This window comes from Varroa destructor, unplaced genomic scaffold (assembly GCF_002443255.2).
Source record: "Varroa destructor unplaced genomic scaffold, Vdes_3.0 BEIS01000002.1, whole genome shotgun sequence".
In the NCBI taxonomy this organism is placed as follows: domain Eukaryota; kingdom Metazoa; phylum Arthropoda; class Arachnida; order Mesostigmata; family Varroidae; genus Varroa; species Varroa destructor.
In genome coordinates, this window is record NW_019211455.1 from 57290071 (window position 1) to 57411966 (window position 121896).

At 40.4% G+C, this 121896-nt stretch overlaps 3 protein-coding genes and 5 long non-coding RNA genes across 17 annotated transcripts; 3 read left to right on the forward strand and 5 right to left on the reverse strand.

Annotated features, from left to right (window-relative positions):
* Window positions 1–31518: 31518 nt before the first annotated feature.
* Window positions 31519–43765, reverse strand: LOC111245739 (uncharacterized). Its single transcript, XM_022794455.2, has 4 exons — window positions 43347–43765; window positions 41747–41939; window positions 41211–41417; window positions 31519–31774 (listed from the first exon to the last, which is right to left on the reverse strand). Exons 1-4 carry the CDS (start codon window positions 43422–43424, stop codon window positions 31722–31724), a joined length of 531 nt encoding a protein of 176 aa, XP_022650190.1. The 5' UTR covers window positions 43425–43765; the 3' UTR covers window positions 31519–31721.
* On the forward strand, window positions 36412–39454 carry LOC111245741 (uncharacterized). Its single transcript, XR_002671441.2, has 3 exons — window positions 36412–36557; window positions 38477–38763; window positions 39223–39454. It is a non-coding gene; the product is annotated as an uncharacterized LOC111245741 (long non-coding RNA).
* A 2847-nt stretch (window positions 43766–46612) lies between the features above and the next one.
* Window positions 46613–50220, forward strand: LOC111244781 (uncharacterized). 3 transcript variants are annotated; one of them, XR_015321473.1, is made up of 4 exons: window positions 46613–46748; window positions 47303–47811; window positions 48915–49129; window positions 49323–50219. It is a non-coding gene; the product is annotated as an uncharacterized LOC111244781 (long non-coding RNA). The 3 variants fall into 3 exon arrangements; XR_002671063.2 differs by lacking the exon at window positions 46613–46748 and adding an exon at window positions 46817–47036; XR_002671062.2 differs by lacking the exon at window positions 46613–46748 and having other exon boundaries at window positions 47168–47811; window positions 49323–50220.
* A 696-nt stretch (window positions 50221–50916) lies between these two features.
* On the reverse strand, window positions 50917–53083 carry LOC147758041 (uncharacterized). The gene is made up of 3 exons (XR_015320016.1): window positions 52945–53083; window positions 51957–52135; window positions 50917–51636 (listed from the first exon to the last, which is right to left on the reverse strand). It is a non-coding gene; the product is annotated as an uncharacterized LOC147758041 (long non-coding RNA).
* A 17013-nt stretch (window positions 53084–70096) lies between these two features.
* LOC111244627 (uncharacterized) lies at window positions 70097–108054 on the reverse strand. 4 transcript variants are annotated; one of them, XM_086978750.1, is made up of 6 exons: window positions 106757–108054; window positions 80497–80542; window positions 74999–75117; window positions 74623–74659; window positions 71838–72885; window positions 70100–71327 (listed from the first exon to the last, which is right to left on the reverse strand). In XM_086978750.1, exons 1-3 carry the CDS (start codon window positions 107106–107108, stop codon window positions 75105–75107), a joined length of 411 nt encoding a protein of 136 aa, XP_086834876.1. In that variant the 5' UTR covers window positions 107109–108054; the 3' UTR covers window positions 70100–71327; window positions 71838–72885; window positions 74623–74659; window positions 74999–75104. The 4 variants fall into 4 exon arrangements, 3 of the variants coding, with proteins under 3 accessions (XP_086834877.1, XP_086834876.1, XP_086834874.1); XM_086978748.1 differs by having other exon boundaries at window positions 70102–72885; XM_086978751.1 differs by lacking the exon at window positions 74623–74659 and having other exon boundaries at window positions 70097–72017.
* LOC111244626 (uncharacterized) lies at window positions 89110–91262 on the reverse strand. 3 transcript variants are annotated; one of them, XR_002670989.2, is made up of 5 exons: window positions 90935–91262; window positions 90629–90792; window positions 90393–90450; window positions 89711–89832; window positions 89110–89478 (listed from the first exon to the last, which is right to left on the reverse strand). It is a non-coding gene; the product is annotated as an uncharacterized LOC111244626 (long non-coding RNA). The 3 variants fall into 3 exon arrangements; XR_015321806.1 differs by lacking the exon at window positions 90393–90450; XR_015321807.1 differs by lacking the exon at window positions 89711–89832.
* Window positions 97068–121374, forward strand: LOC111244625 (uncharacterized). 3 transcript variants are annotated; one of them, XM_022791906.2, is made up of 7 exons: window positions 97068–97215; window positions 99068–99115; window positions 101529–101572; window positions 113129–113363; window positions 114729–114883; window positions 117892–118225; window positions 119368–121374. In XM_022791906.2, the coding sequence occupies exons 2-7, from the start codon at window positions 99085–99087 to the stop codon at window positions 119499–119501; spliced, it is 933 nt and encodes a 310-aa protein (XP_022647641.1). In that variant the 5' UTR covers window positions 97068–97215; window positions 99068–99084; the 3' UTR covers window positions 119502–121374. The 3 variants fall into 3 exon arrangements, with proteins under 3 accessions (XP_022647641.1, XP_022647640.1, XP_022647642.1); XM_022791905.2 differs by having other exon boundaries at window positions 97080–97300; XM_022791907.2 differs by lacking the exon at window positions 97068–97215 and adding an exon at window positions 97643–97664.
* LOC147758042 (uncharacterized) lies at window positions 113014–117066 on the reverse strand. Its single transcript, XR_015320015.1, has 2 exons — window positions 116554–117066; window positions 113014–116346 (listed from the first exon to the last, which is right to left on the reverse strand). It is a non-coding gene; the product is annotated as an uncharacterized LOC147758042 (long non-coding RNA).
* Window positions 121375–121896: the final 522 nt, after the last annotated feature.

Sequence of the window (121896 nt, forward strand, 5' to 3'; positions counted from 1 at the left end):
TACGGATCAATTAACTCTAACCACTTTTACCATCATCAGCTGAACCAAAAACGATCAGCAAAACATAGCGTAGTAGATTCAGTATAGTCGCTCAGATAGACTTTTACTAAGCCACAGGTTTCACTATATGTACACTATACAATTCAACTTTGCAATTATAATTATACCAATATGAGATAATGAGTGTACGCGCTGATTTCTTGTTAATGTAGTTCTTATCACAATTTCTACGGATATATAAACAAACACTAGAAAGTCTTGCTACAGGGACGAATTCAGTTTGCCACAAAATGATGTCTTTTAATTATGAATCGATACGGAGTTAGTAGCATTAGTTTGACAGGCATAGCAAGCGTCGTTTCCGGAGAATTCGGTCAGTGTACTTAAGGCCTAGATATTTTCGAGAGTAGGACAGCTAACTGCTGCTGCACAGCCTCCAATAATTCCAGCAAGTTTATAAAAACATTTTGGCACTTTCTTTCTGTTGATCAACGGATCTGCTGGTTCCTCCCTCGCGCTCGTGGAAGACATGGAAATCATGGAAGACATGATTAGTTTATGAATAGAAACTAGAGTATCCGCTGTGCTAATTCCCGCTCGATATCTTTGATCGTGTTTTCTATTTTGGAAACGCTGATAGCTATTAAACTTAAAGGGCACCTCGACTCTTCCCCAGGCAAATCGGTTGAGCTCTTGTAGGTGACGATAGATGATGGTAGGCCTTTAGCAACGAATCATCAAAAAGTAAAATTTCTTTAGAAATATTGCACTACTAGGTGTTGCAACAGTCTCCATTGGGCTTCAACCCGAATGGTATGGCTTAAATTTCAAGTTAGTCATATTAAGGTCACACAGGAGAAGATCGTTATTTGATGGTCGGACCGTACGCGACGTGGATCTCGTGCAAATTTCAGAATGAAACGCCCGTATGTATTACTTCACTTTAAATTTATCGAGTTGCTCCCGTGACAGAAATTGTTGCTATGAGACTGAAGATTACCTAAACTGCCTCAAAACATTTGGTCTTGTTGTTGCAACAAACGATACGAATATCACACTTTCTCGTATACCGCTAATGATCGTTACGATCACATCTGGTAAGCATCAGCTTCTATTTCCTTGAATTACTATTGTAAATTCTTATGGATACGTCCGTATTTGACAGTTCGAAAGTTCAATAACCATACCACTGGGAAGAGATTAGGGTTTCTACTGAAGGCCAACTGTATGATGCTATACATATCCAGTATGAAAAAGAGACTGTCTGAGGTAACTTTACAGGTCTCAGATCACCTAGAATAACGTCTTGAGAGCCATGTTCTGGTGGAAATCGAACACTTTTTTTTATTGATAATTTGTACGAACCGTTATCCGTTCTCAAAATATAGAATGCGTGCTATCGAGCTTCTTTGTCAGAAACCAGAAGCTCTGTTCCCACAAAAGTGCAGCAATAACTTGTTCTAACCTAAACTTAAATAGCCTAGATTTATATACGAGCGTATATACATTCATCTGACCCAATGCCTACCGGCTTAAGTACTGGACGTTAAACTCAACGTCAAAAATATAATGACTCCGCCATAGACTTTTTTCTACTCACCCTCTATCGTCAGTCGTTCAACGATCGGAAAACTTCGTTTGCATGCAATATGCTTGGTTGTAGATAAGTTAAATCAAGTTTACGCCTCAGTCTTTCCTGAAATTCGTGTATCCATTTCCATAAGATAATTTATACATGAATATAAATGCGAGACATGTAAGCAGGGCGTAAATGTAGGATACTTTATAATATAAACAATTACCATTTTGTGAGCAATATTATTTCACAGTTAATCATGATGCAGGCGGCAGGCACTGCAACTCCGAACAAATACTGAAATGACAGAAGTTCTAAAGTTCATACCAAGCGGAAAAGCTTTGCACGAATAACTCGATTTGTTTAGAGGTAGAAAATCTCGAAATAGTTAATTCCTTTATATACCTTGGCTTAACTATAACAATGATCAACAGTTTTTCCGCCATAGACGTCAAGGAAAGAAACAAAAACATCAATCAAAAGCAAGCACGATTCAACAGCCGCAGAAGCTATCAGTGGACACCGCTGTCAATCCATTTTGTTCCGAAATTTGTGCCAACGAAAACCCCCCACGAAATTCAGATCAATTGAGAAAACTCTACTACCCGAGATCTAGCATAGCTTAGCAAAATCGGATCAGTATTCCTGAAGTTTCTACTGGGCCTTCACAGGACGACACGGAATCGACTACTGCAGCTGTTAGTCAACACACTACCGTTCATGGAAAAAGCATACCAGAAATTTTATCTCCCAGAAACATTGGCTTATCGCTCATTCATCAACGGATAGAAGGCTAAAAGTAGAAGTAGAGAAATGGACCTGTTCTTTGCGACGCCCGCTATTACTGACAGCAGTTGGAAGCGGGTGAATAGGTCAAATAGACACAGCGCCTCCAGGTTTTCAGCCCATAGGTTTATCGTCTGATTTGCAAAACATAAGGGTATTATAAACTTATTATATTATCAAGAAAATATATATTATATTATAGAGAAAAAGAGAAGTGCATTTGTAAACTTTATGAGATTTAAAGTAACAAGCATCATGTCGACCAATCTAGCGAAGTCGAATTAATAAGTCATCTTAATAATTCAACCCGTTTAATAATAATTGTATCAACTTCATCTAATTTACTTACCATATATATATATATATATATATATATATATATATATATATATATATATATATACACCAGGATTTATCGTATTTATCAATTTATTTTAGAGTTTGCTATGGAGTTAATTACAGTTTTATGATGACATGTATATCCTACGGAATGCTGATACTGTCCTCTGCAGGCTTTGCAGAAAATTACCTAAAAATCTACATAAATGGTATGCATAAATGAAATTGCTGTTACAACGATACCGACAGTGAAAAATACCTGTTACACTCCACTTGCTTTCTATAGTTTCACTATGTATACGGTTTGGGAATTTTTTGCTAGAAGTTAACGACCTACATCACCGCGGTCCCATAAAAAAAACTAAGGTTTGTGTGTACATATACGGGGCCAGAACAGATGAAACCCGCGTAGATGGATTTCGAACATGTTTAATATGTGGCCTTGTTCTGACTGAACTTCCTGCTGAGAACTCATGTCTAGAAAAAAAAAAAAACCGTATTTCTGTATACTAGCCACAGGGATCTGTAGTGTGCGCGTCTAGTCAGCTGCGGCAATAGGTCGTGAGTCATTTGTTAACGCGACCCAATATATGCATCGTAATGCGGCGCTGTAATTCTCTACGCTCCGCTACGAAACAACAATACATAATGACAAATGGCAGTAGTAACGAGTCAATAGTGAACTCTACATAATAGAACACATACAAGCAGAACTGCGTTATAAAGCACCCTTAAAATTGATCTAAGTACAACAAACATGTACAAGCACATATAATTTCATGGTATTAACCAAATTGCACGGTATAATAATGTAATTATCATAGAAAAGCATGGTGCGTCAGGGAGGTTACCAATATACAAGGGCAAATGGTATATTTGATTTAAATGTTTACATTACGTCCTGCTATGACCAGAAATCCGATTATCGCTGGATGTACAACACGAGGCCCTAAATCGAATGCCTAAATATCCATATTTAGCGAATCATATCGTTGGTTCTTTGACCACTTGTGCTCCGGTCACTGATCAGACACTGTTAGGTGGAGTATCGGACCACGGAGTCCGACACTATATTGCGACAGCTGTTGAACACGTAACTAAGTCCATGAAAATTTGCCTTTCTTGATACTGTTACTCGTCTAGCCGTTGTCGTCAATTACGCTGATTGTTAATTTTTTTCATTTCTCTGAAATGAAAACAGTCGTGGTTCTATTAGATAGAAGACGATGGCAAAGGGTAGCGAGGGTCGAAGATGGATCTTCTGCAAACCGTGTGGTGGCTACTATTTACTCTCCCGGTAAAATGCATCGTCGACGCGTCCATCAACGCACGCTGCTTAGAAGACACGTTCGAAGTGCGGACGGTACAATACCATTGCAATCTTTTGTTGTTTTTTGTTCCACGCTAGTACATGCGCCTGACCAGTGGGTCTGTGACGGGAAACCAACTAGCCGGAAGGAACAACAACGGAAAGAACGAACTATCCCTATGTATAATAGACAAATTTTCTATCAGCGTATTAAATATCTATTCACAAGAGTGCGTGTCGGGATCATTAGTGTGAAGCATGATACGGAGAGAACATGTTTTTAGGGAGATTTTTCAAAATAATCATCAACAGACTTATCTTAGTAACTAGTTCACATTATTGGCATCTTTTTTTTTTTTTTTATCCATATTTATTTTCACGAATTAAATAGACAAGTTCACTTAGCGTTAATTATACTTAAGAATACAGCTATATAACGTATCAAGTCTCGTTGTCCAGGCATCAATCGAATATAGAACCTATGTAGGTTTTCTATCGTTATAGCTTCTAATCATTTAGCCATTCCTCCGTTTTAACTTCTAAAGGTGTTTGTTGACAGTAAACTAGCATAGGCCCTTTTTTGTAGATTAACCTGTCGATAGTAGTGTTAAAAGTATTTGTTTTTGGAAAATCACATGTAGAACTAATGCCGTATTTTAAAATTATCGCAAGGTAGGCACCTTATAGTTAACGACCAAATGTCGACTAAATGCAGTTTTATTACTTTTCACTTGTCGTGCCGCGTTACAGTGGTTGACTTTTCAAGCTTTGAAAAGTTAAATGTACGACTGACAACTTCATTTCAAGTTCGGTAGGTCTTTCGATACAACTTTTATCCCACGGCTGCATCGAGGCGGTTCGACTTTACTATATAGTTGTGTGCTAGACGAGAGAGTTTCCAGTAAAAACGTATGTGCAAGCTAACCACACCCGTCTTTGAAAAAAAAAAAACTGAAAAAAATGTTACATAGGCACTAAGCAATGACCACGCGTGCTCGTAGTAGGACAGCGTTGTCGTTATTGGAAATATGCTGTTGTGTATACACACCTGTCTACGGCCGCTATGAATCTAAAACGAAAACTAACAAGGAAAAAAAAACCCGTAAAGAATGTCTTTCAATCGTTGCGTACCGGACACTATTTCCGCTCTGCGTAAGTCGCAGTTCGATATCGCCGCTCCCGTTGAACATGCTTTAACCAGAACCGTATAGAATTGCCTAGATAAAAGTTTCTAATGATTTGTCACTTGCTTTGGTGTATATATATATATATATATATATATATATATATATACATGTTCTCTAAGGAGAAAAGCATTTGTTTCAGTTAGCCGCAAGTCAGCACCAAATATCTGCATGGTAACCCAAACAGAGCTTGACATCGCAAACAGAAGTACGAATTGGTCAAGAAAAATTACCGAGCTACCTAGGTTCAATGCCGATTGTGTTACAAGCATTGACTGCACTTTGCCACTGTCAATGTCGCGGATCGTATACTCTAAGGGAGACCTATGTCCCTACACAACGGATTGCTTGGAGTAAAACCTTTATTTTCGGTAAAAATAACAAAAACGCCGACGATAACGGAAATCGACAATCGTAAGATTAAACTTTAATTTGCTGTTCGTTATCTTGTTGAGTCTCCATAATTGATAATATCTAACGCTGTCATGTAACGTCAACAAAGCGGCACTTGGATTCGGCTGTTCATCAAGTATTCTTCTTTAAGCTGAACTTAAGTAAGCTTCTGTAAGTAACTGTTAAACGGGTTAACACTGCATGCACAAGATAAAATGGTTGCTTTATGTCCCCTCACGAGTTACCTTCCCATTAATCCATCTTCGAATCGGTCTTATCGATCTTATCGGGTATAATCGGAGTTAACAAGAGGTATTTTCAGTTAGGATAACGTAGGATAAGAACTGTTTTGGTACTTTCAATATTGCGATTTTGAATTTAAGGATGAAAGGTCTTAAAGCAAACTTCAGGCAAGCAAGCAAGCAAGCTTAGAAAAGAGTGCATAAATCTAGATCGATTTCCTATTGGTCATGATTAAGAATGGCTAGCAAAAATTACTTGAGAATTATATGTGGATAAATTCCCTTATTTATTACCTGATTTGCCATCCATTATATATAATTATATTATGTATCCTTTTTGGCAGGGTGTCTGGTTTGACTTTATGAAACTGTTCCGTCTGAAGAAAGCTGAACCTGAAAGAATACCATATTACAATACGATAAAAATACAAAAGGTCATACTTTGTCACTAATTATTCAGCTCGTTTGCTTTTTACCGACAATATTTAATCTTTCCTCAGTAGAAGCATTGTCACTTATATTCTCAGTGGATAATATTTAGCATGCTCCCTATTTAGGCAATATCCGCCTAACAACATCCATACGATACAACGAAATAAATTTCTTCAGAAAATCAAGCTCAACTACAACAAAAATGCCCTTGCTATCGAAACATAAAACTTGTACTATATGGCTTGTTCTTGTTGTTGTTATTATTATTGTTGTTCTTGTTATTATTATTGTTGTTATTACTGCTGGTGCTGCTGCCCTCGCCGCCACTGCACCTAGTAACACGTTGTTGTTCTTCTTCATTGAAGAATACACGGAGGATTATAAGTAGATTGTCGTCAATATTGAATTGGTAGAGAACTTCCAGCGCCCATGGCTAACCTTATTTGAAGTCTTCCTTTTTCGTTTTTTTTTTTGCTAGTAATTATCCGCCTTTAACACTTCGCGTAAGTAAACGAAGCGAATAGCTGGCATCGGGAAATTGTCAAAATATTAAAACGAACAGTTTTGTTAAATTATTCTTATTGTATTATTATTGCGGCAACCAAACACTCTTCCGATTCCTCCTAATTATCCTTGAAAAAGTCTTCTACGAACATATATATGCGTATATACATATGTGCTTACAAGTTAAAATTGAAATATGGTACTTCTGCGTCGACATACGTTGCTATACACGCACACAGCGAAAATACATAGAATCGTTAAATATTAAAAAGCCTTTCGAGCATGTACAGTTAGGTCAACATTCTTTTTCATCGTCGTGATACCTGGGGGAATATGACGAGGGGGTCTAGGCTCCCAGGTGTACCGTCACTTTGTTCCATTCTACCAGCTAAAGTGACGGTCGTAAAAGTCACAACGTTTTCACACGTGCGTGTTCGCAAAGGAAGAACACCGCTTCGAAACGAGGATTCATTCGTTATTTAGAGTGATTTTGGAATATGTGGCGTGATGTTATCTATTGGTCACGAAGTTTTTTCCCACCGACTTCTGTTAAGGTAGTACTACTCTCGTCTCTATGAACCTTAGATGTACTGGGAGCCTGATGTTCGGTTTAGAGTCCTGGTTTTCTTGAAATCTGTCAAGAAAAGGAATCCTTCCGCAACCATAGTAGTGTTTATACGATAACGCTGTATAACCAGCCATACAGTACAATAGGGCACGAAATACCCTAAATGCAAGATGTAATCAGCTGATTTTTTTTTCACTACGATAATATGGTTGCAAATTGTGCCAGCGAATTAAAGCTCGCTCAGTCAACCTCATGATTTCGTGACGAGTTACACGAGAAGCATGAGACAATTGCAAAGAGCTTACAGCCGTTAGTTGTTAAGTACAATAGTGATTACATTGTAAAAACATGTTTGTAGAATATACAAACGGTCTTTTCGGGTTTGCCAGCACTGCTGCCCTGACATGAAAAGCATACTTGCCAAGGAGGTCAATTGTGCCTGATAGGGCCGTCATACGGCAACACGCCGAAATGGCTGCGTTGTCATATTGGGGCTCCGAATAGTAAACAAGGAAAATATAATTAATAACACACGACTAATTAGACGACGGGTAAAGGACAACTGATATGTCTTAAGCGGTTTTCGACGCGTGGAACTTCGTTTCGATGATTGATAGAACCCTTCTGGTTTTTAGACATAGGCTTACGGTTGTTACTCCACGCCACTCCGCTCCTGTCTGCGACCATCATGACCATCACAATCAAATATAGGGATACGCCTGCGTCTACTTCAAAGCATTCAGCGCAGATCGCTCGAATCGCACTTCGTTTACCTATCTCTAACCAGTCAGTACGGACCAGTGAAAAATTCAGTTGACACTGAGATCGACGTTAATTTCGGATTTGACGACTTTCAACGATAGAAGAGACCTTTCTTCCGGCGCCATCTTAAAACGACAGCAGATATAGAAGCTGCGAGGGATTACTCTGTCTTGAGGTGGTTAGTTTCAATTGGTCTCATTATTAAGTGGCTAGCTACGAATTTGTGCATGCTAAATGTGCCGTGAGCGGACAATTGAGCTGTTCAATTAGTTCAGCTATAGGCTGACTGCGAATACAAAATCATAATTAGGTTGAATCTTGTCAGAGGTAGGTGTTTATTTTGATAGAAAGGAGCGAAAGAGAGGGAGGACGATACGTCATTCAATTTCTGGGTTTGCCAATTTTGCCACAAGTATTATGCTATGTACCGTGTGTACAGCACAATTTACGCCAGCGCCCACATGGCATAGCCTAAAGGGCATACGATTATACTCAGTAACCTGTTTTATTTCAGGTACCATTATATCAAGTTGCGTCTATTCCTCTTAGTGAACTAAACGACTCCAAGGTTTCTATATAGAGTTAATGGCAAGCAGGCTATGCGTCATTTCAGAGAAATCGAAAAAGCGATACTGCAGATATCGAAGAAAAGGTCCGAGATCAACCATGTCTCAGTTACCGCTAGCAGCCTATCAATCAAATATAGGTATCGTCGTCGAGGATGCTTACTTGTTCGACAATGCGTTCCGCTTCTGATACTTGCACATTTAATTAACGTAGGCCGGGAGCTACTTCGACTCTCTTACGTCTAATAGTTCTCAGCTAAATCGATGACCATCGGTGAGGTATCAATTAGACTTTAGCGATGTCTAACCTAATATATATATATATAAACTATCTGCTACTAAAAATAGGATCAAGAAGCAAAGGTCTGGCCGCGCATGATCCAATTAGGTTTGGCGATCTCGATGCTACACACGAAAGCTTCTAGTCACCGTAGTTCAATGGAAATGCGTTTGCCTATTAAGTTTGGATGAATATGGTATTCTAGGCTCAAAACCGGACGTAAACACATTCGGGAAACAATTTATATGTCTATGTTGAAATGTGGATTCCACCAATTGAGTGAGAGCCCCGTTAGTTAAACAACACCGATAGCGTTTTGAAACGATAATAATCTATCATTCTGAAGCACTTCGAGCATCTCGCAAAAATGGAGCGTCATTATTATGTCTCTATGCAAACATCTCATATATACTAACTCGCTATTTTCATTCCGTTTTGTAGGTTTTGTTAAATAGCTTAAATATATACAAATCATGCACGGTAACTTTTACGTCGGACCTTTTCTTTCCGAAACTCAAATTAATACACTAAGAAGGCTATGACGATTTGATAGGCTTGTCATACGACTTGTTTTTGTAGAACCTGAACGAGCGGTGCCGGCGAGGTTTTGCCCCCCGGCGACGCAAATACTTTTGTTGGTAAGGGCTTCCCTCGATCTAGTGTTTTATGTCGCTTATTATATTCAGTTATGCTAATTTTAACGACTCCCCTGAAAAATGCTAGACCAGAACAATAGCGTAGCTTAAGCAAATTTTGCTAAATTTCGCATTAGATGGAAACATTTAGATGGAAAAAAAGAAAGTTAATAGCTCCGCAACACTTGAGCTTAACTTTAGCAAAAAATTCGCAAACGCACCGCGTATAGGGTGCTAACGAAGTTTTGGTAAAGCAAACATATTGCATTACGAAAAATTAATAGGAATTTATGCCCTATCCGAATTGAGTTCGCTAAGAATTTATTTATTCTTGATATATTATAGAAATAGAAAAATATATTATAGAAATAGGCTGTTGAGGAAAGACATTTGATCGTGTATTGGTTAATACTAAACTTATCGGCACCGTGGCCGCTTATTGCTATTATATTATAAGGAGTTATTGTTTTTATAGTTGAACACAACTTTTACGTGGCGTTTTAACGACACGTTAAATTTAATGGCGATCTTATAACGTTCAAATATGTAAACTTCTAAAAAAAGCGTCGAAAAATAATGCCGTCGTTTGATTTCGTAACCTATCATAGTTCTCCTTTTACTTGAATTTTACACTTTGTTATCTACCTACATAAGCCGTGCACGACTTTAACTTCTGGCTCATACGATGTAATTTTACGTTATTACTGCCCTCGCTTACTAGTCCTCCCTGAAAAAAATGTCCCTAATCAGTAGATAGCTCTAGTAAAAGATGATAACTATGAACGCTCCATCTCGTGTTGAGCTGATTCTCTCGAGGCAGGGCTCTATAACGTCTGAATATTTTCCTAATAATACTAAATAAATCCTTAATCCGGAGCACTACGTACGTTCGTGCTAAACGGCTCAGGTAGATCAGCTCACTTCCTGCCATGGCCCATTATTGCTATAAGCCATCCGCCTTTAAAAATGCGAACAGTCGGCCTTAAGTTGATATTTTTAATAGTATTCTCTACTTACTCTATTACTAAGTATTGGCTTCGTTATTTAAATTCTTTTGCTCATTAAATAATAGTAGAATTAGGACAGTTGTGTGACGGATTGTGTAATACATTGAGATATTGGCTCGTGAACTTAGCAGGTGTACTTCCACACTGTATATTATTGTTATGTTTAAGATTATCTAAAAAATTTTGACTTGGTACCTACCGAGTTATAATCCAGAGGATACGCTAATGACAATTGTCTTTAACAGATCGAACGAGTTAAAAAAAAAGGGATCTGCGGTTGTTGTTGCGGCTATCTATTGGCTTCTAGCAAAAAAAAACTATTGTTGGACCGTTCAGGACCAAAAAAAAAGACATATTATATAAGAATATTAATAATCATTATGTTACTTTGCTACATCGCTCTGCACTAAGAGTTTTGTTCTCTGACCTTTTCTATGGCCTATTAACAAATGATTCATCATATCTAGATCTATTCTTATCAGATGTTTAAACAAAGTCAGTAAAGAAAAAAAAAACTTGACCTTCGGATGGCTAGTACTCAAGAGCTAGTATTTTTATCCTATTACGAACAGGGTTCACCTTTGTATGCAAAAATAATAACACAAAAAATACTATAAACAATTTTATAGAGATGGGTAGAAATAGATAGGTAGGAGACATTTATGAAAAATTACATTGTCAGTATTTTTTTTTTAAGTTAATTTAATGAAGACACAAATTGCGAGCTGTATCTTTTCGACAGAAAAACAACCTTCGGTAATATAATGAAAACATTTCAGTGTTGTAGCTTTTTATGTAAATGTGTTTTTGCCATGTGCAGAATATCGATGTGAGTTAAACAAAATTTTTTAGGGGAGTTTCCAGGGTTCTACCGTAACCAAGAGCTAAAAAGTGACTGGCCGAATCCTAATAGCCGGATTTCCTCCAGATTTTCTCAAAATTTCTCTCAAAACTTCTCCTATTTGTGATCAATCCACCTTATTGCCTTTGCACAACTTTTAAAGAGGGTAAATACACAAAGATGACTATTTAATAAAAAAACTAAGTAATGTGAATTATTTATTTGTGAAATAAGTCTTATAGGGCAATAAAAAGTATACAGGTATATCAACGTGTAGCTCACCTCATTGTGAGACACACAAAATTGGTCATCAAAGGTACACTCAACTGCACATTCATATAGAAACAAGCGTCATAAATCGCTTCTTCCTTATAGGCTTTCCGAGCTACATGGAAAACGCCACGTACAAGCTACTACCCTACAAACATACAAAAAAAAAGAATCGCACCTGATGCATGTGTATCAAATTCGGTGTCGTGTTTGTCCAAAGACAAATGCACACACACCCATGAGCTCACCATCAAACGAGAGTCGTCATTGTGATCGTCTGTCTGACGAACCAGCTCTCCTTGTTCGTACTTCTATAGATGCCATTGTAAGGCAGTAGCCACGTTGGCAAAGCTCCCTTCTAACAAATAACAAATTGAAGCTTTGTCTTTTGTTTGTCTGTCTGTTCATCTGTCTCCTGTTTTGTGGGCCGTCTCGGTCGATGCTTTTTGTTTGTAATAGATCGGCCCGTTTCTGTCTTTGGTGAAAAACGACGATCGTGCTGGTGCGCACAGATATAAACAATGATTGGGGTAGGGCAACCTTCGACTTCGTGACGAACAAATTCCCACGTGTCACACGGAAAACAACTGGGGCTTCTTCGAGATCCGGTGACGGCCAACCTGTCGGGGGACGAAAAGGAAGGGGGGATTGGAGGGGCACTAATCGAGCCGGCGCATCTTTACCTCGACACTATCAAGAGATATGCTGGGATGGAAGGGGATAGAATTTAATTTTTGTCTATCCGTCTCTAGCCGCGGCAGCTCTATCGTTGGTGTTGTTGCGTTTGTTGCTGGCGTAGGGAACAGATATTGTTTGGCGCTTTTTGCTGATTTGACCACTTGTGGTTTTGATATTTTTCTGAATATCCTCATGCCTCTCACTTTCTATCGTGGTTATTGTAGCTGAAGCTCGTGCGCCTCATTACCTCGCGATGACTCCCAACGAATGGAAGCAGTTGAAAGGGAAGGTGCGATTCAACAGCATCGGAAGATGCTGTGACAGCTCCATTGCTGAGATGTGACAATGCGACTATCGTCCGCACCTCATCAAAAGCGCATTCGGGCGATTAACCTCAGTGTGCTACAAAGGACGGTTAGAAGGCTAATTTGCCACCACGCGCATATCTGGTACCTTCTGTTTTAGCTGGACACGACTTGCATTACGCATTGATTTTCTGATTTTCAACTAAAGGTTCGGGGGTGACAAAAGTTTAAGACGACCAAGCCATTATCTTCAAAGGTTCATTCCGATTAAGTTGACACGACAACATGTCCAGAGCGCACCCGACGGGCGACTAGTTAGGGATCGAGTCCCGGAGACGCTACCACACATGCACATGGCAAAGTAGGCAACAAAGCTGTAGGCCGTGTCCACGACCTTGCCGTGGTCTGACGTTGGTTTTAGCTACGACCATCACTGCCATCAGCTGATCGACGCACATGAAATGCTGGTTTCAACCCCGGGGACATCAACACGTCCCCCTCCTCAACTTCACGTATTATACTCGTGTAGCAAAGCAGTAGCAGATGCAGTACCTGCTACCGACATGGAAGATCCAGGCATCTTTGGCGTAGGCAAGTGATAACGCGCGTCTTGTCAACGAATGACGCTCACAACTCACTGACAACAGCGAAGTCTACGCCGGCGAGCATTTAAATCGCGGCCGATCAATGGACCATATTCTCTGACCAGCAAAGGTCCGGTGCTAGGACGGTTCACAGAAAATAAAATGCCGACCGCTTTCTGTTACGCCACACTCCTGCATGTCTTGGGGATCCAGATTTAATTTTACTTCTCACTTGTAACTTTAGGTTGGAAAACTGCCCGTAGAGAATGAAAAATAGAATATCGGTAAGCCTGCATTGACTAAATTAGTAACGAAAAGCTACAACAATAAGCATCTGCACTTCGTTCGTATGGAACAGAAGAACTGCCAGTAACGGCATGATTTTCTTATTAAATGAGAGTTTGCAGGTTTTCTACGAACGATCGAACTGCATATAGCGTGCATCTAACAAAGTGAAAACGTGGAAGCTGATATTTAAAGGTTTTACATTAAAAAGTTGCTTTCGTTGTGAAATCTATACGGAAAAGCCTTAGGTTCGAGAATTTTTCTGCGTATCCAGGCCCAATACCGAACTAGACGTTTTAAACCGTTTGTATTACTTATCTCGCCCTATTCATATTACGTTCGTTTCGAAACGACCAGCCCAAACTAAATGTTTCTAAATGAATTTCCCCTTTAAGCGTTCAGTAGCTGGCCAGGACATACTTGCCGGCTGGCAAACGATCAAGCCGAAAATTTACCTAAATCAAAAAGAGAAAAAAACTTATCTAGAGCGAAAAAAAAAAATCCCTCAGGTGCCCATTTTTGAAAAAGCTTCATTCTCATACAAAAAATTTTAGCAGATCACTGCAACGCTTTACATCAACAAGTCAACCCTAGCTTTCCCAAATTAACTGTCGCAAAAATCTGCCGAAGTTTTAGCCATTTTTGAGGCCATGAATAATAACCTAGGCCTTCTGCGTACCTGTCGCCTTGAACACGTGTGCATACATGTTACCAAGTAAATAGAAATTTCCACAATTCATTGCATGCAAATGTTTATAGCCTAGGCAGCATCTAGTTCGGCTAACTAGCAATGGTGGAATCATTGAGATGTTTTACTGAGTCGAACCCCAATCGAACTATGATCGACCGGAGTGATCGATCAGAAGAACGGTCTGTTTTGTGTGGACGGTTCGGTCTGTGTCCACAACAGGACGACAACAGTCTGTACCGAGAAAAAACACCTGGTTGTTAAAGATCCGTAAGAAACTTGGCACTGATGATAGACGGACTTTAGAAGACGCCTTATCGGTTCAAGTAGTGAAACTGTATTGGCAAAGTATACTTCGTTTTCTGCCCAAAGGTCCTGACGGGGCCGCTGATTGCTCTACAGGTAATACGTGCATATCTTTAGTATTACGCCCCTGTATAGAAGCGCAGAAAAGACTATGGCAATATTTGACAAACCTGTTTGTAAAATAAGACATACTAATATCCATGATCGTAATCTGTCTATTTCCTAGATGGAGATAAACTACTTATTCACGCAGGCTATATAGAATATCCACAGAAGAAATATGATGATTTTTTCCAATTGAGTATCCTTTAATGACACGTCAGATTCGCGTTAGGCAGGAGCGTTTTAAGGTTCCATTATGTGTTTTCCTTTAGCTGGTCCAAGTTGACCATACTGACATTAAACTGTACATGTACCGGGTTATTTCAGTGTTGGCAATCAGCCATAAAACAGAGAAGAACTATCTATAGCGGTTGGTCATATTGTTCACAGATCTGTGATATTCATTACTTTTTATCCTACTAAATAACGACACTGTCTATAGTAACGGACCTCTAGTTCGTATAGTTATTTTTTGCCATAACACAATATGGCTACTAACGAATACATGTAGAAGCACTTACGAAATTCTATGAGAATCCGCATAGTCTATATTGTATAATAAAATTTCCTTAGTAATAAATGGAGAACAAAGTATAGAAGGGGGTAAACGGAAAGCATTTTCTGCGTTACCGGAATAGTACATCCGTATGGTACGTTATTTGGATGCACTGGGAGTTACTGGCGCACGGTCAGACGTCAACTTCCGTTGAGGACATCGTAGACACTTTATATTCAGGACGACTTATATATTTCTTATTCTGGATCTTTTTACGTGCATTTGTTCTCAGAACTTTGAGGCGACCACATTGACAACTACATCTCGATCTGTGTTATATTACCGCGTCTAATCTATCGCCGTCGGTTTACGGCTCGTCTCCACTAACCGTTGCTCACAAAATTAGTTCAGCCGGTTCTAGTTAGGCCACACCGTGAGACCGAGGAAAAACAAACTTACAAGAAAATTACTTCGTACAATATACCTATATTGTTTCTCTTATTTATATATATATATATATATATATAAATGTCAGGTCTTTTATCTAGTTGTCTGTTGAAGGACGTGTGAAATGTCTAGTCCCCAATGGTAGACTTTTTTGCATTTTGGGGCAGCGTTGTTATGGCAGCTTCTTTGTCAACACGTATACACAAGGAGCGCAATCCGATTGATGTCGATACTGACGTTTAACGTAATTATGATGTTTTTTTTTTTTTTTTTTTTTTTTTTTTATAACTGGCTAGATAAAGTCGAAACTGTTAAAACATGCCTTTTCAAACGTACAGGTATGTCTGGCCGTTGGTGAACCACAATATTCACTACTATGCCAACGGTGTTAAAACGGCTCTTGCCGCTCTCACGCACAAGTGAGTTTAGGAACAAAATTTTCCGGCGGCTTGCTTTATACTTCCAATGCGATCCAGTGCGTTCAGAGCTGTACGTAATAACGTTGTATCAGGAATACACGGATTTCTATTGAGAAAGAGGTTACCTTCGTTGCATTTTCAGCTATTTCAAGCTAACCCTATATTTAGTCGCTACTACGAGTGTATCAATCGTTTACTATACGAGCAGTGTTCAGTTAAGCGAGCCAACAATTCCATACTTCATCGCAGAAAGAAAACACTGGTCGTCGAAGATTTTCCTTTCCAACCGAGGATACGAATTTGACATCCATCCACTCAGTGTCTCGTCTATATCCAGCTTATATCGGTCAGCCTATATCCAATAATGCCATTAGGAATTCGTTTATTTACTTGGAGAGCACACTGGATTCGCGGCGCGCGGTCAGCGAGGTGTCGACGAAAGCGTAAATGATATATTCCAATAATTTCTGGTCAGTAACAATCTTTCGTTTGAAAACGCTGTCAACCCATCATACAGCCCGTTTTACCTGTGCTCATTTGTCTTGCCGCCACGTGGAGTAAATACCAAGTATTTTTCCTATGAATCCTATGGGCACCCGAGCTGTTGTTCATTCATTGAGTGGAGTGAATCGGCAATTGCACAAACTTCCCTTAGCGTTTTGTACAGGTTCCGTTAAGGTTTTAAGTTAAGGCAGTACTGATATTGATGTGGCATAAATTGATGAATTTGCGGTTAGTTGAACGGAACGATTATGTGTCCATTAGCTACATGACGAGCTTCGTAAGTGTACGGTGTGCGTCTTGCTGGGTACCGTTTGTTCAGTCGCCATCATAGCGCAACGAAATTTAGGGACACGTAGTCGGCTAAGTTCGAAATCGGGCATAGAAACATTTCGGTTTCTGCTGGGAGTCAACGATCTGAAGTAATGCGCTCTTGCACACGATGGACAAACATTTATAATGCGCTAAATGCAAAAGCGGAGTTCTCCGTTTTCGAGGTATTGCGACCCCTAAAGCAGCTCAAGTCGAACAAGGCGGCAGAACTGATCCTAATCCGCAATGAACGCTCAAAGAGCAAGTCCACTGAGCACCTGCTTAGAACATGGACGTTTGCCAACGAAATGGAATGGTGCCCTTCTAAAGGCCGTCTTCTAGAAAAAAGCAATCCACAAGACCCATTTCTACGCAGGGCAATCGCGAGGAAAGCTGCTGCTACAAGTGTATTGCCCACCTCATCATACGGAATCTGACGGGGCTTCTGGAAGATTGTTTACGTATCTCGGCTAAACAGCTCCACCTTTAAGGTATGCGGCCTCCTACGTCGGGAGCTACAGTGTGTCTGTCGTTAACCAAAATAAGTGCTTTTCGACGTACTCCTGAATTTTAAATCCCCCTTCCTTATGACGCCCTGAGGCAAAATTTTAATAAAGTTTGCATAGTGGGGGTCCCTTAGAATACGCTGCATCTAACCAGGGTGCTTCTACAAGAAGATTCGGTTAGCATAGATGATCCAGCTCGATACGTCCGCCCAATAGCTGGCGTTGCATAAAATAATAACCTTATTCCACTGCTTTCCTGATTTGTCTTCCCATGTCCAGGATGCAGCGAAACACATAAACCGCTGTTCTGTGCCGACGATTTTGTCCTCTTTGAAGGATCTTAGTTTCCTATTCAAAAAGCTGACATTACACGTGGATGGAGATCAATATGAACAAAACAGAGGCCATAAAGCTTAGCCGCGAAGGCCGGCTCGCTACTACCGATACGCTCCCTACAGTGAGAATAGCTTTAGGTATATAACGAGTTTCGAGTACCTGGATTTGGTTTTATTCAAAAGCGGCCGAGCCATTGGAGAACACATCTTGAAAAGTACGAGGAGCCATAGTGGACAGTGTGGACGTACGAACTTGCTTTAAACTTCCTTTTCAAACAGCGCTGGCTCTTCTTGTAATTAAGGTGGCGACGATAGTTCTCTACAGAGTCCAGTTAGTATGGAAATACCTCTCGTCGATGCAACGCGATAAAATGATCGAATGGCTGAATTATAGTTGCGTTTCTGAAAGGCGTCACGGGACTGCACCATTCATCGTTGAAAATATACGTGTACCTTTTAAGCGACAGAATGTGTGGAGAGTCTAGGATACAGATTCAAACTTTTCCTTAGTTCTGCTTATTTGTAGATTATCAATATCTGGGAAAGTAAAATGGCGGAGATTGATTCTGATTCTTACAACGCAGGGCGATGATCAACGAAGCATGAATACAGACGAACAGGGTCAACCGAGACAGCTGCGTGTTTTTGCAATACATATTTCACCACGTCCGATATAGTATACTGAATTTTGTTTGTCAGACGCTTGTCGCGTCTGCACAAGACGTGGCGAAATATGCCTCAGGTACCATGCAGGGTATCTTTGCTGAACAGTCTCTGAGAAAGCACATCTACATAAAACCGAATTTAAATATTAATTTCATATGTTAAATCAATACAAATGACCTCTTGTACACATACATTAAGTATAGGATTTGATAAATTTGCAAGGTCCTGGAACAGAATATGGTAGCTGTTATTATAATTAATGGCAGCATGTTCAAATTTATTAGATCTTGTCTGCATCTTTAACGATGTGTTAGTAACCATATTTATTTCTTTTATTCTGTCATTACTTTGGTAACATCAGGCAATGTTCGAAGCAATTGATATATATGGCTATACCAAGAGTGCAGTGAAATCAGCATTATGCTAGGCGTAAGTTTTGTTGAACGCACTCTGTCTTCTTAAATGCGTTCGTTTATATCTGCGTCGATATATAGGTATCTGCATATATTCTATATGACAATGTGACAAGCCTAGTCTTGTTGATGCGTGTGTATGTGTGTGTGTTTGTGTGTGTTCGGGGAGGGGGGATAAACATCACTGACGACTGGACTCGTTAACAAACATTGCGATAGAATTATTCGTTGGGCAACATTGTATACACGATAAGCAAAGATGCTTTGTCGTATGTATAGATGTGCGCATGCCTATATGGTTGGGCGGGCTTATCAAGCGACTTTCTCGTTCATATCCAATGCGTTTCATCCATCTTTCTGTTGAAGTGCGTGATAAATAAATGCCCCTTCGTATACATAAGTAATGAAGCACGAAGACCAGTAGCGAGATGATTTCGGATTTTCACATTAACCACTACCACGATACCACAAAGACCATGTAGCACATGTATTTAGATCACTACAGGCCATAGCCTGTAGTGATCTAAATAAGGACAAAGCGACGGTCATCAGTCCTGTTTCGTTTGTTCACTTAAACAATGTAAACCGAAAAGTTGTGTTGTACTACCCCGCACAGTCCGACTGGCGGTGCCCACCCCAAGGGTACGAGAGTTACAACGACTGTATCAACTATCGGCGTCAACCGAGGCAACCGACTGTGATAAATGGGCAGTTTACATTGGGATGGTTCACATAAAGTAGAATACTGGACGGGCATCTAGATTCTTCCTTTTGTCACAGTGGTAATCCATTTTCCTGCTATTAGTCAAGAGTGGCAGACAGAGCGGCCGATGGTTATACATGGGTACCTGCATGCTTTGCACGAAGTGTCCCGCTCGAAAAGAAGTCCTCGAAGGCCGACTTCGCTGAAGTCCGGCGGAACCTCTGTGTGACCGCGTTCCGGCCATGACACAAAGCCAAAAGTATGAACCATGCATACCTTGTGTGTCGTCACTTTTTTTTGAATATTAATGTTATGGAGTAATTTCTTATTCTCTATATATTGTTGCCGATGAACTGTGGCCGTACCATTGTGGCAGCTCCGCCGCAGTCGCATCAAAAGGCAGTTAAGTGATCTGCAATGACTACATAATAGCGACCATGTAATACGAAATTTAATGTCACAGTTATTATTAGAAACCGCTCTGTGATTAGCTTTGCCTTTCTACGCCAAAAGCAGTGTTTTAGCGTATCTTTAGCCCATGTCGGCCTCGTCAACATCTCGGAGGACTTTACGTAGAATTTTTTCTATATATATATAAGTAGGAGACAGAGCTGATAACAAGTAGTCGATATTTAGCTATTTCACTTCCATTAAGCTAGCTATTTGCGTGACCATAGCTTTCTCGTATGAAAAATAGAATTTATGATTGGTACGATCCGATATCGATGACATGATCAGACCATCAGCTGCGGACCTACTATTGCGATCTTTTTCTGTCTGTATCGTTAGGTGTAGAAGCATCAGGATTACGATAATTTAATATTACTGGCTGACAAAGACGCGAACAATTGTTAAGCAACTGATATGACTGCTATCACATGGGAGTGAGTGAAGTGTTGGGCACCATGCAAACACAGCTTTGAATTCCGTACGACTATTCCCTTAAACACTCAGTTTTTCTCCGATTTAAGGCTGGATTTAAGCTTGAAGGGGCTCATATCGCAATGCGCCCCTTCAAGCTTAAATCGAACTTTTTTGTGCGTCCTGTAAAAGCTACCGAGTAGAGTATGACGAACCATCTGTCGGATCGTTCAACGCTCGTCTTACAGCAATTTAGGGGACGACAAAAACAAACATATGCTAAATGCGGGAAGCGGCAGCCTGTCAGGCCGTCGCGGAAGCACGTATGGGAAACACGCGGTAGGCCAAATCCGATGCATTGTTGACGTGTTGGCACGCACAGGCGGCCACACACAGTTATCCCATAACCCACGCTTACTAATCGTAGACAATAACAAATGTGTTGAAATAATATTCATCACCGAAGGCAGCGGTTTCAACCGCGGAATTATTATGCTCATACAGAAAACGGGCTCACATCGTGCTTAGCAAGGTTATTGTATTCACGATCTATGGCATATTCATGCTTCACATTGTCTGTACGTAAATGGTGTTAACGTAGAGGTTCTGTGTGCTTCCATATAAAGGCGTCCCTTGCTCAACAAATAAAACCTGTTTGGAATAATATATTAAAAATCCCTGTGTATCAGTTAGTTTGGCGGTGTGACCCATTTGTAGGCATTGCGTTGAAAAATCCACCTCCTATTGAACACTATGAATCGTCGGATTCGGTGGTTAGGTGTTACTCATAGAAACAACGGTACCTGAGGCGCTTGTAACAGTTTCTTCGTAATAGCGCTTAGGTGTTTCTAGTCTTATTGAAGAGGATTCTAGCCCAAACAAGTGAAGTCAACGCAGCATAGATTGGTGTTACGTTTAAGTCTCTTTCTCACTTTAAGCTGACTACAACCAGCCATACCTATAGGACTATATGTATAGGTGTGTAAAAACCCAAAAGGGAAAATCGAGTGAGCAAAGACGTTCAGAAGCTTTTTAGTTTTTAGTGGAGGGCCAACTGTATAGTGTTTTTGGTTATTACGTACACACCATTTTTCAGACAGAGTGACTCTGTAGCAATTTTCATTTCCATCAAATTGCTCGCATTAGTTTTGTTTATTTTGGCAAAAAACGGACAATAGGCATCATTATCCTGATTTTGTATATATCGCATATATATCGCATATACCTAAAGAAAGCGTCTGCTTCCCCTGAATCAACACTTGCTCGAAGATTCAGCTTGAAACTGAACTCGTGTTATTGTCAGTGGACAACATACGATGAAGTTACCTCTTGACAAATGTCGTAACTAACAGAACTAATCCGCTCCAAAGTATTTTTAGGTAAAAAGGGCTTCAGAAAGTTTTCTTTTCACTGATTGTTGAGAAACCAGTACTTTTCAGTCTTATAAGGTGATTGATTCTTGCCAGCCATCAACCCTTGAACTGCTGCAGTTACCTATGTCAGTTCCACAATGGGTGCTAATTTAAGACCGTATATAACAGCTGTACGCCATAAATCTAAATTTCCTATTGTTACTCATATTCAATAACCAGCAATTAAAAAATTACACGATTATTACACATTAAAAACGACATTCTGTTTAGCATTGAGTCCGTTTCCTTCCCATCGTCTGTAGCAACAAGGACCTCTAAAACTTCTGAAAATATCTATTTAAGTGTTCTGCCTGTATACATCTGATACATAGGGGCTGTCTGTTTAATCCATTGGATACATAGCTCATGATCATTGTAACTGGAATTGTATATAACATAGTATATTTGCTTATATATGCTAAACATGGTTGAACTGGCTATGGTACAACACAAGGCTTTAGAATAGCCATTCATATGCCCACCGTACCGAGAACGCTACGATCGCAGAGTGGGCCATGGCTCCGGTATCGTTTTCTGTTTCAAATTTGGCCAGTCCACAGACAATACATCGTAACCCCTATTAATCTGCACGTAACACATGTATTATATCTACTTTTATGAAACAGTTTTATAAGGCTTTGATATCGACATGTACCTGATTCTTCGACGCTGTTGACACTCATGCGAGTTTTTTTTTTTGCATAAAATTCTGCTATGAAAGAAAAAAGAATAGCAGCCTAAATAGAATTATTGTATTTTCAATGGATGCCATATTTTCTTTGCGTGTCTCTTTTCACTGACAATTAATAGCGTTATGCTTTTTAAATATAGACAGATATATCTACTACGTATTTTAGATATCGTAACCATCAGCTGTAAAATTACTTTGTGAGAAATTATATTTCACCCGTCTGTTACCGAAACATCATTATTACTGACTCTGGCGTATTTCGTTGTTACCAAACGTCTTCATCGACTGGACAGATAGACTTGTATTGTATAGAAGAAGAAATCGCTCATTCCAGATCTCGTTTGCTCTTTGACTGTCTCTAAATTCCGTTCGATCAACTAACAGAATTAAAAACGACTGATGCTGAACTCGTCGCTTACCATCCAGGTTCTAGTTGCTACCGGAAAACAGCGTGTCTCGGATTATTGGATCTTAATTTGTAGACTCAGAATAGCCATTTACGATCCTGAAAACACAGACCATCCAAATATATTGCCTATATACGTCGAATTTCCCCAGCATAGCGGTTGATAACGACGATGAATTGTCAACGTATGTACGCGCCACCATAACGATACCAGATTGTATCTGACCGCTAATTACGCTTAGAAGACTGCAGTTGTCTACTACGGACAGTTCATATTAGGAGGGTAAGGGGGCGTAATCCTGATAAATGATACGATGAAGAAATTTCTTCATTTGCGCATACACACTGTACAGCAAGAAATTTAGGGATACGACACGCTGCTATTTCAGGTACATAAGGGTGGACCATATTGATATGAACAGTCGCACGGACACAATCAATATACATTAAATCGCTGCAGATCTGATGCTTCCACATACAAACTTAATTATCTTGACTCTATGCACTGCATTGCCCTATAATAATGTTTTATTTTTTTTAACGAAAGCAAATCCAATGCTAGTGGTAAATACTAGAAGATAAAGTATGGTCTTACCTTAGTTCAATTTCGAGTCTAGTTATATTCTCCGCTGATCTATAAATGGAGATCTTGCTAGCCAATGAAAACATTGCCATTTATACAAGCTATGTCGGGGAAAGAAAAATTGCTGATAATTGCACCTTCGAAACGAAGGTTTGATTCACCTGTACTGTAACAGGATAGCAACAAGACGTCGGCCAAGATGCTGATGGTTTTTTTGCCACAAGCTCACTTTAGACTCGCTAGAACCCCATCTACAACAATATAGAATAAAAAAAAATCACCCTTTAGCTTTAATCGGCAGTAGCTGGTCCTGCTGAATCGTTCGGAAGCCTGCCAACTTATAGCTCAACCATGTAAATGTTTACCATTCCCGTGGATCAAGACGATTGTAGTAGGGTAATGGTTACAACGAGATCCTGGTTAAACGTTCCTCCTGTTCGATTGTCGTCTCGTTGGATGCCAACTCACAATTGGTTATTCTATGCTTAGACTTTTTTTTTGTTGGTCCTCTTCCTCTTCGATCGCAGCCGGAAATGTCGGGCAGACAAACATATAGCGCTTACTTTTCGCGCCTTCTCTGACCTGTTTCAATATGTCTCTTATATCTGCCGGGCATCATTACTGTTAGTGCACTCGCTGCATGTTATTGTGATTCCTTCCTGTTTATTCATTCCGTAGTTAATACGGAACGGGCCGAAAAGGGTTCGGCATCTAGCTTAATAGCGACTTCAGTCAAATGCTTAAAAAAATACATAGCAGCACCGACCAGTGTAGCTCGATTGCCTACGCTGCGAGTCGGTTAGCTGTAACAGCAGTAAGAAGATGAAAGCCAGTTTCAGGTATAATTCTCATAAAACGTAGGGAAAAACTACAGGTTTCGATTTCCTGACGCACCCGAAAAAACAAATGGATTTCTACTCACCTGTTTAAGTTCAATAGTTCTTCTGTGCACAGCCGTAAGACGATGAGATCGCAAAACGTGGCGCACGTCGTCGTATCCTTTTGCTTCGATAGGCGTGCAACATATATATCGGCCGAGCTGTGTCCATACGCTGTCATTGTCTCACGAAAATGGGAAATTTCCTGAATAAAATAGCTAGACTTGCTATTGTAGTATTGTCGATACGGATTTACTCATCGTTGAATAACCATGCATTCGGTTTCAATGAACAGTAAAGCATGGTACCATTTCCAACGCGCTACTAAAACACTGTGACACGTTCACACTTAGCGGGCATCATTCTTAAGCTTTACTTCCCTTGGGGTTCCCAGAAATATTTTATTGTGCGATCGTTATCCTTCGCGGTCGACATGCAAACTAGATAAACCTTATCCCTAGAGTCAACGTGTCCATAGCACATTGTCCAATATGACCTTAAAAGATGCAGCATTTTTTTTAACATAAAACGTGCTTCGGAGGGTCACTTCCCATTTTCAAGTAATATGGACGACAATCATATATTTTATTCACTGCAGGCAAAGTTCAAATGATTTGTTAACGATGTTTAAGGAACCCTAGCTTGTTGGACCACAGCCGGTCTAATTTCCAGCAGCGCGAGTCAAATCTCGTAGAGTTTTGCTTTTCGATGGGCGACGAATAAGACGACTTGAGAAATTTCTCTTAGGACCTTTGAAATGCATTTAGAGTAGACCCGAAGGCACTAAATACATTTTTGTTGGCAATTTTTTTTGTGCTAAGAAAAAAGATTACAGCGAAATCATTAAAACAGTTACCTGTATTCTTCGGATCGAACGCTCGCTGCTCTCGTGGACAAACGGAAATCAATCGTATTAGATTTTAGGGGATACACACCGTCGACGGGCCACCCGTCTGTCGAGCCAAAATGGCGTAAACAGACAATCACTATGGCCAATTGCTCTATCTGTGCCATCTTTGAGGATCTAGTCCCTATATATAGTCTTCGATGACTGTACAGTATCTTCATAGATATCCGATTAATTGCGGTGCATTTCAAGTGTTTCGTTGACGATTGAAAGAAACCAGCGTCAGCTCTAGTACTTCTATGAGATGAAAACTAGCTAGATAATCGGGTAGACAAATAACAAGCAGCGAATGATTTTGCATAGGCCCGCTTCCAGGGGAACAAAATAGGTAATGCTCGTTTGGCGACTCAGTGGGAAAGTAGTGAGTCGAGATGTATGTTCATATGAGAAAAAGGTAGGCTAAGATTAGACGCTCCTTATTTAAGGACCCACAAACATGTAGTGTATGGTATTATAGATAGTTATTTGGTTACCATGTGACTGTCCTGTTTTGAATACATACATTTGCTTGAAAAAGCTTGCATTGAAAACGAAAGAGTGTCTAAATTGTGTTTTGGAAAAATGTGCCACATAGGATGAATTGAAATAAACTGTTATCCATTATGTACCTTAGCTACAAATCAAAGGCAAAAAAAATTCCCTGCCATCTTTTTCTCCAGTCTTTATTGACCGTTAAACGACGTTGGTTGGTTGGTTGGTTGGTAAAAGAGTGGATATCGTGCATCGGATACGTTTTGTCGTTGGCTTGCTGTTTTACAAAGCGATTAATGACAAATTGGTACACGGTGACAAATGGTAAACGGAGATGCTGAAACACTACAAAGTGCTAACGGTAGATTTTAGGTATCAGCTTAGCGGCACTCGTGTTGTAGATTATAACGGCGATAATACAGGGCCACAGTCCAGCCTGCGACAAAAGGACGTCTTGTCGTTTTAAGCATCTAGTTTCACACAAAATGATATGACCGCGATATGCTCAGATCATCGTGTCGTACAACAACATGAAACGGTTAAAACATTTTCCCTGGATGTTCAAACACGGCGTCTAACTCACTCCACCTAGAGCATCTCAATTTAACGATACGTTTTACATAAATTTCATATTTTCCAAAACTATGAAGCAGTAGAATTAGAAGCTACACATTATTGAAAACTGGAAAGACGTGCAGGTCAAAGGACATTGACTCTACACCCAAGCCACAATACGGTAACGGGCAGTAATTAAAGAAATATTTACTACGATAATAAGTGGAAAAATCATTTTTACTACCGAGTGGAGAAAAACACACTTGCGCTTATCAGCTCGGTCTGACCTTATGATAGGGTTCTTAGCTAGTATGATACAGCGTAACGGTCGTTTATCTAAGTTCGAAAACGACAGTTGCAGTATATCAATCTGAACTGTCCCAGTTCCTCATATATATACACATATGTACATATGTATCCAGGGGGTGAATACTCTCAAACCTCGTCAGCAAATGTATGCAATTGAAGCAAATATCAATCACTGCAATAGTCAGATGTTGCATTTGATTACGGAATCGGTGATAACAGAACGACACAGTTTTAAAAAATGGCGCGTTTTTTCCTAACAATTTCGTGGTATGGACTATACATGTTTTGATCGATGTTTCGTCTGAATAACGGTAGATGGTCGATCGTAGAGGCGCGTAAAAACAGTAACTTTGCAGTATATTGTTCACTTGTTCTAGAACACATAATAATAATAATAATAATAATTAGACGTACATCAGATGCGAGACGTCCACATCGGGAACAAATATATTTACCCTTTTATGACAGTACCGTTGGTCACCTATATAAAGTATATATCACGCCGAGCATGTACCCTGCATGAAAATGTTTTCGCTATCTGCTAGATAGAAGTATCTATATAATAGAAGCACTTCAGCGTTAGTATTCAATACCCAGTGCGTAATAGCCGTGATATGGTAGCCACCGTCAGCTAGCGTCGTTCAATTAAATTAATTTACAACCAATTATATAACAAAATAACAAGGACATAATTAAAGCAAATATATGTAATAGCATATGCAAAAGCAATAAATATAACCGAGCCCTTTAATTCGAGGCTAGTCATAATTCCGGTTGCGGCTAGAATTAAATACGATATTATAAATCTCCTTAAATCATCCAACTTTAAATAAATAGTGTCGAGTATGAAAGCATAAGTCGTTCTTTCCGAAAAAAAAAAAAAACGCTTTGTATACATAATTGCCATCATTTCTATTAGATGAAATTATATTACTCCTCATGTGATATGGTCTTGCCACGATCAGCGTATGTCTAAGGGATTGAATAACCGTAAATTCCCTATCTATCGGTATGGTCGCGTATCGGTACGCTGACGATCCGTCGGACCGTTCCCTTATCTGACGTTGTTGTAGGACTGACGTCACCTAATGGAAAAAACGGAAACTGATCGACTATCGAATGATTTTCGAGCTACTTCTTTTTTTCTCAATAGGTTTTTTGCGATGAGTTTAAATTTAGACACGATCATCTTGAGCTCTATGACATACCATATCGTTGTACCACAGACTACTGTGCGCCTACATATGTCACAGGTATTCACGTACCACCGGCCACTCGTTAGGGAGATTTTATTTTTATCGAATATGTATTAAATTTTTATGCACACAGACATAAGTGTTTTTTTTTTCCTTTAGCCCCATCACGCTGTCAATTTTGTGGCTACAAATGCTCACAAAGTTGTGCATGTCTACAAAACAAGCAAAAAAATCTACAGAATATTTAGCCCCTAACTGCTGTAGTCATGTTTGCGCTTCGAGGCAAACCGAAAATAATAATCAATGCTACTTACCCATTGGAACCCGCTCCAAGCTTATGATTCGTCTAGTTATATATCGAGCTATGTATCTGTTATTACTTTCCCCTGGTTAGTGTTTGTTATACTCTTCGTACTTACTCTTTCGGTTCTCAATCGAACAAACAGTTTCAGCTTTCAAGGCCGATTGTTTAAAGCTACTAAAACGAGAAATCTTCAAACGATTTTCGGCTTTTTGAAGCTTCTTTCACGCTGGGTCCCCATATGTCGCTAAAAATGGTAGCGGACACAATTTTCAGCTACGAACAAACGATGCGATACGTAGAACTGATATTACCGTATTTTATCTATACAGGCGTAATTGGAATTCAGCGAATTCAGCACTCACAGTTCCGGCTATTGACTCTGCTATTGTCGGCACCGAACAACTAAACGGCAGCAATGAGCCCGAATTTTTTTTTTCTGGCCATTTTGCGTCTCGTCAAACGTAAAATGTCGAAATAGGAAGAGGGACGGCCGTCACTGAGGAGCAGAAAAAACTGATTAGTCAATAGCTTCACCAAAACAAATATACGCAACGCGAAGCTGCTGACCTATCGTATGTTTTTCAACATGCACAACGAGAACGTTGTGTTAGAAGGCAAACCTTTCGCTGTCGTCGGCTGAAGTAGATAACCAGGATCGCAAAAGACCAACTCCAAAAAGATATGTTCGTCCCGAATAATGTGTCCTTCAGAGCAGTTTAAAGCATCGTCAATTCGTTATGTCGAAAATGTTGCTCTGCCGCTGATTCAAGGAGACTGGATTCGAGGTCGATAGATCTGCCAACGAACCTCAGTTAACTGTTCGAATGAAACGAACCTGCCCTCGTTGGGCAGAGCAAGTCAAAATCTGCACTGTTGAAAGCTGGGGAAAGGTCAGTTTCCCAGTCGAATGTCATTTTGAAACCTTCGCAAAAAAAAAAACGTCAATCATGCCTTTAGACGACATGTACCCAAACGGCTTTCCAAAAGTATCTCGTGCCGGAAATTGAACATTCATTAAAAGTTATGATGTGGTCGATGATTCTTGGCCAAGGCACTGGGATGACCGATTTCGAGTAGGGGATACTAGAGTAGCGGCCAAAAATATGCTGAAATTAGCGAGAGCAAAGTCTTGCTTTAGATACGAATATAGCTCTGTGACGATTGCTATATTTTTATGCACGATGGAACGTTTTGTCACAGCGCTTGGAGTCCCTCAGCGACGTTCAGTTTGTGAATTCTTTTTTTAGATTTCCGCAAAAAAAATTACTACTAACATGTGGCAACAGAATCCATTCATAGTTCAGGCAGTGAAAAACTGCCTCACAAGCATACCCCAGAGAATGGCAGCAACTTTCGCTCCAACAAGCGGTACCACCAAATAATGACGTTTACAGCTGCTGTATATCGCATCGTTTGTCAGCGGCTGGGAAAGGTTTGCCAATTTTCTTTTGTCGACAGATCGGGTACCAGTGTAATATAGTAGCAATGTTACTTTAATAAGCCAAAAAATATATATATATATATACATATATATTTAGAATATCCACGCTCTTACCATCAAACAAGCCAGTTAAAACAAGGAATCTCTTACATACCCGTCTAAGGTGAGGAATATATACCGGGAAGCCGACGTTATGAGACAAGTAGACCCAGAAAACATTTTCTGTTAACTTTAGGCGGTTCACCTGCCTTCGTTCCTAATTTTTTTTGCTATTGTGTATCTATGCTAAATGGTCGCAACAATTTCTACAGCCGTCCTACCCGCGTTTTGTCATGACACCACCAACGCGGAACACCAGGGTGACATCGTTGAAGTATGGGTAACTTTTCTGTTGTGATTGCGGTATACAGACGATCCACGCCATGTCACTGGTGACATCGCAATCATATTCCCTGGATCGGAAGCGCCGACGGGATTCTCGCTTGTCTCGTGGGCGAAGACAATCAATCGCTCATATAATACTACAGTTACATCACAAGGAAGTAGAATTAGGTTAGGTTTTGCCATTGAAAAGAAAACTGTAGAAGATGATCTTATGGCTGCGGTTATCGTGGATGAGTTGGGCGGGAGAGACGTCACTTTTTGCTTTTGCCCCGTACAAATCGTGGAGGGACAGCCGACATAAGGCATCGAGGTCAGTCAACTGCCAGTTGTATGGGCTGAATCTGCTCAGCCATACTAGTCTTTTTAAATCCGAGAAATAAACGATGATTAATTGCTGGAGTTGCATTACAAGGAAATAAAGTTAGGTTTCAATTCTCCACAACTTAAATCATCACTTCGACCTTCGGAAGATGAAGGCAGACGCTCAGTGGCAGTCTCCGTTGTGACATAGCTCGTTGGCCCCTTCTGCGTTATCTTCTTCTCGATGCATACAGCTAAACTGATTTTTGCACCGTCGAGAATTTTCGCAAGCCTGCAAGGTGTCAGCGCAACGACGACAGCAGAAGAACGAAAACGACAAAAACAGTAGTATAATGTTTACACTCCATGAACAGACATGCATGCATACATACATACATACATACATACATATATAATCATGCTTACCGTGCAGTGTATAACGTTAGGGGGGCTTGAACCAGCCATTCTCGCTTTTTCGAGTCAGGGATTTACCTTTTCGAAACAGCGCATCGCATTATTATCAAGTGGGCGACGTTTACGAGACGACAATTATTCGTTGCTTGAATGAATTGCCTGAATAAAAATGGATGCTTTAGATAGGAGGTCGATCAACTCAAGGAAATAAAAACAAGTTTTGTGATTATGAATATTATTAAGATTAAGAGTAACGTCAGCGATAAGTGTTGCAGTAACGGACGGTCAAGTGCAAGACGTGCACCCATCTAAGGTCATTTGATTAAGGCTGTTGGATTAAGTTGTCCATCATGGTGCGAAAGGCTGGCGGACGGGGCTTTATGATGACAAAGAAAATCACATTGTGCACTGATTCAAAAATAAATGGCCGTGGGAGAGTCACGGGAAAAGATGTGATAATATTGTTGTACCTGTAATAGCCGTCATTGTGGGTCTTGAAATAGACGGGTGACGACAGTCCTATGTCATTTGCGAGACTCATTTATTCTTTGCAGTGATTATATTGAAAGTGAGCGTATATAGAAAGAAGGACCTAAAGAGAAATTGCTGAATAGACTTGTAGAACATCAGTCGCTAGGCTAGGGAAGAAAGACTGATTGGAAAAATGCTAGCACATTTTATCCTACTTATTTATCATGCAATTTGTCGGTTTACGTGTGTATCAAGCTTCACCAATACCGCCGAAATTCTCAAAGACACGAAATCTAGCTACTGAAAAACCGCTGTTGGGCTGAAGCACGTTAGTCAGTAATCGTTAGGCTCCTCAAAACATGATGGCCTTTTGAAAAGGTTCAAATACTTGTGTACGATTTCGCAGATGTATCTTTTAGAAACTTTGAAAGCTAGATATTCAGTGGATAATAATCAAAGTGAGGTGAATTGATGATCTTTAGAGAGAATTGACAGATTACTTTTAGATTTATTTGCAACAACAACCAAACATCTGGAGACAAAGCGTTCATCGTTCAGCGGAAGTTGTTTGCGACCGACGCAGGCCTTGCTGCTGTCATTGATGAGCTGACATTTTCAGAGGATCAGACCTTTGCTGGACAATTAACATAATATTCTTCACAGCGTTTATCGAGTAGCTGAAGTGTTTTATGTTTAGATTAGTACTGCATGTCGTTACAGATACGCAAGGGCAGCCACTTTCCGAACGCTTCTGCAAATAAAAATAGATACGTCACTGGTTAGAATACATCGGGTTTCGACGAAGCTGAAGTGTCATCCGCGACTATAAATAGACTGGTCCAACGATAATGATTACTATTGGGCAAAACAAAAGGAGTCAGAAATTCCAAATCAATAGTCATTAGTCATCAATTGAGTTAAAAATGCGGGGTTTTTAATCGTTCCGGACGCTCACACTTTTGTTATTGCATCAGAAAAAGCTTTATAATCCTATAACTTGTTAGAAAGCACGTTTGTGTCATATTGACAGCGGGTCGGCTACAAGCTAAATGAATTTCAAGTGCCTTTGGTGATTTATTGGTTTTTTTAGACGTTTCACAACGTAGTAGCGTGCGCCGGGAATACGATTCCCGCAAAAAACAAACTTCAATTCGATTGAAGTGTATTGAGGCTGCTATCATTAGTTCATGTCTATAATTGCTAAGCGACAGTATTTACAGTATCAAGCGGGTTCAACTATATTTATAACATCATGTACTCATCACATGTATAACTGCCAGTTTGTAAAATTTTAGTACCTGTCGCCCAGCTGATTGCTCGGTTTGGCCGAGCACAAAAATGACTCTTAGGAGGGCTCCTAACAAAACGGACACTAGAGGCCTTCTGTAGTAATGTCCTTGGGAGAACTTGTTTAACAAGCTAAGGCAAAATTGTTTCAGCTCGATAAAGCTCTGTGGTCGCGAATGGATTACTCTTAACTTTACATCGACACATAGATCATCGACTTCTATCACCTACTATCGATAGGGGCGTAGAAAAGTGTTTGACCGGCATTTCTTAGTCGTGCTCGCTCCTCAAAAACGTTTTTTGCGTTCAAACTACAAAAGTAAAGCATAGAAAAAATAGGACCGAAACAATAAACAGGTGCACCACGAAGACTGCACGTATCATGTAGCCACCGGTGTAGGGTTTCGCCTTATCTCATAAGGCTGAAAAGAGCACGTATCGGTGAAGGCCGGGCCAAGATTTTGTCGTTCCTGCCTTCTTTCATGGTATCTCGGTTGTCGTTGTTGTTACTGGCCCAGCTGCCACTGCCTGCCAGCGCAGGCGGTTCGTCCTTTGAACTAGGCCATCGATATGCCAGCGTTTCGTATCCGCGCGCGCCAATACATTTTTCACAACAAAATTATAGGCTGACACAAACCGAATTTCTCGGACGTATCATCGAATCGTTGTCAGCTCAGCGCCATAGTTCACTTAAATCTATGCTATAAATTTTATTTCGGTATCCCCCAAAACCACGCAAATTATATGACTATACTTTATTCTACGTCGCTATATATAAATGGTGTATATTAAGATAAATTTAAAACTCATTCGGAATTTATTACCGCTGGCAGACCTTTTTCCTCCCTTTTATCTCGACACCAAGACGAATGAAGAGCGGAACTTGGTTAGCCTTGGATACGAACTGGTAACCTACGTTCAATGATCATTTCCTCAATTATCGAGGATTAAGAACTCGATGAACGCTATTCTGAAAAAGCCTTTGAGGGTATATCGACTCAGGTAGGTAGGTAGGTAGGTATGTTTTCTTGTGTTTTTTTCTTCTTTTTTTTTCATTAAATTAAATTCATTAAATTTTCATTTCATTAAATTCAAATTAAACGTTGGAGCTAACTGTTCGAACGCGGTTGTTTGCGATGAACACCTGCGTAGCTTCAATCAATAATAAAGATCATTTCAATACAAATCGTTGTTGGTCCATTAGATTAAAGTTTCCTATTAAAAAGCTTTCGTTATTTGTTAGAACGGAATATTGAGTTGACGTTCAAATTAGCAAGACGTAATATATCTATCAAGTCGGTTTTCGTCCAACGAAATGGTTTGATAATGCTCTCTAGAACAATTTGCTTAACAGAAACCTTGGCTAGGTTAATTGAATTTGATTGTGTTGGTCAAGACTTCTTGCTGGGGTACAACGTCCTTATGCAAAATACTGGCTCAGAGCTGATTCGAATTAGATAGTGACGCTTTCCTACAGAGTCATTCAGCGGTCTGAACCACCCTGGCAACTAATAGTGCATCCTCCATGTTAGTAAACGATGTGGCTCGCTACGCAATCCTGCTCTGCGTATTGTTGCTTGCTGTCCAAACATGATTAAGCTACGTTTCACCCCCTTATGCACTGTATACTGACCTTATAATAGAGGAAAAAAAGCACTGACTTCCGTAAAATCACTATCATCTATCGAGATTTTCAATCGAGCTCAACCCGAAGAGCTTTGGGAAACATGGCGGCGTATTTTACGGACTTCTGAATCCAAATGTGGAACCTTCGATGCGTACCTTATGAAAATTCACTAGTAAAAAAGTGCGGTATATGTGTGTGTTTTGTATCATCACTGTCCGCCATTTGCGTACTTACTTATTTAGTGGTGTATGTACATTAGACTATTAGATAGCGAATTACATTGCGTTAGTTATGTGCGTTTGGTTCCACCGTTTATTTCGTTACCTGTCGGGTGTTTCGTGAGTACGACTGTTGAAACGGTTGACGGCCGTCGGCAAGAAAAAAAAAAAAGTTCAATCCTCCTACAAAGTTCCGCGACGCTTGCAACAATGCATCCAGTTATCGGTGGCTAGAACGCGCCAAACATGAGATTGGCAAACACTATACGGTAGCAACAATTTTACACAAAGCGTAGTAACGATCAGGGAAAATACTTGAGCTCTTCGGCATCTGTCCACCTGCCAGTGTAACTTGTATCGATGTGTACAGAAAAGGTAAATACAGATTTCGTCATGGCGGTTGCGTGCGCCGAAAGTCGCCAGTTTAAGCGATAATCAACGACCATTCGGATGTTGGAAGAATGCGTAGGCGCTCTTTAAGAGATTGACGGAACCCAGAACGGGCTATCACAATCGGGTAGGTGAGGCAAATGGCTGGAGCTATCGTGGATACGAATTAAAACTTTGAGCATTGGATATTACTAGAAGCAGAATGAAGAAAATAGTATCGTCTGTAATAATGTTATTCTATATTATATTAGATATATATATTCTATATATCTATTGTGGAGCAGAGCGACGGACACATCTCAACATTGTACCAACCGGCGTTGCAATGAAAACGATTTAATGACCAGCCGTATCAATGACAAAAAGTACAGTCATTAATAGGATAGTAATTGGGGACGCAACTAAATGTAGAGATGGCCGTAAGTATAACAGCCCTCGTCCCGTGGATCCGAGCCGTATAGACAGTAGACTTGAGCAGAAGCTTCGGTGTGTCGCTATTATGAAATGCAGGTAAGTTATATTATGCCCATGTTGTTTGAATATAACAGGGAAATGGAAGAAATTTGCGAAACTATCTCGTTTCAATTGGATTTGAAATTTCGCGCGATTCCCTAATCGACTGAAATAGATGCTATTGACGCTTAACTAATCATAGTAACTAAGGGTCTGTATGAATAAAATTTAAGCAATTATTAATTATTAAATAATAAAGTTGTATGATACATTTAGATTTCGTTTAGCTCTTTATAGTTTGGAAAAAGTTTCGATAAGCCGGGTGCAATAGGCGATAACAAAACAGGATAACGCTTTGTTTCTGTTTACATAGCTGTGTATAAATCCCATACTACAGTACTTCTTCCCAGGAAATAGACTGGCATAAAATAGCAATTACTCAGCTTGCGTTTACTTTTGTAAGTGAAGAAGTCGCTTAAAGATGTTCGTGTAGAATTTAAAGTCCACTTAGGAGATAAATGTTAAGTAGCCATATTGATAATTAATACGAAGTTACTCTTTCAATGTAGACAGTTTATCTGTATTGCAAAAACAAACGACGTATTCTAGTGAATGAAGAGAAAGACACAAATCCTCACGTAATATATAGACGTGACACAGATTTGCCAGACTCCCGAAATACTTTCGACTGACAGACGGCGAACAGAGACGCCACTGTTAGCCCAAAGCAGGTTACGATATATGGTACATTATGACTAAATGGGTGCGCCAAGGCTCTAATGACGCACGAGCCCACACGCCCTCTGCCATAACCTGTTGTAAACAAATCAGTTCCTTCCTTCCTTCCTTCCTTCTGCAATCAGCTGACTGTAAAGAGTCATTTTCTTTTCTTTAATTTAATCCTATTATGGTACATGATTATGCGTATAGTGCAGGCAACCGGGAAAGCGTAAATAGCGGTGGCATCCGTTAGCAGCAGGAAGCTGTCACAACTGTTGAATCGATACACTCCAACAGGTTTCAGCAAGTAGTTGGCCATTGCTGGCTACGAATAGATAGACGTCGTGTCTTAAGCGATCTAATCTTAAGCGATAGAAAGATGATTAAGCCATCATTGGTACTAGGTACAATTTGTTGATTTGCTCCAGCGAAACTTCTACTGCCAGTTCAGTTGGCGCCCCTATTTTTCTTCCTAAAACTGTGGCCTTTTTCAGTACCAGTTGGCAGTGCCTATTTTTCGCTAGTCAAGATCATGCACGATATACCATAGTGGATACCTTCGTTAACATGCCCTATGGAAGTGGTTAGGGACGTGCGACGTTGCGTCAATAACGTTACTTATACATGCATATATCATGCTGCAGATATCTGTTGCAGACGACAATAGCCTGCAAGCAGATAGAACGGTTTGTAAACTTTGTTTATTTACGACCAGTGTAAGAGAAGCTTCAGATCGACTGGTGATTGATCGAGCTTCAATGATCTGAGTCGAAAACCTCAGCTACTAAACTATATAGAAGTCACAAAGCAGTGTTAGTTTACGTGCAAAGTCGACAAAGGTAGGACCATTACCCTCCTTTTGACCGTTTTCGTCTTAAACTAACGCACGGCTTCTCTGCAGTGCCGTTAGTGTTTTCCATTAGACGTCCGTATGAGAACGGCGAAGCCCAAACAAACGTAACGTAATTTCTACACTCATTAAGGGAATTACCTGCATGGAAACTGGATTCGCTGAATATTTCTGAACTTTTCACACCGTCATAAATACAGTCAATCGTAAGCAAATGTAAGCCATGCAACTGTAACTAAAAATCACAACAACTCCGCGTGATCACCTTAAGACTAGTTATGAAATAATTTTTTAAAAAATGTTTTTTTTTTTTTTAATATAGTAATTACTTTCACGAAGCCGTTGGTGTGGAATGATCAGATCCGTTAATTTCGGCTCTTTTAATTTTCGCACATTTGCCAGCTGCGACAGGAAGCACTCGTCTAGCTTTGACCCATTACGGTGTATCGTCATTGACAATATGTATTCGCTAAAATAAGTAGCACGTGCGAACGAAAGGGTATGCGGCGTTTGTAAACACTAAGCGAAAGTAAACGTTCTTAGGTCAAAGATAAACTCCTATGCTTAAAATACTCCACCATCACGCTTCACGAATCCATTTTTACGTCACAAAATGATTTAACATTGTTAGATATGTGATGTTTGTCCATTGTGATGTCCGTTATTGTAGAACTAGCTTGCTATGAGATGTTTGAAGCTCATGGGTAAGCACTCTGTAAAACTTCAATTTTGCCTAACACCAAAACAGGTACGGTGGACAAATTTCAGTTTTCGTATGATTTTTTTTTTTTATTTATTATACTATGCTTGTGATTACTTTAATTGTTTCTCTAGTTGATTATCGTGGCCGGATCGTCATTGCGGAAAACTCAATTTTACTCCACAGGCATGAATCCATATATATCCGATACAAATAAGTATCCCGGATAACCCAGTTTTTTCAGAGCTGACAATTGGGCTTGCCATTTACATGAACTTAAGAAAAAAATTCAATGATTCTACTTTTGAGTAATAGTGAGGGCTCTAAAAGGCATGTCATACTGCTAATGTAAGGGTAATTGAAATTCTTTCACTATTTATAAAACATCTATGAAGAAGCCTCATCGGATAGAATACGCACCATCTAATTATGTTAAGATTGCCTGCTCTTTGAGGGCCGAAAAAAAAATGTCTTATACCAATATCTCTGCAATGGGCCTGCTGTCTGTGATGCACTTTAACGGACCAACGGCAATCAAAGACTGTCATATTTAAATGACGGGTAGTAGTTTTTTGCCTGCATGCTATTCATGGAATCACAGCACAGTCCAAACAAACCTATTTAGGCCTTCCTATAACCTGCCGAACACGTCAGGCTACAACAGCGATGCAACTGTCGGGACGGGTGCCGTACTGAATAAAAGCCTGTTTAACCTGATCTATGACGCGCTCGCATTCCGTATCGAGTTGCAGACAGCTGCAGATATGAAAGCATATTTAGAAAACGCCTGTTACTACGTACACCTTCGTTAAGAAGGAGTGTAAGCGTATTGAAATTTTAACAATAGATGGCGACAGTGATGGAGCAATCACTACACGTTACTTTACTTACTGTATTAAATCAGCTGAAAGCTGAGTTAACTTCAAACGCTATATTACTCGTTATTAGTTACAGTTTATCTGGAAAACGCTTTTACGCTAATCTGAACAGGTCACGTTGCTATTATTATCGTTGTCATGTTAATTTTATGACAAAATCGTATACATAACGCAGGTATGGTGTTTATATTAGGCATATATACAGGTCGGTCGTATTCTTCCTTAAATCAAACAATACTGCTAACTCTTGTATTATCCGCTTAATTCTCTGCATACAATACAGACGTTTTCTTTACAAATGGTAATATTCTAGATACATATAACGTGAAGTTTCAGGCCCTGTCAAGGCCGTGTTGTGTGTTCCCCTGCCCGCCCGTTACCTGCCGCTAACGACGATGCCAGCCAAGTTCAAATGTAATCGAGTTGAAAAAGAAACAGCGGAAGCGTCGAATTTGCCTACAATGCACGTCACCGTGGTGGATCAATGCGCGATAGACGTCTGACTACTTCGCATTATTGCCCTGTTATTAGTTGTCGACGATAACCGGCACAGCACCCAATTCTGCTCCTAGTAGGAACATGGTCACGATTTGACATCACCGTCATGCGGTTGTACGGTAAATAATAGGACAACAAGAACTAGAAAGCGGAAGAAATCAGGACTTCCAGCCGCCTCTCACAATAGAGTCTGCCCTGGGGGGCTACTATTTTTCATGCTGTTGTGCTATAAATCCAATACCGGGACGTGACTATAATTGTAGTCACGATTATTTAGAGTGCACGGTGAAATAACTCTTTAAAAAAGAGTTATTTTTTTTTTATTAAATATATTATATATTTTAAGAGTAAAAATTTCATACATCATTGGTCCTTTTTCACACTCAGAAGTACGAATAACAGTATTAATTTACGCATGTTTGCAATTGCGTTTCTTTCAACGTACGTTTACGTTGCTTGTTCGAAACAGTTCGAGCTCCGGAGCAGATCGATCGGGTGTTTAGGACGGATGCTAGCAGTTTCAGTTTTAATTCCGAAGTGTCAATGTTATGTAATTGAATGTTCGCTGCCAATTTCAGACGAGACAGACGATACCAGAAGAGGATTAAGTAGGTCAACATCAACAAAATACGCCTCAGGACTATGCCTACATTGGGCTTGTGCTAATGTCTACGATAACATTTGGACTTGAATGATATAGAATACAGAAGTGCCTAATTGGATTAATTTATTTCTATTAGTTGTTATTGGTTATTTATTTAGTGATATGGTGATTAATAAACACAAAAATACTGATGTCACTTATTCGAACGCAAGAATATCATTACTATAGCTTTCTTTGTTGTTTTTTTTTACCTCCTTTTCCCTGGCCTCGTTGCGTTTTTGTTGCCCACATCTGGTGAACCTTTCCCGTAACTTTCCTTTTACTAGGTAGAAAGCACTCTGACAGCAGTATGCAACCACACGCGAAATCATAGGGCGTACTACTTCGGACTAGACCAACAGATTGTCACTTATCTATGTTCCTTTGAAACTAATCATTGAATATATTATTGCTCATTATGTTGGTGCTGATTCAAAAACAAAAAATTAGAAAATCATTTATTCTAACAGAAAAATTTTAGCAATACAGTTGCCTATAGATAGTGTATTGTATATAAAAATCATATATGATCTAAATAAATAATTAACACTAACAATAATAGTACTAATGATCATTAAGACTGAGGAAACACTGCAGGATCCAGCTGATTAGACTTTCACTTTCCTAGATTTACTGTTTTGAGACATGGAGAAGGCCTAAGTCATCGCCGTCAGAAAAATACGGTAGCCGTAATAACGGAGACTTGGCAGTCCGTCAAATCGTTTTCTATTCTTTCTTCTAGACTAACGAGTAAGGCCTAGAGCGATTATTTTGTAGCTAAAAAAAAACCATTGATTGCTCGAGTGAGTACACAACATGGTATTCTATGTGACTTCGCCGTCTCGCTGCGTTGGCTTTCAGACAACACAGGAATTGTCTAAAATCGATTTACTGCATGCGTTAATGATTCAGAGACATCCGACTAAAGAGTTTATTTATTATAATTTAGTACCTTCGCTTATTTAGTACCTACGCAGATGAATTTCAGAGACAAACTGATATAACTGATATCCGTATCTATAGGGTATGTTTCTGACCTAACGGTGGTTGGTGTCTAACCGGCATTTGATCGTTCACTGTTTTTTTGTGCTGCTTTTAACAAAGGTAGCGGAGTTAGTCTTGACTCTATACATCTGACATAGAACGCAAAAGACGTGTGCGTTTTTTTAACGAAACTTATGCTTAATATCTATATAGATATTGCATTTGTATAGGGCACAAAAGTCCGCTGAAACTTCAATTGACTTAGCGTAATTAATTGATCTGCTGCTAACAATGAAAACAAGCGATAGATCGATATGCCGAACAGAGTATGTACTACAACAACCACTAATTTAGTAGGAAAGAAGTATATTTATTTCAGTGATATTGCGTGGCAGCACTTCCTCTGAATAGTTACTCCGATCTGCAATCACGTTTTTTTTTTTTACAGAATATATCAATCGTTCTTTGTCGCCGCTGCGACTTATCAGACGGCTATTTCTCACCTTCAACATGTCTCGCACCTACAATTACTAGTATATGCTATTATACTCACACAAACAAGCAGACGTACACATTGTTAAAGTGAACGGCAAAGAAAGCGTAGATAATTTTTTTGACTTGAATAGATTACATATACACGGTAGTGATGAAAAACGAGAGAAAAACAGAATACTATGTTTTCCGAGTGTGCGAGGAAGCGAAGGAAAAGGTGCTCGAGTAGTGCTAAATTGAAATAATGATCTTTCACTAAAAACAACGACTACGTACGATGATCCCACGCGAGGGGTGCTAAGTGTTACGATGCTAGCCAGTCAGTCAGTCAGCAACGGCGTCCAGGTGCCGCTGACGGAAGTCGCATGCCGCTGACAATCCACCATCGGTATCATTGACGTAACGACAGTATACCTCATTGCAATATTCGTGTCTAAATAGACGTACCTCTTCGGTCTTGCATCCGTGTCCGTGTCCAAGTGGGATGGTGGTGAACTAAAAGAACAACACGTCGAGCGCTAAACACCCGTTCGCCACTGCCAGAAGTTATCGCCCAGAAGTTCAATTTGTTGAAGTGACGTTGGGGGCTTCGTTTGAGTCGCGACAGTCGTCGACGCATTGATTGCTGTCCCTTGACACTGATCTCCTTGGTAGCTGGATATGTTACAGCAAGCAATGTTGAAAATTGCAACATTAACTATCATGATTATGATCAAGCCAATAAATAATAAAGCTGGTTGCAAGTGCTGAATCTTCAATATGGCACTCACCGGTTGACAAAAAACGTAATGGAAATGATTAATATTTTATATTATTAAGCGTTGATAAATCTTCGTGAAGTAATAGTAGAGGAAGATTTTATAAATTGTTACAACTACTGCTTGTAAACAGGATATTTCACTCGAATACAGACGTAATTAACGATAATTGGGTAATAAATTCTAAAGCCTTCCTTGTAACCAGCAAATTATTATTTTCCTAACATATATAAATGTAGCAGATGGCCGCGGATTTTGGCCGTGTCACCCGTAATTGAGGCACCGATAGGGCCGACTTGACGCAGATTCCGCGCGTGAGGTAAGCACCCCCTCGTCGTTGTGTCGACAGATTGAACAATCCTAGCATTGTTCCGGGAGTGCCTGGCATGCAACAGGGTAATCCGAAGACGGTGACGTACTGTGAAACAAATACGTTCGATACTCGATTATTCATCCTTACCGCTTCGTGCTCAAGACACTTCATATGCGTTAAATCCGATCTATATGATACCGTCTTTTTTTTTTATATACAAATAATATGCGTAAACCCTAATTATATGTATAATAGAAGAAACTCTAAATAGAGTTAAATTAAACACTATTTTCAAAACGCATAAACGTCTGCACCACGTTATAACGGCCTGTAATGGTCAGTTTTCTGCTGTTAGGTTTTTAGCGACAATTCCCGCGGTACCTCAGTGCGTAACGTATCTAACAGCTTATATTTGGGATACGTTGTAATGTAGGTTCGAATTTGGGCATAGACGCATTTTGCTATGTACTGGCAGCCTGCCGTCTGATGGATTGCCGAACGGCGATACTACGCGTAAAACAACCCGAAACAAAGCAAAGGTCTGCATTTTTTAGAGAACTATTCTTCACTTAGTCGCTTAGATTCTTTTTTTAGTTGTGGCGATCATTTCATAGCGAGCATTCGTCCTCACTCGCGCCAACACATGACTTGAGAGCCGTATATCGGCTATCGGGAAAACCCGTTCCGCTCATCTTCTTGCAAAACCCTCTTATCTTATTTTTCCTGTTATGGTCAATTTATTGCCAAATCGAGCGTACAGCAATACGCGCTGCTCAAAGCGACGATTGAGCTCATAGTAGAGCACGTGAGAGGAGGTGACGTATCTCTTAACTCGAAATGGTTTCGACCCACCGAGAATACGCTTTGCCTCTTTGTCGAAGGTGTCCATCCCCACATGCTCGGATCAGTCTTGTAGACGGCGGGCGGCATTAGTCCGTGAAAGGCTCGTGATCTTATAGATACATCTGTTAAACCGAGTGCGTAATTAAATTTCTCGAGACTTATAAACGCAGCGTGTCTGATCGGCAGTTAACGTTAACGTCCTCCGTATCCAGAAGTAAAAGCTAAAAATTCTCATTCTTCCCTTGTTCAATAAATACAGTCCGTAGGATCAACCCCGGGTAGAACTCGTAGCCACAGTTACTACACTAATTACCTCAATTTTGGTCACCATTTTAATATACGTGGGTTTTAACAGGCAAACCATCTGCTCCCCACCTACAATTTTTTCTCCCGGCGAGCGAATTCAAAAAAATTAGCACAAAAAGCTAATCAATACATTACTCAAATCAATATAACACAAATTGACGGAAATAGAAATATCCAAGGCTTTTGTACGACACGATGCTTTTGTACTTCGATGTGTTGAAGTAACGCTAGCCCCAGTCATAGTTTTCATCACCTCCTTTTTTAGCTCCATTTGTATCTAACGATCGTCTCTGTCTGGCGTCTACACCTCCCAGATGGGCTCGCACCACCCGATGATGGTGCAGTGGTAAGATGTTTACCTACCAAGCTTAGGAACGTGTGAGATGATGTAGGTCCGTAAAAGGGCGTAGACACTGTTTCGTAGTAGAAGAAGTTACCCATTTGAAAAAAATCTTGGCGGCAGCAGCAACCGGATGTAAAACCCTCATGTAAGGCCTCAACAACACTTAAGATGACGTGCGTCAAAGTAATTCTGTTTTGAAATCTATTCTGTCAATGAGTTTCCGAAGGTCACCTCCCTGCATCATCTTGAAATCGGTGTATCTTCCAAATACTACAGTATATGAATACCTGTTTAGGTGATCGATGTTGTGAAAGTTAGCACGAAAATTGTCCATGTTGACAAGGATTCAGGAGTGGCTACTTTTTGTATGTGCTTTGTTTACCCGTATTCGCTCACTTCATTATCTCGGTTGATATATGAGCAGCTCGAGACGGCTTAGTTTCAGATCGTATCTGGCCCACCCGTCTGAGCATTGAAGACAGACCTTTGAACGTCGGTATTTTCATTTCTACATTTCACAAATGGGCAGACAATACAAAGGGGGGGGCAATAACCATAACAATAGCAAGCACAATCATAATAGACATCGAGGTAGCGACAACTACGGCAGCAACAACTATTATTGTTACTAATGAGCGGGACTAATTCTCGCTAGCCAAACGTAATCCCGAAATTCAATGTCATACACCGCCACGAATAGCATAAAGATGTTATCATCCATCTTTTCACGGAGGGGTGGCGCTGTAGAGGCATAAAACACAACGATCGTAAGGAAGCGACCCCTGTACACAGCACAAATATCCCATGGAAGACTTCTCGAAGAAACGTACAAAGAAGAAGGAGGTGGACAAGAGTATTTAATCGACTGCAGAGGAGACGGGCAAACAGACCGGCTGTAACGGAGCATGTTGCAGGCAGCGATTCAAACGAATACGATTGTACCTCAGAGCATTATAATAGTAGTAATAACAAATTTATGGTTACGAGGAATCAAACTCACCGTCGCTTTCGCCGTTGCCCTATCTGTTCATGCATATCGTCCTGTGCGATGCGCCCAGGACTGCTTAGGAGCTACTGCTGATGGTGAGCGGCCATATTGTTACCGCTATGCTACCTGTTGACTTTAAGGCCATAATGTGATCCGGTTCATTGGGTTTGCGGTAACTTCGATTGCTATACAGAAACCGTAAGCGATTTACGCGTGTACGCGCATTATACGTGCCCATTACGTCGGAGACGAACGCGATACGCTTGTGTTAAGAGTGTGATTTCTTATTTGAAACGATTGCATTGAATAAATAGGTAATCTCCCGTATCAATCATTCTACTATATAATAGTTACCTCAGTGAAATACTGAGTATCTTCCTAAAATTATGTTTAAATCGACCATGTATAGTACTATATGGTAAATTAGGCACGAACATAGGTAGGAAGAAACAGGTGCAAGAAAGCTATTATTAGTCTATGCGACGACTGCAAAAAATTTCTCTTTCTGTAACACCTATGTATATCAGACATACTCATGAATAAAGACCTTGTTGTCGCAATTGTACGTAATTACTGCGGTACTGTAGTACGACATTTTACAAATGTCAATACCATTCAATGTATTTATCTGAAAAGGCAGGAAGCGAGATACAGAGCTCTTTGGACTGATTGTTGCAGACAACGATATACGGTGACATCTACGATCAATTCCTGCAATCGACTATTAGAATGAACCATCATAAAAGCCGTTACCATGAAAACGTCAAGATACTATCGTCGGGGGTATTGTATGCGTTAATGAAAAGGAGGCACAATAAACCTTGCCGTAGACACAAGCGCCATACTACAAGAGGTAGTCATAATCGAAGTGTCTAACCTAACATAGGTCCCTTACATCGCTTAGTACCGAGGGTAAAATAAAAGCGAAGAAGAACATATGATCTATTGCGAACGTCCAGAGGCGAAAATGAATGAACCTCGCAAGGGGCTGCGTTGACTTCAATAAATTTAATATTTCCTTAACTTCATAAAACGCCAGATTATAAAAATCTGTACATTTTCATGCTACTCATAGTATTTTAAAGGAGGAAAATTTCGGCTCGATCTCAATTAGACTAGCTAAAAAAAACGGTATTCAAAATAACTCAATAGGCCTTTCCGCGCACAAATCGATAATTCTATCGTGTCAGAATGGACACCCTTAGCCGTTACTGTTATTATAGGTGGAATTACTTTGGCGAATACGAGCGGCCGTTCATCGTGAGCACACGTCATCCGAGAAGCGGACAAAAGCGTGATTGTATTTAATAATACAGCGACAGTTTACTGAAAATCAACCGGTTCAACAGAAAATTCTGAAAAAGGAGAAACAGAAAAAAACTGGATTACTGCCGCCATCATACGTTACCTTTGGTGGACAGTAGAACCGAACACTCAATACGGTCGTTAAATGTACGTCAAAAATCAGCACCCTCAAAATTTCAGAGGACAAAATGAAGAGGAAATCTAAAGCCGAATACATACGAAACAAGGGTTCGCTGCTGCTGCAGGCCACGCGGTTTACGAAAACGAAGCAATTTTCAACGATCATGTTGCCGTTTGTCTCAGAAAAGTCTTGCAATATTTTAGATACGTCAGTTTATCCAGTTTAAAGATGAATTAGTTTTACCATATTGAAACCAATTAGCTCCGAGCCGTAATAAAAACGAGTCGTTTTTTAGACTGAAACAGCCTCGACCAGATTAGCGCATATGTATCTCCATGGGACAGGACGTAGGCTTCTGACAGAATTAGTTTAATCGGTTCCACATTTTTGTAAACAGCTAGACAATTTGGGACACCGTCGCGTCATCTTTGCCCTTGTCCGTCTAGTTTCACATTCGGGTATCGTACGCTGCCCGAATTAACTTGTGGGACAATTATATTATCGAACCGACGCACATACTTGACTCCCCTTTGCACACTGTGCTGCGATGATAACCCAGTAATAACGGGAGTCTGATATTGGAGAGGGTCGGCGTATCCATATGATACGTCGAGCAACAGCTGGAATTGTCAGTAACAACAACGTTTTGGTAAGCTATTTCCGCTGAAGGAAAGGCCAGCTTCCCTAAGGACAAGCCGTGAATCGAGCAGTCTTTGGGATGGGCATAAGACATAACTAGCCCTTTTCGCGCTATGCAGGGTTCAACCGTAAAAGTCGAGTTGCCTTTTCGATTCCCAGACCTTTGCATTATATATCCTCTACCTAAAGCCTGCTGGTCATCACTGATGGCCAGAGTTCATGGGGCATGCTAGATTTCGAAACTCTTCTATTTTTTTACCAGCCGTTGATGCACCTCGTTTTTGTCTATGGCTGGGCAGTATTTTTGCCTGACTCGTGATTTCTATGATTTTGAGTAGTCTCTACGTATTTCGACAGTTATGTGACTATGTAAGTACAGTTTAGAGTATTTCAGCGACCATCTAAATTTCCTATAACTATTTTCTATTCCAAAGTTAATTTACTATCTAATCATCGGATTGTAATAGCAGGCGTGACACAATTCAGGTAAAATACGCCCGTCTGATTAAGAAAGGGACTCGATCAAATGATTGAGGATTAGCTCAGAGATGGCTAAAGAAAGCTGGATAAGTTCAGGAAGTATTTGGTCGATCTGATTCAGTTCGGCTTCATTTACCCCAGTGGCTGCAGCCTTGTGAAGGACTTGATTGGCATGAGGTATTGACGCTTACCTCATCAATATATTCAGCCAGTGCAGCTCAACGTATAATATGTGTCTGTGGCTGTCTCGGAATATGACACACACTTCTATTATGTGGAATACTGGAACCTAATTTAATCTCGTGCCCGATTTAGATGACTTCGATCAATTCCGGTTCTGCTGGCCCTTACCACTAATTTAACGTATATATTACTAATACATACAACAGTAACTATCGAAAAAATTTTTTCTACCTTCGCTCGTATGTATGTGTCGACAATAGGTAACAACAATTATAATGGCAATGAGCGGGTGGCCGTTACGTAATCAAGAAAGCAGAGAAAAGAAATTGTCTATGTAGGATGGTGGTATCAACGACTGCGCCGGTTAACTGGGGACGTCGGGACGCAGAAGAAGTCCAAGCTTCATGCCCCACGGGGTGGTCATCTCCAGCGGGACTTATCGTTGTTGTCATGGTTCCGCGTTTCGTTCGACGATCTGCAGAGCTGCCTGACCGGCCAGCGCGTGCCTCCAGCCTGTTACGTGAGCTTTACGCGTATGATGATCCCCGAGGAACTTGCGACACGCCACAGCTCTCTGGATCGTTCGTCGTCCGAGAATGATCGTAAGCGGCATTTGCGGTGTTACTGGCATTACGGACCATGCTTTTGTTTGTGGATGAGGCTGCTGGTGATGTCGATGGCAGTGGGGAAGCATCCTGTGGGTGGCAGCTGATAATGAGGGCATAATGCCCTTGCTCTATTGTTGCCAAGAATTCATGTCTGTCGTTTGGTAAGATCGCGTTTTGGTAGATTAACACACAAACAGTTACGGATCGATAATGCAGGATGAATGATATACTTGTTTCGACAGCAAATCGATGTTAGGTAGCTGACGGTCGCAGATTTATCCTGTGTGCTATCATAATCATTTATGCGCGTCTTTTGAATTTTGACGCATTTTATCTAGTTCGGAGTTATTAAGCATTGAAGCACATAAAATTAATTAAACATTAGTCTGTTAAGATGACCACTGTACCCATTGTGGTACCAGTTCATGACATTCTTATGGAGAAAAACGATTGCGAATCTCGCCGGCTATTATTAATTGTCTACAATATCATGCATAGAATGTACAAGCGTAAGCGTGTCGAAACCCCCAAGTCGCCGCTTACAGTTAGGCCGACACGTGTCGCTAGTTGGCCGGCGCTATGTTTCCCTTTTGAGAACCGTTAGGCCAAAGCTTCTAAATGACATTTGAAGTTCGTAACGATTTATCCAGAGCTGGATCCGGGTCTCTAAAGTGCCTCAGGGTTATAGATCATTAGTGCCTCAAAGAAGTTCGGTAATAAAGACGACTACTATAACCAAAATATATACATCTGAATACGTTTAAGTTGAGGTCAGCCAGCCTAACGAAAGGGGCATTTACTTATATGGTGCGTAAAACAAAAGTTGACTAACCTATTTTCAGTAATTGTCTGTGTTTCACAGACTTAATTACTTTTATGTCGTTTAAAAAAATCGCTCAGTCTTTCAAATAACTTTTTTGTCACATTTTTAGCCACTTCACAACAATTATACTAACCATCAACAGTATTAGTACTATTTCTGCTATTACTAACTGGTAGTTTTTATTAAAAGCTTTTTAATGCTGTTGCTATTGTAATTTTTATTATGTTGTCACGCTTTATCAGCACGATCATCATCTATCTCGTGTTCGCTCTTGTCGAGAACTGGTGTTGTTGTACACTGAAGATGTGGATTGTATATACATATATATATATACACACACGTATGTTTTTCACCCAATTTTAAGCTACCGTGTTATTATGCCAATCATCTTCATTCATCTAACTTGTTTACAACTCATTCTTATTTGCCTACTTTCATTAGCGTTAACGTTGGCCTGGTTTAGCGATTAGAGAAGATACCCTAAGCACGATAGTTATAGCACGTCGTGTGTTGCCTGACGCTGCTCCTTTTCTACCATTTTTATGTGCTAACTGACCAGTATATCCTGGTCTACCCCATCGGTTGCGGTGGAACCCTAATCAGCTGCGACTGACCACGAGAACAAGTGTAAACAGTGGCTATCTATCCTTATGAAGGTAAGAAGAATAACTCGCCGAGCTCAGCCGGCTGCTACAGCAATGGCAGTTTATCGTAATGCGACGCTGATGATCCCGAGGTCTGCAGTAACGATTCTTGTTTTTACTTTGGTTCCGTCTTATTACTCGCACATTATTATTATTATTATTATTATAGCTATAATTATATAATAATCTTTTGTCTCGAGCACAGGTGCAAAACCTCGATAACGGCTTGTTTCCCGTTAGCTTCTCTGGCATGATCCCGCCAGGGTTCCTATTGGCGTTCCTACGAGCGACTCCAGTAAAGATGATGATGAAGACGATTCACCCCAGGGGTGCCTATTACTGATGCTGTTTTTACCCTAACTGAGAAGATTGGCCGAGGCCGTTACAGCGATAATGGTGGGATGATACCAGTGGCTCCTGTGTGGAGGGCGGGGGGGAGTCAAGGTTCAACATATTTTTTCTTTTAGGTCTCTTCCCTACAGCGCTACTAATCCGGCGATGTGAAGCGATGAGACGGTTTTTGCCAGCCGACACGACCGTCAAATTCTCATAGGAGCAGAATCAGACGCAGAAGTGCGAACAATAATAAAACTACCAGGTGACAATGGCAAAAATAATCACGCGGTGTGGTGCATCTGGAATCAGCCGTCTTGGTGATACCCAGCTACCCTTAAAAACCTGCAAAAGCTGTTTCTACAACACAGCGGTCTGTAAAACGGCGATTCGACCCGAGACAAGGCAAAATACAAAGTTATATTATTACGGCTTAAGCAGCAGAGCTCACCTCTGCAGGACCTCAAACTAGACTTTTCTGTCAGCGCATCACTGGGCGTCCTTCTTTAGGATATCAGCCAGCTACAGCTTCAGTTTTACTTTGATTTTAGAGCGTCGAATCAAATTTACTGCGAAAAGTAGGCGACTACTATATGTTTTCGTTTATATATCTGCAATACATTTTTCAGTCTAACGCTGCCTTGCTGGAATTCGGCCATTTTCTTCAGTATTTATTGATTGCCCCTCCTCAGTCTCGTTCCACCGTTTACCAGCGGGGCGGCCAACGTAAGTTGTTTGCGGCTAACAAGTTTGAGCTGTCATTGGCACCACATGGCCGTGTTATGCGCTGCAATCAGAACAGTTTAGCTAAGACGTACCGATTTGTGCGACGTATGAGTCACGCAATGTAAATAACCGCTCTACGCTTTTTTTTTGTCGTAGAAATGTGCAATCTAAGGAAACATCCTTTTAGATTAATCACCAATCGTGGTCAAGCGTCAGAGACGGTTATCTTTCACTGGCGGCCTTGTCTGTTCCAACTGTACAACACAATGTAAAATAGTTGTTGATCCTATAGATCGCATGGGTAACTCGTATGGGCAACTAGCTGTCTAATTCGACTTCGTTAAAATTTTATCCGTAAAATACGTAAGTCGAAGCATACGATGAACGTATAAAAAAAGATATGGTGCTGGGATGAAGCTCTGTGCGCTTTCCATCTCAAAACGATTCCTCGAGCGATCGAGGGGCGATATATCAGATGATATATCAGACACTTCTAGCTTCTTAACGGTTGATTTTCGCTATGAGAGCCACACGCATTTGCCTTCAAAAAATGTCTATTTTTTGAAAGCAAATGCGCATGGGAACGTCAATTGTCGTACAGTATCTAAAAAAGCTTTGTTCAAACTGTAAACATGATTTTCGATTAATTTTAATGGTTTCTGAAAAACGTTCGACGAGTATTCGGTCTTTATTTAGTAGGATTAATTACTTCAGAGGCCTTTGTAATTAATCTCTGAATTCGCATGCAGTTCCTACCTAACCTGCTGGTCAACATGTTTGAGGGGTAATAGTGGCTGTAAGCTATCTGTATAAAATAGCAATAATGAGTACAGATCTCGCTCTGCTGATACTCATTTTTATTCCTATGCTTCTGCTCCACGTCCCGAAACAACACAGAATTATCGACATTGCCACAGTTTGTATCAAAATTTTTCAATACCTTAGATGGGCCTAAAAATCCTGATTGAGTGGTTATTTCGGACTAGGAAATTTTTTTTCTTCACGTTAGGCCCATGAATCTCAAATCTACACTTTTCAACATGCGAATTAATGCATTAGTTGATGTTATTAATAAACCAATGGCATGCAAAAGCAAAAAAAAAAAAAAAATTAATCGTACAATTGGTTGTGATGCCAGATTCGACTGATGATCCAGGTATTGTCTATGGTTAAAAACATGTCCGGAGAATTCATTCGAATATGAAATACTGTTAATGCCATTGTAATACCTGACGCAAGTAGCATACCGGCATCATTCAACCTCACCACCGCGGTCATCACAACACCAAACCCAGCATGCCAATTATTGCTTAGGTAACAATTCATTATCTCTATTAGTGTACTATTTGTCGAACTGGGTCGTCCGTGTGTGCAGTCAGACAGTCGTACCATTCATAAATCGTCCTCTCTCTTGTATCAAGCGCTCACTTGATTATGTTCTGCCCCAATGCCGACACCTCCTAACATTAGCAAAAAAAAAAAAAAAAAACAGATAAAGATGTAATCGTTGTCATAGTGCATTATATTGCAAATAGCAAAGTTCGTGCAGCATTTAATGAATGACGAATCTCAGAGCAGCTAGAATTTTCGTGTAGAACCGATTAGTCGAAAACTGACATGGACAGATACCTTCACCATCTGTTCAGAGACAATGTCCGACGGGGGCTGCCGGTCGGTCACCCCGTTGGAAGAGGAAGGGTGCATTATAAGTTAAGAATGGTATCTAAAACAAGTTAAACGATAGGGCGGAATAGAAACATCCATTAGAAGACACAATAACCTGACATCTTTGTTTGAGTGTTGCAGTTCAGCTCGCACGTCGCTGGCGGGGGCATCGTATTGCTCGCGTGTGTGACATCGATGCGTACCAGTGTTCATGTATGCCATGCTGCTGCAATCGTATATTTGGTTTTTGCCGTTGGCACGCAATACAACAGGCATACACCTTAATTTTCATGTCTGGAAATTAGTTTTGGCGTAACGTACACTTAATAGTTAATCTGGTAACTTTTCTTTCTAACTTCCCAATCAATTATGTGGTGACGCGACGAATACTTAATTGCTCCTGCAGAATTTTCACAGTTGACTTTTGAATGAATGTGTTTGGATTGTACGTACTATACTAAATATCGTTCAGTATCTCCATTGGCCGTAATGGAATGGAAGATGAAAGCTCACAGCCGCATCAGCCTCTCACTATATCACTCTACGGCTGAATTGTTCGCACATAAATTATGCTATGTGTCAGTCCCATCATATAAATAAGCCGAAAAGGAAAAAAAAGTCCCATTTATCAACGACAATCTCATTCCGTACACCTTTGAGGGTTGCGAATAATTTCTATCAAAGTGAGGCCCTGCTGTTTTCTGCTACGATCTTATTAATATTTTAGAAGGTATGCCGCTCGTTTGAGCTGTGAAACGTTAAATGTAATTGTCTTTAGGCCTTGAGGTGTCCTATTTAAAGATATAATAGAACTATAGAGAACAGAAGCCCATTTCACCAGACGAAGAGGAACGCCGGCGAATCAATACCGGCTTAAACAAACAATTATTAAATCTATTGTTTTCTATTAACAAAAATATCTAGAATTTATAGGTGGAAAATGAGGCACCATATCTGGAACTATGCACTGACTTGAGTCGATCACGCCATTCATCAAGACAGAATCCACTCAATGTATATTTAAAAAAATCATATTTTTTTATTATTATGTTATGCAAATGCGTTACCAACTTCACGACAGGTATTCTCTGTTTACTACATACATTTTTTACTAACGATTTATTCCTTTTGTTATAAAAACATTCTAATACAACACCATCCACGAGTAAACATCTAAAATAGAAGGACGCTGTGTATGTACAGAACTGCCAGGACGCTATCACCAGGCTGAACTGTCGATAAGTATTACGTCATTAGACATACTTATGAGCTAACCGTATTCGTGGGAATCCATCCGTAACACAACATCAAGAAGAGCGTCACGTACACATTGGCAGGATGTCGGGGGATATGCTGTACTATGCACGTATTGTTTCAACGACGTGCATTTGACATTCAACGACAGCTGGATGCGCCATCTGCGCGATGACCCAGGCCAATCCAGCAGGACATAACAAACAGCATGTACATGCGTCTATACATATCTTATATACATACATGCATGTAGGTTGTCTATATATGACACAAATGTACGTATGCTGCATCGCACGCGAACAAGCTAGCTAACGTTCCCTAGGGTCTTCAGCACCAACGGCTGTTGCAGTGATAGCTCCGGTTAGTAATAGGATCTTCGCCACTGACACAGCCAACACAATGATAAAGATGGCCAGGACGTGACGACAGCGTACGTTCGAATTTATGTACGTATGCATGTCTAAATCTACGCTATTTCGTTTATTAATGAATAGTTCAAAAATCACGGACATATCGTAGTCATGCAGAGAGAGACAAGGCCGCAAGTCGTAATAGGCAGTCTTCACCTACAGCAGAGCGACAGCTAGCACTTGCTATTTTGGAAACAGATATCAGGGTACCCATACGTGTCGTATATTCGTCTGCAGTAGACCTTTTGTAGGGCAATCTAGAGTTAGCGGCATATGATAGCCCTATAAAACTTTTTCTTTACATAAATTAGCATTTTTTGGTCTCATTCGGCAATATCTTATCTACATTTCAATACATTTGAAAGCTCAACGACTAATGTAGCCATTTCATCTAATCTACACTGATGCTATCCTAGAAGACTATGAAGCATCGCTTAGCATTTCTGTTTATTCTACATAACATAGCGTACTGGTTTAGCTAGCACTCACGCAAGCGTAAGTACAGTCAACTTTCCTGGATACTTCTATGCATAGTCGCCGAGTCTTTCTTTGAGGACCTCGTTTCCTCGTGAAGTGCTTTACCGTAATTGGCATATCAAGTTTTTCCGCATCCGCATTTGTCTCCTTGTTCAATCTGCAAATAATTTGCATCGGTACTTATGTACGAGGTGAGGTGCTGTCAAAATGACGCGCGAGCCGAGACGACCCGTTATGCACATTAGCTTCCTCACTCATTCGATATTTGTGTTTGTAGTAGACTTCACGCATGATGTGCCGTTGCTTATAAATCACACGAGTCACGTTTGCTAGACACAGCATTGGCTATCGTTGGGATCTGCTAATTTGCCCCTTTTCCATTTTTTCCAACTAAACCGGAAAAATTACCGGATGAACGTTGAAAATGTTTCATTTTTGTTTATCCATCGTACAATGCATGAGCTTTATCTACAAACCTTCTTTTCCTGTTCCAGTATCCTCTTTTCATTACAAAACCTCTGGCATCAATTTTCCTCGTCTTCAAGCAATCGTAGTTAACATCATGGCATATAGTACACAACAAATCCTGAAGAATCCCTGCCGTCTCCCACAACGAAGTGCAGTGGTCGTAGATTTTCTAAAACTGTTGTTTAAGGCTTAATGTTGATATCTGCGGACGCTCGTGTACTGTTAGGCTGAATAGAGTGTTCTAACTTGCATGGTCTTACATTGCACATTTTTTGAAGCGGCCGCTTCCGTACGGTCCTACCTCATTCGATTTATGTTTCCTGCTAAAGATCGAAAGAAGAACAGTAATAATGGCAGTTTGTATCGTTGGCACTACCACGAATAGAAGAAAAACAACCGCCAATACAGCGACCAGCGCGACAGATGCCACTGCAAGTAAGCAGATCGCTAACGCCGCCAGAAGGTGGGAGCGGGCCATTTGCAGTAGCCGCCGAGGCCCAAAGGTCTTTTCCGACCTTTCGCATGGATCCCTTTGAGTATTGGATAGGCTCTGCTTTGAGAATAGGAATGAAGCTGGAAAAAGGTAATGAATGTTGATCGCTTTGGCCTCGTCTTCGACTTTATCACAACGATCGGCTTGCCAGCTCGGCTGAGCTTCGTTACATTTGTACGTCGGGTTCTGCCAATAGGCCATGTAACTACAGTCTCCTGACATTTTAAGCTTCGTTGTTTAGATACCGTAGAAGATGCTCGTAGCCATGCGGGGATAAGTCTCAAATATAGCAAAAAAGCGTTCTTTTTTAATATGTTCTTTCTTGCAACAAGTCCACAATAAAGAGATAATAAGAGAGAGCTGGATAAAAATAATGCAGATGGAAGGAAGTTGGCAATACTGATATATCCAAAGAGCTAACAAAGGCGAATTCGTAAGGCTCTCTAAACACTCGAGGCTCTATCGATAATAAAAATAACCAGAAATTTAAAACACGTCATGAAGAGGCACGTCTGCACGGAGTGTCCTGTCTCGTGCTCAGCAAGTTGGTAGACAGATTCTGTTCCTCGCGCACGCAAAGGAACGGCCAACGATGAATTGATAAATTAAGGTATTGAGAATAAACGTATTTATAGGAAAAAGTATAGCTATATGGGACGAGGTCTATATCGTCGATTCTGTTTTTTGCTGGCAAGAAGATGCTAATTTATAATTTTAACACCATCGAACTTTTAGAAGTTTTGAAATGCACATGAGACAGAATTAACGTCACTGTTTTTTCTCTGAGAAGCGACTATAACTAATAGAAACAGTTTAGCATGTCATTGAATTTACTTTAAGACATAAAAAGCCGTCCAGTTCATCAGCCACATCTTCCTCTAACCCAAAACGACATGTTCAAAGGCAAACTGGAAGCAAGTTTAAAGATAATTACAATCAGGTATATTACATAATAACGTGATCGTTATAGACGCCAGGATATCGGAGGCCGTTACACTTCGAACTTCCGCAAACCAGAGGCCGTCGGTACTAGCTTTACAAGAAAATTTAAATAATTCTTGAACGCACATGCGTTCAGAATGTAGCTTAATTTAATCAATATTACTACATGCGTAAATATGTCAAGTTAAAGCATGTTAGCCTCGAACTCGTTGCTCGCTCGCAAAAACGAGTTCGAGACGAAATTTCGTAGATTTCAAAATACTCGACTTTCGGAACAAATTTTGTAGATTTTTATTAGAGTAACGGCAATGTGTCTCATTGCGGATAATTATATCATGATTTATCGTTATGCCACAATCATCCGTAAGCAACATATTTATACAGGCTTCAATCTGGCCTTGTCAACTTTGGAGAATGGTGCGCAGATTGCCACTGGTCCTTTTCTGTTCACGAACAAAATACAACTCCACTAACGTATCATAAAATAAGCTATCGTGTATGGTAATAGCTGGGCCGTTTAAAAGACGACTTCACACTGTCCAGCAGAACTTCAGATGGATTTGTGTCATCATCTCTGACCGGTTTAATTGGGCAATAGACAGTTGTAAGGCGTCAGTTTCTCTAGCTATGATCACAGCCTAAGAAGAAAAGAGTTCTCCTTTATTTTCGTTAGATGACTGACGAAATCGTGCGAAGCCATCAGCTCTTCAACCATATAGTTCCGCCTCTGGCCTATCTGGCTCCGCCTTCAGAGATTCGGTGGGCCAATGATGCAGGTACCTTCCATTGATGTTGTTACGAAAATGGTTAAATTTTAGTGAGCTCACCGTTGGTACGATAGTCGAAAATCTTCAAGCTTCTTAAACACAAAGTAATGAAGTTGTGCAAAGTTCCTATGAAGTTCAGCCGCTTCTTGCGCACAAAGCAAGCTGAGTTCACTTGCTATTCTTTTTGGCTGTCCTTCAAATTCCCTGTAGTTTAGATTGAACATTCTCATCGTCTGAGTAAATGCGTTTGTAGCAGATATCGCCTCTGTCGCTAACTTCGATTATTTGCATTTCATATGATCCGTCTACATATCTCCGGATATTTTTGGAGATATTTATTTTAGAATGCTTTGTCTTTATTTCCATAGAACTGCATCTTCCGCTAACCATCCAACCAGTAAGTTCGCTTTGAGCTAAAGTACCCTATTTTAAGTATGCGACGCACGAACCTAGTACCGAACAAGGGTCACCTCCCGCCAAAATACGCTAAGCCAGATGCTCGGATAGTCGACATAAGTCATTCTAAGCTGCCCCTCACAATTAGCTCGGTCTTTATATATATATATATATATTCAGCGGATCTCACGTCGAGCCTGTCGTTCTTCGCATTATATAGTGTCGGCCCATATCTTTGCTTAACTGGATGAACGAGTAGGCTGTATGGCCTAAACACTATTAATATCCGAAATAACTCGGGTCCGGGCATCGAGTAGCTTTATAGGTAAACGACGTCGCGCCAAGTCCACTACTTCCGTTGAGCTAGTGTGCAAATCATGCATGTATGATAGGCTTGATTGATGTTAGATAGTTTAATATAACGGTCAAGTATAATCTAGCGGGTTTTGGCTTTTGTCGGCTTGAAAATGCTGCTTTATGCATAGGCGAATACATGGACATTCCGTAAGACACAGGAGAACTCCAAAAACAGCAAACAATATCGCGTCGATGATAAAAAGAGTCAGAGCGCAGGGCAAATTCGACAATCGCTGATTGAACGAGTTCCGTTGATCAAACAGTGAGCATTCTATGACACTTATAACCATATATACAATAGACTTATTTAGGCGACCTTATGCTACAATCCCTAACCAATTTAATTACTGCGGGAATGATAGCAAAGGTTGGGCCGGCTGCAATTCACTTCGCCTTCTATGCGCTCGTTTTTCGTTACGGCCTCGTTTATGCTGAACGTTGTATAAACGGGTTCGCAGGTACGAGTAGTGTTTCTACAAACAATCTCTTTCTTAACTACGCAAAATGTGGGCCAAGCGTGGGGCTCGATCGCAGGCAGTTGATATACAAAAGCCTCTCAAGTAGAGTATCTAACTAATCAAAGTGGAGACCTTGCTTACCAAATCCTGTGCGATTGATAGTAGAACCTGGTCTTTGTTGAGCTGTAACAGCAGTTCGCTGATGGTACAGCGGGAGATTCATTTGATGGTGGTCTCTTAGGCCACCACCACTATGCAACCTGAATCTTAATTTTAGCAGTACTATCGGTAAGCTTTACATGTGTGAGTACTAAACGTGGGGACATGTGAGCTGATTTGGATCCAAGCCGACCCTAGCCACACCTCTTGAGAGTCAGCAGCAGCCTGAAACAATTCTTGACGGAAGTAAAACTGAACGTACGAGCCAAAACATTTATATATAGTGACCTGCTGCCGAGCCAGCAGCTACGAAATATATAATGAGAGAAAGCTAAAGTAACAACAATAACAACGATGGTGACGAAAATAAACAGCGCCCAGTGTTGCCTTGCCTGGACAGCCCACTTTATACTACATACATACATACATAGTAGTACGTGTATGAACTTAAATGCTTCAATAAGACAAATCAATGCTAGAACAATTAAAACGTTCACCCCGATACAACGGAAATGTACCGTACTCTCTCCCCCTCTATAAATATCTACATATATGTCCACATTGTAAAAATGCATTCGAAATCAACTATAGCGTCCGGCAAAAGCGTCTAGCCAATTCTTATATGTTGTCCATATAATAGATTTAAATGAAATACATGTTCCATCCATTGATCGATCAAAATTTAAAGTGCAGTAATCATGCTTCGCCCGTCAAAAATACCTCTAACGATTAAGCCTCCTGCCGGTAGCAAATTACATAGGTGCTTGTAAATTAACAAAAGTCCGTTTGCATGTGTGCGTGGCCTACCAGCTTGACAAAGCAGTGCGGCCGACAACAAAGATGCCCATGAATATTAGTTGATCACTGGCAAAGTACCCGATATGTGGTTTCGCCGACGGCAATTTTGCTTCTGTTCAAAAATGCCTTCTCATTGTTGCCGCCCAATAAACAGGTGCTACTTTACTGTACTCGTGCTTTCTACAGGAGGATGATAAAACATCACGGCTGGATGAACATGAACATCCATGTAACACAATGAATAGGATCTGTACGGATACCCCCGTCTAAAGTTAGCATCGTACACGCCTTGCACAGAAGCCATGAATCCCCCTGCATTTAACGCAGCTGAATCAGTCATTGCAAATAGCCATAGGTGGACAAGGACTGAACATCCTCGTGTCTAGCCTGTAGTAAAATGAGCGAAATACTGAGCTTCACACTTCATCAGATGTCGCCGGTCCGAACGGTGACACCTGATTGTCCCGCTTCATTCATCGCCCACACTTGTCACTTTCATATGAAAGTTCCATTATTCTGCACCACCTTCTTTGATATGATCATAACGTCAAAACACGTGCACCAGCCTGTCAGTGAAGTTGGCTTCGTCCAAACTTTTTAGTAAAATTTACGCGCGTATCTTCTACTTCAGGTGAAAGATTATTGAAAATTCTGAAAAATAAACCTTGGGATAGCTCAGAAGAGGTAAGGTTTCAAGACTTTTCCCTTAAATGCAGCCTTTTGTGCCACAAGGTCTAAATTGACGATACAACCAGTGTATCTTAGCTATTTCTGATCCTTTTTTTTTTTTGAGTCTGTCCTCGTTGTAGAGCTATTTGTTTCAGATACGTCGTTCAAAGTAATCCCGGCAACGGCACGTTTCCACAGATCTCTGTACGTCACATCTAAATTTCTATGGAAATGTGTCGTTTGAGCTATAAACGCCTAGAAACCGCCGTTGACAATCCAAATGGGTCGTGCAGTATGTCTGTATGCCCGTCTGGGTAACAGTAAAACATCGTCGTCTCGTAGTAAAAACTTTAACGGTTAATTCGTGAGACGCGAGACCATATATAACGTTGTGCTTGCAAATATTTATCAACAGTACTAGATTTTGTCTCATCCTGACATAGTCGCATCATTGATACGGATAGGATACACTGTACAAGTATACACGATGGCTGTTCGAGATACGCACGACAACATGGCGGACAAAAGTATGCTATAATAGGTTAATGACCCCTCTATCCAGCGGCAAAATTAAAGCATCAAGTCATTTTCGACGAACAAAGGACTGGTTTAATAGATGCACAATCTCGTCCGCTGGTTCGTTCCATACGATACTAACAAACCACAATAGAGGCTCATAAACAAATGATTGCGTAAATTTCTCACGAGTAAAATCTTCCGGGAAGCAATAGTATCCTACAACGCGGCTATAGATATTCTTAGCACACTATCCAGTGTCAAGTGATCAGCATGAGGAAATAACCTTGATTATGAATTTCAAAAGGTGCCAACGCGTCAGTGCACTGGAACTTTACTACGACGCTGGAACCTGCTGTCTATGGCAGCGCATATTAAACATAACAATCCATTCATTGCTCGATTCAATTAATTGATTATCAATCAAATAATTAATTAATTAAAATGCTGGATATGAATGGGTGCGGAAACGATGTAACGAACGAGACTATGTATACCTAATATTCATGTTAGCTTTTATAATACCGTTCGTTCGAAAAATGACTGGGGGTACATTACTTTCAAATGCGCAGAAGGGTCTGCTGGCCATCGCATCGTTCACGAAAAAATTCGGCTACCGTATGGACAATATAAGAACACCTTACAGCGAATCACCCATCCATCCTTAAGCGTCACAAAGCTAGTCCACCTTAAACCTGTCCTGACCCTTCACGTTTCGCCTAGAAATTGATTCGTCTAATTATTCTGGAGAACACCACTCTTTGTTGAGAAGTCGTAACGGCAGTCCGACTCAGAAGAGCCTAGGCTTGGAAACTTAACTAAAAATGAGTGACCTAGACCAAGATTTTTCCCACTTGGTCACACAGTAGAAAAATAAGTAGTCACGACTAATTTTTCCATACGATCTTTCAGATAGTCCCAGAGGAAGATTGCTTTGATTTGAGATTAAAGATTGACTAGGACGATGTGGAGGAGCAACAGTCAATGTTAGGTCCATTCCCTGAACGCGTCTGCGCACTTGAAAGTGGTCCCATAAACTGTCATCTTTACACAGCAGTATATATAACCGAATTTTTCACGACACAAGCAATCGTGTTCGTTATATTATGGATGCCGTTGCTATTGAATCTAGAGGAAACCTACTGATTATCTGTGTGCTGGGCGTATTACGGAAGAGTTAAAAAGGGGCTGCCGGATGTGCCGTAATAAGAACACGAGTATAGAACGTTGATGGAAACATGTACAGATATTGGCGCGTATTAGGCTAACGAAAAAACATTCGCGCAGTATACATATCTATATGGTATATGGGTTATAATGCATGATATCCTTGCAGAGTATCTCATCGGAAACCAGGTTGAATTAAAAAAAAAACGTTAAATTTTAAATATTATTTATTGCATGATCGTTGACCGATGATTCCAGCAGAGAATTGCTTTTCAGATGCTTGCTTCAAGTAGTAAACTTTTTTGTCTAAGCAGTTTTTAGGCATTTATTAATGAGCGCCTATAGTAAATTCGGGTTGACTCGATCACAAGAAAAAACAGACGGCTCTGCAAGCTCCTTCACCTAAAAAATTATTATTATCATCTCTATTTGTAGGGAAATTTAATAGCCAATCCAAAAAGGATGGGTGCTTTATTATAAAGAGCATTATAAAATGTACAGAATATTACACTCTGCCTATTATTTTTTGGGTCATAAACGCAGGCCTCAATACTTAAAAACGCTTTATCAAATCGTGCTGCCGATCGCCGGCTTGATTCGTCTTAAGGAGCTACATTCTCTATAGCCGCCTCTTGGTCTTTAGAAGCCTACTATATTGCAGATGCAACAGATTTTGTCACCGAAAGGCGTTATTTTTTACCTAACCATAACGTCACGTGACGCGCATCATGTGGAGGCTTCACTTCTGGTTACACGATGCCGAGAGTTATCAGCTTTTCAAAGTAACGTTACTTCGGACAACTGATAGACAAGAAAATGCAACAAGTGATAGGCCGTTGAACCTTCCTGTGTGGGCGTGTAGGCAAATGACTGTGAGGTTGGCGTATTCCATTAACTGTAGCTAGTTCCGCCTCCCCGGGATATTTCCGTGCAAAGACGCTATCAGACCGCTAAAGGCAGATAGACAAACCGAGATGCGTGTCGCTGATGTATCCTTGAGAATACGGAGTCAGCCAAACAATTTGTAGCACCCTATTACGAAACAGGCAAGTGTTGTCCTCGACTATTTCTTTGCCACCGACGGCATCGGTGCTACGATGATTATGTTCGCCTGCCGGTTACCGATACTGCAGCTATTTGAATTAGAAGACAGAAATTCAGCAAGCGAATTGAGCAATATATAGACATCCATGCTTGAACCAGTCACCTGCCGATGCTGCACCCAACGACGCTTCGTTGCTGAAGTTGTCTGTTATGCCATTGAGTCTACCATTCATTGTCGAGTCGAAAAATCTCAATTGAAAAGGGCGATGTTGGGAACTAAGTTTGATTGTTGTTATTGTAGCTGTTAGTATCAGATGTAAACCGCATTAAGCGGAGCAACGTGATGGCCGTGACAGAAACGGTAAAAGGCTTGGCAGAATGCAGTAATAACAGCCACAACCTGCCGTTTAGGTGATTGTTATAGATGGGACTTTGCCGTAATGCTGAGTAAGGCAGCTAGCAAAGTCAGGGAGGTAAACTAACTGTAGGGTGGTATCGTCATAGTAAAAGTGGATGGCTACTATAGCAGCTTTGACTGCACTAAAAGCCATTGATTCTAATGGTGCGACCACGGCGTCTAACAAGCACGCTGTGACGACACGGGCATCAGACGACAGCAGGGTAGAAAACAAACAACAGATAACTCTTTTTTGGCAAACTGCTTGTTTAATTAGTTATTCTATCAAGATCTCAGAATTCGAAGAATGCTGGATCACAGTTCGACCGCATGTCTCGTATCGTCGACTGTCTTGTATCACGTATCGTTCACGCTAGACGTTGGTACGGGGAGGGACTGTTAAAAAAGGACCAGATGTTCAACCGATCCAACGAGACAGAGCGCCTACGCGCAAGCAACAAGTGCAATTACCCAAAATACATATCGCGGACCGCTCTTCCAGCCGTAGTTGTCAAGCAAACAGCCAACATTGTATTGATCGTCATGGTGTAATAACCATCATTGATACACGAAGTATATACCAGTCATTCATCTATCGTCTTTAGGCGACTACACAGAACCTGACCGACCAACGTGCGTCGGCCGCTTAGAAAAATATCTACCATAGGCCTTGTGAGAATTATGAACAGAAGAGTGTCGTTGCTCTCCCCCCGACGGTTCTACGGGATTTCGCCCACTGTCACGTCTATCTTCTATGATGATGCTGAACTGTAAAGCTTTGCCAGAGAAGAAACCAATAATAAGGATGACTACCCCTTGCACTTTTGTTCGACCGGAACGTTCAGATTTATCAGACGCATCGGCACATCGAGATATACGCAATCTATAATGTTTACACCTGTACATGTGACATAACAAGCGTATCTTTTTATATATTACCTCATACATTGGATATAAACTAAATACAGCCTTGACGGATGTTTTTTCCAACATAAGGAACCGTTGTCCTGCCAGTGATCGAATTCGAATGAAAAAAAGGACGGGAAAAGAGAAATCCTTCGCCAGACTTAAAGCTATAACAGTTTTCGCATGACATATATCGTATCAGTGTTTCATCACCAAACATTTGCCAGACGGTCTGACTCGATGGCAACGATTGGCGTCAAGGATAGAAACAAACGCTGTTTACTGCTGGCCATCTTCCAGCACATCGGCATCTACTGTCAATATCGATTAGTTTTTCCTAGTGCCCTTATCTGGCCAAACTGCCAGTATGTCAACAAATATTATTGCCATTATCTAACTACTGTCGTATGCGCACATATCGTCTGGGGTTTAGACAAGCCTCAGTCTAGATACAGGCTAGATGAGAAAGACGGAATGGTGTCAAATGAGTGTCCGTCTTATTGATAACTGGCAATCTAGAGACAGAAAAATGAAGAGATAAAGGTTGTATATATCCTGTAGTGAGAACCATATACTGATCACGCTGACAGGCCCTATGAAAGGATCCTCTAGTATTTTCCAGAATACGTTCACATATGCATCTTCGAATTCGTAACTAGACTCTCTCGCTGCTTTTATATTGTGTATTACACATTTCCGCGGGGACTTCAAATATCTTCCTGTGTATACATAAATGTGTACAGAGGCGCGTTTGTATCGATGCTTAGTGATTCATTCAGAAATGATGGACTTATCTTGTATATAAAGGTAAGAAGTTGCCTGTTTCGAGGTGCCGTCGTGTCCCTGAATGTTTCAGTGGATGCTTCTATCGCATAGAAATATAGCATTGATTCATATAGTCGCATAATATACTAGGCTCAGTTTTCTTGCCAAAACAAAGTTACTCTTTCTAAAACAGCGTTTGTCAATATTAGCGACACGAGCTAACACCGACTCTGGAGACGCCATGGCGTGTAAACGGGGGAGGATCATAATAATGTTTTACCTAATGACTCTGTTATGCTGCTATTGCTGCTGGCGTTGTCTGATGCCGATTCTTCAGATGTCCCTGGCTAACTCCGATGGTCCAGTTTTTCCTATATAGCTCTTTCAGGATCGCGTCCTTTTTGGACCTCCGGTATTGTATGCTATCTGCTGCTGTTGTCTTTCTTGTCATTATGCAGGCACAATATTATGCATTATCAGTGTCAGCGCGATCACTGGCGCATCTGATGTTGCTATTAAAAGATCGACGACAAGCATGAGACAACAACAACAACAACAGCGATGTCTTCTTTGTCTGGATGTATTTCGCTCATAAGGGCATCATTGCAGTTGTTGATGTTGCCGAAGTTACCGACGTCCGCTCAATGGTCGAGCTGCCCAATAAGCTGCTTGTCACTGTCGACCCACTGAATCATGTAGACGATGTTGGGTCATATTGAGGGCTACGGGGTTTGATTGGCTGGCAATTCGCTCACCGTAATTGTCACTTTGCCCAGCTCAACGAAGTGTCGATCTGAAATGTTCATGCAGAAACGAAGACGAAGTCACAGCGGACTATACGGACAAGAGCACATAAAACAGCCGGGAGAGAGGCATCATAACTGGCTCAGGAGAAATATGTGACCCATTATTTAGACTACCGCGCAGTTCATACAGAACGACGCGAAGCATTGCCGTGTCATAGCGCCCGTATAGACACGTAGGCAGATCCTGGTCGCACATCGTTCCTGGGAACGACAAAACGTTTCTTCGAAGCTCTCTGGCTAGCAAAGTATTGAACATCTTCGGATTTCAAACCAGTCAGTAGGGCCAAATAGATCATTGTTTAAAACTGACCGACCTTCCGTCTCAGCATTTGCTATGATTCCAAAAATACCCTGTCGCCAGCACTGCTGTTGCTCACTATCGTTATCAGGAATGTAACCATTACGCGAGGCAGATCAGATCAGATCACCACGAGCACAAAGAAGGTGGCCAGCATGACCAAGACAAGATGACCAACAAAACCGCTTGTGTTCTTTTTGTACATACTCTGCTTTTACCAGTTCGTCTCAGTCTATATACAAACACAACTTTCGTATGTATAGTTACACAGAATTATAAGGAGCAGCATCTCTATGAATATCACCGTAGCCGTAATGAACTGATTCAGTACCACTTCCATTATAATGCAGCTCTACCTTCTGGTAGTGGATGCTATTTCGGTCAGCTAATTAACCTCCTTCAATCGATACTGTGCCAACAGCACAAGAGATTCGGCCTGAGATGGCTACAAGTATATTTACGGTATTTGTGAATACATACACAGACGCCAGACGGTATGATCTGCTACCTCAATCGCCTTCGTATCTCGTGGCCTGTCAGTTGCTTCGGTTTATCTCTCGGACGGTCAGTTCCGCTTGCTGGCCTTAATGACCTGCCGTACCATTAAATAGCTACGTCACAACAGCAGCAGTAATGGCAAAAGGCTGAACGAAATAATTATGCCAACCATAGAAACGTTATGTTCGAGTCCGCAGCTGATTGGCAAGATGGCCATCTTCGCCATTTGTTACCTACCAGACATGAAACACAATAGGCGCTAAATGTGACTGTTAGCTATTACGTACGGCATTCAGTTGTTTCCGAGTGGAAAGGACTGATCAAGTAGAACGGTTGGTTATTATTTTTTCTTATCGGCGGATCATTGCAAACGGTGATCTCTTATCATATGCTTTTGTGTACAAATGGAAGCTTTACATTTCAGAAACCGCTGCCTTCTAGCTAAGACAATTGATATCTCTCATTTGTTTGCCCTATACATTCTTGATATTTGCAAAAAGAAAAATACTAATTCGTGTTGCAATGTTCTGCTCGAACAAGGGTTCGAGAACACTCCACCGTCCGAGGTGAAACGCGACTGTGAAATCCTCTACGAGCTTTTACTATAACAGTAATAAATTGTCGCTGTTAATTAAAATAATGTGGTTTCCTTTTCCTTCTCTAGAAAGATTCGTTATCGTCCAGCATCAGAGGCTGTTCTTACGCGTTTCATGTCGATTCTATAGCTCTTTAATTTCTCTCAGTCAATTTCATACTTTGCCTCTGGTAGTGCACAGAGGTCTTATCTAACGCACAGTTGACGGTAATTCATGAAACACATAGTGTTTATATGTTATTTTCTCTAGTTTTGTACGATTCTTCTATGTTTCATGTAGCAGATCAATAGGTCACAGTGAGACAGCTAGCGAACCCATTCTACAAGTATCTGGCAGGGCATTTATAAGTGAAAAAAAAATATATATATATATAACCAAATAAATCATGCTATATGTTATGTACAGGATGAGCTGGAAGTCTCGATAAGCATCCCTTGAAAGTTGGAAGCATTTGCTGAGGCAGTGACGAATTCTAGCTGATTATTGCAACGAAGAGCTAATTTGGTTGTGCAATAGCTTCTATATGCTATAGGGTATTTATTGCAAATGCAATTGATCAATCTTCAATCCATCAATTAACCGACAGCTCCTTTTAGATACGCCTGTTTTTCTGTGTTTTCGGATTTGATGTTAACGACCAAGCGTCATCGTAAGCTTTCTCTCATTGAAAAACTTCCTTATTAAATATAGCTTGTCTTCAAACAAAAGGCCAGAACTGCTAACGTTTTGGTTAAACGTAAATTACGTTATTCTGCTTGTGGCAGTAGCCACAATAGTCATTGCTATGGCGATTAATGTGGTATAGAAATTCAATCGAAGTATGATTGAATCCACTATTTATTGCAATCATTTGGTAACAAATGACACAAAAGGACCCTCCAGCCGTCACTTGTACCTTGCTTTTACTTGTTAGTTATAGGCACCTAGGCGAAGGCGGCAGCCTATGATAACAGATGTCATAAAAATAAACAAAACTGTAAAAACGAATCAATGAATTATTACCACACTCGAATAACTGTAACCCCCATCGATCTGTACATACATAACGTCTTTCGCCCATGCTAACATAGCCGTTTATTCGCCAATCCTGGACGCGCGACGTGTCCGTTCTCAATCTATCGAGGAATAAACCGACCCACGTCGTTTTTACCCTACGTACGCATGGTTTAAATAAGAAGCATTCTATACCTAGCTGGTATACTGCACGACGAGCGTCATTTAATAAGGAAACGAAAAAAATGATGAATCGATTTAGGTTTCTTTTGAATAAACGGCGCAGGCGTCTTGCTTTATTTGCTAATCGGACTCACTGCGACGCGAAGTATTTCATTGACTTTGAGGAAACGTGGATTGCGGGCGTCCAGTCCATCTGCTGCAGTATATTCAAGCTCATTTTGTTTTTGCCTGCTATCCTTAAGGATACGTTATGGTCTAGGTTCGAATCCGTACGTAGACAGACAGTTTGACTTCGTTTCGTACTTCGGTCGTTCGGTGGAATGTCTGACGGCGAAAAATAGAGTATATTCGAGCCTACCCAGGTGACGCCAGTTTTGTTTTGGCACAGTGTGTTGTTCGAGGCATTGACTACAGCACATTAGTAGAATAAGTACTACTTATGTAAGACAACATTAGAGTTATTTTGGCGCGAATAGGCCTAGCGTGAACATCTGTCAGCGTTGTTCCCAGGGGTGATGCAACAATTCGAGAGAAATAGAACCTTGTATACCAATCAAGGGAAACCAAACGTTTACCATCACCTAGGCAGTATTATAGTCTATTTCGTTTTCTCTACATGTTTTCCTTGTAGAGGTGCGGTGCGCAGCGGCAAGAGCTTCTGTGTCAGCGACATAACGAACTTTGGTTGATAAGGCATGGTCATACAAAGTACAGAATATGTAAATAGTCAATTGAAATCTTTATAGCTGCTGTTACCGTTACTACCTATTCTGAGAAATATTATCGTCTGACATAACGTGTCACGCCATTCGCTTAGACATGAGCGGCTGTTTATCACTTGAATTGTTCAGGAAAACGTAGTTGCAGCGCCAGTAGAAAAAGACGCTATTGTGCTATTGTCAAAAACGATTTCTTGGTTCAAGTTGTCTTGCGATTGGCCTGTGAAAATAACGGAAGTTGCCATTCCTTTGTTAGATACCATTTTTGTTAGTTATAGGCACCTAGGCAGAGGCGGCAGCCCATGATAACAGATGTCATAAAAATCGGACCTTCTCTTTTCGCTTTTTAACGAAACTTGTTTAACGTCTTCATACGACTATCAGTCGTATGTCAATAATGCGTATGTTATCACTCAAATTTTGTTGAGAATATTAGATCGACGTGCCTGAATTAAAAAAAAGTCGCTACTTTGCGTAGTACCCTAAAGCGGGTACGTATAATGAATTGATCACCAATCATAAGTAACCGAAAATTAAAAAGTTTTAAAAAACAAAAAAGCACCTATTTGGTAAAAGCCTCATATTGTCCCCTAGTAAATATGAATCAACAACATAGTCATCATAACAAAGCCTAATCGGTATATCAGCAGGTTTGACGTCGCTGATAATCCGTGCTACATGTAACAAATAAAACATTTTTCTGCGCGGTGTCCATCACTCCTATATACCTTAATCATAGAATAATAAGACTCACTGTGGTTGCACAATCTATCGTGCCCTGCATGACGCTATCTTCCAGATTGTTTTAGGAATTCGGTTTTTCTTCATCACCATCTGATTTAATGTGGATTGTACGAGCAAATGATGTATCTAATTGTCTACATTTTAGTTCTTCACTTATTCAACAAGTAAGTACGTAAAACGCCTCTTTGGATAGAATAGATTCTAAACTTATACGACTGCCGAAATCAATTACTTTGACAGTTTCCTAAGTATGAACTAGTTAGCACGTGGAAGTGACTATCTAATCAATACTTTACGAAACCTCATCCCTAAAGCAGTTCTAACGTCCTAAAGTGGAAATCTCAAATCACCCTTTATAGAACAGTTTGCTTTTACTAGCCTTCTGCTTTGGATTTTGTCTGCCAGCGCTGCTTATCCATTCATCAGCTACTATCTTTTCCATTTTGCATCCCACTCAGATCTTCCGGCGTATTACAATGCTCCGTCAATACCGATGCGGCAGTTTCAGCTATTTTCTGTGAGATGAAGTACACTAATTGCTAAGCGAAATATAATGAATTGTATTGGATTTACAGTATAAACAAAGCTCATTTAGCTAATCGCTGACTTATAATTCTTCTGCTTCCCAAACTCTTATTCACAAAGCCTAGAAAAAATCTTAATACACGAGTTTTCGATTTACGAATTTCGTCTGCTAGCGGCGCGCAGTTGGCAAGTTATTCAATTTCGCAGCTCGCCGAATTCGTTTGTAATAGTGCAATATCTCTATCAACTTCTCTGCAGCGCTAATGCTTTCGATAAAGTTGCACAGATATAAAGAACTAAACCTTCGCAAAGACCTCGATCGAAACAGGAGAGTTTTCCGTGTCCTTTTTTCAATAGTGTGTGCGAACAAAAAGCGTTTTCCAAACAAAGAAAGTTTATATAACATTTCTTAATTCTAAACTTAATTACTTCACTCAAAAATAACACCGATTAAATATAAAAATTCCAAAAATAACAAATGATTTTGGACGATCATTCTTTATGTCGAATCATTAATTCCAGTTAGAATTACCGGTACAATTATTATTTGCTTCTCTGCGGACATCCACAGCATCACATGTTCTATTATTTTAGAAAAAACGTAAAAAAAAGTATATACTTTTCCTTAATTTGCTGTTTCCGGTAGAAGTTTCAAACATTACCAATCAAGGACGTATCACAGTTGACATCTAATGGCGGATTCCCTTCAAGTAGTTTACCTGTTTAATACTTCTTGACGCTTCCAGTCCATTATGATGAGCTAAGAAAAGGATCTAACTGAACTATAACTTACCTAACTAGATCTCTTAAAGATTCGCTAAAACTGTTATATTTTTTATCTGTCGATTGCAGCATCCTCTTAGTTACCTATTATTTTTCAATCGCTAGACTACCTCTACGAGGTCCGTTTTATTCAGTGGGTGGTTTCTCATCTTTTGTCAGATCCGATTGTGCCTGTAGACTTTAACGCTGCCCAGAAATAGCCGATAACCTTGCTTAGTACTTAGATATCATCAGTCTTCTAAACTGAGCGCCCCGCTATGGTACTTCATACTGTACAGAAATGCGTTTGGTACACGAAGGTCTTGAAGTAATTCAATTTACCTCAGCTTACACATTGTTCTTGAACTATAATAATAATATGCATATATGATCATAAAATGTGTTCGTCATCGATTCCATTGTGTCGTATTTTTTTTTCTTTTATCTTGAAAGTTTCTCACATTGAAGCTTCCAGTCCATAGATCAAATAGATAATCAAATATCGCATTTTTGATATGTTCTGAAGCGTCTAAAGTGGTATGAGCCTAATCAATCATATCATATTTTTACATTACATAGGAATAGATTTACGCCTGCGAGAAGTCTACCGGTACATTTTGCGTGTACAAAATCGCTACCCGTGGGCTTTGTTCCTTACCTGTTTCGTTATTAAACGCACCTTATTTTTTCTCTGTGAAAATATTTATTACACCGATTATCTCCGTCGAATAGTGACTAATAATGTCCTAACAGTGAATCCTATACGCACAATTTAAGCACAATTTTTCTATAACAAGCTGACCACCCTTATTCCTGCATTACAAACTTGAGCAGCACATGTTGTTACAAAATACAATTTTCACTGGAATATACATTTGATGATATGTGAACGCGGATGATGCTGGTGGCCGCCGCCCTTCTGCTGTTTCCAAATGTTTCAAACGTCAAACAATGTTTAGCCTCGTTTTATAATCAACCAACTTAACATACGTTTCATAAAAATAAATAAGCTTTGCTTTCTGCTTGAACTTAAGCACAGACGTTCAAAAACGACACACCAAAAATCAACCTGAGAAGTTGTTTTTGGGTTGAACGAACCTGCAAACCTATATATGTATGTATGTATGTATGTATGTATGTATGTATGCAAACAAACTCTACAAATACCAAAATCAGTGTTTTGATAAGATCCATTAATTTTCAGGTCGATCGTACAACAAGATAACATTTATCACACGTATAATAAGACGCCTCCATTGAAATAAAGGTGGAATAAATGTTGATATATGTTGATCGTTTTGCGGAAACTACAAAAAAAAAGCCATATGTGGATACATATATCTCTATTTATACACTTTGTATATAAAAGGTTTTGCGTATATTGCATGCGATTTTCTATGAGAAATGAAATTTGTGCTATAGCGTTTACCTGGGCAGGCGATGGTCGCTCCGAAAAAACAGCCGCCTAGTTGAGGTGTTACCGGTGTAATACGCTTCTGAGTTTTAGCACACAGAACGGTATTTGCGCGGCGATCTATCGATGCGGTTGCGAGGTAGTAGTAATAAGCACGACAATTTATTTGATGGAGCAGGCAGGCGTGTCTTCAATCTGAACAAAATTATCAAGTTCCTTAATTTTCGGCCCGGACGTCGTGATTCCTATTTTGATCTGATATAAACGTACATATATACGATGTGCTATAGAAGTCAGTTGTTACACCACTGCTGCATACGTCATTGTTATAGATATTAAGCCCATTATGAGCACGATATGAAGAATCCCATAACCCCAGAGCGTCCGGTCAAGAGGCAGTCGCCCCATGACATTACGTATTGTCTAAACTTATCACACCGTTTTCGTTATATATATATGATCCAACAACATCGTTGTCTTCTTTTGTTTATCACACTTTCTATCTATATCAAAATAATATTATTCAAATATTATTATTATCATTCACGCCGTTACTGCTATGGGAGCGCTTGTTTTGTGTCTAACTTTTTCACTGCTTCACATAGATGATGTTGTACATTTTACCGGGTATATTTTATCCTTCTATATTAACGTATTACTATTATCTCCCTACTACGAATGAACAGTATGGCAAGCACGCACGCACGCACGCACCTCCTCATAGGCCAAGTAATTAAGGTAAAATAGTGCTTCTTAAAAAGATCAATATTGACGATCTGCGACAGACCGAATCGAGAACACGATGTCCTTCCGATGACGATATGTTCAAATGTTCATCTCGTTGGTGTCAATTTTATAACGTTACTTCTATTCCTTTCTATAGTTGTTTTTACGTTATTATTATTTGATATACTGATGATGTATTTTGAGTGACGATTGGTTCTTTTGCATAGTCAGGCTCACGAGCATAGCATGAATGACTCGAGAGGAAAATATAGAATTCATTAACTAGTTTCTGCTCATCGATTGGTAAAGGGATGGTACGATGGTGTATATATATTACCTGAAACAGAAGATCAGTGAGAAAAATATTTGTTCGTGTACTTCCACATCTCTACATCGTACATGTACTAACCTTTGCGCAAGCAAAAATGATCGCCAAACATTTATCGGGAGAGCCTTTGCTCTCATTAAGCATAACGTCAATAAAGGTAGGTCGACCCTTTTTAATAGTCTGCTCAACAACCTTATAAAAAGTTTGCAATGGATCCTCTAAGGTTTATAATACGAGTGTTAAGGACGAGTTTCTTGATTTGATGGTAAAATGGTGACTTTTATCTATAAAGTTCATTATCAACGTAATGTAGACCACAGCAGTTCATAGTATTTTTGGTGGGAGGGTGTAGTTTCTTTCTTTTTTAGGGGAACGTGCTACTAATTTAATATTTCTAAATATATCCTTTACAGATGGTGCTGCCTTTCGGCCTGGCAAAATCGCGTACTTTGCCTGTTTAGGCGATTCTTTACGAATCTCTCATACATGCCTGTAAGATAGTAAGGAGCTCAATCGCCATTTTGTCCGCCGAGGATTGCATGGACGTTATATAAATGCGTTTCCTTTGTGCCGATCGACAGAAAATGTAATGTAACTGAATACAACGATAGATGTTTTGGTGTAAAAAGAACAAGAAACCGAATATGGCACCAGTATTTCCCTACAAGGAAATTTGTTCTAAGAAATTTTTAAACGGTTTTTTGACCGAATTTCTAATAAGGATTAATTGTAAGAAAAAAAAAAGCGCTAGCATCTTATGTAGCGAACATTTAAGCGAAGCAATTTTTTAAAAAAATTTCTAGGTTAACCAAAATGTCAAAAACTTTTATCCTACGTAAGGTAGCAATTTTTTTCGGGCCAATTAGATCCAATTTTGCGCACCAATTGATGCATCTCGCCGAGCTGAGGAAAGATGCAACACATTTTTCTACAGTGAACGTTCATATTCTGGCGTAGAAAGGGCCTAAAATCGATTGTGGTATTTTCTCCGCATATATGAGACAGGGATGAACTTTTTTTTACGTAGAAGTGTATCTATGGTAAGCGGTAATCAATCAAAAGGGTTTGGTCAGCAAAATCGAAATGTAATACACGCAAAAACATGTACCTAAATTTCGGTTCTCGAGTTGGAAATGGCGTTTGAAGGATGAAAACTTGATATCGTATTCTATATAAGAAGGTTTTTCCTTAACAATAATCCATAGACTCCGACGGCCTGAATAAATATGCAATGCATGTCCCTATATTTACAATGGGCCTTTTTTTGAGTGAAAATGGAAAAAAAAACCCTATTAGTCATATGAGTTTATCTATACAACAAAGAGGTGAAAATCCTTTCGAGTGATTTTTTGAGCAAATTACAAATAAATGTCAGTTATAACGTTGAAGCGGCCAATGCGAAGCTGATTCTCTTTAAAAATTGTTAATTTTGAGAGAAAAATGCTAAAGTATCGAAAGATGTGTAAAAATATTGTAACAGATAAATTAAAAAATATAACGGGAATCTTCAGGCTTTGGTGGCGTCCTCGAAACAGAATCAATACATGAAACATTATATATATATATATATATATATGTATGTTTCATCTGATATATATTATTTTTTTCTTTCTGTGTGTTTCTTTCTTTTAATTTGTAGAGTATGTAGCCATTTATTATAAAAAAAAAAGAAGATAAAAAAAACTTTTTAGCCTTGATGATGTTCCAGAAAGAGAACCAATAGGTTATCTGATTTGGTTTACTTACATTTCCAAGGGGTCAACCGGCGATCGATCTTAATTACCTGCGTTTCGGAAGCAAAATCGATCAGTAAACGTTCCAGAAGAAAACATTGTAGAAATAGAAGCCAATATATCACCAAGCGAGACATCTCAAGAGTTGACTCAATCTAATGGCGGACATACTAAAACAGACTGATAAAATCATCGCAGAAGAATGACAAGTTCGGCAAGCATGAAAATTGCAATAGGTAACTGTTAATGTGTACTCGGCTTATAGTTTTCGCTAGATGTCTAAGTGAACGAATCATATCAGAGCTAAAAAAAATCAAGTTGAGCCTTTCTAGTATATATATAGACACTTTTATATAGATAAGTGTCAAAGCATATGGATGCGAGCGCACCTTGAGCATGTCCGCATGTGGCCTTCCAATTTCGTTGCTTCCATTTCTCGCCATTTAGATTAGGCATGGACTGCTAGAGCTGCTTGTCGTGACAGCTACCCTTAGCCTAGGTGGCGACTCTTTAAGATAGTGAAGTTTGTGTGTTAGTTATATATTGAAAAAAGAAAGAAAAATAGTAGTAGCAGGTTAACGTGAATTCATAAAGGGAAATTGCCACGACATCCGAGTATAAGACAAATCTCTATTTTCGCTATTTGTTTACCTACTAAGCGACACGACAAATAGGATCTTTTGTCGTCCTTATGGTCCACCCCTTTGTATGCATATTTAAATTTGTATCTTCACAGACCAATGAAATAGGTTAAAATGGCTTGGTGTGTTATACTGACGAACCTGATCACCTAAATGTTCCCACTACTACCTGTGTTTGCGACGGCTAACTTCCGGCACGAAACGAACCATGTATGTGTGCGCGGGTTCGAACCTAGGCCACAACATATCCCTCAGATTAGCTACAGAAACACAAACTCTATGAAGTTTAATATAAAGCTGGAAAGGTTTCAGGCCGGCTAATTGGTTCACCTGTGACGCATGTATGCTTATCCTAAATTAGCGAACTCTAAAAACCTTGTCCCTATAAACAGAGTGTTTTCAATTCCCTCTTAACATACAGCTGTGATTCGTTGCGATTCTGGCGGAAGCGTCGTAACGATTCGAAAACTGGAAGTAGTCTTCTGGTCGGTAAAAACCAATATTCCAGTCTAATTTATGCGAAGATATGCCAACGCAAAGAACTAACATAAATAAATATTAGTCTACATCTCAAAGTTTGATAATTTATTCTCATCTATAGTTAGCAAAGATGCACGTCTCACATACGTACATTACCATCTTGGCTCATGAATGGGCATTGTCACTCTCGTAGTAGAGTAATTCTATGTGCGCAAACACCCTCCAACATGGGAGGGAACGATTCTTTTTTTTTTTTTTTTTATCCAATTCCTTGCTCGCAAAGGTAGCAGTCATATGCGTAAAATTTCAACCAGCTCATCTATTTATGTTTATTATTTACGTGCTTCTGTTATTTCCTCTTCTTTACAATATCCAACGATAAGTGGCTGTGCTAGCGGATATGTAGCAGACAAACCAGCGGCCTTCAGCGGATGATCGTTGTTTGTGTGGAAAAGTCGACGATAAAGAAGAATCAGTAAACGTTTTTAGTTTGTTCCTGATACTATGGATTTCCCATTGCTGTTCGTTATTCATAAAATAGCCCATTAACACTGTATTAGACCTTTTCTCACCTCTTTACTTCTTTCTGCCCAACACTACGTCTTCGTAGGTAAATATGGGATGACAACAACCAGCCGGGTCAAAATCTGGACTTCGTCTGGATAAATTGTGTACCTACTCATGGTGAGTTGCATGACTCTGTCGGCGAGTGACGACAGGCAGTGAACAAAAGAGCAGACGAAAAGGTGAACGGACATGTCCGTATGGTCGACAAGCTAGTCGGCCTGCTTGCCTTTTGGCTATCCGCTATATCACTGTCAGCGTATCTGCCTCGTTGCACTGCTGAATTAATAATGGCACTAACGATCTAATGCGTTATTCCTACTGTAAAATCGCGACATCGGTCGATCCGTGATGTTAAGATAAAAGCGTTGAGCTTAAATTAATCTCTGTACATACACAATAGCGATAGATAGAATGTTAACAAATGAAATATTGAAAACCGCAAAGCACAAAATACAGAAAGAATGGACAACAAATTATACTTTAGGCCTGTTTAATCATTGTGTAAAACGTCAGGCTCCGTGGCGAACTTCTACGCTTTGTGAGCAATGGGTGAAGCCATGCATTTTTTGTGTAAATCGTAATGATTTCAAATAATTCAATAAGCACGATCTGTGCGTTATGTCCATATCGGCGCTGTGTCTACGTCAAAATTGGCCCCGTTATCCAAAATATAGCTCCTTTGGCTAGTTAGTTACAATCGTCTGCTGTTGGCCCATGTAATCCGGTGACTTACGTCGGTCTTTACCAATTTATCCATTGAAAAGAATCACTTCGTTGATAAGCGCCTAGTGAAAATTTAGTCACGTCTTGCTCGCTGGAAAATGTTGTGTCGCTGAACGTTGAAGGACATTGTTTTGGCTGGACGCAGCTCCGACAGCTCTCGTACCTCGTGTATTGGGTGCCTCATTCCAAGCTGTCCAAACTAATTAAGCGTTCTGGGTCAACTGATCCAGATCGCTTAGTTAGATCGGAGTCGATTCCGTTAAACCCAGAAATTTACTTAGCCCCATCGACTTCTTTACTATGAGTTCATGACGTAACCGGTTTTTATAGGTGAGTGTATATTTGAGTCGACGTTCAGCTCACTGCACAAGAGGTCACAAATTGGATCTAATGTAAATAAGAATTGTCGTCAATGCTGATACTGATTAGTAATGAATTGAGCTGAAATCGCGGAAAGCGAAGTTTCCCCATAGTGGTCTTCTAAGTTCCGAATATCCAAACTCAGCTTTTGTATTGTATACGAAATTCGCCATTAGAGAAGTTTGGGCCTCTGCGTCAGATTGTTGGAGTCACAGGTAGTCGAAGTACGGTACATACAATTATCCTTTAAGCCAGTTATATATAACATCCTTTTTGTTACTAAACTATGCGCAATGTGCCAATGAAAACATAGGCGAAACAAACCGATTTTGACAAACGTCCTTTTGAGTAGACCTGGATTCGGCCTCATGTCTTATAAATAAAATATGAAACACGCCTGGCGGCATTTTTCAGACCAAATAAATTAGAATACATTTCAAACGACTCCAGGCCGCGACGTACTTTTTATAGCACGAAATGCCTCGATGGGTGCTGAGTCAGTCAATCAATCCATACGATCCTGTCCGATCAAACGGGTCGATGCTATCAGTATCGATCAAACGTCCTAAAAATATCATCGTTCGCCATGTGCGACTGTCTGCCCGAGGTCGGTTTTGTTGCTTCTGCCTTCAGCACCGTATGTATACACATTGTCTATATTACTGATGCTAATAATTTTCATTATTTTGACATATATCAAAAAGTTAATACTCAGCATTGCAGGGTTCTGTTCCTGTCGGTAACTTGCTTAATAAGAACAGCAACTCGTGTTGAATAGGTGTATAGATATGTTGTATTTACCCAACGGTGGTCTAATCTCCACTATAGGTGTAACACAATTTCAGTTAGATGGCTTTCACTGGCGTCCTGAGTAACCCAAAATGTTCAAAACTTGGCTTGTAATAGTACTACGTTCAATAGGGTTGTATTTACATATCTCACTGTTTCCAGTGTTCGAAGCTCAAACCATCGCTAATTGAAGCCTCTTCCTCAGGACATCCAACGATCTGCTAATTATGGGAGCGTGAGAATTGTGTTTATCTGACAGGGTAGGATAGTTCACTTAGAGTGGCTTCCGCTACTCGAGTAGGCCATGCGTCTAACGGAAACGGCATAGCTTATTTAGAAACTGACACACAATAATAATTTTTCACAAGGACTCCATATATATGTATATCGAAACAAAGTAATTATCAAGCAAATACCTTTTATCCGCACTACTTTTATCGGCAATGGTACGGGGGTGGCAATTACAGTGACAACATATGAACAAGAAGCTGTTACCACCATATGGGGCTGCTGCGTTTCAGTATGGGTTTTCGCCGCTGACCTCAGTTGTTTAATCAAAGCGGGCACTAGTAACAGAGATACTATAAACACGTGCGTTAAGCCACTTTGGAAACCTTCTAATAACAAAAACACATAATTTGGTATTAGGGCCATTGTAATTAACATCCATGTTACAATATTGTTAATATTCTCTTGCAGCTCATCCTACGTAAACATACGATTGCTCTATTCCTACACACAACGAACGCTAGGATCAACCCAATTTTTTTTCCTTAGTGCTCGATAATTGATTATCAGCTATACTCTACACACACACACACACACACACACACACACACACACACGAGGCGCATGCACAAATGAGACAGACACGGTGATCAGCGATAACGCGAAAAGTGTTGATGAGAAAAAGTCATCATCTACTGGAATGGCGTGGCTTTTGGGCATATGCATTTGTAGCCAACATACAAAATGAGCTTAAAAATGATTGATTTTAACTGTAGGCAAACTGGACGACAAGTGACCGGAACGACGTTTAGGTTATTGGCCAAAGTAGAGCCTGCTGTACGGTCATCTAATTATAGACGTACACATATTCACAGCCAGTTGAAATATAGGTAGATATCAAAACAGCATCATCATTCGACATGTACACTTCGTCGAAATGATAGATATAAGCGCAATTGTCAACAAAGCTATGCCGTTGACAAAACCCAACGTCAATCGTATCTTGCTTCGGACAAATCTTCCTTAGATGCCACCTTCATCATGCGAACTATAATGGTAACGACCATGTCTCTAGATGGCTTTAACGTGTTCAAAGTGAAAAAGATGGCCGCTCGGTATTACCAACGGTGTTGCCTATTTGCTCGTTTGAGGTACATCTGCTCGAATGACCATCTGCCATCAGATCAAGAGATGCGAATCAATGTATCAATACGCAAGCGCACTGATCAGCCGATCGGCGCATTTCGACTGCGTCTCCGCGATGACATTCGAGCTGGCACTGGGGACGATGATGTATTTTCAACATGTCTGGAACATTTATTGGCCTATTCTATAAAGTCAGATAAACATGAAACACGAAATACGACCGGCTGGTTGTGTTTATAGTATACCCACTTTTGAGTTTTTCCTCCCATCTGTGGCCACATAAGATTTTCAAGGATGTAGAAAATTACAGCTTCAGCGAATGTCTCGCACATTTAGAAACCATATGTAGTAATACAGTGGTAAGTAAAGGTTTAAGTGGATTAAAGCAGATTTACCGAGATAGTGAACCCAAACAAACCTTTCCGGTTTTTCTTCCTTTATCCCAACTTGCGAAAATATTTAGCACATATTTATGTTGATTGTAGTTATGATGGAATTAGAATGCGAACGTGCCACACATTATCGTTTAGATCATTCGCGCAGTCGAGGTGAATGTCTCAAACTGGAAGAACAGGTCTACCGCGTTCCTTGTTTGAAAAATACGCGCCTTCGGCAACATAATTCGAAATTCTGCGGGTGTTAAGGCAGACAAAAATAACTCAATCTCACTTCAGTTTTGAACGATACCGAGAAAGCATGAGTTCAGCTGGGCGATTCATTGCTAATATTGAACATAGATACCGCAAAAGAAGGCACAGACCAAGAAATTGAACGTTTTTATAGCACGCTATATTTTACATGTTGAATGTTAAGTAGTTTACGAAAAAGTTAGAAATAAAAAACAGTATGAAAAATTAATCCGAATGACTTCTGCGACCAGTGATTTATGATGCGGCTTAGTAAATCGATATGTGGAACAGCTGCTCTATCCGCATATATATTTCTACGCTCACCTTGTCCCAAGTAAATGCAGACAGCAACGGAGATCCGAATCCATTTCTGGAAAACAAACAACAACTGAGTTATTATAAGAGCTATACTATTAACGCAACAGTGATAATCAATGGATTACTAAAAAAATTATATACTTTTGTATCGGCGTTGGAACAGCTGTGATGTTTATACCCTTGTTAGAAAGGCTTGTGTGTCTAGCCTATATGAATAGATAGATGAGCGTTAATTATTAATGCGTGAGTTGAGGTTCGGACAAAGTTATACGAACGAAAAGTAAATAACCAGTTTATTTTATGTCAGCTTTGACTAGAAATAGCTATAACATCGATACACACAAAATATATCGAGGTCGTAACACTTAGCGGTACATAATTATGATCTTTCTGGACTCGATTTTCATATTTTGAACATACATCGTTTTTATGATAGACGTTTAGCTCACATTACAGTTTATAAGCGAAATCAATGATAATTATCCGTCGAAACCGTACGTATCTGAGACTATAGAAGTAGATTAAGATTCTCTAATTAGCATCCTGTAGTAGGTAATGTGGGAAGAAAATTCTATATGACCAATTTGCGTAAATAACATTTCCGCCAACTGTGGCTTTCAAGATAGTTGCCGCTATATCTTCGTCTTCTGGAAAATTGTCTTCTGGAACTAGCCACACGCCACTTTCTCATATAAGTTGCGTGTTTTCTATTAAATAGCGTAAATAAGCCCACGTTTTTTCAGTATTTTTTAACGAAAAACAGCAGAAGAATTGTACATCGTGGAGGCTTCACGAGAGCCAGGTAATACGTCTGTCCATTATGGTAAACAATCTAAGCCGGTATTAACTGAAACTAGCTAAGTGTTTTATGAATATAACAATAGGAGGATGACGAAGTCTACCCAATGTCATTATTGGAGCCCGTGCGAATTTTTGTCTCATACCTTGGTTGATTGGGTCTCTAGTGGACGAATACTGATATAAACAAGTATGCCCATTACTGAGAAACAAAGCCCTCGAGGCAACAGCGGTTCACTATTCTGAGCTGAATTCATTGATTATCCACTTGCTCGTGTATGTTGATTACAGATGATTGGCACTGAGACATATCTTCTCTCGGCAGGCCAAATAGGTGATTAGAGGTATAAAACGATAAGCCTAACCAATGGACAACTGAATGGAGACATTAAATCTTATTGATTAAGACGTAAAGTTTGCCAATCACGTCATTTTCCCAAGTCCTGATGTTGCGTTTGTTTAACGGCCACTAATCAACATTATTATTTCTTATTTTCTCTGTAGACGGTCGTCGAGAACCGCTCTGACAGAAATAGCTAAAGAAGAAACTCTGTGTTTTATTACCGTATTTCTTCGTTTGTTAAGAAACAAGCTATACAAGCAAATATCAAGGTTGCCTTTTGTATGATTATGTAATATACACAGATTGAGGATGTCAAGCGCTATATCGACGTTGCGGTAACGCCAATGTACCTCGCGGATAATAACGACATGAATGATGTATATATTCCCTATGCCTGATTACCTTAGCTTATTTTGATTTTCGAAGTCGACAGCGGTTCCTGTTGCCGCATGTTTCCAAGCATCGTCTACTTAAAACCCGACTCGAATCAAACTGGGTAAGGAAAACGTCAACTAACACTAGCACTCGGGACATTTGTATCTATATTGTGTACTCATTAATCTGCAAAATAGATAGAGGATAGTTTTCTTAACTTAACATTAATTTTCTTACTTGGTCCTATGTCATTGAAATCCTGGCCGAATGGATAAAATAATCTCATTAGACGCCGTATCCGTTCGAATTTTCACTACCTTTACATCACAAAATATCGCGAAAAAAAAATCAGCGATACCATTATGTTATCTGGACGATTTTTTGAATAGTGCTTATTTGAAGAACATCCATAGAGGTTTTCATTTTTTGCGGATACGTCTGCGACCAACACTGCCTACACCGTTATGCTTGAAAATTAACAAATATATTTTATTACAATTAATATACTATATACTAGAGTTATCACCATGCTTCTATGACACATCTGTACCTAATTCCAGATGTTTTCATCTTAAAGCATTTTCGTGATGGGTTAAAGATCAATTCTAAAGAGTATGCTGAGAACGTAGGAGAAAATGGGCTTCGGCAAAAACAGAGCAAGTAAAAATATTACTATTGCAGAAAATGGGCTTTTCAATATATTAGAAAAAAAAAATCGTCTTCACAAAGGCAGATATCGTGCTGTTGAAAACGAGCAGTTTTTACATAAGCGCTTTATATATCAACTGTCGCGATTGATGAACTAAGCCAGCCGCTCCTAGATGACCGTTTCAACGCCTACTCCTCGCTGGTTAAACGACAATAAGCTTTTCAGAAGGTCTTTCTTAAGCTAGTGGGAGTGCTCAATGCTTTCCAGCTATAGAACGGGATTCGTTCTTTTCTACAATTTCAAACATTCAACGGTCGGTCTACAGTAGATTGACTGATAGAAAGGATACCCAACGACTCCAAGACAACCGGCGGAGCCCCGTGCCAGAACTCTTTTCTCTGTTTCGAAACAGGTCCCTCTCTGTTGTCTAAAAAAGTACCAGCAGTCATTAAGTGATAACTGACAGGCTTCAAATAACAATTAGATAGAAGCTGTATCGTACTTCAAGCGTTTTCCGCGTCGAAACGAAGGTGGACGAAACTTGAATCGATTTGACATGGGAAAACTACTTGACAGGTATGTATTTTCCGGGTCATTTTTTTTTCGTAAGTACAAATTGTCATGTTTTAAATGCAGACTTTATAAAGAATGGTAAAACGTAGTATATCTTATTGAAGTTGATTCTAATTTCCCTTATGTTTCTATTTTCTTCTCTCAGTCAGATTCTAATTTCCCATCTCTCAGTCTGATCCATGAACCTCTTCATAGACCAGCAGCAGGCTGAAGTGGATATGTAAACTCTAGCATTACTATAGTCTTGAATCGCTAGTTGTCGCAGATTTGCTCGTGGTTTTTCGAAATAAAAGTAGTTTAGGCCAGTGAGCTAAACCTTAACGTGAGCTTGTGGCGTATGGAATCAGTTTCTACAAGATGTACTTATAAAGAAGCTGTATATAATCAGAAAGTTAGTTGTCAATAGGTTCCTTGACATCTCTTTTACAAATCGCCACCGATACATATCGACTTCCTCGAAGCTAAAGGAGATCCTGCGGCGAAACCTATATTTGTGCAATCAATCGTGCTACCGAATTTCAAATCTTATAAAACTATATTTCAGCTTTATTTTAATCACAAATGTATCCACACCTTTATGATACACTATGGAAAAATTGAATTGTCGACTTTTTCTTCAGTGCGCAAAGACCTGTCATGCCATTTAGGATTGTTTCTACGTGTAATTTCGTTAAGATTTCTCGTTAAGATGTTCAGGATATACTAAATTACTATCAGAAATGATACAGTTATACGGCGGGTTCACAAGGCTTGGTTTTACTATGTATCTATTGGAAATCAAGATGGATCGAACAACGCCCAAAAAATGACCGAAATTGGCTTAAACACTTTAAGAATCGCGCGCATATGATAGTCTATGATGCTAACATAAACAGAAAACCAATACGTAAACTCTTCTCATCACGTCTTTTTTTTTTTGTAATAATTTCGACATTTTTCATACGCTCTAACGAATCATGCGTACTCATACACTTGCTAATACCAGGCAAAAAAGACAGAAGCAACTAATAAACACGGTGGCGTGCCTAAGTTTTCATTCATTACGTAATGCACAGCGTCGGGAACTTGTTTATTTACAGCCATTCGCCCGCTTATTTAGCGAAAAGCGCCTTTATAGCAACGCATGGCGCCGTAACCCTTCTGCTAACGGCTGCTGCCTTCCGCCATGTTTTATAGATGGGGTAGATGTGTCACATTGTAATGGACTGGAGTAAACGAGATCAGCTGACTACTAGGTTAGGAATTGGAATAAGTAATTCTTTTTCTGGCGACCCGATCGGTGTAGCTTAGCTGCTAGGGTTAACGCAGTTCAGTGTACGATAAACGTGACGTTGTTTTTATTGCTGACTGTTGTATGATATGGGAGGCGAAAGTAATCCTCCCCACTCTATTTAACGGTACCGCACCCCAATTTCGCCTGTAGCTGACCCTTGGAATGGCTCGAGCCGCTGTTAATGCTGCGTGATTAATGCCTTCCTGATCGTTTTCGATGTGACTGCCTCATAAATAAAGTGGCGCGCCGTTAGGGTCACTGTATTGTCACCATCATGACGGAAATTAGCGTTTTGGACTCGGCACTTGCTACGTACGGGGAACGGGCGTAGCGGGGTGCAAACAACAAAAACTAAATATATTTTCCTACTCCTTCTATGGCCGCCTTACATTTCGTATACCCTACTTTGCAGCAGAAATCTTTTAGTACGAAAAACAGAAATTTTTATGCTGAACGAATTACTTAGGTTATTACGGGATGATCATGCATGCTGTTATATCTGGCCTATTGAAAACGGTTTGCAGCGACTGAAGGGTTGCACACGTGGCTCTAATTTGAACAGAACAAACCTTCGGGAGTTCTTAGCGGAACTACTAACTAGCGTAAGCCCGAAGTGCAGACTGTGTTCTCTGTGATATATATGGTGAATTAATGGAATAAGCTTACTTTCTGATCCTTAATTAAGAGCAACTATGGCCTAAGATTCTTATCTGCAATAAGGAGTGCTGCATACGTGACAAAAAAAAAACCACGAAACGCTGTGCATCCATCGAAGTATTATTATTCCTATATTGCGATTTAGTAGTATGAGCTTCTTATAACACACCCGGATGATGATCAAGAGCGCATGATACATAGATCATCGGCAGATTTTTTAATGAGCTTACGTCTCCCTAAATAATGATGACGGTAACAGATAAGTATGAAGTATATTTGAAATTTTTTTTTTCTGTATTTCACATTTTTTGAGAACAGCGTCGTTACGGTCGTGGGGTAACTGTGCTCATGTGATTTACTTGAATGATATAAAAACCTCTCATGATATTAAAAAGCCAACCCTATCCACACATTGTGTCCTATTCGTACTCACTGCTAGCTTCAAAACGATATGAAAACCTGGAAGGCTTTACAAACACCAATGCTGAGTGTATATATATATATATATATTAGTATTGCGTATGGTCATGCGTGCCATTATGAATCGTTCCTTATGAGGCAGTCATTTTCGTGTTGACCTGTGTTCCAATAAAGACTGAAAGGAAATATAAAACTATATTTTGTTATGTATTTCGATCACCGCCTTGACATACAGACTGTGAATGGATATATTCGAAACATTTGCCAATACATGAACGTTCACAATGCGACTGTCACTACCGGCGAAGACATGATGATGGCGTCATACTCAATAACCGTTTTACTCTCATTGCGGTCTCCTTCATTTTCGGGGCTCGCCACGCGACAATAAGCTGCGCCCATCAGCAGAAACTGTCATTTATGAACCAACAGCGCATTGTAACCTCAGCGCAAGACGTTTCTGTCGAGGTCAAGCCGCCGACCGAAAAACAAGTAGACGGATGAAATGTAGACGATATGGCTTGATTTGAAGGGCGGCAATTCTTGATCGGGAAATATCGCGGGCTACATATATCTCGTAGCCTGTACGCGGTATATTACAATGTGCGCAGTACGTATCGGGAAAGCCATCATGCCGTGGTAAAACTGCTATCATTGGTCCGCATACTAGCAACAGCACAGCCTGCTGTTGCTGATGATGAGAGCTTCAGCGAGGCCGTTGGGGGGACGGGACATCACGTAGTGGTGATGCTTGCGCTCGCGCCGAAGTTGAGACTGCACACATAACATTATCGCTTAATATCATTATTCCAATTGCTATCTCGGCTGCGACCGAAGCTGTGCTTGATGTTGAAACCATTGACGGTGTTATTGTTGAAATCATAGTCGGGCCGCAAAAGGATGAACGAATGAAGGCGGACTGCAGAATGTTAGCGCGAGCATTTTTAATACCTTCCAAAGGAATCGGAATCGCCAACGTTCTTACGGTGTTTTTTTTTTGTTTTCATTTATATATATATATGTCTCAAAGGACATCATTGACGACGGCTCTGAATAAGTATCCTAAAGTGTTATATTTACGCGAGAAATGTTTCAACGATTTAAGTACGAATTTCACTAGTACATAAATATGTTTGCATGAAATATCATGTAATTTAATTTTCCGGAGGATCCAATATTGCAAAGGTTTGATCGGTGCGATACGTTCACTGAATATAAAGTACTCAGTGATCAAAGATCAAATTGTACACTCCAACATATAGTTCTAAATAACCCTAAAATCTGCTCAAAGTATTTCTCGAAAGCAACACATTTCATATAATATTGGTAAACGGAGCATGTGTATGAAACACATAATATCATTATCAGTTTAAAGTAATGAAACTAAGCGAGCAGTTTAGAAATATATATATATATATATATTTACTATGGGTTATTAACTGTTGCAAGCGAATCTGGCGGACTTCAAAATTAAAAAAAAAAAAACTTATCGACGACGTGCTGCTAGCAGACAAAGTTTGCTTGGTAAATACCCTAATCTTCTGGAAACTTATGTGTTCTCCAGAAAAACTAAGTTCGGAAGGAGAAAAAAGTCTTTCAGTCTCAAAAAGTGTTGGTCCACAGATTTGCGGAAATTCGTTGAAAATTGATGAAGACATTAAGCAAGGAGACCCCAAGAAAAAGTGCAGTACATGAATAATGCGAGCGTTTGAAGATGGTATTGAAAGCTAACGAAGGTGACCAGATGTCGGCACCCGAAGGACAAGAACGCGTCGTCGTAATCGAGGAGGTTTCTCATAAAACCAGAATTCAGAGTCTAATGGCTCTGTTGGCCAAAACTGGCAGCTCACACGTAATGTATTATAAAATTTTAACTTGAATATTGAAGATGCGGAAACTGAGTAAAAAGTGGATCTCCCATGAATCGACTCTATGCTAGTTGGAAATGCATGTGGCTCCACTAGCGATTGGCAGAACCTTAGTTTGCAAAAAACTTGCCTGGAGTATACGGTCACTATAGGCGAGGCATGCTTAAACCCCTGCCGCCCGCCTAAGAGAAACCAGGCGAGAGAATAACGTCGTTCCGGAGAGAAATCTAGTTCGGTGACACTATCAAGCAGATTCGGAGATCAGGTCCCTGACAAAAGTCCTTGCAGTGGACATCAGGGGCATCTGCGAAAATGAGACAATTATTGTAAGTGGGCAAGCATATTTCACTATAGATTTTCCTCGAAAGGCCATTGATAGAAAAGTCATACATCGCGGAACATAAACTATAGACGTATGACTCTCCAGAAGCTGCCAGTCGCTGGGATAAGTGCGCAACAAACAAATGAAACTATTTCTAACACATATCTAAACATGATTATTCCAGCCCAACTAGTTCAAAAATTATTGAATTTAAAAATGGTAAAGCCAGATTGTCTTGTAAGAGTCTAATATTATATACTAATGAATGCGTGAAGTATACGTAAAACGTAGTAACTAAATCCTGCGAAGATGAGCAGCAGACAAAAACGAATGGTTGCACAATACATACACAGAATATAACTTCCCAGATTAACTATCCAAGACATGGCTATCTTAGGAATAAATCGAGCCCGTTGAAATTTCGTATTGCAGGCCATATTAATTGAAAATAACCACCCAGAGTTAAATCACGTAAGTGTATGGTAGTGGGTCTGCACAAGTTTATCAAAAAGCAAACGTACACTATCAGATACAGTTTTAGACTTTTTCCGACCTGCCGCACGAGGTCGCTAGTAGTAATGATGCGTACACAGCTGCAACCGCTGTTCAACTAGACGGTAAGCAGAGCGATTCTCACGCTCTCGGACGGCAGATTCAGTTGGATATCATTAACTCGAACGGTAGATTTTCATTGAAGTCAAGACATGCACTCAAGTGTTTATACATGATTTAAACGTTCTTCCAGTGAAATTCTTAGCCACGTGAGCGATTTTGTAACCTGCTAAAATAATACTATTCGCTTGCTCCGGTTGCGTAACATGTTGGGATTATGTTGAACAGCGAACGTTTTATTTCAGAATAGCGCTCGCCTCTGGAAAACCTTCTTAGCAAATTATAAAAACCACAGCGTACCTTACGATATAAAACGTCGTAATTTTATTACTGAAGTTCATTATCATCATTAGCCTATATACTAGCCAAGCAACAGCCGCAAGGCACATCTCGTAGGTGGAGGTATTAAAGAGAATACCAACGAGGACGTCACCGGGTTAGTGCATCTGCAGGCCGAAATGGCCTGGCAATTATAACGAGCTTTATGGCCAGCTACTGATTACGAACCGGCAGGTGGCATGCTGAGTTCTTTAAATTGTGAGAAATATATATATATATACTCTAGTTATTTGGCTAGCAACAAAATTAGCTAGGTCAGTTTAAAGTAGATGAACAAATCGACCGAATGTGAGTATAGCTACGACAATTGCAAGCAGAACTAATAAAATTAAATGAGTGAGAGCGAAACAAAATAAAGAAGCCAGACGAGAAATATTCGTAGGCATCTACTCTTGTTTATGGTCAGATTTTATTGTACATATTTATTATATAAAAGTAATTATTATTATTATTATTATCGTTTTTATCATAAGTATATATATGCTAGTAAATGATGCAACACAACATAAAAAAGGACAGACGATCGTTTGGTCAAAAAATAATTAAGTCTCCTTGTGTAAGCATGCCTTAACTACTTAGTTAATTTCTGCTAACAAATCCATCGCACGATTTTAGCTAAAGGCACGTAAAATACGTATTAATATTTATTCGCTTATAAAATATATAGCGTGGTTAACAACGAGCCGTCGTATCGGCAACGGTCCGAAGCAAGCTCACTTGTCAACAAGGTAATCTAGCCGATTTTCGTAACCATCCCACCTGTTCAGTCAGAAAGTACAAGCAGTTATTTACAGGATCTATTATTGCGTCACATTGATAGATGCTATGAAAAGCATGAAGTAGTGTGGGACATGAGCATACAGCTAACAGCCAATAGACTGATACGGAAAGGTAACCATTAAAGAGACTAAAAAGCTTATCCTAGAGATAAAAGGAGAGAGGCTGACGTCCGGACTTTCGGTGGGCCAGGTTAGGGTTTAGGTGCACTTACGTTGGAGAATTTATCAATAGGTTAACTGATAATTCTATACTCGAGAATCGGGAGATTGCATCATGTTCATTTGCAGAGGCAGGAAAGGGATCGTCATCGTTAGGCTGAATGAGGCATGGTACCTAAAACAGGTTTTATACAGTAAGGTTACTATATTCATTTCTAATGCCACATATCGATAAACGGTGGTGAGTTTAAACGATACATGTCGGTCGATGAGAGCTGGTTTCAGAAATCCTTAATTATCTTCCATCCAGTAGCGTGAACAATGATCAATATATGAATTCTTGATATTAGTTTATCTCAAGTGCTGATCATTAAGTAAATGCTACGCGGACATGCGCTCGCATTGGTAACTAGAGCAGTTTGAGGGTAACATGTGGCCATATCAACTGGGGTTCGTAGGGTTATTAGAATGTGGACATACAATGCTCTGTGTTTGTGTGCATGCATAAGCAATACGAGGTTACGAACGAGCGCGCCCAGGATATTATTGCTGGCACAAACACTTAACTGGAAACAGGGCAATTTATAATATATGGTTGCTAAATACTATAAGGGTAAATGGCACCAACAAGACAAGGAGTTGTTGGGCAGAGGGTTATTCATTGTCGCTAGCTACTTTGTATTTCCCATTTGGTGTATGTTTAAACGAGCAAACATAATGTACCTAAATACTCACTATCACTGCACCATGTTGTTGCCTTTTTCAGACACTGAAATACACCCGTTGAGTCGTCCTGCACAAAAAAATCACAGGTACAGATATCGCTGACTATAACACAAATGGCCACATAGATCATTTATAGAATGCGTATACGCAAATAGCTATCCGAATATGTGAAATTTCTACACAGAAAAATAAAGCGAGGCTCTATTTAGCAGGAACACACAGGGCTTCTAATTTTGCTTGTTTACCTTTACTACTGGTTCGTCCTTTTCTCTTTTTTTTTTTATCGAGTTAGGGCACGGCAGCCCAGGAAGTTTGCAAGCAGTAGTCAAACTTGTTGTTACAATCCCCATTCCGCAACGAAATGGCAGTTATTACCCGCAACTGCTTCGCCGTGCCTGTCTCAAGCGTACTAAAAATACCAAAGCAAGTCAATAGGTACCACAACAAAGTGAAAAGCTTACCTTATATCAGCGACGCACAAAGACTGTAACGTCTATATAACAAATATATCATAATGGAAGTTTTAGAAAAAGGCACAAAAGCACACTTACTGGTGATGGCTATATACAGTATCTCACTTATAAACTCGGTTTTGCAAAGGTTATTTAGGCCTTCTAAGCCTAAAGCGATCGATAACAGTGACTCTGATATCGTCGTCGTCCTGATTCATTTCCTAGCTAGGAATACATTAACGAGTCTGGTCCGCCAGAAGGTTGCAACTGCTTTGGTTGCATGCCCAACAATGCGCATGAGTGGAGCTTAGATCAAAGAAATTGTCCGGAACAGCTATACATACATCCGTAATCTAGTTTCACCTATACAAAATGACGAGCAGCAGCAAAACAAAGTTTTAGCTGAACATTTTAATAGCCAATTTCTCTGTCTAATTGGTCAGAGAGATGTAAATCATTTATATAGTGGGCTCATGCGAAATTATAGAAAGCAGGCTTAGCATTAGAAGTAGCCAATGGATTAGCGAATTGACCTACAATACTTAATCAATAGGCCCCACCAATGTTTACTGGCCGTTTTACTAAGTAAATTCGACGCGGATTCAAGCGTATATGATAGTAAGAAGGCCTCTTTTTCATTGAACATTCAAACGACGGTTCACGCCTATACGTTCAGCGAAAGTGTCCCTTTTATGCAAGTGCTGAAAAGTACTTATCTTTCGCTCTTATGAATAGGCATCTATTATAAAAAATAGAAACTTAAGCTTAACCCAAACTTATAAAACAAACTATCCTTTAATGCAGCACAAACGTCTCAGATGTTAGCCCCCATTTGTGCGCTGGATTACAAGGCTCTTGTAGATACATAAGCGGTTATAATACAACATTTCGTTTGTAGCAACAGAAAATCTCTGTCCAGCATTAGTGCTCCTCTCTTGCGAGCTACGGTGTCACCTGCGGATCGCAGCAGCGTAAAGAACAAATTTGACCTTAACCATTTAAACGTACTAGAGTTAATCCCGAATTATGTCAAATCTTCATAAGTTCCGATGTCAAGGTTGATAATTCTCTTTAATTCTCACAATTACTGTTGGACATCGTCGGTGATACATGGTTTTGCCACACTTCAGTGAAGGCAGTAATAACCACTATAGTTGGTAGACTCAATCGTAATAGATGGAACTTGCTTATAGTTCAACTTGACCCGCGGTCATCGAACAAAATTAATTTTTCATACGCGCCTTGTGGCTGATCGTCCTAGCGCGTCCTTCGTCTCCAATGACACACTACCGAGTTCGTTTACGCCCCTTAAATGTGCTTTTAAACGTTGTTCCAAATCGTCAGCGAAAATCAAGGCCTAACGCAAACGTTCTCGTTTCGAAATTAAGACCGATCGAAATGTGTATTTTTTCGAATAATACTTTCTGTATACCGAGCCTTCAGACAGATGATAGAAAACTATAGTCGACGGTACGGCTAATCTCTAAACACAGGACAGCCAGGACGAAATTTATGGGTCTCTTTTATTTAGCAAAATAAAGAATACAACGTAAGTTAATATTGTGCATGACCGATATCTACAGGATGCGTAAAAAGCGTGGGACGGCCCTAACTATAGTAAAAGCGAAGTGAGTTTATTTCATACGAATTTCTTTAGGGAAGCTAGGATCATTCATACTAAGTAGGCTGTACACTTTTCCTCATCGACGGTACTGTGAATCACACCTCAGACAAATGCTGGTACTACTTCAGCCGATCTTTAGTTACCGCATTAATTCTGAACAACTGTCCCAATATATATGCCGGACAACGAATTGTAAAAAAAAAATATACAGAATATAATTTTAAAATTAACGTAGCTTTTTGAAGAGTTCGTCATTTTAAGCTATTTCAGAAATTTCTATATAGTACAATCCCATTTTAACATTATCTAATAATCGCCAAGCAGATGGATGGGGCGGGAAAAAAAAACAGTGCATCGACATACTGAAATCTCTGATCGTCATAAAGCTATTTGTTACGATACGATGCGGTCAAACTCGTTGTGCCTTGTCAACGGCCAGCGCCTCATGCTGCGTGATACAGAAATCAAGCGTATCAAGACTATTCACATAGAGTGAAATCAAAAGTGGAGAAAGTAGCTATTATCATTATTACATTAATACCTGATTAACATGATAATAAGCTTTAACCTACTCAACAAAACAGATACTTTAAGGTAACTTCCAATAGTACCTATACTTAAAAAGTTGTTCCTCGTTGCTCAAGTATTAGTTCCATAAACAAACGAAAAAAGGCACCGCATCAGAAAAAAATTAACTGGAGAACTGGGCCTTCTTCCTATATAGGTATCGCCTTCGGGACAAGCACAAAGGCGGCAGATGATAATTTTACAGCAATCGAAAACAATGTAGATCGAAATAATTCCGTCTCTGGAACAAAAAGCACCTCGGCAGACAGACTCTGGAACGTCATGTAGATGGACCGCTGGTACCGATACAATGGACTAACAATTTGTTGTCCTATTTTACGCAAGCGGACATATGAACACTAAAGGACTGCCTTATCCAGCGAAGTAATAATCAAAAACTTTCTATGAGAAAGAAATCACGCTTAAAATGAACAATTTAGTTTCCATGATCGATTCCACTATTATCCGGAAGCCAAACAAACCGTTCCGATCAGTCTGTAGCCATAGTATAATCTAGATGAATGTCACCTGCTTAAGCAACAGTTGTACTCTGACACTGATATTCGGCCACAGTAGAAACTCTGGTAAGATGTAAAATAGAGTAACCGAACGAAAATGCAATTCTGGATCGTAGCTATTTCCGAGAAAGCAAACGCATGTGTAATGGCGGGGGAAAAGGAGCCCGACAGGAGTGTTCCATATGCAGTAACTGTGTGTGGATCGCGATTTCTATTGTAGCTCAATAGCGTGTAATAGCCTGACTGATTCAAGAAGGCAAACTATAGCATAGCCTACTTAGCACTGAGACAGCTTTTCGATTCTGATCGAAATGGGGGCAAGTCCATGGCAATACAGGTTACTACAAAAATCCAAGACTGAGCATTGTTTTAAGATCATCAATTGAACCTCGACTGCATCTACTCCCCTTTTTCAAAGCTTTGAGCAGGGTCAATCATGCCTTTCGAATAAAGAAGCTCATTAAATTGGGAGTAGACCCTAGCTCTACAAACCTGATAAAAGGTTACCTGAAGACCCTAATTTTTTTATGTTGAAATTTAATTACAGCTAAAGCTCTGAACTAGCATGCCCCTTGACACTCTTCATTTCATTACTTTTACCCCCTGTATAAACGATCCTAGCCAGGGTTCAGTATAAACTCTCTGCGGACGATTAGAGCTATTCGGTTCCTCTAGTAATGATGACCATCGCTTGTTGCTTTAGCGGACATTCGAAACCGCGTCTGCATGATGCAGCACCAGTGATATTATCACCCCTGCCCAAAAGGCTATGGCCATATGCCCTTACAAACAGACTCACAAATAATGTGACTGCCTCAGTGATAGCCTCGGTCAAAAAGCTTAGGAGTTACAGTTATGACAGAGGCTGACCTTGATCTTCATATTAACCAAATAATTATGTTAACTTGTATTAGCGTTGATTTGATCTCTAAATTATTTATAACGAAAAGCCCCACAACATATATGAGGTCTTATAAGGATCTTCTTGGTCCGAAATTTCTGAATTCTTTGGCGACCTTATATGAGGAAATATACGAGTGCTACGCAAACAGCGTTTTAGTCGTAGGTGCCTTCAGTTAAGGTCTCCGACAATTGAAGCTGCTATTAAGTAGCACCCACAGTTAATGTAGTCAGTAGAGAACATTTGCATTCTCAGGTACGCTATACGTGGAATGCATTCTTTCTATTTTCAGCATTAAACTACTCCATATGTGACCCTTAACTGCGGAACGAGAATAGAGAGCCGAAAGACCCTAGCAACGATGCATGATTGTTACACGGGTCAAAGCAAGAGAAACAGCGTAACAACACGCACACGAATCGATGCAAATGACCCAGATCCCCCCCATGCAGTGCCTGTGTGTACACACTAACTTATACGTAGTATGTACTATATTAATTAATTGTAGTATAGATTCCTTGTATCTCACACTCAAATTCGGTTCCAGTGAGCATGGGCTGAACACCTAGCTACATGTCTGCGTTCGCGTTGGAAACATGACATTATAACAAAACATATGTTGCCGTTGTATCTAACAAACCTTTGCTGCCTAGGCTTAATAAGCTGATCGCATCAGAACACGCCTACAATAGGAAAATCATTAATACGAAATACATGAGAATATTCACTGCTATCGTTACCTTTACTGCATAACTCCTGCGGACATGTCCTTCACCTAGATATAAATACTGTTTTCTGTAAATAAGGATGCTTTCTTTTGCAGTAAAAATAAACTCAGTCGTTTTCATAAACTGTCCAATGATATCGCGAGTTCGACAGACACACACGCACACACAAACATTTCGTCCTGCTAACTACCAGATCAAATTAATATAGAATTTTATATTGCCCGGTACCGGCATCAATCAGATTTTAAACAACAGTGCGGTATAAGTGTGAGAGCAAGTTGCTAGGGTAACTATTCCAAGGTACGCATAAGTTAAGGATATATAATAAACAATGTTCACAATTAAAAAAAAGCTAAAGATAAAAATGAATAAGCGTCATAAAAAAATTTGTCATTATGATACGAGTAAATCATTTTGAAGTTTCTTCGGCTGCAAAGTTTCTAACTTAGTCCTTTAAGTTCCTGTATCACTATCACGTGATCTCCACAGGGATCGTCTTATTTGTTTGATGCAGCAGATGGCTTCGTGAGTACTCATATGTAATTCAAATCAACCGCACCTATTCCTATATAGAGAGCCGCCTATTTAAGATCTACGGTTCTCAAATTGCAATAACTTAATAATAACAAATAAATAATCAGGTACGATTTTACGCGACACTTTAATGCGTATCTAAATTCTTACATCTTCATTCATTTGCGCATCTGGATATCTTTGCCTATATAATTAATTAGAAATTACCGACAGCCAACTAAATGATTAATCTATAACCTACAATCATTCATTCAGCGATAGGTACATCAATACAAACACTGCCATCGTAGCTAAATTGTTTAGCGGTGGAAGAACTGGTATGTCATAGATTTTTATTGCTTTACCCCACCCCACCCCGCTCAGCTCCGCCACGTGTTAAACGTAAACATATACTGTGGCACGTATGCGTACGTTTACTTGCGATGCCTCTCACATAACGACTGACCTGAATCCCCTTAATTTTGTAATCCGTTATCACCACGCACCGCGTGTATATCTCTAGTAGGCTCTGCGTTCTTGTGTGTTCCTAGGGGGCACACGAGTCCTTCTGCTACTCCGCCAGTAATTTAATGACTATTCGGTTCCTCAGTCTTGCATGCAGTGAATGGTTTCTCTTCTTCTCTCTTTTTTCTCTCACTCTCCTTCCGTTTCCCTTTTTATTTTTCTCTGCAGTTGCAGCGCGCCGCACGTAGAGGCAGGAAAAGGCTGAGGAAAAAAGGGTGCACGCTATTGCTGTTGCGGACGACAGCTGCTGCTTCATCTGCCATCGCTGTTGTTGTTATCGTCCTTCGGTCTGCGGACACTGATAACGCTGTCGCCCCCAGTGACGCAGGACAGACTCGTTCTTGCGTTAACCGGGTGTCGTTACCATCTTTTACGTAATTGGTGTCTTCTCATTTCACCTTCTCTCGTTTATTTCTAGCGGCAAAGCTGCTGCCAACCGCCATTATTGCTGTTCCCTTATGTCTTACACGTTTTTAGCCACATTGCTTCTGTCTTTAACTCAGGCGTTAGCAGCCCTTCTGCTCGCGGATCTTCTACAGCTCTCTCGCTTGCCGCCGCGCGCAATCCGCGCTGCAAACTGTGGCACACATGGGGCATCGCGTCACCACTAGCGTCGCCTGCCGCCACCACCGCTAAGGGAAGCACTTACTGTCATCTTCCCTCAGTGCCTGTCGCCTTTTCATGCGTCTTCATGTTTAGGATGATAACGTCGAAGCGACGTTGATGGCCGCTAGCGCCGCGGCGGTGGCTGTCCCCTTCTCATCTTCACTCTTCCCATCGTTGCAGCCGCCGTAGCCGCGGTCACGGGGCAGCCGCCGCCGGCTCCGGTGATGGTGGGTTGTTGTTATTATAAAAGCTCCTCGTCAGCCCCCGTCCAGTTCGTGTGTCTTGTCGTTCTCGTCGTATGTCCTCCGATCCGTTGTTTCGTTCAGCGTTGTGTGTCTATTCATTATTCCTATTACCCATACCTCCTCCCTCCCCCCGCAGCTCCGTGACGAGTCTCGGTTAGTAGTTTGCGTTACTTAACAACTAACAACAATAAGCGTGTTCGGTATCTCTAACTGAAACCATCGTCTTCGTCGTCGAGAGGTAAGCGGTCGAGGTCGCATTGCTGCAAGGATACGGAGGCGCGTGAATAGATAATGGATTTTAATTTTGACGATTGTGGATAGCTTCGTGGGGATGACTATAGAAACAGTGACCCTAAAAAAGGAAAACGCGAAAGGATCGATTTTTCGACGCCTTATGCAATATGTAGGCTCGCAGGATGACAATTTTAGCTATTAGTACACGTGGAACTTTTATCGACGACAACAACGTAATGTTGCAGCGGCGTCGTGAAGAGTTCTTACTTAACGTTGACCAAGGATACTTAAGCGTGAAGTGCTCTAGCCACAAAAATTCACCGTGATGCCTCAGGATATATGTATCTGTACGACTTTTCTAGTTATATGTATGTACGCATCCAATGACTACAAATGCGGCGGCGAACGGTCGACCGACCGTAGTGGTCGCACAGGGCAATCCATGTGTTCGGTGTCACTCCTTTATTGTATTGGATACTCCTTGATTTTATGGCATCCAAGGAGCAAAAAGAGTGTTGTGGTAGTGCCGTCTGATGATACGAGTGATTTGCACAAAAGGTCGTTTTTTCAGTGACAGGCTTTACTTTTAAGCGAAGCACGAATGTTCACTAGGAGACGACTAGAAAGGAGATAATCGGTGTTCTGATGTTTCTTACTAAAGCTATATTTGTTTTATTCAAAATGCAAGCAGATCTAAGGCAGATAAATTAAGTCTCCAAGCTTTCGTGAAAAATAACTCGTATGAACTGCGCACATTCGGAAGCAATAAACATCAAAGTAACGGTAACAGCAATCTATTATAAGCGGTTCAGTTAAGCTTTGTTTTCAGATTGATTAAATCTATTTCATACGATTCAGGATATGCACTTAGAAACCTAAGGCCTTAACGGGTTCTAGTGCTTTCCTGCCTTTTAACGCTCATTGAAAAATATGCCGTCAACTTCATACGTATTTGGGACGTTCCGCTCTCCTTTCCCCGTGCTACTCCGTTTTTTAATTGCCTAAAACCACGAAGTTTTAGTATCCCATAAATATGTCCTATGCACTGCGTGGACTGATGTTCTATGAATTTCGATGCTAGTTTTGCAGAGAGAAGATTTAAACAAATCTAGTGCTAGGTTTGATGAATCACATGAACCAGGGATACTCTTAACTTGCCCGTAAAAGACGTGAAAGGAATTAGAGCTGATGATCTTCAGTCGTGGTGTAGCGATGCGGCCATAACATTTACCCTGTGGATGACCAATTTTGACCCCCGGGGCGTAACACTTCCGTAAAGAATCCACTGGCCTTTTGGCCAACAAAAGAACCGCTTCATAGCGGGAACAGTAGTAGCCGTACGGTCTTTGCCCCGCTTGACGACTCTTACGCCGCTGGAAAATCCTTGCGACGATACACGACACTGCAAACGGAGCATTCGTGCGAGCACGAGCTTCCGCCCCTTTTAACCGCTACGAACCATAGCTTCATAGCATAAGACCGCGTTTTCCTCGTACAAAGACGTACATATTGTACCTAACGCATTAAACAGTACAAAGCCTAACCATTTCATGTGTCCGTATTATTTATACAGACCAAAGCTTTGTCGGTATTGTTACTGAAGTTGTAGCACGACTAAGAGGCTTCTACTAGTCAAATTCATCATCTCATTTGTAAAACTACAGTAGTACTTTGTATTCGTCCATCCTATATAGACATACTACTCAGCACAATTTTTCTGCTAAACGGATTTTATGCTTCTACCTAATGGAAACAATTTTTTTCGTTTCAGAAGGAAGGCGGTGAATTATGAAGGTGTTCACCATTGCTCTCGTGGCCGGTAAGTTAGCAAATAGTGGCCACCATTATATTGAAACGTTTCTTTCTAATCTAGTTACAGAACAAAAAATGCATTTTAGCTTTTCACAAGTAAACGTGTAGATTTCTTTAAGTTCTCTTAAGTTGTATGGACCTAGCCAGACCATTCTGTACACGGTCCAAAATCTAAAAACAAATTGACAAGTTCCGGCCTAACTTAATATATCCCGTGTTTTTGATTTGCTATATTTGACGCATTTTTTTTTTACCAATCGTTTTTTCTCAATGAAAGGAGAAAGAATGATATCTATGGCCTTTGGATCAAGGCCCAATAACTGCAATTCGCTTAGTCAGATCACGTCATCAGCTCCTTTTTTTACTTGAGCATTTTCCCAAGGAAGTCCTTGACAAAACGTGGAACCTTGAAGAGAAACCCCAATAAGTGGAATACGTTTCGTTTAAACATTAAACCAGATGTTAACTTCCAGTCACGAGATCGGAGATCAGCAGGGTATTACCTTAAGCTAGGTGTCACAGTCGCGTAAATAATCCCTAATGACTAACTTTAAAGTAGCCTGTCCCCACAAGCACATACTTACATTGTGTGCTTAAGCATTTGTCTTGTAAGAGTGACCTTACTTCAAATACAGGAAGCTTTCTAATATCGTCGTGATAGCGGTTCCAGAGTGATACCTAATTAATAGAAATAGATTAAAATCGATTCCCTTGTTCTGACCCTTTTAGCTATCTACATAGTGGGTCGCTGCGCTTCGTTACATTATATTCTACATATTCAATCATACGCCTTTACCTTCCCAGTTTCGACTATCCCAGAATATGATGGCGGCATCACCAACACCGTACGATAATACCGACCTACGCCCAATATGGCTGTAGAAGGATCAGTACTATCTTCAGTTGGCCATCATTGCGCCAGTGGTCCGACATAACTGTATTTGTGCGTACGCGCATCAGCTGTATAGCGGAATAAGCAGTGATCTGCGGTATATGTAACATCATCACCGTTGCCAACGCATGCGACCATTGCTTCGGCTTTGTCTGTCTGCTGGGTTAAGCGTCTGTGTGCATTTACCTATCTGTCCATGACGGTTCTTGACGTCGCCCGAGCCGCTTGCCCATTAAAAGATCGTTTGTCGCTCCGTACGTTGCCGCTGTTTCATGTGCAGCTGCAACGACTTCGATGGTTCTTGGACGAGTAATCAAACAACAGTTTAGCTTACCGCACTTTTCACCGTTATGTTAAATAAAGACGACGGTAACGCCTGGTTTTGTCCACCATTGAGTGTTGCTGTTATTTTAAGTCCTGACCAAAAGCATCCGAATCGTCCAATTCTGTCGATGCGTCGTTTTTCGCTGTTGATGATCATATTGAAGTGGTCACGCTTTTAGTGACTATACCGCTTCCGGCGATATCGGCGCAGTTGCGTTGTAGCGGCGCCAAAGGCGCTTACGGGGACTGCGCGCAGAGCTGCTAGAAAAACGGCTCACAGAACTTCTGCGAACGGAACAGGGATTCTATAAAGAAATAGTTGGTACACGGGGCGCTAAGACACGTGCTTCTAGTTCGCTGCGCGGGGGATTTGCGACCTCGGACAGCGGTGATCGTAGCGCCGACGACAACAGTACGGCTTCCGTAAGCGTCACATCACCCGGCGACAGGAAGAATAACTAAGCGTCTTATTATATACTTAAGGAAAACAAGTAAATAGAACAGCTGGTCTCGATACAATGATATCGAAAGTAACAGTTGCCGAAAGTGACTGGCCGATAACAAGGCCCATAATTCAGTAGAACGTCGATAGATGGTAACGTAACTGTTTGCCTAGAGAACAGTTATATGATCGCCATGATCTACTGCTTTCCTTTGTGAATATTTATCTCTGTATGTATAGACATCTAAAACGGTATCAGGCTACAGTGTCTATGTGCGAAGCTCTGTCCTGGTAAATAAGCAACACCCATTTTGACGTGATCCGCATTGGAGACTAAATCTCTCTGCATGTACAGTTATCGACGTAATAGAGCTGGAATTACTGCCAGTACACAGTTAAATCTCTTCAAAAAGGCACCTACATATCATTCAAACGAATTGTAGAATCCTCATGCGTAGGACAACGCTGCTTCGCTCGTTCGAACTGTAAACCGTTACGTTACGATAGCTAGTCTGCTAGTAGAGCTTGTATTTTACCAAAGCAGAGACTAACGATCAGCCGACAGCAGGCCGCTATAAGATAATCCCTTCGTACTTGGTAGTGTAGCGCGGTTCTGTATCTAGGGAAGCCTACGTGACGGTTACCTTGAAATGGGAAGCAGAGTCCTTGTCAATGAAAATGCCGTTCAATACGGTCGTGAACACATATGAGTCAGTATGATTCGTATTTTTCTGATACACGTGTGTTGTTTTCATATTTCAGCTGTCGGCAGCCAAGCGGTTTTTGCGGATCATTCCGATAAAGGGGTAAGTTTTATTTTTGTCTCTTGCACCCGTTTTGCTAAAACTCTTTCATGTTACATATAAGATTTATAACCTAAAAAAACACGATCGCAACCTATCGATAGTAACAGCGTTTTATCCATTCACAAACAACACATCTCCAGCTAACATAGAAGAAATCCGGGTCATTTTAAACAGTGATTCGATAGGTTCGTCAAAGTCCACCAGAAGTTGTTCAGGCAGACAGTACTATTTTAGATTATAATACCATAACGCAACCTGCTTACCAAGAAAGCAGTGGCAATCATCCCTAATCAAAGGGCATCTCAAAATCCAACAGGGTGGCCAAAACCATCAGAGACAGGCAGACGGATGGACCTTTTATCGACGACTGCATGCTGTCTTCACATGAAGTTCACTTCTGCCACCGATGCTGATGGCCAATAGTTCGCTATATAATTATTGCTAATCTTGTTATTTGGCGCTTATTGTTTAGCCTTTATCATCCAATCCTGATTTGTGACATTTCAACTAAAATGGCCACATGATGCCCACAGCAGCGAATATTTGCCAGGAGCCATTGAAAAAGCAAACGGCGAGACATAATTAGTCGCCTGGACGGCGACTAGCGTTGCCAAGTTATCCGTTGCTCATTCTCTCTTCGGTTTCTGGCCGTTAGCGCCGGCAGAGGCCAACAAGGCCGCGTTCATTCATACCTGCCTCTCTCGGTCCGACTGCATCGTTCACTTCTCGTAACGAACGTTATCGACGTTGGAATGGCCGCGACCTTCAGATCATCTGCGTGGTCCGACGCGCACGGAAACATTTGCTGTAGCAAGCAACAGCCGTAAGTAACAGTTGACCATCGGGTGCCCCGATCTAAGGCACGACGATGCATCGAGGCTGTGATTAAACAAGTTATGAACGTGTTTACAATTCTCGGCTATGTTAACACTGCCAACAACTCGACAACAGATCGTAGCTGAGCAATGGCAATCGCCAACGGAATTGAATGCATTGGATGGCGACGTACCGATGTTACGGGAAATTGAGATGAACTCTCTACGCATGGTGATTACACAAGGGCACTATGTGTGAGGTGATAGTTTTCAATGGCACAGGTTTCCAGTAGCTTCTTCGGTCTCTGTTCGGTCTACGGGAAGGCCTGCAGGCAGAACGCGCCCGGTCTTTTCAAACAGATACAGCAAACAAAGCTGATCTGGCATTGCTACCGCAAATCATCAGCAAATAAAAACCGTCCATATAGAATCCAAAGAATTAAATCGAATGGAACGAACCGTCAGTCAAAATCATAAATATTAATATTTTTCACGCGGGAACGAATAGTATAGATCGGATTAGGTGCATCTTTAAGATGACATTTGAATGATTATCATCTGTTCGTAGCATACATAGTTAAACGTTAGCATTCTAGCCTTTATCATACTTGGTATGCGTTTTCGATAGCCTACAATAAGAAAACTCTCTAGTTCGTAGATTCTGACCTCCCAGACTATATCTCTGGTAAAATAAGGTTGCGTAGTTGCCCTGAAAGGGGTCGATTTACTTTAGGAGATCATACTTGACAAAAAATGTTCTTGAATGTTCTCGTAGATTTATTCACCCTATTTCTAAAAGACTTGCAACTCTTTCGTCTTGCGCATGCTCTGCTACAAGCAGGGAAGCTAGTTGTGCTATGTAACCTATCGCCTAACCTAAAATACACACGATTGCTACGTACAAATCTGTTATTCAGATAATGCTTAGTAACTCTCTGTCGTTCGAGAATAGGTTGGCTTCGTGTCATTTACTTGGTCACAATGATTGCGTCATTGATTTCAACGTAATTTTTTATGTTCTTTTAGTTTTCTTATATATGTTCTTTTATTCCATTTTGCACTTACGTCATCACGAGACTCGTCATAAACGTCTTCGTAAAGCTCTGAAGGGTCTTTAAGGTGCAATAAGATAAATCTCCTTCGATTTCGCCGCTTATTCGCCGTGAGGTACATAATGTTGCCTGCATAACTATATAATATTTTGCCTTGCTTTAGATTACATCAACGACACCCGTGTCGGGCGTAGCACCAACGGACCATTGTCATCGGTAGCAAGACATCATTATAATGACAAAAAGGTGCAAAGGATTAGTAATACCAGTGGTGGGCTTATCATGTTCTACGTGTGAAGTAATACCAATCAATACGTTTACAAAAATGGAATGAAAGTCCTTTTCCCTACTTCTTTATCCAACCTCGTTTGTCGTTCTCGTTATCCAGCCATTGTCGAAGGGTCAGTCGTACCTTACCAAATCATTGCCGCGATCCAATGACTTTGTCTCTAGGCTGTTGACTCAGCTCAGAATGAACGGTTTCGCAATCGAATAGTATTATATGCGTCCGTTCATCTAACAGTACTTGCTTTCCAATATGTACAAGTTAAACGGAGACCGGGGGGGTCGTCTGTTAGCAACTGTTCCCGGCGCCGCTGTATGCTTAGAAATAACTCGATTTCTAGACCGACGATGGCTACAACGAGCGCTGAAGTAAGCGAACGAATGATTTAATGCCCGCCTTTAACCATTTTGCATTTCGTATTCTTACGGAATCTTATTTTTACTGGCGCTCGTCGTCTTCTCCTAGAATTTTTTCCAGTCTGTGCCTGATGATGTCAGGAACCGACTTGATTTCGGGTCGATGCATTGTGTTGACAAATTGTGGTAGAGGCCAGGACGGCCAACACCCAACGCAGCACGACTATTCTGCAAGATGATGTCGTTGTCGGTAAGACATTTCTGGTGTTCATCGATTGTCTCGTCCTGTGCATAAATAGGGATTGAATTTCGAATCTGTTCGCATCTCGTGAAGTAATTTTCTCGCCGGGTACGTGATCGACGACAAAGCGTATCTGACAGAATTTTGAGCATCACTATGTAAACGAACGTGTTAGCGGCGCCAAAAGTATTTTTATGAGAAATGTCCCCGTCGTTCTTTGACTCTTCTTCATAGTTCCATAGTAATGGTCCACAGAATTTCAGCAAGTTGGCTATTGGTCATATCAAAATCAAGCAGACAGATAGTAAATTTAGTAATGATAATGAGTTAGGTTATCCAAAATAAAATACAATTACCTAGCAGATGTCTATGTATTAATTTGGGAGTGTATTGACACACCTAGGTTGAATAATGTTGGTCCGATAGCTGTGGCTAACTGTGTCATCCAGACGCTCGCATACAACGGATAAACTCATTTTAACCGGCTAGTTCACTCTAACTGACAAGATCAACGATGGCGGCGATTTCTTTCTTTGGTACAAGCCAGACTTCGACCTCGTTTGTTGCCAATAATGCAGTTATGAAGTTCTTCTGCTTAATGGCCATCGGACGAATCTTACTCTCAAGTGGCGCATCAACTGAGGTAACTTAGCAGGAACAACAGGGAGAGCTGGGCTTGTTGTGACCTACCATACTTGTTTGCTTTTAACACAGACGAAAGGATGGCAATAAACGCTGTTAGTTTGCTAGTGGACCTCGCCAAGCAGAATCCATCATTGACAAATACTAAAATGACGTAACCCTATTCGTCTAAAAAGAAACAAACAAAAGCTGTCTGGCTGATGTCGCGTCCTGTTGATCCGAGTGAAGATATAGTATCTCTATCGACGCTTCGGGTATTATTCGATATCGCCCACCGGGTCGTCGGACATTCGGCATAACTTCGCACGCGCTGTCCTTTAAAGTGTTCCTTTCGTTCTCGGCGCATATTTTCGCAATGGCTACGTACGTCCCTGCCTATAGTCAGGATTATCAAAATGCAGGTTTTTGTAAAGTACCTTCGCGGATTATCACGTACACAAAAACCGAGCGCAACGACGCGCGTCTGACAACAGAGGCTATATAACTATTTGGCTGCATATAAATATAGGTCTAGGTAGAACTTGTTACCTCTGTCGGTTGTTAAATCAGGTCTACGTGAGTACGTCGAAAGGGCAACAGCTACTACAAATGGTGGTGTTACAAATATGCCGTTCCCCCTAAGCCAGGTGGGCAACCTCTTTGTGATCCTAAAAAATTGTCAACATTGGTACCCAACGTCGGCTGCTCGGACACGTCACATATGACAAATGCAGACTCACTTGAGTAAGTGCATTCGTGTTAAGAAGCAAACTGTGCCTCGTTTCTTGGTGGACAGGTTTCTTGCCGTGAACTTTATGGAACTAAGTCTATCCTACTGTCGTAAGGCGTTAACTGCAGCAATAGTCACATACATACAATAATAACCAGTCGTTGCAAGAACCACTGGCAACAGTGACGACTGGGGCTTAACTGAACATCTTAATGGTCATCCTTGACCTTTGAACAGTGACCATGTGCGGGTCTGGCTCTTCTTCAGTTGCTGACGTAAAGCTAAGCTATTGAATAAAATAGGTAAAACTTTTGCCCGTCTCAACTGTACACCGTCGGTCTGTCCCGCGCCCATTTATGATAAGCATCTATCTGTCGCTACCGGTGTTCCGTGCCATATGTCATTTAGAAGAAGCAGGAGACAGCATACAAAAAATATCGTACCAAATTAGGGTAATTTACTAAAGGACGACTTGACAAGTGTAAGTTTTTAATTAGTTATGTGTATAAAACGTCTCGCTTCGGCTCTCCTTATGTAAGGAACAATGTTTTGGCGAACTAAAGAAACGATTATGCTTCCTCGACTATGCAAAGAATCGTTCATCACTTGTTTCCTTAATACGAATATATCATAATTGCTTTTTTGTGAACTAGACAAATGTTTAGTAGCACATAGCTACAGCGGTCGAAATCTGTGAAGAAAATTTTATCGCAACCTAATTCACCCCTTTGATAAAATGCGCGTTATAGAGACATCTAAGAACTTATTCTCGATCCATCTGTGGGTATTTTGCGGTGATAAGACGTTTGGCGAATTTGTAATTATTTCTGTGGAACTTAATAATTAAGTGACGCTTCTGTCTCGCTGTCCAAATTAATTCCACAGTTATTAAATACATATTTTTCTTCTGGCTTCACCGCACACTATTTTCTTAACGGGTCAAGTATTACGAAGAGATTCTGTCATGAATTTCTTCCACGTTCAAAATACGCCTGCTCATTTTATCAATACATCTTGCATGTAAACACTTTTATCAGGTTAACTTAACAACCGTTACATGGACAGGACAACTATTTAACTTACCATTTTTAAAATCCGGTAGGCGTTTAACTAAGGGCCTGGCTGGTAGCTCTCGTTTAAGTGCCCCTGTACGATTCTCTGGAGTAAGAATAGTGTTAAAACAAGTACCGATCCAGGACCAGGGACATAGGAGCGCGTGAACTTGATTGATGCTGTTGAAGTTTGAAAATATCCACTTGAGCCCCACACTACTGCGGCCCAGTATCTGTAGACGAAGTGTGCACATTAACTTCTTAAAAAGGGGCACACTAAACAACAGGCTTGAGTAAAACGCCAGCCCAAATTTCAACATCCATTTGGCACTATCTTCCTTCGAAGAGACTTCGTCTTCCTTTTGTTCAGTGGGGAACAACATATTTGTACTACACACTTTCAAGCCCTTGCTTTTTGTATAAGTGGCATATTCATGTTTTTAAGCTTGAGGCCATGTGCCTGTATGGGTGCTTACCCGGATAGCCTACATTTTCCTCTCGGCCGAATATAGCTCATTAGTGGTCGGCGCAGTGTCCATTGACAGAAATGACCAAAATGCAACTGGGTATATGTGCACACATCTGCTGTACAGGCAGAATTTACTATTAGATGATGGTAATGCTCATGCTGGTTGTGATGACGATGGATGGCAGCAGCAACAGTGACAGAACTATGGTACCCCTGTATCACCCGCTTCGTGTCACAGCTGTCCATCATGCAGGATCGTCCTCACCGTCGTTCCGACCTTGTTCCTTTCTGTGGCGCCGCTGGTGGAGCAGCGACAGCCTTCAATTGTCTTGTTGACATCACCGCCATCATTGAAAACATCTACTACTACAGAGCGGTCCAGCGCAGTAACAATCAACGCATCAGCCAGTAGCTCAGCAAAACCAAAGTCACGGTTATCACAACGATAACGCCAAAAAAAAAGCCTAACAACAACAACAACAGCAATGACAATGACAACAGCATTAACGATACTGGCTGCATTAAAATAAGAAATAACAAATAATACCTCATCGTCAGTTACAACCACAACTGCCCCCTACCAACATATACGTGTACGAGAGTAACTGTAAAGTACAACGAGGAACGGGCAGCCTAAGACAGAGAGCGAAATGGTGATGGTGACGTTAATCAGCGCTTCGACTGACGTACAGCTGCTTCTTCTATTATAGTGGTTACTGTTCCCGGACAAAATAGCGACTGCCTGTTTTTGCGGAAGCCACCTCTATTCTGTAGTATAATGCTGGATCTAATGGCAGCAAAACAAAATGGTATTATTCATTGGTGTGCTATCCGAACGCGCCGCTGGTGCATCACTTCGAAGAAATAGCACCGTTCGGTAGGACAGTTATGCCGATGTAATAGAAGCAGCGACAACGGCGTACACGTAGACTTATTGAACGACTACAAAGGGACGTTACTGGGTTAGAGTTGAAGGGATATGCAGACCAAGCCGGCGCACCGGTAATATAAGGCCATCTAGGCCGCCATTAATCGTTGACTTGTTGACGTTTGGGTACCTGTCCGCGCAAGAGGCTGCACCACGTAAGGGTCAATACCTGCGAAGGCGGTCCTTGGAGTCGCCTGAGACTTTCGGGCAAATGGACTTTCTTTGCTAGGTAATTTCACAATCACCATAGGAGCTCCTGATAGCGAAATGCATGAGGGATGGACTAGCCTCTAATACGATGAGCAGTCCTTTGTCAAAAATACGACCCTAGAAACGGTATGCAATAGCACTGCTACAGAAACAACAGGGCACAGATACACTATTCATAGTGCTTGTCTATGAACTGCAAAGAGTTGAGAACCTAGCCTCAAGATGAAACGTATAATGTAATAGACAAATATTCGTATTCGTCGTTTATGTGTAACCATTCATTAGATTCACAACGACGTAATCTACATCTAAAGCAAAAGACGCATAGATGGAACAACGCTGCCAGGAACAATGCTAAAAAGCCCGCCAAATTATGCATGTATTTGATTAATGTCTATGCAGAAAGAGCTCACCGAAATTACACACGATTGTATAGGCTATCTCTGAGAATTACTACAGGATACTCGTTTACGAACCAACAAGCGTCCTGGATATTCTGACCCAGCTGAAACAATTGGTAACCATTGTCTAGTTCAGTCCAACCGTACTTCATGACAAACGATATTCTACGTTTCCATATATACCTTCAAAAATGGCGCACAGATATTAGTATCCTATGCCTTTGTTAAAATGTCCGATTATCCGGGCTAACACAGGCGAGATAGAAACGCATAGAAGGCACAAGATGACTTCAAGTAAGGCTTTGCTGATTGAAATAAATCATGCAGACATTTTTTTGAAAGATTTGATGACATAATAATGGATTTTCCAATTGTCGCCTATTATTTTCCGTTTTTAATCGTAACACCTTTGTTCTGGACCAACAATAACAGTACTTGAGTCTATCATAGTCGCGCAATAATTTAGGTTCGGTTTTTTTTTGTAGACAGTGGATATGATATGGACGACGCGAGACATGTGGAACTTATCACCAGGGCAATCTATATTATAGATAATTCTACAATACGTGATTTCCTTCCAAGCTGGACGCATTTTCCCGTTAAAATGTTGTAAATGAAGCGAGGATAACGATCGAAACATATCGTTGAGACCCGATGCGGTTGAACCATTGTGCTTATATTTAAGCTTATGACTAAATCGGGTCGACCCGTAATATATGCACGCGACTAAAATCCCCGCACTACGTCTACTCAACTATATTACAAGAATCAATCTTCTGGATTCGATCATGAGTGATTATTTTCACTCCCTCGTTGAACAAATTACTGTCGTCAGCAGCTGATGCGGCTTCTGCTGTGAACTGTCCTTCTGGCTACTCCCACAATCTTTGGGACATCATTTCTGCACCAGCTATAGTGTTTAGTGCGGGGAGTTCTGTTGATCTGCGCTGGAAGCAGCCCCATCAACAATAGTGCTATATCCATCCATTTTGTACTTCTGTTCCCGAAGTATACGACCCGCCACTATTGAGCATTGACGCTGACGTCCCACCGCTACGAGTGTGGCAACGCCATTGACTCAGCGCTTCTTTTGGCTGCGGTCTTCTTCGCCCAAGACCATAGTCGCCGCCCGGATCGGCCGGGGCGAAGAGTCACCGACGACCATTCATTGGGACACAGTGTGGGATAGGCGTTTCGAAGCTGAATCTACCCCAAGCCTAAGATGCCTCGAAGTAAAAACAATCGCCTATATTAGTGTCAGTATGACTTCTATCAATGTCGGTGAGGCACATCAACGGAGCGGAGTGGGAGGCTCTTTGAACCATACAAGAGCTGCTGTCGGGTAGGCAGACAGCGCTGATATGTTATCATGAAAGCCACAGAATTTCAGTATAATCGCATAAATACATAGCAGTGGCTAGTGGATGCCGTGAGACACCATTCAGATTGAAGGAAAAGGCCAGATATTGCTACTGCTGCTACAGCCACTTTCAGTGGTGTGAGCTATGCGCAGACTCATTTGTCGGATTCTCGGAATTTAAACAGCCGAGGCATAGAGTATTCGTTCGACAACACCGTCCCGTCACGCGCGATTTACAATCATCTGCTATATTTGGATAATCTGTGCATACATCAAAAAATGGGAACGTTCATCTATTCCTCTTGTTATCTGCAGCTTCACTAAGACACTGTCGTCGGCTGGTGATAACGTGCATGCACAACCGAAGTTAGAAGACAAGATACGGAAAATTTGTTACCCATTTAATCAGTTCAGACTATGTTCTCCGGGAACATATAGGAAATAGTATTCCATGGAAATGCTTATATTCATTATTAATCATCTACCATGCGAACACAGTTGTGAGACGTCCTGCTAGCATCACGTTGCATAAAGGACGCTGGAGTCTATACCTGATATCCGAAATTCGTGCATAGGATATATGGCCTCGAATAGTCGCTATTAATGCTTCCGCGTAAGCATAACTTTTTGTGTTGGGCTTAGGCAGAGTGATCCGGGAAATCTATCTCTCCTGGGTATTCCTGATTCTGAGTCTACATATTACCACGAATAAGGCCTTGTGATATTTTTAACTCTTTATGAACGCCTTTTCTTTATGTTAAACTAAAACAATTAGTATTCATAATACACTGTGACAAACCTTTTATGTTCGTATACGTATACGTATATGTATGTATAAACTATTAACAATTGGACACCATATCCACGCTCCTAGCCGCCTATTGTGAAGAAGTCACGTTGAATCCGGCTAAATCCGTTTGATATTTTCTGTTTTTCTATCGGATCTTAAATAAGTAACAAAGCTCTTTTTTGTAAAATGTTTTTTTCTAGACGTTCTAGTTGGACATCATTGTGTGTATGCGACATCGAAGACGGTATCTAAATGAACTGTTTTTATTAATCCTCTCAAGACGCAGCTACGATATCTGTGTATTCCCATTATATGTCAGGGTTGGACTTGACAAGCACGGTTCTATGGGATAATGTGTATGAGAAAAGATTTCTAGGTTGCATTAAACGCTCTGGATGCTATCGCATAGGGCTTTTTACAAGCCGCTATTACGGTATTGCAGCCTGAGAAACTTCCCCTAATTATGCCAATAGCGAATAAAGCGTTTCCCTAAAATTATGAACCTTCAGGACAATAGAATATTTATTTACCAGCCAAATGGTACAGCACGTAAGTCAGTCCTGCTGGTTTTTTTGTTTGGTAGACATTTTATTTGTCTGGCAAGATAACGTTTACAAAATTTCCAATTCGACACACATATCGATCTTTTGTTCGGATCTGGTTCGGACTGACTCGACCTTCGTAGTTGGTGGTGGTCACTTGAACAGGCTTATTTTACATGTCCAATCGATGTATTGTTAATTACCTAAACTGGCTACTATTCCAGCATAGGATTGCAATCATGGAACAGATAATTGCTCACCGGTGGCATCTTCAGTTCTCTTCTGACGCATACAACGGAAACGCTACGACCATTATTATTGTTTCAATGCAAGAGACGAATTAAGTTATCTTGCTATGTTACAAGTTAGTTTAAATATGTGCTAAACAACATAAGAATCAAATACATTATGGAGAATATGTCCATGTTTGAGATACAACGACAATCTTTCTGCAAGGTCCTAACGGCCCTTATTCCAGGTAGCCACTTCTTAGAACTGCTCGAACGTTTCGAGAAGTCGATGCGATCGGCTCCGTACAGATAAACCGTATAGTTTCACTTTGGTGTGCATGACGGCTAGGATTGTACTCATCTGTTTGGCTATAGCGTATATAACAACAGAAAGCTGCTGAGACTCAGCAGCTTTCTGTTGTTTTATTCAATGCGGGCTCAAGCTAAAGGCGCCATTAGTAATCATCAACATGTTACCGTACTGTTTCTTCAAGTCTACAGTGACAGAGCTAGCCAGAACAACAACTGTCTGTATATCGTTCCCCTGATGTTTTGCGTCCCGGTTTGTGCCCTTCCCCGCCCTCCATCCGTCTGCCCCCCCACAGTTCAACTCGACCCGATCCAATCTACAATCTTCGTATTACTATGCTCTCTTCTTTGGTACCTATAACTATAATCTGCTTCATCTTCTCAACTCTCATTAGCCCGGCTTACGACGTTGTAATTACTGAATATTACGAATACAAACGAACAACAACAACAACAACACGATATTTCAAAAGGAGGGGCCATGCGTCTCGGCTGCGCGACTTAACATACTGTCGCGACATTTTAAAATATTTCACCTTTTTTTTTTTTTTGTAACTACACTACGTCATATGACGACGGTAAAAGTAAGCATAAACAGTACCAAATTTTTATGTGAACGTTGCATGCGTGTTGCACGCACACATTCAAAACAATCGCCTCCATATTAGCATCTATAGCTGAAAATGTTAATTTTGCAATTCCTTATTCCCTTAAATGTGTTACTTACTTTATCACTACAAGGCGCTCGTGCTATTGTCAGCATGAGCTGAGCTGTACCTCAATATAATATTCTATTAACTGTACATTTTGTCAATGTATTAACAACGAGTCATGTCAAAACGAGGAAAGTCGACCACAACAGTATCAGGGCCATCCTGTATATCAGTAAAACATCCAAAGCAAATAGGGCCGTTGCACTACTATTTAAGTCAAAAGCGCCTCACTCCCTTGAAAAGGTGAAAGGAAAGGAGAGGTTTCTATTTAGAACGCTGCTTAAGGCAAACCTGAAAAGAACTAGCAGTACCATGGAAATAAGATGAAGGTGCATATCCTGATACGTATACTGATTATTTTATTGCTATTAAAACGTCTTGATACTTATCGCAGAAATACTGCTGGATTAATGGGTAAGACTTAGTCTTTTCATATACGATTTCATTACAGTTCTTGAAGCGTCAAGGCTATGCGCGTCCGGAACTGCCCGATGAAGAGGACAATGTATCTTGGGACGATACGCCATCGTATCGACCAACCTCGCCCCCGCCGCGAAGGAACACCGAAGTCCAATCTCAGGGGCGAATCCCGCGTCCTCAGCCAGCACCAGCGCCTCCTGCACCTCGACCTCAACCCGCTCAACCATCCCAAAGACCAGTTTCTGCACACGGGGCACACGGCGGTGGTAAGTTTCACTAGACGAACGCTGGACCGCGACACCGTTTCTATAATCCTATAGGGGGTAACGTGTTTTCTTGCTAAACTTAGTGCACTTGATCGGGTGATTTAGATTCGAAACAGGTGAACATAGAGACACCTTCTATTTCGTGCTGAGAGGGGCATCAGCTGTGTGAAACAACACTTAAACTCGAAGAAATCTAGTTATTCAAATCAAGAGGCCGCTTCAGTCAGCTTTAATCCGTACCCTATAATATCGATATGACTTTGATTACGTAGCATAACACGACCATATGCGCGTTAATGTATTGTGTCGTGCAGGCGTGCTCGCAGTTTACTGAAAACGCACGGCCATCAGGTAGAAGCGTCGCTCAAAAATGAAATGGTTAGATAATTGTTCAATGCTAGCTTTAACAGTATGCTAACAAAATGTTACCTCAATAGTCTTTAAAGGACGTTACATAATACGCATAATTACATTATTTGACTATTTTGAGCTTTGAATAGCGGCTATAGGTGGCTGCCTGCCAGAATTACACTGTCCGTTAAAACGACCGTTGTGAAGGCAGATGGCGCACTGAAAATAGGAAGATCTTTAGATATCATCATTCATTTCCTTTGAACTAATTTTTTTAAATGCAAATTAGCATTCATGTGGATATTTTTTTTTTGATATATAATATTGTGTGTACATGAGTGTGCATCTTGCCGCAACGGACTTCGGTCAAAGGCGAATGAATGCGAACAGGTAACTTCAGGGTAAACGACGTCCTTAGCATCTCGAAAACAAATAACAAACTATTTTATGTTGATCACACTCAAGCTGATCTGTTTAGTGCCATTGGATCGTTGAAGAGGCTCATACGGTCCCCCATAGTAGAATCATCCACATGAGACGGCTTGTCATCGATAATGAACAGTTTTTTTTCGGTTGCTCACGCGTTTAATTTTCATCCTGTTGTTTCTACTGAAACATATATTTTCAATGTTTTTGCTATAAAAATGATAAAACTGATAGCTGAAATAACTTAATGGATCCATCATACACATTGTTTAAGTCTACAGTCTGCGTTCTAAAAGCGTGCGAAGTTCTCGGATCATCAAGCGCGATATCAGGTATTGGAAAGACATCACGTATGGATCACGCTAGCCTTACATCAACATCAATGATCCGCTTCAAGTGTAACCAACATTTTGATTATTTCTATTACTTTCTAATTAGTTATCAATGAAAAAGCAACGTGCAAGCAAGTATTTGGTTATGCATTGCGTATAAGTATTTAGCTGCGACGAGGAATATATCTGTGTTTATTTATGCTATAATCGAGCTTGCCTAACGCGGATATGCTCCTGCTCGTTTTTTTTTTCGCAGATGACTACGACGATCCGGCCAATTGGCGTCTAGAGGACTCGATTCCGGGTAAACCCGAGTCTGACTATCCCACATTCACAACCATTCCCCAGACCGCATTTGACTGCAAAGGACAAACTCCCGGATATTACGCTGATATTGAAGCCCGTTGCCAGGTTTGAATTTGATATTCGGTATATAAAAATGAAAATTCTTTTAGGGATAACAGTTAAGAGAAATTATTTTTAAAAAAATTATACTGGAACGACCTTCGAATGCAACGACCCCAGAGCATACTGCCCAGAAACTCAACGGATGCACGTTTTCAGCATAAAAGGACAAGGAATCTTGACGCCGATTGGGATGTCTTGGCTGAATAAACCCAGTATTACTTATTTTGGCCAATTCGTGTCTACCATATACACGTATTTCAGTCCTTAGTTGAAGCCATCGTAAGTAACGCGTATTCAGTATTATAGATTTTGCGCTTTTCTGAAAGGCTCTACTTTATTACTGATCAAATTGGTGTTAAGTTTTACAGCGCTAAGTTTTAATTATTGTCGTGTCTATATCTGCGTGTTGTGTCTTTACTGATTTGCCCACCATATTTTAAATTTTCAACAGTGAATCGGCACAGAGATACTGACTTCATTGTAAAGGCCGTGTGAACTCAGAAGATCAAAGTCAATCATGTTCTGGTGTAACAACAACTCTTCCTTCCAATGAAAGACATATCCACATTATGTAAAAAACATCTTGGATCGTGAACATTGCTCTGTGTAGTAACGCTTATTTGAACCGGAACCTGGTCCGGTTACAGCCGTGTCATTTTATCCCATTTATGTGTCTCTATGAGAAACAAAAATACATGCTTCAAAAATGCCGAATCATCGGTAAGTCGACCGTTTTGCTGATTGGCAATTTCCTTTTGGCTCGATGTAGAAACAAAATGGCTTCGTTTGTATCAAATGATCAAATAGTGACTTTAATTGAAAATGCGCCGCGGGTTTGGCAACGGAAGCTATATAAGGACTCCAACGAAAGAAATTGCAGAGCACAGAAATTTCAGTGCGGTGTATAAGTAAAGTACCGCATCAGAAAAGAGCCATTCACCTGTCGATAATGGGTTTAATGATGAGTTTACGGACTCAGCGTTTCGCCTTGCACATTAGGCCTTCATAATAGACATAGACATAAAAACACTGTAATAACGTTGTCTTCCAAGAGTTCTCCATGTACATACTTTAAGTGATGCGCGAACCTACCGATTAAGCTAATTCGTTCGGAAATTTTCTAAAGTTTATAGACCTTTATGAGAAACCCTTGCATATGTGCAGCAGAATCGTATTCATATTCTACTCTTGTTTACATCGTGATGGTTTTTAATCGAATAACCAGCTGGAATACGGGAAAGATGTTCCCTTGTTTTTAGCTGGACTATGGTAACCCGCTCATCAGTAATAATTCATTGGAGTACGTAATACGATCAGCATTTTGTAACCTTCTAACTTCTTTATCCGAGGCTCCATTGATAAATCTACAAGGCGACTTCGGTATCGTCCTGGCTGGGGTATCCTTCTAATGAGCTCGTTACATCACCTTTTGGTGTTCCGTCACTTTAGTGCGACCACATTTACCTCTGAAACGAAAGAAGTAGGCTTGCTTTTTATATCTGACATTAAAAAAAAAAAATGAGCCCACGGTTTGTTACTCATACGTCAGTTTCTTTTCCCTTAACAATGACGTGTACATCAACATATGCACATCATAGTACGTATGCTGTGTTATGTAAACGTAGTAGTTAGGCGCGTATTGTCTTTGATACAGCTTAAGTTTGCATTATTACCGCTGCACAAACCAACTTCGTCCGTTGGCGTCCATACGGGTTAGGTTTGAGTCGGTTGTTATAATTATGTTGTCCGTTTCGGACGCGCGAATCAGTGAGTTGCAATAGGTTCTTCGTGCCACCGTAGTCGCTACCCTGTGTGAAGATCCAACTGGGATACTAGTTGCTGGATCTTGCAGTACCTACTATTATACTAACACTTAAAAGATTCACTACTACGAGTCTCATATGTTCTGCCTTTTGGAGCAGCACCAGTTCCCGTTCGACATTTGCAAGCAGTTGATATGGGTGGCCAGTGCGTCATCGTCGTCAACAATTTTCTTCTCGTCAAGCACTTTCTCATTGCAGAAGTCGTCTTCATCGTCGTTACACACCGATGCCTATGACGATAACCGACGACGATGATGATGATGATCAGTGACCGTTGACAACGACGAAAGATTTGGGGCGATTTGTTCAGTCACCGTAGCGCGAATACGTTTTGGCTGCAACATGAAACGGTTTGGTGGTTCATCACTGTGTGTGTCTGTGTGTACCGCCAGAAATGATAAAATGCGAGCGATGGGTAGCGTCGCTGGCGCTGATTTTACAGTTGTTTTTGCTTCTAAATCTGTGTAAGTAGTCGACGTTGTTTTTCTTGAGCCTTTCGTTGTTAGCCCTCCGCCCGTGCAACTGGTACCTGTATCTATTTTTGTCACTCCGTTTTTGACGCTAAATGCTCGGGTGATTAGCCGTCAGAAGAATTTTAACGGATAATAAATAATGACGAAACGATTTTAGCCAAATGTGAAAGTTGCCTAAAATCTCGAGCCTAAAATTCCTATTGTCTGTAAACTATATTTGAATATTATAGTGATTAGTTCATCAGTTCAACGAAAGCAGCGGCTTTACCGAAACCCATGTAAGACGAACGAGGAAACGAAGTGAGGACGCATCAATTGATTCTTACTGATCAAAGTGTTTTTTAAAGAATCCCTCAGCATCTATTTTAGCTCGTTATGACCGTCAACATATCGTATTATATATATATTAATTCTCCGCTTATAACCGCTTATCTTTATGTAGCTCAAAAATAGACAAATAACCATTTATGTATATAAATCTTTGCCCCTTCTCTTTAGAAGGCAATGACTACTATACGTTACGTATCACGCGCCAAATTATGTTCGACAGCCGCAGAATCGCTACTTAAAATCTCAAATAGATATTCCTGGCTGCATATGCTACGGCGCTTTTTATTAAATAGACAATACAAACAAAAATAATGTTGTTTCCATAAAGCTACCAATTTGAACACAATCAATTCAGAATGAAATCGCTATTTTCTTATTTGCCTAGGTGTTCCACGTTTGCGAGGCTGACGGTAAAAAGAACTCGTTCCTTTGCCCCGTGGGCACCATTTTCAACCAGCGTTACTTCGTGTGCGATTGGTGGGCGAACGTTGACTGCGCGTCGTCATCGTCCTATTTCGGACTGAACAACGATCTGTATAAGGAGCCTGAGCCCCGACCTCAGCCTGTCCCTCAGCCTGTCCCTCGTCCTGCCCCACGTCCCGCCCCAGCGCCTGCCCCACAAGCTCCAACCCAGCAGCCGTTCAGAAACACCCGTGTCGATTCCCAGTCCCGCACTCAGCGTCCGGTCATTCCGGAGCCTGTGACTAGACCCGCTCCTGGTACGTTCATTGAACAGTCTGCAACAACTACAACATATGAGACAGAATAATAGTTAGGCTTAATAAGCTGTCATGTTTCTTTTTTTTTTTTTTGCTTTTCACATCGACAGCATTCTATGTATTGCAGTGTAATAGATGCACCCAAAGATTCTCGCTTACCGTAGACAAAAAAGGGCATAAACTGCAACGTAATGTCCTGTACTAAAGTTTCGAAGTCGTATTGACCATGGATTATTCAAAGGAAGTATAGTCTATGGTATAACTTTGTACCGTTTGTGGTGCTTTGTAACTGCACAGCGGTTGGAAATAAATACAGGCGGATACAAGGCCTATACGCAGAGGTTTTGCGTAATTCAATTTCTCATTTGATCTCGGCTTCCACTAGTAGTATTGCCGCTTCTGATAGTGAAGCTACGGACTCTCGTGATTTGAATTAAAGGAACAGAGGCACTTTGTACTTAGCGAACCACACTTGTAGTTACCTTCCAACTGCCAAATGCCTAGATTCAAAACTGGCATTGAAGACTATCAAATCGATTTCGCTTAATTCTGTTTTATTGTTCACCGATATAACCGTAGATCATGATGATGTTTCGGAGGCGTATAAATACGAGTTCATTCAGCTAAAGTGTGTGCACGTATCTAACCGTTTCTCAGCATCCACCTACTGTCAATCTAAGTAAAATCAGATTACGATTACAAAGGCTGATAGTTATCGTTCTTTTTAGGTGCGTCGTTTACGCTGTTACCTAAAGGCAAATCATCATGGCCGAAACGCTAAAAGCACCGATACAAAATTACGAAATTAAATAACAACAGGAACCTAAAAGTCTATAAAATATAATCTAAAAAAAAGTCATTGAAGAATGTATCGTTTTTTTTTCGTTTTTTATAATGAAGTTTTTAAATCGAACATTTAAAAACCTGTCAAACCCAATTGTTGCTAAAGCCACTTTTTTTAGAATTAACACAAGTATATATATGCATGACAATGTTTCAATGAAATCTTGAGATAAACAATGTCAATTCCATTGTATTATCTTTATATCCACTAATTCTGCCCTTTTCCGTCTTTGCAACCTCCTTTCTGGAACGTTGTCACCTTGATGCTGATACGCGCCAATACGCGGATGTAATCACAGCGTTCACTACTCCGAGACCGGCCGCACCAGCGCCTGCCCCCCAGAGGCCGCGAGGAGGCGGCGCTTACTCGAACGATTTCGATGACGCCGAAAGCAACATATCGCAACATCGTGTTTGGTACATCCGACATTAACGTACCAATCTAGCTAACGAAATAAAAATTAAAAAATCACGAAAAAAACAGTAAGAACGAAAAACATCTCGTAAACAACGAAAATGTCAAGTCCTCCCTTCTACCCTTTTCGCAATAGTTAAATCTCGTCACTGCTCAGATAAGTTCTGCTGGATAGATACCATGCTGATAATGATGACCAAAATTTAGCGTAAAAAACAACACGAACACGATGAAAAAGGGTGTAGAATAGAGTATGCCACCAGGCGATATGTTAACTTCAACTGTCGATCACCATCGTAGACCCAACCCGAGACAAACCCAAACGCATGCTGTTATGGATGGGAGATGTACTGAAGAAGCAATTCAGCTATAGACGCCACCGCAAAAATAGACTTGGTGTGGTGTCGAATGACGAATGCATCGTTTACGCGTAAATCGAGGCAAAATATGGGTTGGCAAAGATCTTTGCTTCCAAGTCCACGTTAACGGGCCTTGTTCCACGCCTTTCCAAGCCTTGATGTTTTACTAAGAACGTCTAGCCTATTTATTGAGCTCGGGTTTTAATAAGCAACGGATAGTTTTAAAAGATGATTCAGGCATATTTGAATGATTAACATTTCAAAAAATCGATACATCTTTTCTAGAGAGCCATTAGGCCATCATTAACAAAAAGAACTTGTCTTCAGAAACGTAAACAGACAGCTGCGACGAGCGAGATAGCAGTACTATTGTAACTGATCAAACAGCACGGTACTATCTAGAGGTAGAGCCACAGACATTCGGGCATACTTCTGAATCGTTCGATGCGGGACTTCAGCTCTCAAAGACCACATAGAGCAAACACTGCAGTAAGTTACATGTTTATATATGATATCGATATCGACTTCGAGTCAAAAAGAACGACAGTTAATTTTAGTAGGAGAAATGAAAAATTACATATTAAGACATTTCTGTAAATCACATTCTCGGGCAGACATGAGGAACACAACAGTGCTGCTAGTAAATATATAAACGAATCGATCATACGGTTAGCCTCTCGAGTTGCGATCGAGCAGTATCAATTATTCCTGCCGGTAGAGTCACACTGAGTATTTATGATATTTGCAGTGCGGATCATTCAGCCCCTGTACGATAAAGCTATCCGTCAATGTGGCACGGCCATTTTATTTATTGCAATCATTTTGGGGAAAGGGAAAATCAATATTTTTTTAGGGCAAAACGATCAAGTCCCGCCTAACAGACCAGCAACATAAAGACACCAAGTCACTTAATCCTCGCCGAGTCGTGGAGTCAATTTTGAAATTTTTTTTTTGCCTTCCTTCTTCTGATGAATTTCGAATAACCTCAACGCAATCAAATAGCAAGACGGAAACGAATCAAAAATTTGCGCCGATATTCGACAATCCAGCCGCCATACTGTCCATGTTTTAATGAATACACTGTAGTAAAGAGAAGTACAAGATAACCATAAATGCAGCAAAAAAACGTAGATAGAAATTTATTGTTAACGAAAAAAGAATATATCTGGACAACTGATAACTACTGTTGCAGTAGTAGTTGCCACAAACGGTAGCTGAAAATATAAAAGGATCCTTATGAAATACCTATTTTATATCTACTTGGGGCAGGTCATTAATGAATGAAGCGTTTCGAAATAGAAACACAAGACACTTCTCCTTTTCGTATGTACATAATAATAATGATGATGATAAGTCTTATATAATAATAATAATAATGAGGTGAAGCGATGAAGATGATAAGGGTAAGATTAATGATAAATATATAAGTAAGCTAGCACGTTGTGTACGTCATCATTTATATATCGTTTTGTTTGATGTTGAAATGATGGTTTTTTTAAATAAATTTTTGTGCAAAAAATAAATAAACTGCACACTTTTCATTTGTTTTTCATTGCCTTTAATGTATATATATATATATATATATATATATATATATCATATGTATTATAGGCAATAAATATATATCATTGATTACTTGCACTTCTGTCAGGTACATACACAAGCTGAATATGGCAGCACTTTATATATTTTATTAAATATTTTAATTGGCAAATATGGTAAGCGAATGCTATCATAAGCTTCGATCACATGTAGAATAGAAGCAAGTTCACACATGCCCGTACAGTGAGTTTTTATCTGAACGTTGCCAACAATAGCCACTCCTTATGTTGTAGTAGCTACTGGATATTGCCAATACATTAACTATTTGCTATTGCGCTTGCAGAAAAGCCCTATGTAGTGGTATCGGTGCAATTTTATCTTAAATCTGTCTGCGTATTGTGGTAGCAACAACGTAAAACTAACGGGAATATCAAAATGACAAACTCTCTTAGGAAGATCTGCTATAAACTGATCAATCTTGTGCCATTTATCAGCAGATAGTTAGTAGTAGG

What these genes read in the sequence shown, in the direction of transcription:
- LOC111245739 (XM_022794455.2), bottom strand. Translation starts at nt 43,424, where the DNA reads ATGGGTAACTTCTTCTACTACGAAACAGTGTCTACGCCCTTTTACGGA. An exon ending in CATCTGCTACATTTATATAT is followed by an intron (nt 41,418 to 41,746) that starts GTTAGGAAAATA and finishes TAACATATCCAG; the next exon opens with CTACCAAGGAGATCAGTGTC. An exon ending in ACGGATGCAAGACCGAAGAG is followed by an intron (nt 31,775 to 41,210) that starts GTACGTCTATTT and finishes TTTTATTTGCAG; the next exon opens with AAGCGTTCGGAAAGTGGCTG.
- LOC111244625 (XM_022791906.2), top strand. Translation starts at nt 99,085, where the DNA reads ATGAAGGTGTTCACCATTGCTCTCGTGGCCG. An exon ending in CACCATTGCTCTCGTGGCCG is followed by an intron (nt 99,116 to 101,528) that starts GTAAGTTAGCAA and finishes TTCATATTTCAG; the next exon opens with CTGTCGGCAGCCAAGCGGTT. An exon ending in CGGATCATTCCGATAAAGGG is followed by an intron (nt 101,573 to 113,128) that starts GTAAGTTTTATT and finishes ATTTCATTACAG; the next exon opens with TTCTTGAAGCGTCAAGGCTA.
- LOC111244627 (XM_086978751.1), bottom strand. Translation starts at nt 107,108, where the DNA reads ATGTTGTTCCCCACTGAACAAAAGGAAGACGAAGTCTCTTCGAAGGAA. An exon ending in CCTACCGGATTTTAAAAATG is followed by an intron (nt 80,543 to 106,756) that starts GTAAGTTAAATA and finishes TTTGTTTTCCAG; the next exon opens with AAATGGATTCGGATCTCCGT.